Source organism: Hemiscyllium ocellatum, chromosome 2 (genome assembly GCF_020745735.1).
Source record: "Hemiscyllium ocellatum isolate sHemOce1 chromosome 2, sHemOce1.pat.X.cur, whole genome shotgun sequence".
Taxonomy (NCBI): domain Eukaryota; kingdom Metazoa; phylum Chordata; class Chondrichthyes; order Orectolobiformes; family Hemiscylliidae; genus Hemiscyllium; species Hemiscyllium ocellatum.
The window spans coordinates 34,332,825-34,477,003 of NC_083402.1; the positions used below are offsets into that span (position 1 = coordinate 34,332,825).

The 144,179-nt window shown below is 41.1% G+C and overlaps 1 protein-coding gene across 3 annotated transcripts; it reads right to left on the minus strand.

The window, feature by feature from the left end:
• Positions 1-6,312: 6,312 nt before the first annotated feature.
• Positions 6,313-103,780, minus strand: tent2 (terminal nucleotidyltransferase 2). 3 transcript variants are annotated; one of them, XR_009645967.1, is made up of 16 exons: positions 103,702-103,780; positions 97,854-97,988; positions 92,654-92,767; positions 90,747-90,939; positions 87,527-87,641; positions 80,858-80,949; positions 80,684-80,747; positions 79,911-79,977; positions 75,441-75,517; positions 49,259-49,387; positions 44,091-44,134; positions 42,796-42,932; positions 25,400-25,491; positions 16,937-17,016; positions 7,976-8,377; positions 6,313-6,781 (listed from the first exon to the last, which is right to left on the minus strand). XR_009645967.1 is itself a non-coding variant. In XM_060843516.1 (15 exons), the coding sequence occupies exons 2-15, from the start codon at positions 97,949-97,951 to the stop codon at positions 8,297-8,299; spliced, it is 1,383 nt and encodes a 460-aa protein (XP_060699499.1). In that variant the 5' UTR covers positions 97,952-97,988; positions 103,702-103,780; the 3' UTR covers positions 6,919-8,296. The 3 variants fall into 3 exon arrangements, 1 of the variants encoding a protein (XP_060699499.1); XM_060843516.1 differs by lacking the exon at positions 6,313-6,781 and having other exon boundaries at positions 6,919-8,377; XR_009645968.1 differs by lacking the exons at positions 6,313-6,781; positions 7,976-8,377 and adding an exon at positions 18,822-18,910 and having other exon boundaries at positions 16,940-17,016.
• Positions 103,781-144,179: the final 40,399 nt, after the last annotated feature.

Sequence of the window (144,179 nt, forward strand, 5' to 3'; positions counted from 1 at the left end):
TTGTGTCATGTAACTGATACAATATGTTGAACAAACCTAGATTGCTGTTAGGTCTTTAATCTTTTAGAATGAGTTGCATGTTTAGATTCATTAATATGTAAATCCCAAAACTTCTTTGAAGTCACATTTCCAAGATAACAAGGTGTTATAAAAATAAGTGACATCTCAGCTCAGACACGTGGGAATACCATCCGCCATGTAGGTGGCAGATACTCAGGTGACTTGGCCAACGTTGCAAGCAAGGAAGTACAGAGACATGGTACATTGGCGAGCCCAAGCAGAAGCTATGATAATGGATTAATGCACAGCGTGGTACAATCGCCTGACAGGGATGTTCCCTCCCATCGGGGAACACTTCAGTACTCAGGGACATTAGCCACAGATCTTTGGGTGACTGTCCTCCAAAGTGGACTTTGGGATATGCAACAAAGCAACATGGCCGAGCGGAGACTAATAGCCAAGTTCGATACCCCTGAGGATGGCCTCAACTGGGACCTGTGGTTCATGTCACACTACAGGTGACCCCACTACACTATATACTCTTACATACCCTTACTCATACACACCCAGTCTCAGGCTTATACTCTGTCTTTCCCCCTCACATGCATGCACAAGACACAAATCTATAGGGTGAATTTGCATTTGCATTTGCAGATACATTCTCTTTTGTTCAAAACACACACAAATCGGCAGGCAGTCAATCCATGTGATATTTTATAAATTCCTACTTGAAAATAGAATCAGTCTGACTGAAGATTGGAATACAGACTCTAACCTCGTACCAAAGGGGTAGCCATGGGCATCTGTATGGGTCCCAGCTATGCCTGTCCCTTTGTCGGCTACGTAGAACAGTCCATCTTCCATAGTTACACCGGCACCACTCCCCACCTGTTCCTCTGCTACATTGATGACTGCATCGGCGTCACCTTGTACTCTCAAGAGGAGATTGAGCAGTTCATCAGCTTCACCAACACATTCCACCCTGACCTTAAATTCACTTGGACCATCTCTGACACCTCCCTCCCCTTCCAGGACCTCTCCATCTCCATTAATGACGACTGATTTGACACTGGCATTTTTTACAAACCCAGTGACTCCCACAGCTACCTGGATTACACACCTCTTCCCACCCTACCTCCTGCAAAAATGCCATCCCGTATTCCCAATTCCTCTGGGACCAGTTCCACCACAGTACACACTAGATGGCCTCCTTTTTTAAGGAGACTGCAATTTCTTTTCCCACATGGTTGAAGATGCCCTCCAAAGCATCTCATCCACATCCCACACCTCCGCCCTTAAACCCCACCTCTCCAATCGTAACAAGGACAGAACCTCCCTGGTCCTCACTTGCCACCTTACCAACCTTCGCATAAACCGCATCATCCGCCGACATTTCCACCACCTCCAAACGGACCCCACCACCAGGGATATATTTCCCTCCCCACCCTATTCCACTTTCCAGAAAAACCATTCCCTCCGTGACTATCTGGTCAGGTCCACGCCCCCCCTCCCCCACAAAACTCACCCTTGCATCGTGGCACTCTCCCCTGCCACTGCAGGAATTGCAAAACCTGTGCCCACACCTCCTCCCTCACCTCCATCCAAGGCCCCAAAAGAGCCTTCCACATCCAAAGTTTTACCTGCACATCCATCAATGTCCGTTACTCCCGATGTGGTCTCTTCTACATTGAGCAGACTGGACGCCTCCTCGCAGAGCGCTTTAGGGAACATCTCTGGGCCACCCGCACTAATCAACCTCACTGCCCCGTGGCCCAACATTTCAACTTCCCCTCCCATTCTGCCAAGGACATACAGGTCCTGGGTCTACTCCACCACTGCTGCCTCACCACCTGATGCCTGAAGGAAGAACGCCTCATCCTCCACCTCAGAACACTTTAACTCCAGGGCATCAATGTGGACTTCAACAGTTTCCTCATTTCCCCTTCCCCCACCCAGTTCCAATCTTCCAGCTCAGCACTGTCCTCATGACCTGTCCTACCTGCCAATCTCCCCTCCCACCTATCCTCTCCACCCTCCTCTCTAAGCTATCACCTTCATCCCCACCCTCATTCACCTATTGTACTTTTTTCTACCTTCTCCTCAGCACCCCCACTCCCCCCAACCTCTCTCCACCCTGGAGGCTCCCTCCATTCCTTTCGCCCGAAATGTCAATTTTCCTGTTCCTCGGATGCTGCCTGACCTGCTGCGCTTTTCCAGCACCACTCTAATCTAAACTCTGGTTTCCAGTATCTGCAGTCCTCACATCTGCCTGTCTAACCTCATAACTTAGATAATGTACTAAAGGTGAGATGTTACTTTTTAAATAAAATCTTAAGTTATCTCAAAAGTTGCAACCACTCTAAAAGATGAAAGACTTAACAGCAATCTACATTTGTTCAATATATCATATCAGTTGCGTGACACTATAATCTTGCGCTATAAATTCTGTCTTATGATTCTGCCCCACAAGCTACCTGATGAAGGAGCAGTGCTCCGAAAGCTAGTGCTTCCAAATAAATCTGTTGGGACTATAACCCGGTGTTATATGATTTCTAAACTGTGTTCACCCCAGTACCTCATCATATTTAAATTAGGTAAGGTCTTCTTCACACATACATGTCCATGTTTTCATGTGGAACACAGTCTGGTGGTGTTCTTCTAGAGGGTGCAGTGCGTTCTAACGCTATGCACGCTGTTCTATTTATGATCGTGATGTGCAGATCTGTGCCATCATCGCATGTTTGTCCCACTTCCCTGGTGATTATAATTTTCTTCAGCTCCTTCCTCCTTTCCACTTGCTGATTTAGTTTTTTTTCTTGTGATATTATTCATATCTAGTATAGTGAAAGCTAATGCAAAATGCCTGTTAAATCTGTTATGTCCTTACTTTTCATTTGCATTATCCAGGAAGTCACTTTCTGTAAGACCAGTGCTCACTTTGTTAACCCTCTTCTCTTTTTTAGATATCTAGAGAAACTCAGTGCTTTAACTCACTTTCTTTCACACTCTAATCTTTGAGTTATTAATCTTTTAGACATTCTTTGCTATTTTTATATTCTTTCCAATCTTCTGATTTGCACACGACTTTAAACATCTATATGCTTTCTCCAAGTTTGCTACTACCTTTAAATTTCTTAGTTAAACATGGAGGGTGGATCCTTGGAATCATTTTGTTTTGTTAGAAATACAGCTCTAGTGTATATTCTGAAATATCTACTTACTGCATCTCCATCAGGCATTTCCATACTTTACCAATTCACTTTAGCTAGCTCTGCTTTTAAGCCCTCATAATTGCCTTCTTTTAAGGATAAAATACAAACCATGGACAGACTCTTCACCCCTTCAAACCGAATTAAAAATGTAAACGCAATAATCACTGCCAGCTAAATGCATTTTCACTGAATTAATTAATTAATCTTATCTCATTGCACAATACCAGGGATAGTAAAGTCTACTGTCTGCTCCTGAATGTGCAACTCTAAACAACTATCCTGAAAGCATTCTATGACTCATCTACCTTTGCTCATCTGATTTTTCCAATGTATACGTAGACTAAAATCCTCATATTTATCATTGTAATTTTTTTTTATAAACTCATTATTTCTATCTTTAAACTCTATTCTACCACATCATTATTGTTAGGGGGTCTTTGCACCATTCCCATAAGTGACTTTTTTGTTTAATCGTCTTTTATCTCTACCCAAACTGCGTTTCCTGAACTTCGGATATCCCATTCTGTTGTGCTAATACTATTAATTAACAGTCACTCCTCCACCTTTTCCTAATCTCCTGTCCTACTTAAACATCTTGGAGCCACAATTAACAGCAGTGACTCCAGTCACTGCTCAAGTTCTGAAACTCACGAGCTCAAACTTGTGGAGCCAGTGACATTTCCTGCATATAGGTTTGTCTGAGTCACATGACTTCACACTGAATGCAGGTTGCATGCTCCACCTGTTTGGTATCCCTTTACTCTGAAAACTCTTATCCTTGGAATAAATATAAACTTACGATAGAAACTTATTCGAGATAAGGTAAAATCAAAAATAAAGTTGTTATTGCATTTAACTTTGAATTTTAAAAAAAAAATCTTCTTTTTGTGAGTGCTGTTTCATGAATTCCAGTTCCTTCTGCAGTGGGCAGCCATCTTGAGTTCAACTGAATGGCTTACCAAGTTAATTTTATAGGGCCGAAAAATGTGTTGCTGGAAAAGTGCAGCAGGTCAGGCAGCATCCAAGGAGAAGGAGAATCGACGTTTTGGGAATAAGCCCTTCTTCAGGAATCCTTCCTGAAAAAGGGTTTCTGCCCGAAACGTCAATTCTCCTGCTCCTTGGATGCTGCCTGACCTGCTGCGCTTTTCCAGCAACACATTTTTCAGCTCTGATCTCCAGCATCTGCAGTCCTCACTTTCTCCTAGTTAATTTTATAGGGCCGTTAAGAGCTAATCCTACTGTTGTGGGTCAGACTTGTGCCAGGTTCATAAAGGGCAGTACTCCAAATGTGGCCTTACCAATGTTTTGAACAGCTATAACATGACTTCACAACTGCGACACTCAATGCTCTGACCGATGAAGGCAAGTGTGCCAAATGCCTTCTCACCATTCTGTCTACCTGTGACACCAGTTTCAAGGAACTATGCGCCCCTCGGTCTCGGCTGTTTGACAACACAAGTGCTGCTCTTGTTTGTCTTACCAAAATGCAACACTTCGCATATACCTACATTAAACTCTATCTGCCATTCCTCAGCCCACTGGTCCAGTTGATCATGGTCCCATTGTATTCTTAGATAACCTTCTTATGCAAACCTTGAACCTTCTTCACTGTCCACTATATCACTAATTTTGGTGTCCACTAACTTACTAAGCATGCCTCATATTCTCATTCAAATCATTTATATAAATGATGAACAGTGGACCCAGCACTGATCCTTGCAGCACACCCTGGTCACAGGCCTCCAGTCACTTGACATTCAATTACAGCATTGTCAGTGAAACCGCTACCATCAGGGGGCTATCATTGATTAGAAACTTAACTGGAACAGCCATACAAATAACGTACCTTCAAGCAGGTCAAAGGTTGGGAATTCTCTGGTAAGATACTAACCTCACTCCGATAACCATCTACAAGTCTTGAAATGGAATATGCTCCATTTGCTTTGATGTTCAACTCCAATAACAGAAGAAGTTAACCACCACCCAGGATAAAGCAGCCCACTCGAGCAGCAGCCTATCCACCAACCTGAAAATTCATTCTCACCATTAGCAAGACAGCAGCTTGCAAGATTCCTTCAACAAACTTTCAAATCGAGGACACGAGACGCAATGGGAAAACTACTACCTACATGCACTATATCTTTAATCCTTCATGCTGCTGGATCAAGATCTTGAAACTCACTTCTGTATAGGTATGTAGGTGTACATACAGCAGAAATTCAGTGGCTCAAAAAAACAACTCACCATCACCTTCAAGGACAGGTGAGATGAGTATCAAATGGTCTTGTCTCTGATGCTCATATTCTATCAAACAAAATAAACATAGAAAAAAAATAGAACAGAAAAATACTGTGCAGTACAGGCCCTTTGGCCCTCGATGTTGCGCCGATCCAAGCCCACCTAACCTACACTAGCCCACTATCCTCCATATTCCTATCCAATGCCCGTTTAAATGCCCATAAAGAGGGAGAGTCTACCACTGCTACTGGCAGGGCATTCCATGAATTCGCGACTCGCGAGTAAAGAATCTACCCCTAATATCTGTCCCATACCTACCACCCCACAACTTGTGCTTTGATGAAATTTAGAATATCTATACTATTGAAAATCATTGAGGATTTCAAACTAAAAATGAGAAATGCATCCAATTACTGCACTAATTTTTTGGATTCAATTTGGATGACATTTATTCATGCTAAATTAATTGTTGAGAAGCCAAGCTGTAATTGTATGGCTACTGACAAAGTGGGAGGTTATGGGGTAAGGCATTTTCTTTCCAGTATACATACCAACAGTCAAAAGGTTTGCTGCTGACCCAGCTTGTAATATAAAAATCACTCTCAGTCAACTTTTGATTCAAAGGAAGTATGTGCTGACCAATACAAAGTGGTGTTTGCCTTCTGTGTAATAAAAGCTGCTAGGGTAGAACCACAATTATTACATTCCCTCTAGAAAAGATAAGCAAAGTAAAACCTGCAATTAAAAACAGTGGGACAGTGTAACAAATATTTATTTATTTACATTATGATTCATGCCATTTTATGGAAATCATTTGGTCCAGACAAGTTAATAAGGAATGACGGCTGCAAAAACCTACTAATTTCTCACTGTTGAATAACTTTCATACAAAGAGACCAAATAATGTGCAAAGATGTGCTTTGCTAACCATATGGTATTTTTTTTTAAATAGACAAAGATAAGTACATTCATGAAGATAGGATTTCACATGTTACATATTCTCAATGTTAGTTTAAAAATAATTAAGTCAATAATATGAGATTACTATATTTAAAACCAACAATTAACTATACTACTTCAATGAAATTCAGTGGCTCACTGAAGAATTTTAAAAAATTAATTATCTTTACATACTCCTAGTATCTTCAATTAAAAAGGATTTCCTCAACAACTTATTTGTTGTCTGGCCTTCATTAGCCATTCTTTGGTGCTAACTTTCATGCAGTCAGAGCACAAGCATGTAAAGATAATTGTAACCTTGTAATTTAATATAACAGTCCTGGGTTGAATCAATTATACGGATGATTCGATCTCTGTTTACTTGCATTCTTCTGTAAAAAATAAAAAATAATTTAATCATAAATTTTTTTTTAAAGAATAGAAATCTGAAATGGTAACATGATCCTGAAATAGTATAAAACCATAACCCCATTTAGAAAGCAGCTAAGAATCCAATTTTAACTATGTAAAAGGCACAAAGCTGACTAATGTAACTGTTACCTGGTAAACTACTTTCACATTGATTTGAATCTACTCTGCAGCAAAATAAATTTAGTTTGTGACTGCATGAAGATCGCTAGTAATGCAAATTACTTTTTGGAAGCCTAAACTGCTTATTGATTTTACTCTATAATGCAATTTATTGCATGACATTGTGTTAAACTGCATGCAAGCACCAAGTTTAAAAATATCAACATCAGCTTCCAATTACAGTTGCTAGTTTGTAGTTTTTGAAATCAATAAAACTTGCAGCAACTTGGAAGTTGACTCAACAGGTACATGGCAGTAGAACAATTTTTCATTGCAAATGCTCGATTCAATAGTTTTATTTTCCATATGCGAACTTTATTTAATTTTAGACAACGTACAAAATACAAAAGGGAATTTCAAAAGAAAGATGAGATATAGAACATTGCAAAAAACTGATTTCCGTATTTTATATACAATAAACTTAGAGAACAATAAACATAAAAGGAACAATTACTTAAAAAGACAGCACTTTTAGAAATTGGCCTCTAGAATGGTTTAATAAATAAACTGAAAATGAAAACCTCATTTTTCACCAACATTTTGCTCAGCATCCTGTAAGATGTATTTTCTTGTTACTTTTCTTTAAGTAAATAAAGGATGACTTAGATGGCATTATACTTGAATTAAGGTTTATTTTGATGTCCCGGAAACAGAAATGAAATGTGAGAACATATTTGCTCAGCATATGTTATATTGAGTCACAATAATGGGGTGGGGAATGAATAAATATGATTTCTTAATATGCAAAAACAGGCAGCAATTATTTTTAGATTGCAGCAGGACTCTTTCAACTTGAAATTGAAAGTTTATTACAGCTATAACACTGCAAATGATAACCCTGCTACCATTCAAAATAGTGCAATTCAGATGGTACATTTGTTAAATGTTTTGCTATTCAATATTTCTTATATCCTTCCCACTTTCTGATCCCTCAACAAATTGCACAGACCAAACTTTGCAGCAAATCCATTAAAATCACTTAAGTAAACTTTTACCTTTGAGGATTCAGAAGGATCTTTCAAAGGAAGACTTTGTTTTAATAATCATCTGTCCTTAATTCTAGGCTTTTATTCTTCAGTGTTCTTATTATGTAGGCTTCATTGTCAGCTTGTTGCGACAAATGCAGGAAATGAAAAAGACAAAAGAAAATCCGTAGTTCTTATTGTCACATAAAAGACAAAAAACCTTTATAAATCAGATAAGTTTTTAAATGAAATCAATGCCAGACAATATCCTCCCAGTGATGGAAGTGGTATTTGCTTGTAATAGAGTTTCCACTTTTCTTCAGGACAACAGCTCCACATATTACCAATCCGTCATCTTCCCCCACACTCTGTTGTAGCTGCTGCTGGTAGAATGTTGAACAAGTCCCTCTTATCTTTAAGTTTGTGCCATGACTAAAGAAAAATAAAATTATAATTCAATTAATGCATCTTGTAAACATTCTAATGCAACCATTAAAAACACAACTATGCATCTGTACAACCTGGGTAAAGCAATGTAATGATCATGGTTACAGATGTTGAACACTCATATTCCACTGCAGCACGCTGTGAAATTGAAATCTAGAATTCTAGCACCACAAAAAGTAACTGTGAAAGTCACAAAAATGTCATAAAAACTCAATTTTAATTTTGGTACAAGGAAATGGACACAACTCAAAACACATGATTAATGAGAAATTATTAAACAGAAATTTGATACTAAACAAAATGTACCGAGACAACATGTATTATGTTGGTAAACATAAGATGAATCACTGGACTAGTATAAAAGTCTACTTAACCGATTCACCACTGCTTTTATAGGGATATTTGTTCTGGCCTAATTTTGATAGCAGACCATAAAAATAGGGCAAACTCTTGACTGCCCTACTAGGTAAGCCATTCAGTTACATTTAAAAAGGAAAATAATGAAAGCCAGACCGACCTAGTGTTATGAAGTTGAAGTTGTTTGTACTGTAACATGAAGAGAGAGACTATGTATGTGACTAGATGGCAGTCTCAAAGTGTACTGAAAAATTGAAAATTTATAACATTTGGCTGTGAAATAGATACCTGAGTTTTGGTTGCTGCTTTGACAATAATTTGAATTTAACCAGTTTAAATTATGCCTCAGGATCCTGAAACCCAATCAAGTTTGAATTTATTGCTTTGCCAACATCAAACCAATGAAATGATCTCATGTTGGGGAGATAAAAATGCGGATATTTTGAAAATTGGAGAGAGCGCAACAGTCAGTCATCGAGAGACCCAAGAAATTGGGAAACATGCTTTTAAAAGGTACTTTTTCATATGAAGCATACTCGCAGTAAAAAGAAAGATGACAACCCAGGGTGATCTTCAGCCAGAAGAAGAACAATACCAAAGACGACAGCGGCTGTGTGGCTTTGAAATTAAGTTGGTGTAATTTTAATAAGTGTCTTACTGGAATAGCATATTGTTAGAGAGTTGGTGGCAGGTAATAAACAGTTAAGAGAAAGGGGGGCTTAGAGTTGTGAATAATTGTTCAATGCTCACTTTTAGATAAAATAAAAATTTAGCTAAAGTAAGAAAAAATAAATTGATATTATTTTCTTTAAATAGTGGCATTTGGTAGTTCTCTTTCACTCATATTTTAACATATGAGAAAAGGCGTGCTTTTCTGTGTGTTCGGTTTAAATAACAGAAGGGTTCACCGTTGTGTCATAACGCCAGTAAACATCATATCAGGATATATCAAGTGAGCATACAAAACTATTCATACTGAAAAGTCTCCCTCATATCAGGGGATGAGTGCCAGAGTTAGGAGAACTATCCCACATACTAGTTAAGTGGCAATCTGAAAATAACCCTGTCAGAATTAAATTGGATTAAAGAAGATTCATTATGGTGCAGGAGGCAATCATATGACCCAATGTGTCTGCAATGACTGAATAACCATGAAGATTTCATGCAATTATCCTGCAATGTTTCTATTCAATAATCATTTGTTAACCTTTGAATGCCACAACTGAACCCATCTCCACCACACTTCTAAGCAGTGCAGCTAGACTCAAACTATTCATGGCTGGAAAATGTTTTTTCTCAAATTTACTTGCTTCTTTTGTAAATTACTTTAGATTAGACTTACAGTGTGGAAACAGGCCCTTCGGCCCAACAAGTCCACACTGACCCGCCGAAGCGCAACCCACCCATACCCCTACATTTACCCCTTACCTAACACTATGGGCAATTTAGCATGGCCAATTCACCTGGCCCGCACATCTTTGGACTGTGGGAGGAAACCGGAGCACCCGGAGGAAACCCACGCAGACACGAGGAGAACGTGCAAACTCCACACAGTCAGTCGCCTGAGTCGGGAATTGAACCCAGGTCTCTGGTGCTGTGAGGCAGCAGTGCTAACCACTGTGCCACCTTGCCGCTACTTTAAATTACTTTAAATCTATAATAAAAGCAAAAGACTGTGGATGTGGAAATCTGAAACAAATACATAAAATGGAGAAACAGAGATAACGTTTCAGGTCCAGTAGGATTCTGTTTCTGACTCCTGTGCTAACCGCCCAAGCGCCACATATGAACAACTCCGATTCCTGCATGAATGCCGAAAGAATCCAATCCTTCCACAATGTGTCAGATACAGACCACCAGTCAACAACCCACAAGACTGGCCACTGCAGCGGACAGCAACTGACAACCGGAAGCGGCAGATTCAAACCAGTATAAATGCCAGAGGAATCAGCACAGAAGCGCTTCACAGGAGGCTCTCAAGCACTGAAGATGTCACCTAGAAAGGGGACGAAACGTTTGCAACAAAAATTCCCAGCTCGGCGAACAGAACCACAACAACGAGCACCCGAGCTACAAATCTTCTCACAAACTTTGTCCACAGATGCTGCCAGACCTGTTGAGTTTCTCCAGCATTCTGTGTTTGTTTACTTTAAACCTGTACCTTCTCTTTATCAATCCTTTTTTATGAGTGGGAAGTTTTTCCACCAGCTGTAGTCCAGACTCCTGATGATTTTGAAAACTTTCAACTTTCATTTTGGACATCTCTTCATGGAATACAGTCACAACTTCTCCAATCTATCTTCATAAAATAGCTTTTGCATCCCCGAAATCATTCATGTGAACACAATGCCCTGCCAAACTACTTTGGTGTGACATCCAGAATTGTGCATAAGACTCCAACTGAGATCTAACTAGGCCTTATACAAGTTCAGCATAATTTCTTTAAATTGATACCCTTATGTTCCTATTAACAAAATCTAGAAAAATGTGTGCTTTACTAACTGCTCTCTACCTGTCCTACCACATTTAATGACTTGCGTACAAAGCCACCCACTTGGGGTAGATCATAATAGTACCTAGGGAGGAGTGGGGTGCAGAGGTCTTTTTGTATTCATTGATGAGATGTGTGCATCACTGGCAAGTCCATCTCTGACTGCTCTGCTAGGGCTATTTCACAGGGCATTTGATAACAACAACATTGCTGTGGATCTGTAGTCACATGTAGGCCAGCGGAACTAGGGACAGCAGATTTCCTTCTTTAAAGTTCATCAGCAAACTATTTGGGATTTCTGAGGGAATAAAAGCAAAGAAAGCTATGCCTCTGTCATTCAGAATCTATTTATCAACCAATTAACACTCTCCCTTCATATAGGATAAATGCTGTTTTCTTTTACTTCAGTATTTCTTGTGAATTGTCCTAATGAATGCAAGGCAAAAACCTTTGACAAAATATGGAGCAACTCAACAGGTCTGTCAGCAACTGTGAAGAGAAATGGAATTTAACATTTTAAAGTTTGGTATGACTTCTTCAGAATGTGAAGTCATACTAGACTCGAAAAATTAAGTTAATTTCTCTCCATTGGCACTGCCAGAGTTTTTCTAGCATTCCCCTTGCTTGTTTCAGATTTCCAGAATGTGCAGCATTTTGCTTTATTCATTTGACAAAATATGTCTATATCCAGTAATATCCAAAGGCTGTACTTCTAAATTCTAATGGAAGCAAGCATAGTTTGTCCAACTTTTCCTCATAAGACAATCCACATCTATTCCAAATATCAGTTGAGTATACCATCTCTGGATTGCATTCAACACATTTATATCCTTCCTTAAATAAAGAGACTATTACTGTGTGCAGTACTCCAGATGTCATCTCAATGTCCTGCATAACTGAAGTATAACGTCCCTACTTTTGCATTCAATTCCTATGCACTGACAATAACAGTTTGTTAATGTTCTTACTTGCAGCACCAGCATACTTGGGATTATGTATAGGACATCCAGATTTCTTACCATTTAGATAATATGCTTTTTAAAATAATCTTCCTGCCAAAATGGACAATTTCATATTTTCTCACATTATATGATTTGCTAGATTTTTGTCCACTCACACAAACTATCTTTTGTAACCTCTATTTTCTCTTTGCAACTTACTTTTCTACTTCTATGTGTCTCAATAGCAAATTTAGCAACCATACTTTTGATCCCCTCACCCAAGTCACCTACGTAAATTGGAACAAGGGGAGGGCCCAGCACTGTGGCAAAACTTCCTACATTCTTTCCAACCAGAAATGACCCAATAATACCTACTGCATTCTGTTAGCTAGCCAATCTTCTATCTACATCGGTATATTGCTCTTGACACCTGGAGATTGCATTTTCCATAATAACCTTCAATGTAGTACTTTATTAAATATCTTCAGGAAATACGTACACTACATTAACCGTGCATTATTTTCTCAAAGAAGTTCAATAAATAGGTAAACACTATTTCCCTTTCACAAAACCATGTTAATTCTGCCTAATTACTTGGATTTTTTTCTAAATCTTTAATAATAGCTTCTAAACTTTATCTGATGACCAGTTAGTATAACATCTATCAATAGTTTCCTGCTTTCTGACTCCCTTCGATTTTAAATAAAGGAGTTTCACTCACTATTTTTCAATTGAATAGGATCTTCCCGGAGTCTCAGAAATATTGGAAAATTAAAGCAAACTATTAAGTACCTCACAATCCTCCTATCTTCAAAAAGAAGTGGTTAAAGTCCATCAGGATCTGGGCACTGGTCAGATCACAACTCCAACAATTCACTCAATACTACTTTCCTGTTTATTATATTTTTCAGTAGCTCTCTCCCTTCCATTTTCTGATTTATATCCATTTCTAGAATGTTACTTGCATTGCCTTAGCAAAGATGGATGCAAAATAGCAAATCAGTTCACCTGCTCAATTATTTCCTAGATTCACTTTCTGAAGGACCATCACTGACTTTTTAAATTTCATTTTTACAATATTTATATAAGCTTTTACTGTGTTTCTGTTTCTCGCTCGATTTTACTTTAACTTACTTTAATTTTCCTTCCTTATTAAAATTGTTGTCAATTTTTGCTCTTTAGTTCTGTTTAGCCTTCTCATCTGCTACTTATCTGTGCTTAGTTATATATTTTTTCTTTAGATTTGATACAGTCTTTAGTTTGGTTTAAAGTTAATCACAGGTGTTGGGTCCTCTTTGTCTTTCTTAGTGAATGCATCAAATTCCATGCATTCTGATACAAAGCCATAAATGCCATCATATCTCTATTCACCCAATTTGCCAGTTCACTTTAGCTAACTCCGTTTTCATGACCGGAATTGTCCTTATTTAACTTTAACATTCTAGTATTGGATACACTCTTCTGTTCTTGAGACTTAACATAATTTTTAAATTATATGTTTGCTAGGTGGGGTGCCATCATAATGAGGTAATTAATTAAATCTATCTTATGGTACAAAACCAGGTCTAGTATAACCTGCCCTTTGGTTGGTTTCAAAATGCACGGTTCCTAGAAACTATTCTGAAAATATTTTATGAACCCTCACCAACATACTGATGCTCGATTTTTCCAGCCTATATGCAGATTAAAATCCCTCATACTTAATACTGCACCTTTCTAACAAGCTACTATTACTTCTTCCTTAATATTCCCAAACTACTAGATTACTGTTAGATCGCTTGTACAGCATTCTCAAGTAATTTCTTAGATTTATCATTTCTCATCTCTACCCAGACCGTTCCTTACACCTTGTTTTCCCAAACTTAAGCGATTCCTTTCCATCGTGGTAATACGATAATTAATTAACAGAACTATCCCTCAACCTGTTCATAGTTTCCATCCTTCTACGTATTTCCAATATTCATGTTCCAATCTGTAACTTCGTTTAAATTCACCTCTGAATGAGGGCATCATCATTATTTATGTCAACAATGTCAACAACATTGCTGTGGATCTGGAGTCATACATAAGCCAGACCAGGTAGGAATGGCAGATTTCTTTCCCCAAAGGACATTAGTGAACCACAGGGCTTTTCTGACAATCGACAATGGCTTCCTTAACTCCAAATTCTTCAGTGAATTTAAATGCCACCATCTGATATAGTGGGATTTGAACCCAGAACATTAGCTGATTTTTTGGATTAATAGTGTAATGACAACATCGTCGGCCATTGCCTCCCAATTGTAGTAAACCTGCAACCATGACTGCAATGGCTATGACATATATTTATTTATCAGCTTCAATTGCTATGTATATTCGGAAACAGAGGCTTTTGGTTTATCTTTCAATTACTTTTGTTACCTCTTGTCTTACCTGTTGATTTACTTAAGATGTGGACTTCCGATTATTATCACTTCACACTTTAATATCTTTCCCTCCTGTTGTGCCTCTATTGTTTATCACATCTCCCCAAATTTAATCCTTTGACCTCCAGTATTTAGTTTAAAACGCTAATGCCCTTGCTCACCAGAACACTGGACCATACTCATCTTCCCCAATACTGGTACAGCGATCCATGAACTAGAACCCATGCGTACATCACCACTGAGCCATGCATTTGTTTCTGTAATCTCATTTGCTCTGTGTTAAATGCTCAATTCTTACAGAATTAATCATTGTTTTCAATTGGGAATTAGTTAAGCAACTGAGGAGAAAATATTTACAGGGTTATGTAGAAAAAGCATGAAGCTAGCTAATCTGATTATGTTGATGGGCATGGACATGATTGTTGGATGAATTCCATCCAAGTTTCAAACCTTTACAGTTCAAATGTCCAAAATGCTACAAAATAAAAAGTCATAATTTATGATAAATTATTAAAATAACCTGTAATTTATGTATGCCTAGTAAAATCAGCAAGTACATAATTTAATCTTTTTTTAAAAAATGCCATGTTGCCCAATCAAAACTTCCCATGGAAAACTATTCATACAGATCTAACAATATATCGGCTATTTCAAATTTTCTTAATGAGAAAGTTTGGACATGGGGGCGGGGCGGGGAGGGGTTGGGGTGAGAATCATAAGTGCTAATGCATGGGTAATACCCACAGTGATCGAGCTGCAAAGCATCAACCTGAAATTTTCATTTCACTTAAAATTTTGCTTGGGGTAAATTTATATTTACTGTTTGTGTAACTTCATTGACAACAGAGCTACTATTTTTGCATTCTACCAACTGATAATGAATTTAAATACATAATCATTCAATTCTTTTCTGCCACAGCTGTTTAGCAGGAATAGGACTGTGGCAGATCCTGGCAACAATTGGAAACTGGTAAGTAGTCAAGAGGTGAACAGCAAAGACAGACATCAAGTGAAATATGTTTTAATACTGTAACATAGAAACACTATGTTACAAGTTTGCAACCATAAATTCATAATCTCAAAATAGATCAAGTACTCCTATATGTATGCAATCCTAGAGGTTTCCCACAAATCCATTTTCAAGAAGGTCAAGAGAGAAAAGAAGCCAAGAATTAAGAGCTCCAGGACGGATCACGTGCAGAAAACACAATAGTCCTGGAAGCAAATAAATGTACACCATTCCATTAACAGACTTTTTCATGACCACACATGGAAGTTTGGGAGCAAAAATGAAACAAGAACACAAGAAATAGGAGCATGGTCAGGCCATTGGGCTCTACAAGCCTCTCTCCACCATTCATGAAGATTGTTAATTAAATACCTGAATTCTACTTTCCTACATTATTTTCTTAATCTTTGATTCCTTTGATATTCCAAAATTATCCATCACTGACCTCAATATTACTTGACAACTGAGCATTTATAGCTCTCTAAAATATAGAATATCAAAGATTCAAAACCTTTTGAATACAGAAACTTTCCTTCATCAGTTTGAAACTATAGCCCTTTATTGTAAAGCAATCGCCCCATTTCCTAGACTGCTCAATTAAGAAAACGTTTTCACAAATTTGACAGCATATCTCTGGATAAGGCACTAAATTTCACCCCTTTAAAAACTGCCTTTACAATTCCCATCTCAAAATTGCCACTCCAGATTGATCATCCTCCTTTCATTTTACTGCCCAATTTCTACTCTTAGTTGTGAGGACTAATCTACATTGCCTTCTAGCATACTCATTTCTCTTGGCTGCAATTTCTTCGATTCAGTGTCTGTTCTGCTCAAAACATAAAACATAAAGAGAAGTTGTTTGAAATCTCTCTTCACAACAACGGGAGTTATTGTAACTGCAAATTGTTCTTCAGCAACTAATATCTCGCTGCAACCAGTTCCTAAAAGATACTCATGAGTACCTTTTGGACTTGATGGTACATAGCACGGACTGCTTTTAATATTACTGGAAACTGTTATTGGCTGTTTGATTTGCATCTACTGAAAAATGAGGATTCAAGAACATTAAATAGACATCAAGTGGTTACTGAAGGGGCAACAGAAATTTAGTGCATTCTTAATTTCGCCAAAGTTTCTTGTTACTTAATTTAGGATTAAAAAAAATTAGATCTTGATTCTATGCCCTGTACAGATAAAATTAACTTTAAACTAACTTGATTCAGACAAAGACTATGTTGACCAAATGTATTTCACAAAGACAAAATCATTTTGGATATATATAGTTTCATTTAATTTTGTTCATACTTTCAAAAAAGAAATCACAGTCTTCGCATCTTTTACCTGCAGAAACTCCTTTTTAATCATGTCAAACTTGCATTTTTCATGTACAGCTCGAGCAGTATTTGTTCTGTCAAAGGGTTCTGCAACATCAAAAAGAGACACCACGTTAATTTGAATTTCATAATTTTCTATGGTACCTTGAGACATACAGAATAATTGATCTAGCATTTACACTTACTCCTTTGAAGTGCAGGACTAGATTAGATTAGATTCCCTAGTGTGGAAACAGGCCCTTCGGCCCAACCAGTTCACAACGATCCTCTGAAGAGTAACCCACCCAGACCCATTTCCCTCTGATTAATGCACCTAACACTATGGGCAATTTAGCATGGCCACTTCACCTGACTTGCACATTTTTAGACAGTGGGAGGAAACCCACGAGAGACAGAGAATGTGCAAACTCCACACAGACAGTCGTCAGAGGCTGGAATTGAACCTGGGACCCAGGGTGTGGGGTAGCAGTGCTAACCACTGAGCCACCATGCTGCCCCATGGTGTCTATCCTTTGCAATATTACAAAATCAATTGCATTAAACCAAAAATGTATAGCAAACCTTATATCAGCTGTCGCAAAGCACACAAACACATAAATGCATTTGCATGAACACTTGTAGAAATGGCATTCTCAGCATGTTCACATTTATCTGCAGGCCAATACCATTCATCTACTGGGGCTACCACCCCATACTTTCAAAAGCTAAATGCTAATAATGGCAACAATCTAAAACAGAGAGGAAAAAAATGTTGGAAATACTCAGCAAGTCAGTCAGCTCTGGAGAGAGAAACAGAGTTAGTGTTTTGGGTTACTGAACCCTCATAAGCTTTTAATTTATAAGAAAGTGTCAAATCAGGCAAAGCTAATAAGGTATCACTAATATGGGAAGCAAGTGAGGGAACGATAACATCACAAGCATAGCAAACCAGATGTTCAGCCTATTTCTCTGGGAACATAGATTTAAATCTCACCACAGTGTTGGTGGAATTTGAAGTCAATTAATAATTCTGGAAGTTAAAGTTAGCCTCAGTAATTGTGATCATGAAACTGTCACTGATGACAGCTATAAAAGCCATCTGGTACACTAACATTGTTTAAGGAAGTAAGCCTTTTTAAAGGCCCACACGCAACTCCAGATCCCATAATCATCTGGTCAACTGCCCTCTCAATTGGTCTGACAAACCATTTAGTTTGAAGGGCAATTGTAGTTGACGACAAATCAGGGCACTTAATGGTACAGTCCTGGGGTGTGTTGCTGAATAGAGTGTGCTTGGAGTGCAGGCTCATAGATCATTCAAAGTGGAATTGCAAGTAAGTAGGATAGTGAAGGAGGCGTTTGGTATGCTTTTCTTTATTGATCAGAGCATTGAGTACAGGAGTTGAGAGGTCATATTGCGGCTGTACAGGGCATTGGTTAGGCTACTTTTAGAATATTGTGTAAAATTTGGTCTCACTCTTATTGGAAGGAAGTTGTGAAACTTGAAAGGGTTCAGAAAAGATTTACAAGGATGTTGCCAGGGTTGGGGGATTGGAGCTACAGGGAGAGGTTGAATAGATTGGGACTATTTTCCCTGGAGCGACAGAGGATGAGGGGTGACCATATAGAGGTTTATAAAATCATGAGTGGTATGGATTGAGAAAACAGACAAGGTCTTTTCCCTGTGATGGGGGAAATCCAGACCGGGAGGGCATAGGTTTAGGGTGAGAGGGGAAAAATCTCAAAAGGACATGCAGAGGGTGGTGTGTGTATGGAATGAGCTGCCAGAGGAAGTGGTGGAGGCTAGTACGATTACAACATTTAAAAGGCATCTGGATGGATATATGAATAAGAAGGCTTTAGAGGGATATGGGCCAAGCGCTGACAAATGGAACTAGATTAGTTTAGAGTACCTGGTCTTCATGGATGAGTTGGATGAAGGGTCTGTTCCGTGCTGTACATCTCTATGACTAAATGGCGGCTTTATCAGTGACAGGCACATCTCAAAAAAGAGTAAAAGGAAGATATCCTTCATATATAATTTCCACAAACACAGTCCATATTAGTATCAATTTTAGATTATATATGAACAGATTCTACAGAATGCAGATATGAGCACATCTTAACGTACTGGGGATTTTAATGCAAGAGTCAGCACAGACCATGAGGTATGGCCCTTCTGCCTTGGTTATCATGACCTGGAAAGGATAACCAGAATGGATACAGAATACTTGAGCTGTTTTTCTACTACCACAAGCTTTGCATAACTGTTTTTCAGAACAAACTATATCACAAGATGCTACAGAGATATACAAGTTCTGAATCTTGTACCCACTAAATTTGATCAAGAGCTATCACAGTGCTGACAGATAGATAGATCACCTCCTCACAGGCACTAGTTAGGAATGGAGCTCTTGACTTTCTCTTGCCCAGAGTAGATATGTTTTCCTGGTATCAATATCAGCAATATTGCCTTTCCAAATAAAAATCAGCACAGTTCCTCCACTCAATTGAACAGCTGTTCTTTAGCAGTTCCACCCAGTGTACACTTTGAAACACCACCTCTGCACTACATTCAAAATATAGAAACATAGAAAACAGGTGCAGGAATAGGCCGTTCGGCCCATCATGCCTGCATTACCATTCAACATGATCATGGCTGATCATTCCGTTTCAGTATCCCACTCCTGCCTTCTCTCCACTCCCCGCAATCCCTCTAGCCACAAGGGCAATGTCCAGCTCCTTCTTAAATATATCCAATCATCTGGCACCAACAGCTTTTCGTGGTAGAGAATTCCACAAGTTCACAACTCATCTCAGACTTATCCTATGCACCAATTTCAACTGTTTATAACTTCACCACAATATTTAGATTTCTTTTGAGAAAGAAAACCAAGGGCATATAACAGGATCAAAAACACAAGAGGACCAGCAGCAAAGCAAATGGCTCTTCTGATAACAAAGGCAGGGGAGATCATCCCTGAAGGCAATAAGTAGCTGGAAAATGGATGAAATGCAATTTCGAGTTGCACTCTAGGGAGAAACGGTTCCTGAGGAAGCTGTCGATGCCACAGAAAGCTTGTTGTGAGGGCAGAGCTTGATACTGAAACTGTAGTCTGCTCAGGAAAGCTATTTCTTTGCTTGCCATGGGCAAACCTCCAGATGCTGATACTATTTCACTTGTACTCGAAGCACAGGAAACTGGAACTTCTTCAACATTTGTACGACTTCAACTCTGCTCGAGAAAACGCTTGCTGCGAAGACTCTGACTGCGTAAAAGAACAACTAACTGTTGCAATAACTATTGAGCCATCTGTCTGCTGAGCACAGTGGGAAATTTGTTTACCATGTCACGTTTTATCAGACTGCAGATCCTGGCAGAAGAAATCTTATTTGAATTGTATTTGACTAATTGCAATTCCATAGTAGGGCTCCTGAGACGCACCAGGTAAGGTTGAACACATCAACCGCTTTGTTCCAAGATGGAAGGGTGTCAATTGTGGATAAGCTTTCTTGATCTTGAGGAGATCTATATCAACCATTGTTGATTTATTTGGGCTCCCAATTAATTTTAGAAGTCTCACCCTTATTTCAAGTCTCCCCATGACACTGCTCCTTCCTTGTTCTCTAATCTCTTCCAGCACCACATTCCTCTGGAATACCTGTAATTCTTTTAATTGTGCACCATCCATACCTTCAGCTGCCTTGGCTTTAAGCTCCACATTTCTCACTAAAATCTTTTACCAATCCCATTTAATACAGATATTAAAATCTTTTTGACCAAACTATTGGCCACATGCCCTAATATTGCCTTGTGGCTTACTAACAAACTATATTGCCATGGTGAAGCATCTTGACATGTTTTATTAAAGACACTATATAAAGAGAAGACATGTTATTAAAACCTACCTTAGGGACATTTTACTACGTTAAATTTTTGTGGTGAATTCCGATCTGGACAGGTATCTATGGGGGTTCAAATGGTTTTTGAGTGCTTTATTTTCCTATAATTCCCACTTCTTGTATTACAGTGGAACCCTAGTGTTTACCATGAAACTCCATTGGCATTGAGACCTTGTTCCATGCCTTGCATGTGTCCCCATTTAATCTCTTACTAGAAGGGCTTAGCTAACACTCAGAGGTCATCATTTAGTTCAGGTTGCAAATATGTTCATGGTCAACAAAATAAAATATTTATATGTTGCCTTTCATCAGAACAAGAAGTGCAAACAGTTACAAATAAAAAGACATTTATAAATGCTCCTTTAAAAAAAATTTACTCAACAGATTTAATGTACAATCTATTCAACCAAGATAATAATTTTCCCCTTGCAGATTTTATGATGCCCTTTTGACTTCCCTTTGAAACACTTGGTAAATAGCTCAAAGAAAAGCAGATCACAAAATTATGTCAAAACCAGGATGCTCATATGAGATACAAAATGGTAATACTTGGCTAATAGTTAGGAACTCTTGAAACTACATTTCATGGTCATAACTCTGATTTCCTCACTGGTGAGCTTTGCTGAGACCCTTCCCTCGGCAAATTAGCATCCTTCCTCTGAGCTGACCAATGGAGGAGGGTCGATGCGATGACAGGTTCATTCTGTCAAATAAAGGATTTCTAATCTAAAGGAACAATGGAATAGATGACAAAAGTTCACCAGAAATTGGAATTTTGAAATTGCATCAACCACAATAATGGAGGAGGGAGCTGAGAAAGCTGCCCAATGATCTCTGATTTTCCAGGATGTCCTGACATGGAATCTGAATGACTGCAGATTTGGTAGATAAATTCTTCCAAGGAAGGGAAGACAACAATTAGTTCAATCAAGTAGATGCAGATGGAAATAACCGTTTTGTTCAAACACTAGACACACTGCAAAAAAAATGGCAAGCCTTTGTCAACTTCTAATGCACAAATTGTACCAAGTAGAAGGAAAAGAGCTGCAGCTACATGGGAAAATCACCTCCTGCAAGCTCCCTACCCAAGTCACATACCACCATGACTTGGCACCACACTGTTGTTCCTTCATTGGGTTCAAATCCTGGAAATGCCCTACAGCACTCTGGCTACACATGCACCAGATGGACTGCAGTGGCTCAAGAGGACGGTCCACCACTACCTTTGGATGGTCAGTTAGGGATGGACAACAAATGCTGGCCTGGTTGGTGACACACAACCTGTGAAAGAATAAAGGTAAGAACAAGAATGTGCTCCCTCCAACTTGAGAACAGTGCAAAGAGTATCTGAGATATCCAGAGATCATGACAGTTGTGTAGTTCCCCATTTTCTGGTGCCACGCCCCAAAATGAGTGCAACATAAACTTCTCCCATGTTACACCCGCACCAATCAACCACACCGCCCTGTGGCCCAACATTTCAACTCCCCCTCCCACTCTGCCGAGGACATGGAGGTCCTGGGCCTCCTTCACCGCCACTCCCTCATCACCAGACGCCTGGAGGAAGAACGCCTCATCTTCCGCCTCGGAACACTTCAACCCCAGGGCATCAATGTGGACTTCAACAGCTTCCTCTTTTCCCCTTCCCCCACCTCACCCTAGTTCCAAACTTCCAGCTCAGCACCGTTCCCTTGACTTGTCCGGACTTGTCCCACCTGCCTAGCTCCTTTTCCACCTATCCACTCCACCCTCTCCTCCCTGACCTATCACCTTCATGTAAAAAATGAGGTCTGCAGATGCTGGAGATCACAGCTGCAAATGTGTTGCTGGTCAAAGCACAGCAGGCCAGGCAGCATCTCAGGAATAGAGAATTCGACGTTTCGAGCATAAGCCCTTCATCAGGAATAGATGATCACCTTCATCCCCTCCCCCACTGACCCATTGTACTCTATGCTACTTTCTCCCCACCCCCACCTCCTCTAGCTTATCTCTCCACGCTTCAGGCTCACTGCCTTTATTCCTGATGAAAGGCTTTTGCCCAAAACATTGATTTCGCTGTACTTTGGATGCTGCCTGAACTGCTGTGCTCTTCCAGCACCACTAATCCAGACTCTGGTTTCCAGCATCTGCATAATAAATGCATAAGAATATTCCTGATGACTGGAGAGTCTTGGATCAGGGGTCAGTTTAAGGATACGGTGTAGGCCATTTCGGACTGAGATGAGGAGAATTTATTTCACCAGAGTGGTGGGTCTGTGGAATTCTTTGCAACAGAAAGTAGTTGAAGCCAAAATATTTTAGATTTCCAAGGAGTTAAACATGGTTCTTAAGGCTAAAGGAATCAAATAGTCTGGGGAGAAAGCAGGAATGAGGTGTTGCGTTTGATGATCAGCTACGATCATACCGAATGGCAGAGCATGTTGAAGGGCCAAATGCCCTATCCCTACTCCTATTTTCTGTACTTCTAAAACATTGTAAGCCAATGTAAATTCTTAATGAGACTTTAAGTCTAAATACTTTATGTAAAATTTGCTGCAACTTCAGATGTATTCAAGGTTGAGAGAAAAATATAACCAAGGTTGGTATATTCAATTAACCAAAATTCTTTAGGCAGTGCCACTCTCAGCCTCAGGCTTTACATGTTGTTTGAAATTGTGCAAAGTTATAGCTGCGCTGAGCTAACATTAGACAGGGATTTCTACTGAAAATAGGCAAAAGTGAGGATTGCAGATGCTGGAGATCAGAGTTTAGATTAGAGTGGTGTTGGAAAAGCACAGCAGGTCAGGCAGCATCTGAAGAGCAGGAAAATTGACATTTCGGGCAAATCCCTGATGAAGGGATTTTGCCCGAAACGTCGATTTTCCTGCTCCTCGGATGCTGCTGACCTGCTGTGCCTTTCTACTGAAAATGACTAGCAGCTTGGTAAAGTGGCAGAAGGTAACCACTCAGGTGAAAAACAGGAAAGTTTTAGCTGTGTGGTCAAAATAAAAACCATGATTGATGTCTTTGGGACAAAGTCACATTCCTCAGTAGACATTGTAGCTGGAGGTTTGATCGTCTGACCCTAGCCACAATTGCTGGAATACTGTGGGTACTTTATTAATACAAAGAAGTGATTCGAAACATAAGCTTGGCTTTGCAAAGTAATTAGAACTCTTGATACATTTACATTATTACTATTGTGACAAACAATTCTGTGTGATAGAACTCGGTGTTCCCTGCTCGTGGCAGTGCGCACCATCTACAAGATGTACTGCAGATATTCACCAAGGGTCCTTTGATAGCACCTTCCAAACCAACAGCCATTACCATGTAGAAGGACAAGGGCAGCAGATACATGGGAAGACCAAAACCTGTAAGTGCCCCTCCAAGCCACTCACCACGCTGACTTGGAAATACATTGCTGTTTCTTCAGTGCCACTGGGTCGAAATCATTGAACTCCCCATTGTGGGTCTATCTACATTAAATGGACTGTAATGGTCCAAGAATGCCGTTCACCATCACCCTTTCTAAGAGCAAAGAGGAATGGACAATAAAAGCAAGCTCAGTCAGTGATGTCCACATCTTATGAATTAATAAAGTATTGTACATGAATGACAATACTGACTATTATATTCAAGTTTAAGGGTCTGGGTTTGTTTACCTTTCTAGGCTCCATTATTAGAAGTTAAACATGCAACTCCCAGACACTGCTCCAAACCCGCGAAAAGTAAGGCCCACAATTTAATTCTGCACCATTTGCCAGCAGCCTCACAGTTCTTGGAATCCCTCAGGAGACAACTACTGGGATGAAAATGCAAGCACAGGTACTCAGTATAGTGGATCAAATGTTTAGAAGGTAGTGCAATAATATTTGCAAACTGTTGGGAAGCCACACAAGAACAAGCATCATTTGATCAACCCTCCAAGAATTCTACCAAAGAGATTACTCAATCCTATTGGTTCTCGATTAATCCCAACCCTTCAACATCACAGATTCCTCAATGGAGTATTTATAAATGCAGGTCAATGAAAGTTATGCTGCAACCATGAGAGAGATGCTTTTTTCCCCCTGAAAAGTTCAATAAACTGTTTCTGTTCAAAATGATCAAGGCTAGAACGTGCGGAGTCACCACTGGGTAGTTGCCTGTAACTAGTTTCAAATCTCTACTTTTATTGGGAGATCATTCAGGTGATCGAGGAATTTTTTCTCTGGAAGAATATTACTTGAGACAATTGATTATACATATTCAAATAAAATTTACAAATCCATGGTAAAATCAATGATAAAAGAAAATGATAAACAATTTACAAAACAGAAAAGTCACCTCACTCCTACCAGACCATAGGGCTGCTCTCAGAGAGAGATGGTTAGTGGCTTAACCAGAGGGTCACCACGTCTCAGGGAAGGGAAGAGGTTGACAAGACTCCTGCATTATAATCTCAGTTGGCACAGAAATTGAACTCATGCTGTTGGGATCACTGTGCATTGCAAACCAGATGTCTAGCCAACTGAGATAACCAATCCCTCAAATCTTTTAAAAGGCACTTTAAACACTTATGCAGAGAAACTTGGGCATTATTCATACAAATACATTTATTCCATACCTTCAACACAAATATATTTATTTTTCCATTCCACATCATTGGTTTTGGGAATCACTTTGGCTTCACGAATTGATATTATTGAATTATTCCAACTGAAGGGGATAAAAGTGAGAGCAGACATGTTATAACATCTGGAATTTTAACTTGAACTATTTAGAAGAAACTTTTGAAGCATGGAAAGATATGCCACAAACATTACTTTTAAGATCTGACATGTTGATGCAAATACAATCTTCTCAATCCTTTCTCAAAGAGTCATTAGTACCTTATTTCACATTCTTAGTAGCTTCTAAGTTATAAGGCAAGTTATTCACTAATCCTTTAACAATAATATTCAACTGAATACTAAGTGCACAAACAATCAAAAAAACAGCAAAAGCAAATATTTTGCCACAGGCATGTATCACTGAAATTAAAAAGAGTGCAGATTAATCTTTTTGACAATTGAATTTCTTATGGAACATCATTCACATTTGTTCACTGTGAAACATTAGTTTTCCTGATCTGTTTTTGACAGTTATGAAGATTCACATTTTTTAAGTGGCAATGCAACCTTACTTGGGAAGTACATTCCATTTATGGGTGCCAGTGTTTACTGCCCATTCTTAAATGGTCCTTAAGGATGGCATTGGGCCGACTTCTTGAATCACAAGTCCATGTGCACACATGTACATTGTTGTTAGGAAGAGGTTCCAGGATCTTGATTCAGCAACAGTGATGGAATGGCAACATAGTTGCAAGCCAAGATGGTGTTGAGCAGACAGGAAAATTTGCAGGTGATATTCCATTCATGCCCTGATCTTATCCTTCTCATTGGAAGGGGTGACAGATTTGGAAAGTACTGGTGAAGGAAACTTGACAAGTTGCTGCATTACATCTTGTAAACAATATACTGTTATTGTTATAGGTCGATGGTGAAGGGAATGGCAATCAAATGGGCTGCTTTGCCCTGGATGCTGTCAAGTTTTCTGAGTGTTGTAGGAGTGCATACATCCATGAATGAGGAGTGTCCTCCATCACACTCCTTATCAGGTCCTTTGGAAATGGTGGCCAGGTTTGGAGAATCAGGCAGTTACTTGCCACAAAATTCCCAGTCACGCTCTCACTGTTGTACTGACTGTATTTATGCGGGTTGCTTAATTAAGTTTCTCGTCATGCATACCTCTGGGTGTGGATAGTACGGGATTCAGCAGTAATGCCATTGAATATCACAGGGAGGTGGTTAAATGGCTTTTTGTGGGTGATGGTCATTGTTCCTACTGAGAAGCCTACAATGAATGCTGTCCAGGTCTTTATGCAGAGGTATACAGACTGCTTCAGCAACCAAGGAACCTCTCATTTTTTTTCCAATTCTCAGATTTGACAAGGGTCTTTGATGCCATATTTTGACTAACGCTGCCTGGAGGTCAAATGAGCACTCTGACCTTACCTCTGGAGTTCAGCTCATTTATCCATGTTTGAGCCAAGGTCCAAATGAGATTATGAGAAGAGTGGACTCGGTGAAACCTAAACTGAGCATGAGTGAGCAGCTTATTGCTGTGCTGCAAGTGTTTGATAGGCACTGCTGACAATATCTTATATCACTTTGCTACTGACACATTAATTGGTCAGGTTGGGTTTGTCCTGCTTTTTATGGAGAAGTAGATGACAGTGTTGAGGCTGCAGTGGAACAGCTTGGCCAGAAGTGCAACTAATTTTGTAGCACAATTGTCAAAATTTTGATCAGGTGCCTTCAGCCATTTCTTGATATTGCTTGTCTTTATTTATAGATCACAATTCTAGATGGTTTGAACAGATCATTAAAGATATCAATGTAAGCTAGAAGTGAGCAGAATAAGTGAAAAGCTTTCTTCTTTACAATTTACAGGTTTCAGAAGCAGAATGCAGATATTTATTTCAAGTTGCCCTTAGTGGTTAAAATCTTCAATTCTAAACCATTTCAATTCCTGGAATCCTACCTTTCTGTTCTGGAAATGAAACATGATTACTGCATACAATACAAATCCACAGTAACATGCAGCAGAGGCAATGGTTACAGACTCAAAATGGTCACAGTGCTCTCTGCCCAGCAGTCGCAAAACCACATTGGCAGTCAGTACATATGTAATACAGGCTCTAACATATTCCAGCGATGTATTTCTCCCTCCAGCAAGCATTTATACACAGTCCTTGCAAAAATAGCTGAACATTAAAAGCTGCACTTCTGGCTCTAACATCCATCTGTTTCAGAGGCCTCTATGTCCAAACCCCACCTGCTGCCTTCATTCATTTGTGTGAAATTAGACCTAGAGAATTGACACAGCAAAAACATAGCCACCACAGATATTCAGTTTTTATTTTAGACTAAAAATGGTGATCCCTGCTGTGTGCGTGTGCAGCTTTACAATAAAACTCAAAAAAGTGTTGTTTTTTAAAAGTATGTGGAAAACAAAACCATCCCCCTGTTCACCAATATAATTATTTTAATGCAGTGGCTCAACTCTATTATTTTTAACTGAACTTGCACTTTTTAACAGCTTCAGCTAGAAGCAACAGCAGATTTTGAATCTATTAGCAAGATGGGCTTTAAAAAGCCATTTATTAACTAACAACTATCTACTGAAAAATAATTATAGGACTATAAAGTAGCTGTCATTTCTATTGCAAGGTAATGTCTGACCATGTTAAAATTTAGCTTTAAACAGTATAGTCACTGCATTACAAGGGGGGGTATACTTCCATATGCACCAAATCTACTACCATCAGCAGCTGGAAACCATTTTGCAAGCTCTCATTTTTGACGACAACTTAATTGGGTTTCTAAATTTTATGCTTATCATTTTTATTCTTCTGTAGAATGTGAATATCATTGACAAGTTTGGCATCTGTTGCCCAACCCTAAGTAGCCTTGAATATTTAGGGGAAGTGGGCTTCACAGGCTGGTCCAGCATTTATTGTCCAACCCAATTGCCCTCTAAAAAATGGTGGTGAGCTGCCTTCTTGAACTACTGCAGTTCAATTTGGGTATGTGTACATACATGTTATTAGAGAGGGAGTTCCAGGATTTTAACCCAGCAACAATAACAGCGATTTTTTTGTTTTACAAATCTGGATGGCAAGTGGTTTGGAGAGGAATTTGCATGAGACTGCATTCCCATGTAGTTGCTGCTTGAATAACTGACCTCCTGAGTCACAAAAGCCTCACCATCATCTATAAAGTCCAAGTCACATGATGGAATACTTCTCACTTGCCTGGGTGAGTGCAGCTTAAATGTCCTCAAGAAGCTTGACACCATGTGGGATAATGTAGCCCAATTGACTGGCACCATATCCACAAACATTCACGCCGTCCACCACTGATGCTCAGTACCAGCAATGTTTACTATCTACAAAATGCATTGGAGATGTTTGCTGGAGATCCTTAGTCAGCATCTTCCAAATGATCATTTCCAGTTAGTAGGACAAGGGCAGTAGGTTTATGGGAATACCATCACCTGTAAGTTCCTCTCTAAGTGGCTCACCATCCTGACTTGGAAATATCATTTTCCTTCGGTGTCATTGGGTCAAAATCCTGAAGTTCCCTCCCTAGAAGCATTATGGACCTACATACACCACATGGACTGCAGTGGTTCAAGGAGGCAGAACAACAACACCTTCTCAAGAGCAACTAGGGATGGGCAATGAATACTGGCCCAGCTAGTGTCACAGCAGTGAATAATTAAAAAGAACTGAATCCATGACCTAGCATCTGGCATACCCCTCACTCTACTGTAACTGTCAAATGGCAGGATTACTCCTGGTTCAAAGATGAGCATCAGACCACATGTCAGGAGCAGGATCAAGAATACCTAAAAATGCCAGGTGAACCTAGTAAAGTTACAACATAGGTGTACATGCATGTCTAACAGTAGGAACAACATGCACCAGACAGGGGTGACCCTACAAGTAATGGGGCAGATTTTATCCTTGCAACCCTGCTGTTTTAGTTATGACTATTGGTGAACAATTAACCAACTCATTAGAGGACACCAGAAGTGTCACCAGTCTCAGTGTTGAGGAGTCCCATTAATCGAAAATGACATGGAAGCCCAACACAACAAGGCTGAAGCCATTCAATACTGTAAAGGCTATGGGCCCTGACAATATTCGGCAATGTATTGAAGACCTGTGCTCCAGAACTCGTTGCATCTCCAGATAAGCTAAGTACAGTTCCAGTACAGTTACAATGCTAGCATTTCTCAATAATACCATAAATTATGGCCCTGGTCTACTCCCCACCACAAGCAAAGTGATGAAAATTACTGACAACATTCCTACGAAGTAGCACTCACTCAGCAATATCCTGTTCGCTGACACTCAGTTAGAATGCCCCTTGTGCTCACCTTCCACCCTACCAACCTTCGCACAAACCAAATCATCCGCCGACATTTCTGCCACCTCCAAAAAGACCCCACCACCAGGGATATATTTCCCTCCCCACCCCTTTCCACCTTCCGCAAAGACCGTTCCCTCCGTGACTACCTGGTCAGGTCCACGCCCCCCTACAACCCACCCTCCCATCCTGGCACCTTCTCCTGCCACCGCAGGAACTGTAAAACCTGCACCCACACCTCTATCCAAGGCCCTAAAGGAGCCTTCCACATCCAAAGTTTTACCTGCACATCCACTAATATCATTTATTGTATCCGTTGCTCCCGATGCGGTCTCCTCTACATTGGGGAGACTAGGCGGCTCCGAGCAGAGCGCTTTAGGGAACATCTCCGAGACACCCGCACCAATCAGCCACACCGCCCCGTGGCCCAACATTTCAACTCCTCCTCCCACTCTGCTGAGGACATGGAGGTCCTAGGCCTCCTTCACCGCTGCTCCCTCACCAGATGCCTGGAGGAAGAACACTTCATCTTCTGTCTCAGAACACTTCAACCTCTGGGCATCAATGTGGACTTTAACAGTTTCCTCATTTCCCCTTCCCCCACCTCACCCTAGTTCCAAACTTCCAGCTCAGCACTGTCCCCATGACTTGTCCGGACTTGTCCTACCTGCCTAGCTCCTTTTCCACCTATCCACTCCACCATCCCCTCCCCCATTGACCTATTGTACTCTATGCTACTTTCTCCCCACCTCCACCCTCCTCTAGCTTATCTCTCCACGTTTCAGGCTCACTGCCTTTACTCCTGATGAAGGGCCTTTGCCCGAAACACCGATTTCGCTGCACTTTGGATGCTGCCTGAACTGCTCTGCTCTTCCAGCACCACTAATCCAGAATCTGGTTTCCAGCATCTGCAGTCATTGTTTTTACCTCTTCGGTTTTGCCAGGTCCATTCAGCTTGCAATCTCATTGCAGCCTTGGTCCAACAAGCACAAAAAGAATGAATTCCAGAAGGGAAACAAGAATAATTGCTCTTGACATAATAAAATACTTGAGTGAGTGTGGCGTCAAGGAGCCCTGCAGCAGAGCTGTAGTCAGCTGGAATTGGGGAAAAACTCCCCACTGGTTAATGACATATTTAGCACCAAGAAAAGTGGTTATGTTTGCTCAAGGGAGAGAAGGAGGCGGCTGAAAGTACACAGCTGGCCAGGCAGCAAAAGGACGTGGAGAAATCAATGTTTTGGATGTAATCCTTCTTCAGGACTGGGGGTGGGTGTAAGGGGAGCTGCAGATAAAATTGGGTGTTAGTGGGGAGGAATGAGGTAGGGATAGGTGAACACAGGTAACGGGTATGACATGGGTGGTTGATTGGGAGAATGAAGCCAGTTGGTAACTGTAAGGAAGGGTGGATCAGAGGAATGGAAAGGAGGAGTTGGGAAGGGAATCAGGGAATGGAAAGAGAGATTACTTGAAATTGGAGACCTCCGGGTTGTAGGCTATCCGGGTGAAAGATGAGGTGTTGTTCCTCCAATTTGTGGTTTGATTCACTGTGGCAATGGAGGAGGCCAAAGATGGTCATGACAGAAAGGGGGTGGGAAGGGGAATTAAAATAGGTGGTGACTGGGAGGTCAGGTCAGTCTCTGCGGGCCTGGCTGAGACACACTGTGAAATGTGCCAAGTTTATGTTTGGTTCCCCCGATATAGAGAAGAACACATCAGAAGCACTGGATACAGTAAACTAGGTTGGAGGAGAGGCAGATGAACCTCTGTCTCACGTGGGAGGACTGTTTGGGACCCTGGATGGAAGTGAAGGGGGTGGTGTGTTGGCAGGTTTTACATCTTTTAAGGTTGCAGGAGAAGGTACCTGGGGGTTCAGTTGTTTAGGGATGAAATGTTGGATGCAGAGACTGGTGGGATGGTAGGTCTGATAAGGGGTCCCAATCATCTCAGTCCCAGGACAACATCCCAGGAGTTTCTCACAGCAGTGTCGTAGATCAAAACACCTTCAGTTGCTTCAATTAATGACCATCCTCCATCAATACCATTTGCAAGAATAAATCAGAATCTAGGAATTCTTCAATAAGTAACTCAATTCCTGACTCCCCTAAGCCTGAAAACTATTTATAAGGTACAAGTCAGGAGTATGATGGGATATTCTCGATTTACCTAGATGAGTGCGACTTCCAATGATTCTCAAGAAACTCTACAAAATCCTGGACAATGCAGATAAATCTTATCAGAGTCAGGTAGATGCCATTGTTGCAGCTGCAGTGGAACAACTTTGCCGGAAATACAACAGTTCACCTTCAATCCCTCCACTAATAAGGCCTATTAACACTATACTCAGCCAGTAATCTCCAATATGTAGATTTGCAATCAATCCATCAATTGCAAAGACTCTGACAGGTCGATCTCACTGTCCACTTGTGCTCCCTGGACTCAATCGTCTCCTGATATTCAATCTCAACACTTGCCCACATTCCCACGTCACACGTTAGTTGTCATGCCGCTACATGACTTCCACTTCCAGAAGCTGCACGGCTAGAGAATTGCATGCTCTTACGGCTTTGCCAGCTTGTCGTATTGCATTTCGGTTTAATATGGATGGATAACATTGCATTTTACATTGGAAATGTAAACTAATGAAGAAATATACTAGGGACCTCGTGCAAAGCCAGTATTTTACAGTACACTTGCAAACATAAGAGGTTATTCAGCTGAGTACTGCAAGCTGACCAGGGACACAGAAAATAAATTGCAACAACAGTAACTTCCCAAGTTTCACACTTGAAAGCAGCCAGTAACATTCCGAATGACCCACAGGCACAGATCCAGAGGCCTCCTGGCGGCATGACCAGCAACAGAGTGACATCATAAACTAGAAGGTGTATGAATCACAATGACTGATGAACATGGATGATCTAAAAAGAAACTGAAAACATACAATTTTGACATGGAAAACGAATGTAAAAATTAAGATACAGAGAGTAAAAATTTGGAACCATACACCAATAAGTTCAAGGATAGCTTTCACTTGAACAGCATGCTTCAGATAGAACATAGAACAATACAGCACAGATCAGGCCCTTCGGCCCACAATGTTGTGCCGAACATTTGTCCTAGCTTAAGCACCTATCCATGTACCTATCCAATTGTCGCTTAAAGGTCACCAATGATTCTGACTCAGCCACTCCCACAGACAGCGCATTCCATGCCCCCACCACTCTCTGGGTAAAGAACCTACCCTGACATCCCCCATACCTTCCACCCTTCACCTTAAATTTATGTCCCCTTGTAACACTCTGTTGCACCCAGGGAAAAAGTCTCTGACTGTCTACTCTATCTATTCCTCTGATCATCTTTTAAACCTCTATCAAGTCACCCCTCATCCTTCGCCGTTCCAATGAGAAAAGGCCAAGCACTCTCAACCTATCCTCGTACGATCTATTCTCCATTCCAGGCAACATCCTGGTAAATCTCCTCTGCACCCTCTCCAAAGCTTCCACATCTTTCCTAAAGTGAGGTGACCAGAACTGCACACAGTACTCCAAATGTGGCCTTACCAAGGTCCTGTACAGCTGCAACATCATCTCATGACTTTTGAATTCAATCCCTCTGCTAATCAATGCTAATACACCATAGGCCTTCTTATAAGCTCTACCCACCTGAGTGACAACTTTCAAAGATCTATGAAGATAGATCCCAAGATCCCTCTGCTCCTCCACCTTACTAAGAACCCTACCATTAACCCTGTATTCCATATTCTTATTTGTCCTTCCAAAATGGACAACCTCACTTGACAGGGCTGAACTCCATCTCCCACTCCTCAGCCCAGCTCTGCATCATATCCGAGTCCCTTTGCAGCCCTCCTCACTACCCACAACTCCACCAATCTTCGTATCATCTGCAAATTTACTGACCCACCCTTCGACTCCCTCTTCCAAGTCATTAATAAAACTTACAAACAACAGAGGACCCAGAACTGATCCCTGCGGAACTCCACTTATAACTGGGCTCCAGACTGAATATTTACCATCTACCACCACTCTCTGACTTCGACCAGTTAGCTGGTTCTCTATCCAACTGGCCAAACTTCCCACTATCCCATGCCTCCTGACTTTCCGCATAAGCCTACCATGGGGAACCTTATAAAATGCCTTACTAAAATCCATGTACATCACATCCACTGTTCTACCCTCATCCACATGCTTGGTCACCTCATCAAAGAATTCAATAAGACTTGTAGGGCAAGATCTACCCTTCACAAATCCGTGCTGGCTGCCCCTAATTAAGCAGTGTCTTTCCAGATACTCAAATCCTATCCCTCACTACCCTTTCCATTACTTTGCCTACTACCGAAGTAAGACTAACTGGCCTGTAATTCCTGGGGTTATCCCTATTCCCTTTTTTGAACAGGGGCACAACATTCGCCACTCTCCAGTCCCCTGGTACCACCCCAGTTGACAGTGAAGACGAAAAGATCATTGCCAACTATTCTGCAATTTCCTCTCTTGCTTCCCACATAATCCTAGGATATATCCGTCAGGCCCGGGGGACTTGTCTATCCTCAAGTTGTTCAAAATGCCCAACACATCTTCCTTCCTAACAAGTATCTCCACTAGCTTACCAGTATGTTTCATACTCTCCTCTTCAACAATACAGTCCCTCTCATTTGTAAATACTGAAGAAAAGTACTCATTCAAGACCTCTCCTATCTCTTCCGACTCAATTCAGTTTCCCATTATTGTCCTTGACTGGACCTACCCTCATTCTCGTCATTCTCATGTTTCTCACATACATATAAACTGCCTTGGGGTTATCCTTGATCCTGCCCGTCAAAGATTTTTCGTGCCCTCTCTTAGCTCTCCTAATCCCTTTCTTCAGCTCCCTCCTGGCTATCCTGTATCCCTCCAACACTCTGTCTGAACCTTGTTTCCTAAACCTCATGTAAGCCTCCTTACAAGGCATTCAACCTCTCTCGTCAACCAAGGCTCCCTCACACGTCCATCTCTTTCCTGCCTGACAGGTACATACACATCAAGGACACGCAGTATCTGTTCCTTGAAAATGTTCCACATTTCAACGACATCCTTCCCTGACAGCCTGTGCTCCCAATTTATGCTTCTCAGATCCTGTAGTGCAGCATCGTATTTACCCTTCCCCCAATTGTAAAACCTGCCCTGTTGCACGCACCTATCTCTCTCCATAACCAAGGTGAAAGTCACAGAATTGTGGTCACCATCACCAAAATGCTCACCCACTAACAAGCCCATCACTTCTCCCGATTTGTTACTAAGTACCAAATCCAATATGGCCTCCCCTCTGGTCAGACAACCTACATACGGAGTTAGAAAAGCTTCCTGGACACACTGCACAAACACCGCCCCGTCAAATCTACTTGATCTAAAGAGCTTCCAATCAATATTTAGGAAGTTGACGAGCTGAAGCTATTCGGAAAGTTCAATAGTCTTTTTTTTTTAAAATTACCAGTAAAAGATGAGGTCTGTAGTAAAACATGATGTCAGAAACAGAAATTGCTGGAAAATCTCAGCAGGTCTGACAGCATCTGTGGAGAGAAATCAGAGTTAACGCTTCAGGTCCAGTGACCCTTCTTCAGAGCTGACAGCTAGAAAATGGAGGGGGGTGTAAATGATAAAGAACTTAAACAAGAAATTAGAAAGGCTAAAAGGGATTATGAAAAGTCATGAGCGAACAGGATTAAGGAGAATCCCAAGGTTTTTTTATACATATATAAAAAGCAAGAGGATAGCCAGTGAAAAGGCTGGCCCACCCAAGGACAAAGGAGAGAATCTATGCATGGAGCCAAAATAGGCGGATGAGGTCCTAAATGAATGCTGTGTGTCAGTATGCACGGAAGAGAAGGAATTGGTGAAGCATAGTCTCAGGATAGGGAGTGTTGAATTCCTAAGCCAAGTGACTATTAGTTGTCTTAAAGTGTATGAAGATAGGTAAGTCCCTGGGTCCTGATGAGATCTATCCCAGAATATTGAGGGAGACAAGGGAACAAATTGATGCAGTATTGACAGACATCTTTGTATCCTCTTTGGCCACAGGTGAGGTCCCAGAGGGTTGGAGAATAGCCAATGTTGTCCCCATTGTTTAAGAAGGGGAACAGGGATAATCCTGGAAATTACAGGCCTATGAACCTCACATTGGGGGTAGGGAAATTATTGGAGAAGATTCTCAGGGACAAGGTCTATACGCATTCAGAAGCTAATGGATTTAGTGATAAGTGGCATGGTTTTGTGCAGGGGAGGTCATACCTCACTAACTTGATCAAGTTTTCCGAGGAGGTGAAGAAGATGATTGATTAGGGAAAAGTGGGTGATGTTGTCTACATGGACTTCAATAAAGTGTTTGACAAGATCCCTGATGGTAGACTGGTACATAGGTGAAGTCACATGGGCTGACAAGATGGATACAGAACTGGCTTAGTCATCGGAGACAGAGAGTAGTGGTGGAAGAATGCCTTTCAGAACGGAGGGATGTGACTAGTGATGTTCCACAGAGATTACTGCTTTTTGTGGTCTACATAAATGATTTTGAGGAAAACGTAGCTGGTCTGATTGGTACGTTTGTGGATAAAATAAAGATTAGTAGAGTTGCAGATAGTGAGGAGGACTGTCAGAGGATACAGCAGGATCTAAGTCAGTTGGAGGCATGGGTAGAAAAATGGCAGATAGAGTTTAATCTGGACAAATGTGAGGTGATGCATTTTGGAAAGTCAAGTAAAGGTGGAAGTTCTACAGTGAATTGCAGAACCCTCATGAGTATCGATATGCAGAGGGATCTGGATGTGCAGACCCACAGATCACTTAAAGTGGCATCGCAGGTAGATAAGGTAGTGAAAACGCCCTATGGCAATGCTTGCCTTCATCGGAAGGGGCATTAAATAGAAGGACAGACAAGTCATGCTGCAGCTTTATAGAACTTTAATTAGGTCAACCCTTGGAAAATTGCATACAGTTCTGGTCACCACACTACCAAAAGGATGTGGATGCTTTGGAGAGAGTGTTGCCTGATGTGGGGGATTTTAGGTATGAAGAAAGGTTGACCAGACTGCTTTATCTGTCCAACTGTTTTTCTGTCTGTTTGGGATCTATCTCCACCTGTCAAAGAACCATACAACATAGGACAGGTCCTTTGGTCCTCCAAGCCTGCGCCAACACATTATGTCCTTCCATACTGCCAGAGCTGATGGTGGAAGCAGATACAATAGCAGCATTCAAGAAACACTTAGACAAATACATGAATAGGAAGAGAACATAGGGATATGGATCCTGTAATTGAAGATTGGTTTAGTATGGAAGGACAGGAGATAGATCCCAAACAGACAGAAAAACAGTTGGACAGATAAAGCAGTTTGTGGGAAAAAATAACTGTTAATGGGGACAATTAGTGGTTGACAACAGGTAATGTGTGGTAGCAGCCATGTAATTACAAAGCCTGGTGTGTGGGGGTGAGGGAAAAGGTGCTGAAGGCCTAAAATTGTTGAACTCAACACTAATTCCAGAAGACTGCAGAGTTCCCAAGTGGAAAATGATATGTTGTTCTTCCAGCTTGCGCAGAGCTCCCCTGGAGCACTACAGTAAGCCGGAGACAGAGGCGTTGGCCAGAGAACACAGTGGCGTGTTGAAGTGGCAAGAAACTGGAAACTCACGGTCTATTTTGCAGACAGAATGTAGGTGTCCTATGAAGTGGCCAGAGTTTGTGATTGGAGAAACCAATGTACGAGAGACCATATTGTGAGCAGCAAATAAAGACGACAAACCTGATACACCATTTCAGGTTTGCTATCTTCTGGCTAAACACAAGAAATATTTCACACATGATAAAGTAATTAAAGAAGCAAAGACAAGGTCATCTGACTCTGTATTCATGGACTTAAGAACAAATAAAAATTATAGCATTCCAGAGCATGTCACTTGGTGTTTCGACAGTAACAAGCTGAGTGGAATCTTTGATTGAAGACTCCATTCACCAACGACTGAAGGATTGTGAATGCTTCTCACTGCAGTTTGATAAATCCATTCACGTAACTGACAACCTTTTAAATTTACATGGTATGAAAATTAACTGTTTAATCCAAATTTTCTTCAGGGTAGATTCTAGGTTGCACTTAAATTTCAAAGGTTGAAATATGCTAAAAAGGTTGGAGACCACTGACCCACAAGAAACACTGCAACAACTCATCAAGACTCCTTCCACAGTACCTTCTAAACCCATGATCTCTACCACCTAGAACTACAGGGCGAGCAAGCACAGAAAAATATCATGACCTGAAAATTCCTCTCCATGGCACACCACCCTACCTTGCTTCCAAACAGCCATATATAGCAGCAGTTCATACTTGTGCCTGACCATTAACATCTTAAGGACAATTAGTGATGTGTAACAAATGCTGCTCTAGGCAATAGTGCAACATATTGTGAAAGAACAAATAAAACCCTCGTCATACTGAATTGTGACCTCATGGTCCAACAAGGGGAAAGGTTTTCTTAGCATCTATCCTACCATGCTCAATAATTTTAGACTACATTATAACTCTTATTCTTCTGTCAATCTGGCATCATAGGACAATCCCCTCAATCCAGAAACAATGGATTATGCTGGCTAAATTCCAATCCCTGCAAACTCTTCCAGAAGCCAAGGAGTTCTGGGAAATAAAAACAAATGTAACCATCTTTGAAGCTCTCTCAAGACCATAGGATGCAGTTGTTTAGTTTCAATGAGTTTACCATCACGTTGTCCCACTAACTTCTCCAGAATGTTTATTTTATGAACATGCTTTCTTCAGGTGCCTTATTTGTGAACACACATTCCCCATTTTTTACTTTCTATCTGTCTTCACAGTAGAGAAAACAATTGTTTAACGTGACTGTCATTTCCTTACTCCTCACTATAATTTCACCTGCCCCTGTGCTAATCATTTGCTATTTCCATATAGAAATGTACTTAAAGTTTTTATGTCTCTTGCTAGTCTTTTATTTTCTCATACTATATTAATTTCTTGGTCTTTTTGCGAATACTAAAATCCTCCTCATTTTTGGTCTCTAATAATATGACCAAGATATTCTAATGATCAAATTGTCATTGGAGCAGCAGAAAGTAGAGTTTCACATTGAAAGCAAACAAAATCCCCAAAGCATGCCAATTCCATGGGAACTGCCCAGGAAATTTAATTTTAAAATAGGCTTTTCCTGTGCTTGGAACCCTCCAAAAGAAGAGCAAGTTAAAAGGAGGAAAATTTGAGGGTTATGACTCACTCAGCTTTTATAGGCATGCAGTAAAAGACAGAGGATTAAAAATCTACTCCTGGGCAATTATTAACTTGAATTCCCACCTCATGACAGACTTGGACACCAGCATTTCCTCTCTTTACTCAACACTATTCCTCCCACCACCACTACAGCTCAACTTCATGTTGGACTGAAGCCCATCCCAACCCCACCAACTAAGGACCTTTGGTGAATTTCTGCAGTGCATCTTTCAGATAGTACACACCTCTCTGGATACTGGTGGTGGAGGGAGTTAATGTTTGGTGCTAATCAAGTAGGTTGCTTTGTTCTGGAGGGATGGTATCACGCTTCCTGTATGTTGTTGGAGTCATACTCAATCAGGCAAGTGGAAGTCTTTGCTGTATCACATCCCTGTCTTGTGCTTTGTAGACGGTTGTAACCTTGTGGACGGTTTTAGGAAATCAGGTGGCAAGTTACTCCCTGCACGATTCCTTGGTTCTGATCTGCCATTGTAGCCACAGTACTTAGAATGGCTGTCCATAGAACAGAACATTACAGCACAATACAGGTCCTCAACGTTGCGCCAACCTGTGAAACCAAACTGAAGCCTATCTCACCTACACTCTTCCATTATCATCCATATACTTATCCAAAGACCATTTAAATGTCCTTAAAGTTGGTGTATCTACTACTGTTACAGGCAGAGCATTCCATGCTCTTACTACTGAGTAAAAAAACTACCTCTGACGTCTGTCTTATATCTATCACCCCTCAATTTAAAGCTATGTCTCCTTGTGCGAGCCATCACCATCTGAGGGGGAAAAAACTCACTGTCCACTCTATCTAATCCTCTGATCATCTTGTATGTCTCTATTAAGTCACCTCTAACCCTCTTCCCTCTAACGAAAACAGGCTCAAGTCCCTCAGCTTTTCCTCATAAGACCTTCCCTCCATGCCAAGCAACATCCTAGTAAATCTCCTCTAAACCCTTGCCAATGTTTCCACGCCGTTCTTATAATTCAGTGACCAGAACTGTAAACAATGCTCCAAGTGTGGCCACACCATACTTTTGTACTGCTGCAGCATGACCTCATGACTCTGAAGCTCAATCCCTCTACCAATAAAGGTTAACACACCATACGCCTTCTTAACAACCCTATCAACCTGGGTGGCAACTTTCAGGGACCTATGCACATGGACACAGATTTCTCTGCTCATTTACATTACCAAGAATCTTACCATAAAATCATGAAGAGTATTAATAGGGTGAATGGTCAAGGTCTTTTTCCTTGGGTTGTGGAGTCTAAAACTAGAGGGCATAGGTTTGTAGTGAGAGGGGAAAGATTTGTAAAGGACCGGAGGGATAACTTTTTTCTCACAGAAGTGGTGTGCGTATGGAATGAGCTGTCAGATGAAGTGGTGGAGGTGGGTACAATTAGAACACTTAAAAGGCATTCTGGATGGGTATAATGAATAGGAAAGGTTTAGAGGAATGTGTGCTGAATGCTGGCAAATGGGGCAAGGTCATTTGGGACACCTGGTCAGTGTGGATGAGTTGGACTGAAGGTCTGTTTCCATGCAGTATAACTCTGATTCCATAACTTGTGGGAGCAGGGCTCCACAAATATCCATATGCAGGGATGGAAGAGCTCAGCACATCAGTGCAAAAGATAAGGCTGAAGCAGGACATATACACTTAATGGTAAGGTCCTAGGAGGTGTTGCTGTACAAAGAGACCTGATAGTGCAGGTTCATAGTTCCTTGAAAGTGGATAGATAGGATAGTGAAGGCAGCATTTGGTTTGCTTTATCGGTCAGAGTATGGAGTACAGGAGTTGGGAGGTCATGTTGCGGTTGTACAAGTCATTGGTTCGGCCACTGTTGCAATATTGCGTGCAATTCTGGTCTCCTTCCTATCGGAAAGATGCTGTGAAACTTGAAAGGGTTCAGAAGATTTACAAGGGTTGCCAGGGTTGGAGGATTTGAGCTATAGGAAGAGGCTGAACAGGCTGGGACTGTTTTCCCTGGAGCGTCGGAGGCTGAGGGGTGACCTTATGGAGATTTACAAAATTATGAGGGGCCTGGATAAGGTAAATAGACAAAGTCTTTTCCCTGGGGTGAGGGATTCCAGAATTAGAGGGCATAGGTTTAGGGTGAGAGGGGACAGATATAAAAGAGACCTAAGGGACTACTTTTTCACGCAGAGGGTGGTATGTGTATAGAATGAGCTGCCAGAGGAAATGGTGGAGGCTGGTACAACTGCAATATTTAAGAGGCATTTTGTTGGGTATATGAATAGGAAGGGTTTGGAGGGATATGAGCCAGGTGTGGCAGATAGAACTAGATTGGGTTGAGATATCTGGTCGGCATGGACAGGTTGAACCAAAAGGTCTGTTTCTATGCTCCTCAGCCTCCGATTTGTCGAATTGTCCACTACTATTCATGATCGGATGAAGCAGGACTGCAGTTTTGTTGACTGTTGAATCATTTAACCCTACCCATCACTTGCTGCTTATGCTGTTTTACACAAAAGTAGTTGCAGCTTCATCAGGCTGACCCCTTACTTTTAAGTATCCCTGGTGTTGCTCCTGGCATGCACACCTGTAGCATTCTTCATCGAACTAGGGTTGTTTTGCCGGCTGGGTGGTAGAGTGGCAAGTTGGCTCGGCCATGCAGATTGGACTGGAGTACAATTCTGCTGATGCCCAATCTTGAGTTGCTAGATCTATTTCAAGTCAACATAATACAAGGTGGGTCATCTCGACGTGAAGATGAGATGCAGTCTTCACAACTTGGTGCAATCGTCACTTCTATTAATATTTCATAGACAGATGTATCAGTGGTAGACAAATTGGTGAGGAGAAGGTCAAGAATGTTTTTCCATTTGTTGGCTCCTTCGTCACCTGCCACAGACCCAGTGCAATAGGTAAACTTCTAGAACTTGACCAGCTCTGTCAGTAGTGGTGCCGCTGAGCCACTCTTCACAGACAATTAGTTCCCACATGCAGAGTGCATTCCACATCCTTATCACCCTTAGTGCTTCCTCAAGTGGCTTTCAACATGGAATAAGGAGAGATTACCTAAGCAATTAATTTCTACCAGTACTAACACTGCATACAATTTGTTATGAATGTTAACTTTACACAGATATGGTGCCTTCAGCTGTGACATTTCCTCTCTTCCCCAACATCGCTTTAGTCCATTACCTTTGTTACTCTTGCTGTCACAAAGTTTATCACAGAAATGTAAATGAAGAAAGAGGACACCATCGCAAAACAAAGGCAGACAAAGATAACACCAAAAAAAAAGCTTTTACTTCATTGTTAAGTCTCAACAAAGAAAGGGATATGAGGAGAGCGAAAAGGAGAAGGTAATTCAATAGGGTGAATAGAGTGGGGATGACAAAAGACTTGTAGAATGGAGGGCCTGTGGATATGGGTATACGATGGGAGAAAAGTTACAGGACTACAGCACGCTACAACGATAGAGTGGAATGAGACCATGAAAGATGAACATGTTGACTTGAAAGTGTTGGTAGCCAATGTGATTCAGGAGGGTGAGGTTTACAAAAGATGAAGGATGGGAGACTGACTATTGAGAGTTTTGAGATTTTGCATCAGAAGATGACAAAGGCACAAGTGAGATTCTTGTTACCTAGATGGGTTAAGCTAAGTATTCACAAAGTCTTCCTTGGAGAGGAAAAGATTCAGATTTTAAGTATACCTATTTTCCAGTTACTTCCAAATATGCCATCAACATCCATTCTACATTATTAAAAAATCTACTTACTCAAATTCTGTAGCATAGTATCGCAGAAACCCCACAAGCAGGTCTCCCAGGTTTGAGCTATTTAATGAGAGGTATGGAGTAATGTTACTTCCTCTTCGGTGCACAAACTGCAGCTGCATAGTGGGCTCAAAGCACTCCTAAAAATATTCAAATTGATTCTTGAAATGAGTGATATATTTTTAAATCATTGAATACAATATTCATATAAAGAAAACAAAGTACAAGAATGTGAAAATTGTGGAGAGAGAAATTTGGTGATGTTAATACTAAAGTGGTAATACTGTCTAGATGCATCCTATCAGATATCTTCTACATGTTTCTTTGCAAAATCCCAAGTTATCCCTCATTTTTTTTGATACAAGAAGTAACAAAGGTAATGGACTAAAGTACTCCCAATGCAAAGAAAGGAAACCTACATTAACAGATAACATCAGACATAATTTTCCTCTTTGCATTTCCAATACAAGTGTAATCAGCATAAATTAGCTCTGTTTTATCAATCAAGGTGTGGGTTCAATTCAGAAATCTAGGATTCGGTAAGCATCTTCCATGGCACTGCTTACAGACAGTCTAGGTTTGGAACATGACTGTGACGCTTAATTGTTAAGAACAGCCAGTTCCTTCTACCCTATTAATTGGGTATTTACAATGAGGGAATAGTCTTAATAGAGACTCAGAGGTTAGGTAGAAGCAATTACCAGTACATTGGCAGGAATAAGGGTTAGCTAAGTCCTAGAATGAAGATATTCCCTGTGAAGAAGGGATATATGAACATCAACACAACAGCTCCTAATTATTGATTACTAATTACCATGCCAATAAAAAGATGCTTGCATTAGTCAATTTCACTGAGCAATACTGGATCCATTAGCCTTACATTTTTCAATCCATTTTTACTCCTGTTTCTTTGGTATTGCAATTTTTTTTGTTGACCCAATATAACTTGGGCCATTTCAGGATAGTCCATTTGTACTGATGAACAAATAAACTTGTAATGCATTAGTTTTCCTAAATAATTCATTGCTAATGAGATTTCCAAGTTCTCAAAGGAAAATATATGATGATCCTGGAAATGAGCAAAACTTTGGTCAATATCTTGGATTCAAATAAAAAGCCATCAGTTTTTGCAACAAATGATGTTCCAGAAACAAGCAATTTGCACAGAACAAAACTGGATAGAAATTACAACTAAACCTTTGACTGGATATTGAACTATACTTTTTGCATTAAAAACAGTATTAAAAACATTTTACTGTTAATACCATTTTAGTCATAGAACTAAGAATGTTACTTACCGGGTGCTCTTTCTGAAGAGATGGAATGACGGGTTCAGGTAGAACTTAAAAAGAAACAAGAAAAGTGACATGAGAATGCAAGAACATGAGAAAGAAAATGTAGGAACAAGCTATTCCGCCTATTAGGTCTGCTTTGCCATTTAGACCATGGCTGATATGACTGCGATCTTAACTTCACTTTTCTGCCTTTTTCCCATAACCCTCGTTTCTGATGAAGGGCTTATGCCCAAAACGTCAACTCTCCTGTACCTTGGATGCTACCCGACCTGTTATGCTTTTCCAGCACACTTTTCAACTCCGACTCTCCTGTATCTGCAGTCCTCACTCTCAGTTGTCAATCCACATCCACGACAATGCAGTTGATTCTTAACCGCACTCTGGGTAATGAGGGAGGGTTAATTAATACTAGTCTAACGTGCGCTAGCCGCACCTCATGAATGAACGCTTTTTTTTTAAAAAAAAGGCACAGGTTACCAAATTTGGATAAAATCAACATAGAGAATGCAACCCAGACAGATGTTAGCTTTTTGTTGCTCACTATCAATAATACAGTAACATTCTATTCATTGAAAGTCAGTTCCACTACTTCTTAAATTGCCTTTTTTAAAAAATGAATTTTGGGCACAGAATCTTTGGAAAGGTATCCCAGTGAGAATTGTTAGCAAACTTATCATGTAATCTTAAGAAAAAATTACACATAAAAAATAATTAATAAAATAAAAAATTCCAAATATTTATATTTGAAATAATTCAGGACAGATATTCTAACCAAAATTAAATGACTGATTCAAACCACTTTCAAATATTTCATTTGTCCCATGGAAAAAACAGCTGTAGTTATTCAAAATGCTGCATCGCAGATATACTGGATTTACTCAAGGATAATATCTTGTTATTTTGAGGTATCAATCAGAAACACAGCATTATAATATTTGACATTAATCAATCACAATAAAAGCTTAGGACCTTCATCATAATCTTCCATCTACATCTTTTGGGAGGAACAGAATTCTCATGGAATAAAAGGTTGCCCCCATTAATTCTTGTTGCAGATGGCATGACCGGAAATTCTGCTAACTGCATATTCACACTAAACAAACAGGAGTGCCTCTCTTAAATGTTACAAACTCCAAAAGCTTGTGTGATTTCAAATAAACCTTTGCAACTATAACTTGGTGTCATGTGACTTCTGACTTTGTCCACCTGAGTCCAACACTGACACCTCCGTATCACAGTATATCCATAATGTAAACTTCAAATAAATATTTCAATTAAATCATTAAAATTTCATACAAGCCATGCATTATATGCTTTTAATGAAACATACTGTCACCACTTTCACCATTCAAAATAAAGTAAAGATAAACAAAGCATTCCGACTGTTACGGGATAGGAGAGATGGTCAAAGGGTCCCTACTTTTTCCACCTTTCAACCATACAGGTGTGTGTTTTAATATCAAAGTGCTGTGACTGTTGAGAACAGACAATGACAGGTTTTCTCAAGTTATTTTGGTCAGACATGGAAGCTAACTCCATGTCCTTGTGTAGCCACATATACATCGTCAGGAAAGAAAATTCCCCTTTGTTTTATAAACAGAGGTCTGAATTTTCACTCAGTCCAGGATTACAGACCTAGGTGTGCTCATATCAAAGCCTTCTATAACTGTAAAGAAACCTGCTTGATCTTCTACTCCAACTGCCTTGCGATTGTTGTGATCCCAGTTGATGTTAGCACCGGACAAGTTAGATCCAGAATAAAATCCAACCTGATAGATCAAATTTTGTCTTTTTTTAAAATGGCCATTTTTCATAAATGTAAGGACACAAAAGTGCAGGTTTAATTTGAACATCAGAACAGAAGCATATTACAAAAGAAAAACAAAAATAGAATGAGACGTCAAGCTATCCAAATATAACGCAATTTGAAAGATTTCAAAATAAAGGAGAAAACCAAAATCCCACTCAACACCACATCATATTTCAATAATCCAAATAATTCTTTCCCTGTCAAATCTGTAGATTTGACTTAACTGCTCCTTCTCAGTCCAGTTCCATGAGACGTGAGCCCCTTTTGCATAACTGTTCAGACAATTGAGAATTTACACTTTCTCAGTCTGGAACTTTTACAAACTAAATCGGTTTCACTAAAGTAATTTATTTACTCAACTGCTCCTCGTTTCTTGAGATTGCTACTTGCGACCGAACCTAGACAGATCTTCTTCAATCTGCGCAAAAGCTTCTGAGCTAAAGTTAAAATAAACTTGCTCTTCCTACACTTTGTTAAATTAATCTCTATGACCATAAAACCCCACAGTATAAATAAGCTAACGACACTCCAGGAGAGAGTTTTAAAATCATGGTTCCAGAATGATTGACCCAGTTCTTTTTGAAACTCACTTTACAAAAATTAACCAAAACTCATATGCCACTAATTTGAAATGCAATCTTTTACAAAAAATTACATACACAAAAAGATCTCACACCTTTCATCATGCAGCAAAAGCTCTTGTACCACTTGCACTTACAAGGACACCAGGTTGGCCTGCATCAGTACGTCAAAATCCTTTCAAGCATCAAAACATTTACAAGATTCACAAACTTTAAAAGAGAAATCAGCTTTTCTACTCTTACCAAAATAAATAACTCCATACATCCCTATATTACACCCCATCTGCCACTTAACCACAATTACTTTGAAATCTGTCCTCCTGGATTCCTTCATATCATCAGCAAACTTGGGTACAAGTGCTCTGACACTTTGCCCAGCTCATGAAAATTAATTGTAAATAGCACAGCTTCTAGTTCGGATACTTGCAGCTTAGGATAGGTTACAGAGCATACAAAATAGGAGATGTAGACCATTCAGCCCCTCACACTTGCACTGCCATTCAGTGAGACCATGCTTGATCCATTAATTTCAAATTCCAATTTCCACTTACCTGCAGTAAATCTAGATTCCTCTACTTAATAAGAATCGATGCACCGTATCATTAAAATATTTAATTACCCTATTGCCACTGCATTCTAAATCTACTGATAGAGAATAAATGTCACCATTCCGGTCTTGAAAGTGCAACTCTCAATTTTAAATTAATGCCCCTTGTCTGGGTTGACCTACAAAAGAAAAACATCCTTTCCACATCCAAGGTCTTACAATCTTCAATTAAGTTACCCTTTACTGTTCTTAACACTAGTGGAAACAAGCCTAGCCTATCAAACATATCCTCATGGGACAACCAACTCATTCTAGGTATCAGCTTGTAAACCTCAAGTCACCTTCAATACATTTACATCCTTTCTTCAACAAGGAGTCCAAAATTCCACACAGTAGTGGTCTCACCAAAGTTTTGTATAATTGAAGCATAAACATCCCTACTGCTATATGCAATTCCTTTCAAAATAAATACAGCATTCCATTAGACGTCTTAATTACATGCTCACAAACCAGAACACCCAAGTTTATCTGCACCTCTGAATTCTGCAACCTTCCTTCATTTGCTGTCGAAGTGAACATTTTCCCACAATGTATTCCATAAACAGGTAGAAAACCTTTATCCAAAATTCCAAAATCTAAAAAGCTCCAAAATCCAAAGTTTTTTTTGTGAAGTTTTATTTCATTAACAAGGTTGTTTGGCATGAAAACAGTTAACCGAACTCCACACCCACTCATTGCTTGTCATTCAAATGCGATGGGGCGTGGTGGCGAATATGGTGTATCGCCTTGCACTGGCAGGCCTCAATTCTGTTTTCGGGCCTGTTTCTTACACGGAGTCTGGTGTTTGGTAAAATTTTTAAAACATTTTCAACAGTCACTTAGAAAAGTTCTGAATTCTGAAAGCCAGCTGGTCACAAGCATTTTGGATAAAGGATTGTGTACCTGTATTTTTTTTTGTCTGCTCTCACAACATAATAATATCTATCTGCAACTTTCTTATTCTTTCCTCACAATGTACTTTCCTATTTATCTTGGTATGGTCTATGAATTTAGACAACATACCTTCACTTGCTCCTCATTGCTGAAAGGGGAGCCCTCAGAACAGACCCTTGCAGGGCTTTACTCATTATATCCTGCCAACCAAGCAAAGACTCACTTCTGCATTTTGTATTCTGCAAGCTAACCAATCTTCTATCCATGTTGATATGCTACTCCATTTACCATATCTTTTATTTGTCGCAACAAATGTGGCAACTTATCAAATGCCTTCTGAAAATCTAACAATTATATAGACTCCATTTTATCTATAACACATTATTCCTTCAAAGTTCTCCAATAACTTGGTTAAATGTAATTTACTTTTTGATTTACCATGTTGCGTTTCCAATTACTGTGAATTTTTCTGAAGTGTGCACCTTTAACTTCTTCAACAATCAATTCTAATACTTTACCAGATATCACACATCAAGCTAGCTGGCCTATAGTTTGTTGTTTTATGCCTCCCTCCTTTCTTGAAAGCAGAGGTTATATTTGCTACTTTCCAGTCTGATAGAATCTTTCCTGGATCTAAGGACTTCTGGAAAATTAACACAGAAGCACCAATACCCGATAGCAACTTCTTTTAGGTTCCAAAAGGTGAAATCCATCTGGATCTGTCAGTTTGCAATTTCCTAAAATTCTTAGCAGCACTTTCCTTGTAACTGTAATTTGCCAATTTCCATGTTCCCTTCTGCCTCCTGAGTTGTGATTATTGTTGTTCAATTCTGGTCTCCCTATTGTAGGAAAAATGTTGCGAGATTTGAAAGATTTCAGAGAAGATTTACAAGCATGCTGCCAGGATTAGAGGGTTTGAGCTACAGGGAGAAACTGAATAGACTGGCGCTATTTTCCCTGGACTGGAGGAGGATGAGGGGTCACCTTACAGAAGGTCCCCCATTCAAAGTTACCAGCAATTCCCATTTCATGCCTCTGAGCTCCCAAAACTGGGTCTGGGTTAAGTTGGGAGTTCCACTACATAAATTTAAGTAACAAATACAAGCAAACAATCAGGGAGCATTTTGTAAAGTCTGGCTGTGGATAAAAAAAATCAAGCTTAAAGTTTTAGTGTCAAGGTCTAAGTCACCACAGGCTTTCTCAATGTCATTGAAGCAGACAGTTACAAACATATACATATATAGTTTTAGGGAGGGGCTGTAAAAAGTTAGAAAATTATGTAAATATCACGAAGACTTACTTTGTAGGTAGTGTAACACCATCAGAACCAAAGAGTAACTACTCAATGTGCCACGGCTAGCATCATTGATTCCATGGTAACGGGCCCACTTTTTCACAACCAGCACAAGAGGACGGACACGACTCTCAACTGCATAAAAAGAAACAATAACTACTTCAGGAGTGCTTATGAGGAGAGCAATTGAATATTTAAACAGTCAATGACAAGCCAACTCTAACTGGTTTTAGTTTCCAATTTTCTGCAAAATATAATTTGCATTCCTATGTAGGATTCAGAAAACTAAGAACTGGTGGATGAGAAAGTGTGTCTCACTTATATTACTACTCTGGTAGTCACATGACACTGGAACTGAATTTGTTAACGAATCACAGCAAACAATGTTTATCAGTTAGTCTACAAAGTCAAACGAGATTTCATAAAAATACCAGAGGTGAAAATCTAATGCAAGTTATCTTTTTACTCAAGCAGTCTACACTTACTTGGTGTCATGTCTTAAAATACTCTTAATGTATCACAAAATACTTTTCTCAGAGAAATCTATATGGGTACTTAAATTAATAAACCTATTGGGCCAAATGGTCTGCTTCTATGCTGTACATACTTAATTTCCTGAGATGTATAGCTTCAAAATGTTTCAATTTCAATTAATTATCCAATGCATCACCAATTAAAATGATTACAGATAGGCTAACTTACAACTGAAACAGCTGAAATCCATGAATATAAAATCAGAATATTCTGAATATATATCTAACACATTAAGTTATCCACTTTTGTGACTAAACCAGTGAAACAGAAAACAAGTAGACCTAGAGTTTTAAATTAATTCAAAATCACTCAAGAATAAAATATATGCACAGAGGTAAAAGCCTATGGCTGCACTGATGCTTTGTGCATCTCACAAAGTGCATCAACAGCAAGGCATGTCATTTAAAATATAATTTTAGTGACATGGTTGCTGATCATTTTGAATGGAATTTCACATACAGGTCAAAAATATGACAGTGCTCTGAAAAAAAACTATGTATTAAATGGTTACATTCTTCATAATTCAAAAGTAGACAAAATATACTGATGTAGAATGAAAAATGAAATATCAATAACTGCAGTTATCTAGCGCAAAAAAAATCGTTCAAGGGAACAACACTGACCTCCAGTGGAGGATACTAATAAATAATTGCAAATATTGGAACAGTTTTAGCCCCTGAAAAAAATATACAGCATTACTCAAAACTACAATTCCAAGAGATATACTTGTGCAGAATCCATGCCAAATCATTTTAACAGGTCTACACAATAAAATTGAAAAGTTTTTCAACAGAATTTAAGCCAAAGTTAATAGGAATAGAAGTATTTGCAGAAGTTCTGCACAAATCAGGTGATTTCAAGAGGCTAGAAGTTGTTACTGTATTATTTTATCAGAAATCAGTGAAAAAATTTCATTTCCCAAAGAACCTGGGTTCAGAGGTACTTTGAACACAGTATTATTGATTCAAAAATACACCCTTATCATCCTTGGTGTTTCTAATTATGCACAAATTTAAGTTTGAAACAAAAGGGCTAACTCTCCTAAGGACGCAATCAAATCATTGCACAAAACCTGAGAAATTATTGGAGCATTTAAAAGAATTGCATTGACATAGCACCTCATAATATTCTCTGAGTGTGTTTAAAAATTCTTCTGAACAGCAAACACATTTATTTTGTGACTAAGCACAGAGGCCAAATAATGCACATCAGAATTCTACCAACAGTAACATTGAGAATAATTTGTAGATTCAGAGGTGAAGCAGCCTGTTTTCAAGCAGCCTGACAAACCATCACAATCACCGTCCATGCAAAGACGTTCTCCTATCATTCCCAGATTTTAACAATGCCTCCGACAAGAACTCCTTCAATATAGGTCAGGCTGGGGACAGGAAAGAATCTTAGTACATCAAGTGGCTTTTTGTTACAAGTTAAAATTTTTCAGTCATTCTTTCGGGACATTAGTTAACTAATCAAAGAAAGTTAGAGCACAGGAAGCCAACCAACCCATTGAGCCTGTGCTCTCTCTCCAAAGCAGCAAATTTCCTAGTGACACACCCTATCCCTCTTCCCAAAACTCTACACTTTGCACCTTTGCAGATAATAATCCAATCCCTCTGAAAAATGGTCAGGATCACTAAAGCAGACTGAGGGGTGCGTGTGGCAGATCAGGATCACTGTGGAGCATATTCGCAGGAGTATGCAGTGTCAGAATCAATATTAAGCAGACTTGGAAGGGAGGTTAGGATCAGTGAAGTGAGAGTGACGCTGAGAAGGTTAAGATCACTGAAGTGAAGGTGGGGAATAAACAACTGCAACATGAAGTCATGAGTTAATTGAATATTTTTACAAAATTTTTTTATGCTTCTGAGAAGGAAATACATATCTAAACTTGACATTAAGGTTTATGTATTCAATTTATTTCAGCTACCTATGTCTAAATGAAAGCAGAAAAAGATAAATGAGTAGCTGGTGAGTTCTGTTTTATGTAGTTCACTTGGTCATCTGATAGCAAAAGGCCTCGAAGGGCAACTCCAGTCTCATTTGTTCCTTTATCCTGGATAACTACAAATGCTCAGAATATCGTCAGCTGTAGCAACATGAGTTCTGGATTTTTGTGCTTGAACAGAGTTGAGTGTGCTCTGGATAGTATGCCTATAGATAATAGTTGCCCTGCTGCTTAAACGAATGCAGAAAGAGAGACAGGTTTGTCCAGGAGACACAAAGTGCATCTCACTCTCCAATGAATGTGAAGTCCTGCATACTAATGGAAGTGATGGTTCATCACTTCAGCGGAGTGCAGCCAGAACCATACTAATAGTGTCATATTAGGAAGAAAGTTGTGAAAGTCCACAGTTATGAGGTTTTGAAGTGCTGGAGAGTTAAAAGATGGATACCAATGAATTTTGTTTTATCTTGGAGAAAAGCTAGTTCACACGGAGGAGAAAGTGAATTCCAAAGAGCTGTGGCTCTTTGGCCTCGTCCCAGATGCTGCAGTTCAAGATGTTCAAGTTCTGGATATTCAAAGTTTTCTGAACATTTGTGGTTCTCTACAAGTTTGCTAATAAAGGATGCATAATTGCAGTCAAAATTTAGGGAGCAAGATATAAAATTAGCAAACAGGAATGCAAAAGTAAATTTCTGAATTACTTCTGATGCCACACACAAATTTAGAAAGAGGAAGATAAAGCAGATCAATGTGTTTCTGGAGAGTTGGCACAAGTGGAAAGGTATGAGATTGCAGGAACCTTGAGATCAGTTCTGGAGGAGATGTGACCTATGCAGTTTGGACGGGGTGCTCTTAAACAGAAATGGGAATAATTTAGTTCCAGGCTGATTTACTCATGTTATTTGGTAGGATTTAGAACAACATTGCAGTCATAGGTAAAAACAGATGCTGGAAACCAGAGTCTAGGTTAGAGTGTTGCTGGAAAAGCACAGCAGTTCAGGCAGCATCCAAGGAGCAGGAAAATCCACGTTTCAGGAAAAAGCCCTTCATCAGGAATACAGGCAGAGAGCCTGAAGGGTGGAGAGATAAGCGAGAGGAGGGTGGGGGTGGGGAGAAAGTAGCATAGAGTACAATAGGCGAGTGGGGGAGGGGATGAAGGTGATAGGTCAGGGGGGAGGGTGAAGTGGATAGGTGGAAAGGAAGATAGGCAGGCAGGACAAGTCATGGGGACAGTGCTGAGTTGGAAGTTTGGAACTGGGGTGAGGTGGGGGAAGGGGAAATGAGGAAACTGTTGAAGTCCACATTGATGCCCTGGGCTTGAAGTGTTCCGAGGCAGAAGATGAGGCATTCTTCCTCCAGGCGTCTGGTGGTGAGGGAGCGGCGGTGAAGAAGGCCCAGGACATCCATGTCCTCGGCAGAGTGGGAGGGGAAGTTGAAATGTTGGGAGGATGTTAAAGGAAGTAGGCAAGTCCATTGTGACATCTTAACTATAATCTTTCAGGGTTCCCTAAATAGAGAAGTTATGCCTCTGGATTGGAAAATAGCATGTCATTTCATTCTTTCAACAAAGGCAAAAGAGGACAACCAGGGAATTACAGACCACTTTAGCCTATACACATTTGCACTGGGGAAATTGTTGGAGTACATAATCAAGGATGAGGTAACTGAACACATTGCAAATTCGCAGTTAATCAGGGAGAGACAGTATGGATTTGTGACAGGTAGGTCATGCCTAACAAATCTCAAATGAAGTTGCTGAAGAGGTAATTAAGGTAGTGCACAGGGCACATGTCCATATTGGTGTTGATTATCTGGATTTCTGACATTTGGCAAAGACCCTCATGAGAGACATTAACAAAGGTAAAAACCTACAGAACGGAGGGCAATTTACTGACATGGCTAGGAATGTGTTTGAGTGGCAGGCAATGGAAATTAAGGGTGATGGGGTTAAGTCCTCAAATTGGCAGGATATAAACCAGTGATGTCCCATTAGAGCTTTGATTATTCTTCTTTTTTACTAACAAGTTGGATAATGACAAAAAAATCATATATCCAAATTTGTTGCTGACACAAAGTTAGATGGCATCGAAGACACTGTCGATCACAGCATAAAATTACACAGGGATATTTATAGACAAAAGGATTAGATTAGATTACTTACAGTGTGGACACAGGCCCTGTGGCCCAACATGTCCACACCGACCCGCCGAAGTGCACTCACCCAAACCTATTCCTCTGCATTTACCCCTGCACCTAACACAATGGGCAATTAGGACAAAAATGTCCTAGTCTGCACATTTTTGGACTGTGGGGGGAAACCGGAGCTCCCGGAGGAAACCCACGCAGACACGGGGAGAATGTGAAAACTCCACACAGTCAGTCGCCTGAAGCGGGAATTGAACCCGGGTCTCTGGCGCTGTGAGGCAACAGTGAATGGGAAAAACTGACAGTTGGAGTTCCACCCAGGTAAATAGTGCTGTGAGGAAGGCATATGGTGTACTGGGCTTTATTGGTAGAGGAATTGAGTTCTGGAGTCCTGAGGTCATGTTGCAACTGTATAAGACTCTGGTGCGGCCTCATCTGGAGTATTGTGTGCAGTTTTGGTCGCCATACTATAGGAAGGATGTGGAGGCATTGGAACGAGTGCAGAGGAGGTTTACCAGGATGTTGCCTGGCATGGTAGGAAGATCGTATGAGGAAAGGCTGAGGCACTTGGGGCTGTTCTCATTGGAGAAGAGAAGGTTTAGGGGAGATTTGATAGAGGTGTATAAGATGATTAGGGGTTTAGATAGGGTTGACACTGAGAACCTTTTACCGCTAATGGAGTCAGGTGTTACTAGGGGACACAGCTTTAAATTAAGGGGTGGTAGGTATAGGACAGATGTTAGGGGTAGATTCTTTACACAGCGGGTTGTGAGTTCATGGAATGCCCTGCCAGTAGCAGTGGTGAACTCTCCTTCTTTATGGTCATTTAAGCGGGCATTGGATAGGCATTTGGAAGTTATTGGGCTAGTGTAGGTTAGGTAGGATTCGGTCAGCGCAACATCGAGGGCCGAAGGGCCTGTACTGCGCTGTATCTTTCTATGTTCTATGTTCTAATGTAAGCAAGTCTAAGGTTATCCATTTTAGACCAAAAAAGGGCAGATTAGGGTATTTTTGTGATGGCATGAAGTGCATGTGAAAGTCCAAGGAGTTCTGGGGATTCAGATACACAGATCTTAAAAATGTCACAAACAGGTGCAGTTGGAGAGGTAGAGCTTTGGAACTCCCTTTTACAAATGTGGATGCTGGACCAGTTGTTAGCTTTAAATCGGAGATAGACTTTTTTTTGTTAAGCACTGATATTAAGGGATTTGGGCCAAAGGCAAGTGTACGGAGTTAGGTCACAGATCAACCATGATCTCATTGAATGGTGAAACAGACTTGAAGGGCTGAATGGAATATTCCTGTTTCTATGCAAATATCCCTGGATGCATAATGTTCAGGGAAGTTAGGAAATGAAGGGAGGGCTGGGGGGCATGTGGCATTATCATTTTTGGAGCGCTGGAGAGAAAGAGAGAGAGAGGGTTAAATGACAATCTATTTAAAATTAACGAATAAAAAGAAGTGCAATTACTTTGCTTAGTGTAGTTTATACACCATTAAACAGATGGGAAAGATACAGAGAAACAAATTTCCAAGGAAATTACAGTGAGGTTCAAGAATTACAGAGTGGGTAAAGTGGAGGATCACAGATCATAAGTCTTGGATTGGTTAAGGAAATTATCAAAGAACAATCTAGTATAAAAATAATAAAAACTGGGGGAAAAGTAAACTTCAATGGGATAATGGATTTGCTCTAAACAACAGGCTAAACTATAACTGATCAAAGGCTGCTATTAAGTGAGAGAGAGAGAGAGAGAGAGAGAGAGAGAGAGAGAGAGAGAGAGAGACAGAGACAGACAGACACAGAGAGACAGAGACAGAGACAGAGAGCTAACCAGCCAGCCAGAGAGAAAAAGGAGGAAGGAAGGAGAAAAAGGAAAAAAGGAAAAGAGAAAGAGAAAAATAAAGAAGGAAGGAAAAGAAATAGAGAAAAATAAAGAAAGAAGATTAAAGTGATTATGACAGAGGCCAGACAGATAATACAATTAATGACCAGGCCAAATATAGAAGGTTTACCAAGGAATGTAAACACAAACATTGCAAAGACCTTATGAAAAGAAAACAGCGCTAACATAAAAGGCAATCCAAAAGACTTCTGTTTGCACATAGGTCTCACCCACAGACAGCATGTGACTGAAGCTCCGTTGAGAACTCTGGAGAATTTTAAACATCTTTCTAAATATTCCGATCAGTCTGCCTGGTACTACCAGCAAAGAGAAGTACCAATGGTTTCAGGATGGTAACTGGATCTGTATAAATTTAAAAATGTCTGTGAAACCTACTTTCTCAAAGAACTTCCATTCATTTGAAAAAGTCAACAGACCTGCAATTAGGGGGCATTGGGTTAGCAGGTCAGGGAACTGTTCACCAATTAAGTAGTTTGCTGTGTGGCTGTATTGAGTAGCACCATCATTTACACCTTACTTCCAGGTGACTTGATCAATTACAGGGAACTGGCAGGGTGACATGCCTAATCTGTAAAAGGAAGAATTTCTAACTAATAGGAATTTGGCAGGAATCACAATAAACTGTGCATTGACTAAGCATAAGAAATCAGTCATAGGAATAGAAAGGAGACATGGTAAGGCTGCTCCTCCACTTTGTCTTGGAGTCTTTCCCAAGATTTTCCTTACTGGATGTGAGGGACTAGCATTAAGAGTTGCTTTCCAGGGCTGTGAAGTCAATGAGGAGGTCAACAGCCAGAAAGTGGTCTCTTGAACTTGGAGAAGCGACCCAGGTAGTTCGAAGACTACTTGTACAATACAGTAACTGCATCTGTAGTTTCAGTCAGTCAGTCATTCCTCAAAGGGCCTCCTTAATTTCTCATCTTAACAGCCAGCATGAGTCATACTATCTCAAACACACTTTTCACAGACATCCTCCACAAATCCAGTCCTTCTGTTCGGTCTACAAAATCTAATTTCTTACACTCCACTCCAAGCTCTTGGGAAGTGCTAAACTCCAGGAAGTTGGATTGTTGCCATTTTGATGACCCCTGGTAATTGTGGCCATTTGGTCCCCTGGAAAGATGATCCTATTTTAGAGACTGCAGAGATCAGCAACAACCTACTGTAAATGGCTGAGCCACTAGTGTTCAATTGTTTGGAGTGGTGTTCAACAGAGGGCAGCTCGATCTTTTCCTTTATTAGAGGTGCAAATAGAGCTGCAAGAGCTGCTTTTATGCAATAATATAGTTTGATAGCAGGGAAGTGCAGATAATGGTAAGTGAATTCCAAGGCAGACAAACTGAGTTCTAAGTTAGGGATTTATAGTCAAGCAGTTAAAAGCACGTCTTCAAAAGCAGTAGCTGGTCACCCAGATGTGCCTGCAATACGCTCTTCCATTGTTGAAAGTTTCCCAGTATACCAATTTCAAGAACAAGGGCACCTCCGACTGCACACACACTTCGGCAGGAACCTCAAGCAATAGCTTTGTGGGCTGGAATTCTGAATTAAATCCAGTGTTAATTGTTTCCTTGCATACTGCACTAACAAGCAGTTCTGTGGTGGTCTCCCACTTTGTGAACACCTCAGGTTTTCTTTTCTGTAGTAAAAGTGACTGAATTTTGTATGTTTTTTTTAATGGAATTATTCCTAGGATGGAGAGGTTGCCCTACAAGGAAAAATTAAACTGATTGTCTCTGGAGTTCAGAACAACGAGAGGTGACCTCATTTAAATGTTGAAAAATCTTAGAGATCGACAGGAAGATTCAGAAAGGATATGTTCGCTGGGACTCTATAAACAGAAACCAGAGCCAGAAAGTAAGGAGTAGGCCATTTAGAACTCAGATGAGGAGAAATTTCTTCATTTCGATGGTGGTGAATCTTTGCTATTCTCTGCCCCAGAGATCCGAGGAGGTTTAGTGAACAAGAATGTGCAAGATTGAGAACGAAAGTTTAAAATAAAAAGAAATCTATCAAGGAAAGAACGTATATGTGGACGTAAGAGGGCAACTGTAGTAAGGTACTTTAACTATCCCAACATCAACTGGGTTTCAAACAATACAAGTAGCATTGAGGGTGAAAAATTCATGTACTACATCCAGGAAAATTGTTTTAAACAATACATGACAAGCCCAACGAGAGGAGACACAATTTTGGATTTATGTTTTGGAAAATGAAGATGGATTAATGGATGAAGTGCCAGTGAGTGACCATGATCATATCGGGGATAATGATCACAGTTTGGTTAGATTTAGTATTATTGTGGAAAAGAATAGGGATAAATCAGGTGTAAAAGCTTTCATCCTTTTTTGGGGGAAGCAGGGGAATGTAATTTCACAAAACTGAGAAGGGATTTGGCCTAGGTGGACTAGACAGAACTACTGAAGAAAAAAAAATCAGGAGTAAACCAATGGGAGGTACTAAGGGAGTTCCTTCAGGCACAAAGCAGACATATCCAGTCCAAAAATAAGGATGGTACTACCAAATCTAGACCCTCAAGATTGTACAAAAAATACAGGGTAAGATTAACCAGAAAAAGAAAGCTTATGATAGCCTTAACCAGGAGGATTATAGAAAGTACAGGGATCAAGAAAATAAAATAAATAAAGAAATCAAAAAAGGGCATAAATGAATATTAGGAGAAAGTGGGGACTGCAGATGCTGGCGATCAGAGCTGAAAAATGTGCTGCTGGAAAAGCGCAGCAGGTCAGGCAGCATCTGAGGAGCAGGAGAATCGATGTTTCGGGAATAAGCCCCTCTTCAGGAATCATGAATGAAGATTAGCAAGCAAGGCAAAAGAAAACCCAAATATGTTTTGCCAGTATATAAAGAGTAAAAGGAGTGTTAAGGAAAATGCTGGACTTACCAGAGATGAAGGAGGGAACTGGTGTGAAGATGCAGAGGGAAACATTTTAAATGAATTTGTGTCTCTCTCATTCACAAAGGAAAAAAAGATGTGAATATAGTAATCCAAGAGGAGCAGTGTGAAGTATTGGTCAAATTAATCATAACAAGATAGGATAAGTGAAGAGGAGGTTTGGTATGCTTTCTTTTATTGGTCAGAGTATTGAATACAGGAGTTGGGAGGTCATATTGCGGCTATACAGGACATTGGTTAAGCCACTGTTGGAATATTGTGTATAATTCTGGTCTCCTTCCTATCGGAAAGATGTTGTGAAACTTGAAAGGGTTCAGAAAAGATCTACAAGGATGTTGCCAGGGTTGGAGGATTTAAACTATAGGGAGAGGTTGAATAGGCTAGGGTTGTTTTCCCTGCAGCATCGGAGGCTGAGGGGTGACCTTATAGGGGTTTACAAAGTTATGTGGGGCATGGATAGGATGAATAGACAAAGTCTTTTCCCTGGGTTGGGGAGTCCAGAATTAGAGGGCATAGGAATAGGGTGAGAGGGGAAAGATATAAGAGAGACCTAAGGGGCAACTTTTTCACAAAGAGGGTGGTAAGTGTATGGAATGAGCTGCCAGAGGATGTGGTGGAGGCTGGTACAATTGCAACATTTAAGAGGCATTTGGATGGGTATATGAATAGGAAGGGTTTGGAGGGATATGGGCCGGGTGCTGGCAGGTGGGACTAGATTGGGTTGGGATATCTGGTCAGCATGGACAGGTTGGACCGAAGGATCTGTTTCTGTGCTGTACATCTCTATGACTCTATAAGAGAGAGGAAATGTTAGGGAAGTCAGAATCCTTGAAAATAGATATGTCGCCAGGGCCAGATGGATTGTTCCCTAGGATATTGAAAAAGGTGGTGAAGGAGGAAATAGCAGATGCTCTGAGAATTATTTTCCGATCTTTACTCGACACAGGTGAGGGCTGGAGGACTGGAGGCATGCAAATATGGTTCTGTTGTTTTAAAAAGTTACAATGTAAATGCCAAACAATTATAGGCCACTTAATCTTACTTCAGTGGTGGGCAAATTGTTAGAATCAATACTGGGAGACTGGAAAAATGATCACTTAGAAAGTCATGGACTTGTTAGGGATAGTCAGCATGACTTTGTCAAGAAAAGGTCATGCTTTACAAATTTGATTGAATTCTTTGAGGAAGCAACAAGAAGGATCAATGAGAGTAATGTGTGGATGTTATCTACATGGATTTTAGAAAGACATTTGACAAGATCCCAATGGAAGACTGGTCAAAACAAAAGCCCATAGGATACAGGGTAGTGTGTCGAATTTGATTCAAAGTTGGCTTTCTAATAAGAAACAAATTGTAATGGCTGACGGCTGACCTTACGAATGGAAAGCTGCTTCAAGTGGTGTTCCACACAGCTCAGTGTTAAACTCCTGTTGCTTGTTTCAATCATTAACAATTTGGACTTGAATATAGGGAGCTTGGGAAATTTGCAACAACATAAAAGTTGCCTGTGTCCTGAATAGGGTAGATGACAGCTGTAAGCTCTAAAATATAATTGGCAGTCAGTGGCAGATGGAGTTCAACTGTTGGAAGTAAAGCAGTTGGGGAGATCAAACAGTAAAAGCAAATACACAAATATAAATATGCTGAGGGGGTAGATGAAGTGAGATCTTACTGTAGCAGTACAGCTGGATAAAGCTGTAAAGGCAGCATATGGAATGCTAATCTTCATTGGCAGAGTTATAGAAAAGTAGAAATATAACATTGAGACTGTATAAAACACTGGTGAGGTCATAACTGGAATAGTGGAGAACTGTAGCTAAAAGGAGACTGGAAAGATTGAGGTTGTCTTCCTTAGACGAGAGAAGGCTGAGGGGTAACATTATTGAGAAATACGTAATCGTGAGGGGTAGAGACAGGACAAATCTGTTTCCTGGTAGAGAGTTTCAAGCTAACTGGCAGAAGGATTAGAAGATGTGTGAGGAAAAACTTTGCTTTTACGCAGAGAATGGTGAGTGTCTGGAATTCACTACCTAAGGTGGTGGTGGAAGTACAAGGGCCGAAACTCTTTAAAAAGTGCCTGGATCTGCACTTTAAACTGCAGGCCAAGAGTTTATGCAGGAAGATAGAATTAAAAGGGCATCTGGGTGTCTTTGGGTTAGCTTAGACAAAATGGGCTGAATAGCCCCTTCTGTGCTGTATCATTTCTATGGTTATATGGATCAGGAGATAGCTGATCTTGTTAAACAGCATTTCCTGCACTATGATCTCACTGAATGGCCAAACAAGATTGGAGGGATGAATAACTTATTCCTAGTTCTGCTGTTCTTCTGATAACACCTATCTTTATTGTATTCATTGCACTTACATTGTTAAATTTTGTTGCACTTAATCAACTTTTCAAAGTTGATTTTGAAGATGTCATGTTAAGTAGTAGCTACATGCAAAAGTCAAGTTTTTATTTTGGAAGCTATTTAGGAATGAAGATCTTTTATAGCTATTACAAGTCAGGCTAGCAAGTATAACATTTCCAAACAAGATTCTGACCTTCAAGAATGTATCTCTCAAATTCTTATATGGGAGATGAATGTCACTGGCAAGCTCAACATTAGTTGCCCTCACCAACTGTCACTGGTACATTTGCAGAGATTTGAGTTGGGTAATCTAAAATAGAGGCATTCCTGAATAATAAAACTGATGGTACACATTTATCACATTGATAAATGCAGATGCATTGTTTCTGGCAATTTGTGGAAAGAGTAACCCGATTGACCAACCTACATTTTCTATTTTTTGTTATAGATTATAATATTGAGATCTTGCTACTTTGTGAATATTAATTATATTTGAATTTTTACCTTATACAAAAAAAAATCAATATATTATACAAGTTTCCCCACAACTTCTATACATGGCACTTGATACAGCATTTTCCCTTTCACTTTTATTAAACTTTGATGAGAGATTAGACCTGTCTGTAAAATATGTATGTCACTATCATAGTTAGAAAACATTAGAATAAATGGCATTTACATGCTTGCTCATTTCAAATCACTGTTTATATTCAGAAAGTGGATTTTAAGATTCTGATACAAACAATCTTCTCTTGGTATGAAAAGCAAATGGAGAGTCTAATGAACATATAAAACAAGGACTAGGAAATCTAAGGTCTGGTCACATCTGCAGAGAGAAAAACGGAGTTAATGCTTTGAGTCTAATGTGACTGTTTTGTGGAGTGGCCAGATACACTGAGCTTTTCCAGTACCTTCCATTTTTATTTCAAAATTTCCAGCAGTCACAATAATGTGTTTTACGTTTGGAGTTTATGTCACATACTGAAAGATGTTACACAAATATTAACCAGCTGTAAAATTGAAATAAACCAGTGCTCAGTTCCAAGTACAATGACCTAAAGGCTTGGGGCAGAATTAATGCACAGTTCTGTGAATCACCATCTCCTGACATTGGCAGAAAGATGTCAGCAACATTTGTGCAAGTGTATTCAACCAGCACGGTGGGTACAGCACATGCACAGATACTCTCACCAATATACATGCTGTTTTCTTCCAAGGTTACTGAAACATTAAACAATGTTGTTTTAATTTATTGGAACAAACTGAAAAGGCTTTCTGCAGGGAGTTCCTATGCACTAGGCTTGCTCATTTATTCGGTACTGAGACTCAATGTCAGGGTTTCAAACCCTACAATGGGTGAGGATTTTTAAAAAGATACTTGTCGTTATTTATTTTCATCAGTGATGAAATTCTACAGTTGAAAACAAGAAGGATCTCACCCAAACTAAATGGCTGCTTGTGAAAAGAAAAATCACCTGTCACTTCCAGGATTAGTCTTCACTTTTTGAATATCCACCTGATGAAGGGCTTATGCTCGAAACGTCGAATTCTCTATTCCCGAGATGCTGCCTGGCCTGCTGTGCTTTGACCAGCAACACATTTGCAGCACCTCCAAATCATGACTATTTTAAAAACTTATTGCTAAATTCACCAATTTGTAAACTTTTACCTTAAACAAAATCTTCACTCATGAATAAAGCTCCAAAATGAGGTCCATTATATTCACTCAAATTTTGGACACTGAAGAAAAATATATTCACAGAATACATAGTTATTAAAGAAATACAAATTCAAGTTCTTCCACTAAAGGTATACTTCAATTTCCAACAATTCACTGGAGATTTCTTCAATTCTGGCTAAAGACAGAAACTGGCAATTGCCTAAAAATTTGACAACAAAATCCTGAAGTGAAACAATGTTGAAACAAACCACTGAACCAAAAAAAATCAACAATTATTTCTGCTAACACAAATCCTGTTAAAATCACCCTACTCCAGAAAAGTTGCACTTTGATAAACCTTTAACTGATTTTGTTATAAAATTGGCCACAATGAAGCACCAGCTTGCAAAAATAAAATGCATAATTCAGTGACAAAGGAAGAGCTGTACTGAAAAACATCCCTCACGTCAACACAGACACCACATTAGTATTTGTGCTTAAGGAGGAAGTGCTTCCCTAATATTTTAGCACAAATAAACACAGCCTTTTTGGAGTATCCAAAATTCATTCACTTATACTACAGAAGAAAAATCCTTGAATGCAGAGGATTGGTTTGCCATAGTGGTGCACCCCCCAGGTCATCTCTACAAGGATTTCAGTGAGTCTCTCTCACTGCACCCCCCAGGTCTTCTCCTGATTCCCTTGAACTCAGCACCGCCCTCCTAACCTGCAATCCTCTTCCTGACCTCTCCGTCCCCACCCCACTCCGGCCTATCACCCTCACCTTGACCTCCTTCCACCTATCACATCTCCATCGCCCCTCCCCCAAGTCCCTCCTCCCTACCTTTTATCTTAGCCTGCCTGGCACCCTCTCCTCATTCCTGATGAAGGGCTCTGGCCCGAAACGTCGAATTTCCTGTTCCTTGGATGCTGCCTAACCTGCTGTGCTTTAACCAGCAACACATTTTCAGTGGTGGATTTAGAAGTTATACAAAGATATGAGCCCTGATGGCACAAAAATTTTATTTTCTACAGGACTGGATATTTTGTTTTATGCAATTTGGAATCTATTGCAATTATAACAAATCAAAAAGAATTTATCTTGATGGTTAAAACGGAGTTTATTTTTCAACATTTAGTTTTAGTTTAGTTATGTGTAATAATCAAATAAGTGAGGTATTAATATATCATTTAATTATCAATGTAAGATACTAGTATTACATGCACCTTTAACTATAGTCACATTGCTGTTTGGGGAGAATAGACATAGAGTCTAGGTGAAAAGTAAGGCTTATTACTGCTTTAAAACTGTTAGTCCAACAAAATGAAAGTTAGAACAGAGGTTCTTAGTAATGCAATAAAGCGAAAAGGTTTAATTTTTGGCAGGATGATGCCAATTCTCTGTACAACAAAGAAAGACAGTAGGTACCATCGCTTACTGTAAAGTCACATATTAAGAAAGGATTGCTAAACTGAAATAATTCAATGGATTCGGGGACTCGCTAGAAAACAGAAGTACATTAAACAGACATTTGAGTTATGACACTACATGATAGCATGCCTACTTCTAGACCAAGGGTTCCAGGTTTAAGTTCTATGTGCTCCAAAGGTGAGTAATAACATCTCTGAACAGGTTAATTAGAAAATATTTATCCTCTAAATAGATACACATTACTTGGGTATTATCATATTACCTTTATGGAGATCTATAAAGTTAGTAAGCTAACAGTGAAAAGCTTTCAGAAAAAAGGATGCTTCTGTTAATAACTGACATCTTCAGCAAAGTAGCCAGGCGATGGTAGGAAGTGACGTCAGTAATATGACCAGCATGCTTACGAAACAAATCAGAAACTGGGCACAAACTGATTTTCCAATCTGGCACTGATCATATGTTGACAAGCTAATTAGAGTTCAGAGACACCACTGACCATGCCCAGGAGTCAAGAAGCAATAGATCTTAATATTACTGTGAAGAAAAGAGTTATTTGGTCAAAACTCTTCATCTTGCACTCATCAGGACATTTTGCAAAAATACAAAGTCAAGGAGAAAACCAACTGCATGACAGGATGGTATTAATTGGTTGGCAAATGGGCTAACTGGTACAGGCATTATCATGGAGAAAACACCAATTAGGGAGGAACCTCCATTATCCAAAGGTCATGAGCGGGGATATTTTGTTCAGTTTCTCGAATTTCTGATAATCGAATGCTGGATAACATAGTTCAGCCAAGCACAGGGACCTTGCGATCTTGCTGGGTAATCTGATAATTGAATGCTGGATAATCGAGGTTCTTCTGTAATACTGATATAGGCAGTTAACAGCCAGGTTTTGTTAAATTTTAAACCAAGCAAATTGGTTAAGGCACTGTTCTGACAAACAAACCAGGCTGTCAGTTATTTTGTTGAGTTAAAACAAATGCAACGATCTTTCTGCAAAGACGAATGCCCTGTGTATCAATATATGTAGCATCTTGTACATGTAAATGTACAAAGCTATAAGCCAACTTAACAGTTGGGGTGCAGCAATATAAAAGGCAGAATACCTGTTGTGGTTCTGTTCGCCGAGCTGGGAATTTGTGTTGCAGACGTTTCATCCCCTGTCTCGGTGACATCCTCAGTGCTTGGGAGCCTCTTGTGAAGCGCTTCTGGTGATCTTTCCTCCGGCATTTGTAGTGGTTTGAATCTGCCACTTCCGGTTGTCAGTTCCAGCTGTCCGTTACAGTGGCTGGTATATTGGGTCCAGGTCGATGTGCGTATTGATTGAATCTGTGGATGACTGCCATGCCTCTAGGAATTCCCTGGCTGTTCTCTGTTTGGCTTGTACTATAATAGTAGTGTTGTCCCAGTCGAATTCATGTTGCATGTCAGCTGCGTGTGTGGCTACTAAGGATAGCTGGTCGTGTCGTTTCATGGCTAGTTAGTGCTCATGGATGCGGATAGTTAGCTGTCTGCCTGTTTGTCCTATGTAGTGTTTTGTGCAGTCCTTGCATGGGATTTTGTACACTGCATTAGTTTTGCTCATGCTGGGTATCGAGTCCTTCGTTCTGGTGAGTTGTTGTCCGAGAGTGGCTGTTGGTTTGTGTGCTACGAGTCCGAGTGATCACAGTGGAAGCGGCAGATTCAAACCACTACAAATGCTAGAGGAAAGATCACAGAAGTGCTTCACAGGAGGCTCCCAAGCACTGAGGATGTCACCTAGTCTGCAACACAAATTCTCAGCTCGGTGAACAGAACCACAACAATGAGCACCCGAGCTACAAATCTTTTCACAAACTTTGAGGCAGAATACCTACTTCAATCAACAGAACAGACTGACATGTGGTCAAATCAACTTGACGCTAAACGCTGGAGTACAGACATTGACTAACTGATCCACTGCTTTTACTAATTCTCATTCTTATGTACTCATCATAAGCTTAATAAATTCTGTGAAATTTGTGGAAACATACTCGAGTATGCAGTGGTCTTATTAGAACTACAAAGCCTTCAGATTGGCTCTCAATTTAATCTATAATTGTAATTGACTTACGTCTTACACTTGAAGTTAAATTGAACACTCCTGATCTTACAGGTTTACCAATGTTTTAAATTTAAGGATTCATTGTTTTAATGGGTTCAGTACTTGTCAATGGGAATTCAAGTTCAGAAATGTATCCATATCTCTTTTAAAGAGTCAAGTAACACTGACTGAAAGTGCATTCTATATTCACACAAAAAAAAGACTCATTACCAACCAGTTTGTGCAAGGGACCCCTGATGGTTTACATTTTTTTTAGATTACTTTAATTAGATTACTTACAGTGTGGAAACAGGCCCTTCGGGGAAGTCCACACCGACCCGCCGAAGCGCAACCCACCCAGACCCATTCCCCTATATTTACCCCTTCACCTAACACTATGGGCAATTTAGCATGGCCAATTCACCTAACCTGCACATTTTTTGGAGTATGGGAGGAAAACGGAGCAACTGGAGGAAATGTGCAAACTCCACACAGTCAGTCGCCTGAAGTGGGAAATGAACCCGGGTCTCTGGCGCTATGAGGCAGCACTGCTAACCACTATGCCACCATGCCGCCCACAACCACTGTTTCTTGAGACACAAGGATGAGTTAAAGTTATTAATATGGGAGTTCAGAGCTGAGTTGAAAAATGTGGTGCTAGAAAAACAGCAGGCCAGGCAACATCAGAGGAGCAGGAGAATCAACATTTCGGGCATAAGCCCTTCTTCAGGAATGAGGCTGGTGTGCCAAGCAGGCTGAGATAAAAGTTGGGGGGGGGGGGGAAATTTGGGGGAGGGGCGCTGGGAATACGATAGGTGGAAGGAGGCGAGGGTGAGGGTGATAGGCCAGGGAGGGGGTGGGGGCGAAGAGGTCGGGAAGAAGACTGCAGGTCAAGAGGGTGGTGCTGAATCCGAGGGTTGGGACCGAGATAAGGTGGGGGGGGGGGGGGGGGGGGGGGGGGGAATGAGGAAGCTGGAGAAATCTACATTCACCCCTTGTGGTTGGAGGGTTCCTAGGTGGAAGATGAGGTGTTCTTCCTCCAGGCGTTGTGTGGCCAGGGTCTGGCGATGGAGGAGGCCAAGGACCTGCATGTCATTGGTGGAGTGGGAGGGGGAGCTGAACTGTTCAGCCACGAGGCATTTGGGTTGGTTGGTGCGGGTGTCCCAGAGGTGTTCCCTGAAACGTTCCGCAAGTAGGCGGCCTGTCTCCCCAATATAGAGGAGACCACATCGGATGCAGCGGATACAGTAAATGATGTGTGTGGAGGTGCAGGTGAATTTGCGACGGATATGGAAGGATCCATTGGGGCCTTGAAGGGAGGTGAGGGCGCAAGTTTTGCACTTCTTGCAGTTGCAGGGGAAGGTGCCGGGAGTGGAGGTTGGGTTGGTGGGGGGTGTGGACCTTACAAGGGAGTCGCGGAGGGAGTGGTCTCTCCTGAATGCTGATAGGGGTGGAGAGGGAAATATATCCTTGGTGGTGGGGTCTGTTTCTAGGTGGCAGAAATGACGGAGGATGTTACGATGTATCCGGAGGTTGGTGGGGTGGAAGGTGAGGACCGGTGGGGTTCTCTCCTGGTAGCAATTGGAGGGGCAGGGTTCAAGGGCAGAGGTGCAGGAAGTGGAGGAGATGCGGTGGAGAGTGTTGTTGACCACATCGGAGGGGAAATTGCAGTCTTTGAAAGAGGCCATTTGAGTTGTTCGGTGGTGGAACTGATCCTCCTGGGAGCAGATGTGGCGGAAGTGGAGGAATTGGGAATATGGGATGGCTTTTTACAGGGGGCAGGGTGGGATGAGGTGTAATCTAGGTAGCTGTGGGAGTCGGTCGGTTTGTAGCAAATGTCTGTGTTGAGTCGGTCGCTCGAGATAGAAATGGAGAGGTCTAGGAAGGGGAGGGAGGAATCTGAGACGGTCCAGGTAAATTTGAGGTCGGGGTGGAAGATGTTAGTAAAGTGGATGACCTGTTCAACCACCTCGTGGGAGCATGAGGTAGCGCCAATACAACCAATCATCGGTGCAGCAGAGGAAAAGGTGGGGGGTGATGCCAGTGTAGCTGCAGAAGATGGACTGTTCCACATATCCAACGAAGAGGCAGGTATAGCTGGGGCCATGTGGGTGCCCATGGCTACTCCTTTGGTTTGGAGGAAGTGGGAGGATTGGAAGAAGTTGTTAAGAGTGAGGACCAGTTCAGTCAGTCGAAGGAGGGTGTCAGTGGAAGGGTACTGGTTGGGTCGGCGGGAGACAAAGAAGCAGAGGGCTTAGAGGCCTTCGTGATGGGGGATGGAAGTGTATAGGGACTGGATGTCCATTGTGAAGACAAGGCGTTGGGGAACGGGGAAGCGAAAATCATGAGGTGGTGGTGTCCCGAACATAGGTGGGGAGTTCTTGGACTAAGGAGGACAGGACAGTGTCGAGGTATTGGGAGATGAGTTCGGTGGGGCAGGAGCAGGCTGAGACAATGGGTCGGCCGGGGCAGTCAGGTTTGTGGATTTTGGGTAGGAGGTAGAAACAGGCGGTGCGGGGTTGTGGGACTATGAGGTTAGAGGCAGTGGATGGGAGATCTCCTGAGGTGACAAGGTTATGGATGGTCTGGGAGATAATGGTTTGGTGGTGTGAGGTGGGGTCATGATCAAGGGGGCAATAGGAGGTGTCCGCGAGTTGGCATCTAGCTTCTGCGGTGTAAAGATCAGTGCGCCAAACTACCACTGCGCCTCCCTAGTCTGCTGGTTTGATGGGCAGGTTGGAGTTGGAGCGGAGGGAGTGGAGAGCTGCATGTGAGGGTGAGGGGTTAGACAAATTGAGGAGGTCAATGTCACGGCGGCAGTTGGATATGAAGTGATCGAGGGAGTGGACCCGGAAGCTGGTGTAGCGCAAGCTTACCTGGGTAGGCTTTCCCAATAAAGGTGCGCAGGAGAGGAACCCGATGCACAGGAGTAGTGCCTCCCACCTAATAAGACGACCCGTTGTGGTAAGCAGGTAAGTGCTGCATTTTGCTTGTTTTATTCTTTAGACCTAGTTTTTTTAAAGGTTACTTTTAGAGGGATGGCAGTGAAGGCAGTGCAATGTTCCTCTTGCAACATGTTTGAGGTGAGGGATGCCATGGTCGTCCCTGTTGATTACACTTGCAGGAAGTGCACTTATCTCCAGGTCCTCCAAGACAGTGTTAGGAAACTGGAGCTGGAGTTGGATGAACTTAGGATCATTCGGGAGGCAGAGGGGGTCATAGATCGGAGCTTCAGAGAAGTAGTAACTTCAAAGATTGCAGACAGATGGGTGACAGTGAGGGGGACTGGGAGAACGCAGCCAGTGCAGGAACTCCCTGCGGTCGTTCTCCTCAAGAACAAGTATACCGTTTTGGATACTTGTGGGGAACACTTACTGGGGTAAGCAATGGGATTTAGACCTCTGGCACGGAGCCTGTCCCCGTTGCTCAGAAAGGAAGGGTGGAGAAGAGCAGAGCAATAGTTATTGGGGACTCAATAGTTCAGGGCACAGACAGGCGGTTTTGCGAGGGCGAGAGAGACTCACGATTGGTATGTTGCCTCCCAGGTGCAAGGGTACGTGACATCTCTGATCGTGTTTTCCGGGTCCTTAAGGGGGAGGGGGAGCAGTCCGAAGTCGTGGTCCACATTGGCACCAACGACATAGGTAGGAAGAGGGATGAGGATGTTTCAGGGAGCTAGGTTGGAAGCTCAAAACCAGAACAAACAGAGTTGTTGTCTCTGGTTTGTTACCCGTGCCACGTGATGGAGAGTCGAGGAATAGGAGAGAGAACAGTTAAATGCGTGGCTACAGGGATGGTGCAGGAGAGAGGGATTCCAGTATCTGGATAACTTGAGTTCTTTCTGGGGAAGGTGGAACCTCTATAAAAAGGATGGTCTACACCTGAACCTGAGGGGCACCAGTATCCTTGGGGGGAGGTTTGCTAGCGCTCTTTGGGGGTGTTTAAACTAACTCTGCAGGGGCATGGGAACATGGACTGTAGCTTTAGGGTGCAGGACCTTGAGTGTAGGGAGGTTAGGAACATGGCATCAATCTTGAAGGACGGTGTCTGTAAACAGGAAGGTGGCTTGAAGTGTGTATACTTCAATGTGAGAAGTATACGAAATAAGGTGGGTGAACTTGCAGCGTGGGTTTGTACCTGGGATTTCGATGTTGTGGCTATTACGGAGACATGAGTAGAACAGGGACAGGAATGGCTGTTGCAGGTTCCAGGATATAAGTGTTTTAGTAGGCTCAGAGGTGGGGGTAAAAGAGGGGGAGGTGTGGCATTGCTTGTCAAGGATAGTATTACAGCGGTGGAAAGGACGATGGATGAAGACTCGCCATCTGAGGTAGTTTGGGCTGAGGTTAGAAATAGGAAAGGTGAAGTCACCCTGTTAGGAATTTTCTACAGACCTCCTAATAGTCCTAGAGACGTAGAAGAAAGGATTGCGAGGATGATTCAGGAGAAGAGTGAAAGTGGGGTTGTTATGGGGGACTTTAACTTTCCAGATATTGACTGGGAAAACTACAGCTCAAGTACGTTAGATGGGTCGGTGTTTGTCCAACGTGTGCAGGAGGGTTTCCTGACACAATATGTAGACAGGCCAACAAGAGGTGAGGCCATACTGGATTTGGTTCTGGGTAACGAACATGGCCAGGTGTTAGAATTGGAGGTGGGTGAGCACTTTGGGGATAGTGACCACAATTCGGTGACTTTTACTCTAGTGATGGAGAGGGATAAGTGTGCACTGCAGGGCAAGAGTTATACCTAGGGGCAGGGAAATTATGATGCGGTGAGGCATGACTTAGGATGCGTGGCTTGGAAAAGTAGGCTTCAAGAGAAGGGCACAATTGATATGTGGAGCTTGTTCAAGCAGCAGCTATTGAGTGTCCTTGTCAGGCAGGGAGAAAAGGGTCGTGTGAGGGAGCTGTGGTTTAATAAGGAATTGGAATCCCTTGTTAAAGGGAAGAGGGCGGCCTATGTAAAGATGAGGCGTGAAGGCTCAATTGGGGCGATTGAGAGTTATAAGGTAGCCAGGAAGGATCTAAAGAGAGAGCTAAGAGCAGCAAGGAGGGGATATGAAAAGTCCTTGGTTGGTAGGATTAGGGAAAACCCAAAGGCTTTCTATAGGTATGTCAGGAATAAAAGAATGACTAGGGTAGGAATAGGTCCAGTCAAGGATATTAGTAGGAAGTTGTGCGTGGAGGCTGAAGAGATTGGAGAGATACTGAATGAATACTTTTCGTCAGTATTCACTCAGGAACAGCACATTGTTGCCGATGTGAATACTGAGTCACAATTAATTAGAATGGATGGCTTTGAGTTATGTAGGGAAGAGGTGTTGGAAATTCAGGAAAGGGTGAAAATAGATAAGTCCCCTGGGCCTGATGGCATTTATCCTAGGATTATCTGGGAAGCAAGGGAGAAGATTGCAGAGCCATTGGCCTTGATTTTTATGTCCTCGTTGTCTACAGGAATAGTGCCAGAAGACTGGAGGATAGCAAATGTGGTTCCCTTGTTCAAGGGGAGTAGGGATAACCCTAGTAACTATAGGCTGGTGAGTCTTACCTCTGTTGTGGGCAAAGTCTTAGAGAGAATTGTAAGGGATAGGATTTATGAAAATCTGGATAAGAATAATGTGATCAAGGATAGTCAACATGGTTTTGTGAAGGGCAGGTCGTACCTCACAAACCTTATTGAATTCTTTGAGAAGGTGACTAAGGAGGTGGATGAGGGTAAAGCGGTAGATGTGGTGTATATGGATTTTAGTAAGGCGTTTGATAAGGCTCCCCATGGTAGGCTACTGCAAAAAATACAGAGGTATGGCATTGAGGGTGTGTTAGAGGCTTGGATTAGGAATTGGCTGGCTGGAAGAAGACAGAGGGTAGTAGTCGATGGTAAAGGTTCATCTTGGAGTGCAGTTACTAGCGGTGTTCCGCAAGGATCTGTTTTGGGACCATTGCTGTATGTCATTTTTATAAATGACCTGGAGGAGGGGTTAGAAGGTTGGGCGAGCAAGTTTGCAGATGATACGAAAGTCGGTGGAGTTGTTGACAGTGAGGAAGGATGTGGCAGGTTACAGTGGTATATAGATAAGTTGCAGAGCTGGGCAGAAAAGTGGCAAATGGAGTTCAATGTAAGTGTGAAGTGATTCACTTGGTAAGAGTAACAAGAAGATGGGGTACCGGGCTAATGGTCGGATACTTGGTAGTGTGGATGAGCAGAGGGATCTTGGTGTCCACGTACACAGATCTCTGAAAGTTGCCACCCAGGTAAATAGTGCTGTGAAGACGACATATGGCCTACTGGCTTTTATTGGTAGAGGAACTGAGTTCCGGAGTCCTGAGATCATGTTGCAGTTGTAAACGACTCTGGTGCGGCTGCGTCTGGAGTATTGTGTGCAGTTTTGGTCGCCATACTATTGGAAGAATGTGGAGACACTGGAACGGGTGCAGAGGAGGTTTACCAGGATGTTGCCTGGTATGGTAGGAAGATCATATGAGGAAAGGCTGAGGCACTTGGGGCTGTTTTCATTGGAGAAAAAAGGTTTAGGGGTGACTTGATAGAGGCGAACAAGATGATTAGGGGTTTAGATAGGAGGGTTGACAATGAGAATCTTTTTCCACGTATGGAGTCAGCTATTACGAGGGGGCATAGCTTTAAATTAAGGGGAGGTAGGTATAGGACAGATGTTGGGGTAGGTTCTTTACTCAGTGAGTTGTGAGTTCATGGAATGCCCTGCCAGTAGCAGTGGTGGACTCTCCCTCTTTATGGGCATTTAAACGGGCATATGGAGGATAGTGGGCTAGTGTAGGTTAGGTGGGCTTGGGTTGGCACGACATCGAGGGCCAAAGGGCCTATACTGCGCTGTATTTTTCTATGTTCTATGAGGGCGGGTAAGAGGCCAGCATGGGGTGTCCAGGTGGATGGGGTGTGTTGGAGATGGGAGAAGGGGTCATCAGAGGGTGGGCAAGAGTGCTTGTTGAAGAAGTAGGCACGGAGGCGAAGGTGGCGGAAGAAATACTCTATATCTCGCCGTGTGTCGAACTCATTGATCCAGGAGCATGGGGGATGAAGGTGAGGCCTCTGCTGAGGACTGATCGTTCATTCTCAGAGAGGAAGAGGTCTGGAGGGATGGTGAAAATACGGCAGGGCTGGGAGCTAGGACCTGGTGTGGGGCTGGAGCTGGGAGTGGGGGCGGAGTTCAGAGCTGAGTTCTGTTGAAGGACCGTGCAAACATGAACAAGATTTTCATCTTGCATCACGTACCTTTACTAACTAAACCTCAAAAACATTCGGTTTCAAAACCAGTTAATAATGAATTAATGTTTAACATGCACAATATTTCTCTGCTTGCTATTTTAATGGAAGAATTAATTGACTTTTGTAAATAAAAGTCAGAGGCATTTGAATAGACTTAAAATGTATGAACATGCCAAATATCAAGAGCAGTAGAAGTTAGTCCAAATTGCTCAATTAATCCTGATTGATTGATTAATTTCCAGTGCAAGATTATAAATCATTTAAAAAGAAAACTGACACAAAGCATAATTTATAAAAACATTTGACACAAGCTAAATGTTGTGCGCCTGAGTGAGCAATGACTGAGCTTGCATTACGGGCTATGAAATCCATTATCTTATATATTATTGTCACTTCAATTTTATCGTCAACCACCATCAGATATGGAAAGGGCTCACTACCTGGTTAATAAGTATCTGCCAAAATTATAGAAAATATTGGACTGCTGCATGAAACACCAACAAAACCAATGATTTAATTTTATTTTTTTAAGAATTATTAATCCTAAATTTGTCTTTGGTTAGAACAAGTATATTCCATTATCCTACCTTTCCAAGTTAACTTAAAATTAGCATCCATAGACTTAACATTATTTTCAGTTATGCTGTTTCACATCTTATTGGTTCTGATGACAATTATCCTCCACTGAATAGATTAATATTTATCATTTTAACTCTACTAAAACATCAAGGTATTTCCTAGTTTCATCATATTTTGCATGGTATTCAAATGTGTGTCAACCAGGTTTCCTTCACATCCTAGCTATACAATTCCTTACTTCAAAATTTTGTGTTATTTGCTTTATTTGTTCAACTCATTTTGTACATTTAGGATTTGCTTCCTCAAATTTAACTATCCTTCACATTTTTCTTTGATCGATAAAGATAATCACTGCATCAGATTTGTTTTTCTTAATGTCCAAGATATTTGTATACATGAAGTGGAGCAGTTCAAAACAGTAAACCTCAGTGTTCTACTTGTACTCCAACCAAGTGCATCCCAAACATCTCTGAAGAGTACACATCATTTTCTATCCCTTCAGTCATCTTCCAAACTCACTCAGGATCAGTTTTGAATCAAGGTTAACACTCCAGTGTAACATTGTTCAGCGGTCCGGTTTTTCAGGTGAAATTAAACTGAATTCCTGCCTGCTCTTCATGTCGGCATAAAAATCCACTAGCACCAATTCAAAGAGCAGCAGGGAAATTAGCCAGGTGGTCTTGACCAATATTCTTAATTCAATCAACATCACGTTATATGGTCATTACCACACTGCAATTTGTGGGATATTCTGTAGTTAAAAATGGTGCTATATAAATACATGTCACTCATTTTCCTCTAATGTGAGAATGCTACACCCATCGTTTGAGTGAGAGGAAGAGAATACAACATGACAATATACAGGCATTGTGCCCCAACATTCACGTTCGTCGGCCTTACACAAAGTGATCTAAAACTGCTAAATTTATTGCAATCTTACAAATTGGAATGCAAGTTAATCCAGCATAAGAAGTCTCATCAGCCTGCATGGTAACTTTCCAAGCACCAAAATGGAAATGCAGAACATTTTACAGAGGAACTTCGATTATCCGAAGGACATGGGCGGGCAGTATTTCATTCGGTTAACCAAATTTCAAGTAATGGAATGCCGGACAACATAGTTGAACCGATCTTGCCAGGTTATCAGACATTCAGATAATCGAATGCTGGATAATCGAGGTTCCTCTGTACATGGTTTCAGTGAACCCTCTAATTTGGATCTGAGTGACAATGAATAATTCATGCATAACAAAGAACAAGAGCTTATTTTTAAGTTTTGCTGAATGTTTAAACATACCAAGAATACTTACAAGTCAGCCAGTTTTCTAGGTCATGTGACAGAATCAAATTAAAGTTTGACATCTGGATAGCAGGGTGATGTGCTATATGCAGGTACAATACTTACTATATGCATAGCTTCTCAGTAGGAATGTATTTCTTATTCCCACAACATTGTTTACATTCAAGTCAAACTCCACACCACTGAAAATGCAAAAAGTCAACAATTAGAAGTTGAACATTTGTTTTCAAAATTCACTGGATTCAAGAGATTCCTGAAGAGTGAAATGTTGTTTAAGCAACTGTGATTGGATTGTTAAAGGGCTCGGGAAACATTCAATTCCTACACAGTTATGGTTATCCGATTTACAGGTCACATACCGTTATATTGAAACATCTACATCCAAATATTTAGAACAATGTAACTTGTTAATAAAACAGTGATTATTGTCCAAAACACTTTGCTAGCTAAGATCTATGGGGTGGCATGGTGGCTCAGTGGTTAGCACTACTGCCTCACAGTGCCAGGGACCTGGATTTGATTCCCACCTTGAGCGACTGTCTGCGTGGAGTTTGCACATTCTCCCAGTGTTTGCATGGGTTTCCTCCCACAGTCCAAAGACGTGCAGGTTAGGTTAACTGGTCATGCTAAATTGCCCACAGAGTTAGGTGCCTAAGTCAGGGGCAAATATGGGGAATGGGTCTGAGTGGGTTACTCTTTGGAGGGTTGGTGTGGACTAGTTGGGCCGAAGGGCCTGTTTCCACACCGTAGGGAATCTAACCTATATACAAAATCTGTATATACAAACAAACATTCTATATACATAGAATTTCAGAAAGCTTTAATAAGGATAAATGATGGAGTCATCGTATTGGGATCTCATTTTTAAAAAAAATAATTCGTGGGATGTGGGCCTCACTGGCTAAGCAGAATTTATTGCTTATCCATAAGTACCTTAGCAAAGGCATTACTGAGCTGTTCTCTTGAATTGCTGCAGTACCTTGGCTGTCGCGTTGTTTGGAAAGGAGCTCCAGGATTTTGTCTCATTGATAATGCAGGAACAGCAATATAGTTTCAAGTCAGGATGCCATGACTTAGAATGAAACTTGTAGGTGTTTCCACATTTCTGTTGCCCTTGCCCATGATCGAAGTCATGGGTTTGGAAAGTGATGTCAGAACAGCCTTGGTTAGATATTGCAGTACATCTTATTGACGGCTCACACTGCTACCTCTGTGCATTGGGGGGGGGTGAGGTTCTAATCAATTGATTTGTTTCATCTTGGATACTGTCAAGCTACTCTAGTGTTTTAGGAGCGATGTTCATCCAGGCAAGTGGGGTGAACACACAGCGAATAAAAATAATGACTAGCTTTACAAGAGAGAATCACTGAGACAAAGACAAGTTTATTTTCTAAATGAAAAGATAAATTGCACAAAAAGTTTATTCTATTAATTCACGGGAAATTAGGCATGGCTGGCTCAGACAGCATTTATTATCCACCTGGGGTTGCTCTCAAAGATGGGGTCAGCAAGCTGCTTTCTTTAATTGCTGCAGTCTATTGGTGGAAGTACACCCACAATGGAGTCCCCAGATTTTAACCCAGCAATACTGAAGGAATCGTGATCTATCTCAGGAGATGAGTCTGTAGGATCCCTAGCATAAGACCTGATCTTATAGCCACAGTATTTGTTGGAATAGTCCAGTTCAGTTTATGGTCAATAGTAACCTCGAAGATGTTGACAGTGGGAGATTCAAACACAATGTTGTTATTGAACATCAAGGGGCGATGGTCAGATTCTTTCTTGTTGGAGACGGTCAATACCTGGCACTTGTATGGTACCAATGTCACTTGCCACTTGCCAGCCCAAACCTGGATATTGTCAGTTTCCTTATGCGATTGAACATGGACTGCTTCAGCATCCAAAGAGTCATCAATGGTGCTAAACATTGTTGCAAATTTGTACTTTTGACCTTACGAAGGAGTGAAGGTCATTGACAAAGCTGCTGAAGATGGTTGGGCTCCGAACACTATCCTGAGGAACTTCTGCAGAGATGTTCAGGATTGGAGATTACGGATCTCCATCAATCCCCTGGTTTTGTTCAAGAATGGTCTCCAACCAGCAGGGAGTTTCCCAATTCCCAAGTTCCAGTTTTCCTTGGAGCTCCTTCAGGCCACATTCAGTCAAATGCAACCTTCATGTCAAGAACAATCACTCACTTCATCTCATCCCCAGAAGTTAGCTCTTTTGCCCAAATATGAACTATGGTTATAATGACATCAGGAGCGGAATGGTCCTCATAGAAACCAAACTGAGCATCAGTGAGCAGGTTATTACAAAGCAAATGTTGTGGGATCAATCTGCTGATGATGCTTTTTAATATTTTACTGATGATCAAGCATCATACAAAGCAGAGTGGGAGATTCGTTTCCAGCCAAATGATCACAAAAACAACAGGTCATATAGTCTTTGTGCCATAAATTCTTTGGATACAGCCTCAGACAACGAAAACAGTAACCAGATCATATTTGCTCCCCCCCAAATTGGAAGTTATGCCGATGTTTGTGTGACTTCTCCAATTAAACTAGAGCACAGAATTCCTATCTCAATAACTATAAAGGGTTGCAGACTTTTCCTGTTAATTATTGTCCTCTATTAGAATTGATACCAACAATAAGAAAAAACAATAATTTGTGCAGTAACGGTATGAGAAACTTTGACAAAGCTCCCTAGGGAAATGTTCTTAGGAGCTCTCCCTGAATGATTGGGAGCACTTATTTTAGGTGGAAGTTAAAAGAGCAACAAAGGATTTATCAGCAATGTTGCAATAGATGGCTGTGTGTGGGGGAAATCATATTTCACTAACTTGTCTGAATTTTTTTTAAAAGAGGTGACAAAGATGATTAATGAAGGCAAAGCGGCAAACATCGCCTACATGGACTTCAGCAAGACATTCAACAAGGTTCCGCATGGTAAAATTATTAGCAAGGTTAGATCACATGGAATCCAGGGAGAGATAGCCAATTGGACACAGAATTGGCTTGAAGGTAGGAAACAGAGGGAGGTGGGAGGGGGTTGCATTTTGGACTGGAGGCCTGTGACCAGCGGTGTGCTGCAAGGGACAGTGATGGTTCCACTGCTTTTCGTCATTTACATAAATTTTCTGGATGTGAATAGAGGAGGTATAGTTGGTAAGTTTGCAGATGACATCAAAATTGGTGGGATAGTGGACAGTGAAGAAGGTGGAGAGTAGAGTGGAACCTTGATCAGATGGGCCAATGGGTCAAGGAGTAGCAGACAGTTTAATTTAGATAAATAGGAGGTGCCGTATTTTGGTAAGGCATACCAGGGTAGGACTTATACTGTTAATGGTGGGCCCTGGAGAGCGTTGATGAACAAAAGGACCCAGGGTTACAGCTACATAGTTCCTTGAAAGTGGCATCATAGATAGATAGGTGGTGAAGGTGGCATTTTTTTGCCTTCATTGGTCAGTGCATTGAGTATAGGAGTTGGGACGTCATGTTGTGGCAGGATGTTGGTTCGGCCACTTCTAGAATATTGCGTTTAATTCTGGTCTCCCTGCTCCAGGAAAAATGTTGTTGAACTTGAAAGGGTTCAGAAGAGATTTTCAAAGAGGTTGTCAGGATTGAAGGGTTTGAGCTAGAGGGACAGGCTGAATAGGCTGGTCTTTGTTTCTTTGGATCATTGGAGGCTGAAGGGTGGTGATCTTTCAGAGGTTAATAACGTCTGAGGGGCATAGATAGGGTCAATAGCCAAGGTTTTTCTCCTCCAACATAGGGGAGTCCAAAGCTAGAGTGCATAGGTTTATGGTGAGAGGGGAAAGATTTAAAAGGGACACGAGGGACAACATTTTCATACAGAGGGTGCTGCACGAATGGAATGCCACAGGATGCAGTGGTGGCTGGTACAATTAGAACATTTAAAAGGTACACGAATAGGAAGGGTTTCAGAGGGATATAGACGAACATGATCAGTTTAGGATATTTGGTCAGCATAGACGAGTTGGACTGGAAGGTCTGTTTCTGTGTTGTTTAACTCTGATTCTATGACTGATTAGGAAACACAAACACTGTTCTAAATTAATGAATCCACAAATGACACTGTTGAAATACATTCCAATGAAACTAATTAGTCATCCAAATTTAATCTGGTCTGTGATGGCTGTATTTGTGAAAACTTTTAGATTAAAAATCAATACACTGCTCTATAATTATGTTTTAGCCTAGAGACAGCTTCAACTCAATATAATCAGCCTTTATTCTTATGTTTTGCAGAACCAGTCTCATCCAGATGTCAGTCATCTAAATCAGTGTTCCAGTATCAAAGCATCTCACGCATGAATACAAAACAGGCAACAGAAAACAGTATTTCAAAACTAAAAAGTAAATTTTTTTAAGCAAATTTAACAATTTGGTAAAGCTACAAATCTAGTTATTTTTAAAAAGTGGTCGCAGTGAAATCCAAAGTTAAATGCCATGATTTATCATGATTGATACAGTGCAAATTTAGAAGGCAAAAATCTGCATTAATGTTCATAATGGAATGGCTCTCAGCAGAAGTCACTCAATTACATACCTGACTTTATCCCTGAATTTTACTATTGGCACTTTTGCTCGGATCAGTTGAGGTCTGTCAATGTAAGCTGTAAATAAAAATTTAAAACTCAATCTATCTGGAGATAGCGGCCCCCAGTAACCTCCAGAGAATAAACAGTTTAGGCATCCTGTACAAGACATGCAAATTTTCTGCAGGGCAACATGAAGCAGAGAAAAGGTTTTCAGCCAAATCCTGCCATATAATCTGTGGCTAAAACGTAAGCCAGAGCCCTTCCTTCTTTTCCCTGCCTGTAAGGAAACATCAGGCATCTGTAATATGTTAAATGTTCCCCACCCCAACTAATTAAACAGAGGAAATTACCATGACAAATTCACACCACATACTCTGGTGAAATATCAAATACCAATCTTCTTTATCCAAATTTAAGAACAGAAATTGCAACATGGAAACAGATGGTTCAAAACAATCTATTGTGGTGTTTATGATCCACACAAGCAATTGCCCTAATCCAAAATGCCTGGCCCTTTTTCATACCGCCTTATTTTATTACACCTAACTAAGCCATTATTAAATGCTATCATATGCTGCACCAAGACGTCGCAAAACAGCATGAACTCCACCACAGTAATGGGGCCACAGAGCTCTAAGCTGTGTTCCTGCTCTCAGTTCTCACTCAGGGGTCAGAATCATTGTGAAGCCTTGAAAAGGGATCACGGAGTGAAAATGTTTGGGAAGTATTGTTCCACACACTATATCACCAAAAAGCACAATAACTTCAAAGAGTAACTTACATAATCTGTAGAAAAGTTGTTGAACTAAACTTAGTATGTGACATGCTTCATTCCTTTGATTGATCTGCAAGAATAAATTTAAAAATCCCTTTCAATATAGCAATTGGCTAGATATAGCAATATTTGACAAAAAAAATGATAAGCTATAAGTGATTTAAAAAAAAACAAACATACCGGCTCCTCCTTTAGCACAAGGCACAGATCTGCATCACTGTAACGAGTACCAAAGCCATTCAGTGAAGAACCAACCAAATACAACTTGGTTTCTGGAGAGAGAAAAAAAAATGTACAAATGGCCAAGAATGTTTCCAACTATAAAGGTGCTTGTTACCTCAGTTTGACACCGCAACTTTCCTTTCTATTTTGCAATCATTCCTGTTACATATCAGGGTCAAAGTTAAACAGAATACAGGAACAAATTACTGTAGATGCTAGAATCTGTACTGAAAACAACAAATGCTGGGGATCACAGCAGGTCAGGCAGCATTCATGGAGAGAGAGCAAGCTAACGTTTCAAGTCATCTAGACTCGAAATGTTAGCTTACTCTCTCCATGGATGTTACCTGATCCTGTGATCTCCAGCATTTGTTGATTTCAAAGTTAAGCAACAATTTTTTTTTTAAACAATAAAAAGTGACGATTATTCGAGTGAAAGTTTACATATTTAGGATATGATCTACCAACAGTTTCAATCATCATAAAAAAGGAACCCCAATCAAAAGGTGGACATTAAATATGCTGTATTGTCTCTTCCCTTTTCTGCTGTTGCAAAGTCCATGCCCAGTAAAGGATTAGTTTTATACCTGTAAAACCCCCCCCAACTCAATGAATTTGGGCTATGACATGACGTTGAACTCCGCTTACCTTGCCTTCACCTCTGTCTCACATATTTGGACAGGAGTCTTCTCCCTAACATACAAAGTGTGTGGTCTCTAATACTCTCCTTTCACCCAAACTTTTAATTTTGGTTATTTACCAGCTCGTTAATAGTTCTCAATGTAGGGAGCAATACATCTGTTGCCTTAACTTTGCTGTTCCCCACACCCATTCAAACCCCTCTTCTTCTGAACATGCAGCATTCCATTCTTCTAGGTCTAACCCTGACTTTGTTTTCAAATATGCTGATAAAAGGGCTTCTGATGGCAGCATTCCTCGCAGAAGCTGAATGCCAACTCGCAGACACCTTCCATCTACCCGTGGATCATGAGCCCACTAGTGAACACCAAGGACCGTCAGTGACCTCATCTCTGGGAGATCTCTCTTCCACTGCTTCCCCCAAAGTCCCTAACCTTGCATTGTCGCTTCTACATTTTCTCCCCAAAATCTACAAACAGGACAGCCTTCGCAAACTCTGTTTGAGACTATTCCTGCTCCAAAACTTTATTTAATAATTTCTTGACTCAATCCTTTTCCTCTTGTTCAGTCTCTTCCCACTTACATTCATGACACTAACAATGGTTTAACTCAATTTCACAATTTCCCGTTTTCTGGCCGAGCTGCCTCCTCTTCACAATGAGTTTCCAACCATTTACAGATTCACTCTCAGGATAGTCTAAAGATTCTCCACTTCTTACCTGAAAAGAAACCTGAACCATCCACCACCAACCCCCTTCCCTGGCTAAGCCTGTTCTCACTTTGAACAACTCTTCCTTTAAAGTGTCTCGCTATCTCCAAGTCTTGGTATGGATACCTGCATGAGCCCCAGTTTTGTTTCGCTTTGTCAAGTATTCGGAACATTCCTGGTTCCAGTCCTACTTGGGGTCCCCATCCACAATGCTTTCTCCAATATACCGATGAGGTCATCTGTACTGCTTCCTGCTCTTGTCCAGAACAGAAAAATGAATCAGTTTGGTTTCCAATTTCCATCCTCCTCTCACTTTCACTTTGGCTATATCTGACACTTTTTTTTAGATTAGATTAGACTTACAGTGTGGAAACAGGCCCTTCGGCCCAACAAGTCCACACCGACCCGCCGAAGCGCAACCCACCCATACCCCTACATTTACCCCTTACCTAACACTACGGGCAATTTAGCATGGCCAATTCACCTGACCCGCACATCTTTGGACTGTGGGAGGAAACCGGAGCACCCGGAGGAAACCCACGCAGACACGGGGAGAACGTGCAAACTCCACACAGTCAGTCGCCTGAGTCGGGAATTGAACCCGGGTCTACAGGCGCTGTGAGGCAGCAGTGCTAACCACTGTGCCACCGTGCCGCCCTAAAAGAAGTGAAACAAAAGAACTTCTCTTCCCTTCCTTGATTTCTGTTTCTATTTCTGGGGATAGGTTATCCAACAGTATTCATTGTAAAACATCAGCAGCTCCCAGTTATCTCAAACTACGTCACACCTTGCCTCCTCTAAGATCTTTTTTCCATTCTCCTACTTTCTTCATCTCAATTAAATCTGTTTCAATTATGCCACCTTCCACCTGTAATATGACTTTTTTTCCTTCAACTGAGGATTCCCACCCTCCCAAGGCTGACAGTTCTCAATCATACCTGATATCTCTCTCAAACTTAGGCCTTCATCCCTTCCTCTCCCTCCCAGAAAAATGGAGTTGCCCTGGTCTTCACTTATCACCTCACCAGTCTGAATTCCAAAGATCAACCTCTGGCACTTCTACCAACAGGAGCAGGACCAAACAGATCTTCCCTTTCTCGGTCAGCATTCTGTAGCGACTATCCATTTCACAACACCCCAGCCCACTCCATCATCACTCTGAACACATCATCTTTCACCCTTGGCACTTTCCCATGCAATTGTAGATGGTGCAGATTTGTCCATTCACTACCTCTCTTCTCATTGTCAAATGTCCCTGAAACACCTTTCACTTTGAAGTGTATTTTAGTGCAATCATTGCTTATAATGTGGTCTCCTTTATATTGGTGAGACCAAACACAGAACTGAGTAGATGCTTTTAAGATTACATCCACTCTGTCCAAAAGAATGACTCTGATCTTCCAGCTGCTTGCCAGTTGAATAAATTATCACGCTCCTATGCAAACATTTCAATTCTGCACCTGCTACAGTGTTTCAAAGCACAACATAAGTTAGAGGAACAACATCTCATTTTCTCCTGAAGCACTTTGCAGCCTCTAGACTCAATACTGAACTCTGCAACTTCAAAGCATAATGTCTTTTCCTTATACAGATAAACACACATGGACAACCACATTTCTGTCACGTTAACTTTGTTCTCAGTTGAGTGGTTCCATTTTATGCCTTCATTTGCACCCATTTTACATCTCTATCTTTCCTTCACCATCATTAGTAATCCCTTGGTCTTTGACTCCGACAGCCTCCAAAATCTATTCCACTTGCTTCTCCACCACTTCTGTCTACATCATTTTCCAATCCATTTCAGTTCTGAACAGCCATATCAGAATGGAAACAGGTTCTCTACCCAGACACTGCCAGACTTGCTGAGTTCCTCCAAATGCTTACGTTTTTACTTCAGATTTCCAGCATCTGTGGTGTTCTATTTCATTTGTGCTGGCTCTTAATTGGCAATGCTTTTCAGAGTACAAAGATTTCACTCTAGTGACAATACCTGATATTCTTCATTCATTCGAAAAATATTTCTTCAAGAGCAGTTATTCATACTTATTTCCACCTTCCAACAACATCCCTGATTCAAGTTATCTGCTGCTATCAACCACGTCTCATACTCCAAAGCTGACTATTCCAAGGCACCTGGGGTTCTCTTTCCACACTTTACCCTCTGCAACTTGAGGCTATTCAAACTTATTAACTTTATCATTAACAAGTCCCAAATCATCCACCTCCTGATCACACTGGTTCAGTGACTAATGTAGCTCCTAGAATTGAATATTTATGTCTGTGTTTTCAAATCCTTTCATATCCTTGCAAAGTCTAATTTCTGTAATCTCCTCCAATCCCAAAGACATGAAAGATCTCTGGCTCATCTAATTCTGGCCTTTTGTGCATTTTAAACTGTTGAAAAGTGCTACTTGGCAGACGTGATGGTGGAAACTTAAATACAAATGCGCTGTAAACACATTTGCATGGTGACAACACAATATACATTAGAAATTAAAATCCCTCCACAATAGCATTATCCTACAAATACCATACTTGATGTGCATGAATGCCAGCCAGAATATTTGAAACTTTCAATTCATACATAATTTTTCTGATTAGCAACAAGGAAGGCTACAAAAGGTAGTGGTGTTGTAAAACTAAAAGCTCAACTATTGACAACCATGTACCACTCAGGATTGCCGGAAAACCCCATCCACTTTGCTAACGCCCTTGAGGAAGAAAGTCTGTCACCTTTACCTGATCTGGCCTCCACGTGACTCCAGATCCACATGAATTTAGTTGACTCTTAATTAGCTTCTGGGAAATTGGTCATAGGCAATAAATGTCACCCAAATCAGTAAAGGCTACATCCCATGAACAAATTAAAAAAACTTCCATCAAAGTTGTTGCAGTAATAGCAGTATCTGCTTAATCCTGTAATAGTGGCGAAAGTCCACCTAGCCAACTACAACTAAAAAAATTACTATGACTAAGTACGAGCAATGTGACATACAAAGGAGGTATACATACATTCACCTGGTCATGCATTTTATTTCTTTTGCACATTAAGTAGACAGAAGTATTTAAAATTGTAATAGACTAGAACAAATAAAAGGAACTGCTTCCAATGCCTGAAGAATCGAAAATTAGGGAGTATGCATTTAAGGGAATAGTAGACTGGAAGCCACAAAGAAAAATGTTTTCACAATGAAGAGTTAGGTTTTGAAAGACATAACCATCAGATGATGCAAAATTATTTAGCAGCAACCTTTAAAGAAAATTAGGTAAAAACTCAAAGTGAGAAGAACTATAGAAGTATGTGGAAGACTAGGGGCATGGAACTAACTGGACAGCTCTTCTAAAGAGCTGCAAAAGACTCACTGGGCCAAACTGCCGCTTTTTAAAATCTATATTACTTTATAAATTGGAAATAAATCTGATCCAAGAGTTTTAGGCTGTTTGAATTTTTAGTATGGTATTTCCCACATTTTTGGGGTGAAGCAAAAATCAAAGTAAATGTCTAACCCACATGATCTGAACACTAACTAAAAATAACTGGCTCCTGGTCACATTCTTATGCATTTTATACAAGGGCACAGGGTTTGGAACCTCAAAAAAGCGCCTCCACTAATAAAATTATCCCAGCCCCCATAGAGAAAGCCCAGAGCATGCCCCAGTAAATTTGAAGAAAAATATTTAATTGTTTCATTATAACCATTTGCTTATGTCCTGATGTTTTACCCCTAACATGAATTAATTGATCATTGTTTGGTGGAATCAGAACCTCTGATGAAGGACATCAAACTGAAATCATTTACTATGCTTTCCTTTCTCTCTCTCAGGATGCTGTTTGATTTCTTTACTTTTTCTGATTTCTAATGCCAGCAGTATTAAGTTCTATGCGTCTTCAAGCTGTATGTCATTTTAAATATAGCCTCTCAAAAGGCTATATCCATAAATACTTTAACCTAGCTTTTCTTAAAAATAAAGTGGTTTTGTTTTTCAACTACATAATACTCGTATAGTCACTATAAATAAATCCAACATGTAAGGGAGCAAAATTACAATAGAAGGTAACAAAACTACTATAGGAAACTTGATAACCATTTACAACCATACCAGTCTCAGGTCTCAAGCAAATTTCTCAAATGAAATAACACAATGATCAGTTAATTTATATTAGAAGAAACACATCAGGAAATAAGTAGGTAGGTATAATCTTGCAATTAAATATTTTTCATCAAATTTACTGGGGTCATTGATTCTTAAGTTAACTTAGCACCATGATATTTTTAATTTTTAAAAAGTCAAAATTTTGTTGGTATTGCCTTGTCAGCTCTGACACTGATCAGTTGATATGCTGAATGTTGTTAATTCCTTAAAAACTGGTGGGTTGCAGTCAGGTCAGATGTTTAAATTCAAAAATGAAACAAATCAAATCACCAGAAATTCACCCATTTTCAATTTTGAAACAGATGGAACTTGTGGACCTGGACCAAACCACCTGTAAGGGGTGTACTGGTTATTCATGTATGCATTAATTTTTACACACATTCTATTTTTAAACACTCATCTGTTTTGTTTCCCCGGGCAGCATAGTGGCTCAGTGGTAAGCACTGCTGCCTCTCAGCACCAGGGACCCAGGTTCGATTCCCACCTTGAGCGACTGTCTGTATGGAGTTTGCACATTCTCTCCATGTCCGTGTGGGTTTCCTCCAGGTGATCCGGCTTCCTCCCACAATCCAAGAGATGTGCAGGTCAGGTGAATTGGCCACGCTAAATTGCCCATATAGTGTTAGGTGCATTAGTCTGGGGTAAATATATAGGGTAGGGGAATGGGTCCAGATGGGTTACTCTTCAGCGGGTCAGTGTGGACTTGTTGGACCAAAGGGCCTGTTTCCATTTTGTATGGAATCCAATCTAATCTCAGCTAAAAAGGAGGTGAAGGAGGAGTAAATCCTCAAAGTAAAGACCTTTACAGCACAGAGACCAAAGTGATCAATTTCCTCTACGCCCAATGAGCCAAGCAATAAACTACCAAATTTTCACCTATACTCAGCCATCAGCACCCCTACTCCACCCCAACAACCCCCAGTTCTCGGGTAAATTAAGCTGTAACTTTGTGCCGCAGGATTCTCTCTCCCACTGCCACATTTGACAGAAGAAGCCAGTGTGCAGGAAAGCTACAGAATAAAGAGAACGTGAGGAAATTCTTCATTTTCAACAGCCTTCTTCAATACCACCCCATTCCGTCCTTCAAGCTAAAATCCAGATTAACAAAAGAGCAATCAACTTACGTGGAAATATCCGTTGGAGTTCTCTCTGAATCTGTGTGCGGCATAGATCCTTTTTTTCTAGATCAATTGACTGTTGTTGACAGTTGCAGAACAGGTCCAAAACTTGTTGACTCAACTGAAAATAAAGCCAGTCAAAAGACCACATACATTACATACCCTCAAGAAGTGAAATTTCTGAAATTCTTTTTGAATACAATGCGCTTAAACTGATCACTCTTTATCTAAAACCAATCCCTGGAACCTGTCAAATAGATTGTTTTATCATACTGCAGCACTTTATTAACCTTTCTGCATTTTTAAAAGTTATTTATGGAATGCAGAACAAACACACCTATTTTAGCTTTTACTCTCATTTTAAAACTCCAAGTAGTAGTTTTTGATGAATAGCTGAGGCAAGTGCCGAGTACAGGCATAACTTATTCTTAGAATGAAGTTCAACATGTACAAAAGATAATAAACTTCATACAAAAATTTTCACAGGCATTGATCCAAAACCAAAGTACATACTGGTGGTTCCTAAGTTCCTGTCTGTCTCTTTCAATTACGTTTTTTAATTTCTCTAATCAGATTTTCACCAATCTCAAAAGCAGACCAAGAAGTCACATTCAACAGCATCTAGCTCGAATTGTGAGCAAATATTATTTCCCACCAGGGAATTATTTGCTACACACAGGTACAGAATCTTGGCAATTACATATGGAACTAAATACAGAACCAGTGAACATCACCACATTTAACCTTATGATACACGGAAGGCCTGCAGCACTACTATGAGGAACTCCCATTAGCTCCTGGGCCAAGGTGATACTGATACTACTACTGCCACTACAATAACAAATGTTCCTTTGTGCTAAATAGAACTTCAACTAGTTGGAAAATTTCCAGCAGTTCTCACCAAGTTGAAAATTTGCTTGGGCTCCTTGATGCCACAATCATTTGTTGCTTTGCTGTCTAAGGCAGAAATTCTTAACTCATCTAGAACCGTTGTGTTTGGATCTTTTAATTCATACATGGGAATGTGGGCATTGCTGGCTGGACCAGCAACTATTGCCCATCCCCAACTATCAGAAGACAGTCAAGAGTCAACCACATCGGTATGGCCGTAAGTAGGCCAAACCAGGTAAGGACAGTAGTTTCCTTCCTTAAAGGGACATCAATGAGCCGGATGGCATTTTTCCGGTCAATGGTTTTATGGTTATCATTAGACTATTAATTCCAGATTATTTTAAAATTCAAACTTCACCATCTACCATGGTGAGATTCAAACTTTGGTCCCAAAACATAACCTGGGTCACTGGACTAGTGTTCTAAGTGATATTACTACTAAGTCCACGCCTCCCTGTCAGTTTATTTTAATATCGCCAAGTGGTGCTGTTTAAATCAAACTGTGTTTGTGAGCATATTATTGCTATGGAGTGCTGCTTGAAAATACTGTCAAAAACATTTTCCATCACCTTACTGACAAGGAGTAGCCGGATTGGTTGGTAAAAATCAAAACAAAAACTGCAGGTTGTGAGGAAGGGTCAACTGAATGAATCATTAACTCTAATTTCTCTCCACAGATGCTGCTAGATCAGCTGAGCTTTTCCAGTAATTTCTGTTGCTGATTGGCTGGTAAGTGGCCAGTTTGACTTGGTCTTGTGAACAGGACAGACATTGACAATTTTCTAAATCTTTAAGTGCCTGTTTTATAGATGTACCAGAACACCATTTCTTGATCTAGAGCCTTTGGTGCATTTAATACATTCAGCCATTTCTTGACACTGTGGGAAATCTGAGTCAAATAGGCTAATTTGGCACCAAACGTGGTTTCAGTCTGAGACACTAACATGTTGGACTGATGAGGCATGACTACAGAGCTCTGATCTGATCCATCAGTTGTGGGATTGATTGGTTATCAATCACACTCTGTTTGGCACACTTTTATTCCTATACAGTAGCTTCACCAGGTTGTACCAATTTTAAGTATGCCTGGTACTGCTGCTGGCATGCCCTCTGGAACTCTTCCTTTCAGCTAGGTTTGGTGATGTAACTTGTTGGCAATGATAGAGAGGGGTTATATTGGGCTGAGATTATAGATTGTAGTTGAATACAATTTTGCTCCACTGCATCTCATGGATGTCCAGTTTGGAACTGATCTTCTGAACCTATTCCTTTTGTCTCAGTGGTGATATCATACAACACAAGGAAGTATATATGGAGTGTGAATACTAGATTTCAACATAACTACAACAGCATGGTAGTCACTCTTACCGACAGTGTCATGAACAAATGTATCTGTGGTATGTAAATGGATGAGGGCAAGTTCAAGTTGGTATTTCCCTTTTTGATCCTCTTATCACCTGCTGCACGTTCAGACTAGTAGATATGTTCTTCATGACTCAGTCATCTCAGTCAGTAATAGTGGCTGGTGGCTACTGAAATTTCTCACACAAAGTACATGTGCCTTTACCAGTCAGTGTTTATTTGAAGTGCTATTCAACATTGAGCGGAACCGCTTCATCAGCTGAGGAAAATGATAGGTAATCAGCAGGTTTCCTTTCCCATGCCGAACCGGAGGCCAGTAGAAAAGGACATACCCACTGATGGTAATGTGGCTACTGAAATCCACTGTAGTTTTTGGAAAAGCAAAACGATGGATTGTACATAACTAATTCATGATTTGATGCAACCTCTTGCATACCCTAAACAATATGTTCAAATTTAAAACAAACAAACATACCTTAGGTTTATGTAAAGTGTAAAATGCAGTATGACACTAAGCTGTCTATAAGACCTTGCTAATCTCATCCAAAACAGATACTACACTTCAAATAACTAAGCGAGTCAAAAGAATTGCAACACTATCCAAGAATGCAAGTGGCAATATTAAATTGAAGTGCTTCCTTGTCCTTGAAATATTCAGTCCAATAATAAACAAAATCTACTTTTGAACTAAACAGGGATTCCAGTTCTGCCTGTAAGCTGAACCCATCGACAGATGAATGTGGTTCTAAATACAGTCCTAAGCTCATTTAAGAGCAGAACTTCCTTTTACAATGCAACCTGCAAAATATTTCCTGTGCCAATATTTTATTTACATTCAGTGCAGAAAGTACCTTCTTCTTTAAGCCTTCCAAAATGCATTTGTATTTCCCATTTGGTTTAATAAAAGCAGTGCATCAGCAATGCTATTTAATGTTTAGTAAACAGGTCACTATAATCTTTAGTGAATCAATACCTTATCCCTGGCCACTTGTAGAGTATTCTGTGGGTGATCAGTGAGTGGAAGCAGAGATGAAATTCCAGGCGATGGAACAGAATATCTGCGGTCAACAACAAAAGGCACTGAACTGCCAGATGGTCGAGAAGGTGGTGACTGAAACCGCTGGCGTTTGACGTCATAAGGACTAGTTCGCTCATCACTCCTTCGTCTGTAATACAGAGGAGATTGCTGTGCATCAGGTTATTAATACCGGTGTAAAATTAAATCAACATAAGACTAAAATATAAAACTCAATTTGCATTAATATGAAAGCTAGAATGTATTATTATTTAGATGCGGTAAACTTGAATTTGAAACCAATGTTGATAATCCACCACATTAATTGGAGCTAGTAGAACTAGAATAATTCACGCTGTTATGAACTAGGCCAAACCACCTGAAAATATATCAAAGAGACTTTATGCGATTTGATTGGTCATACTACTAGACTTTAAGCAAAACACACTATTTTTACATTAAGGTTGAAATACAAATTAAAAGAAAGAAGAATTGGTGTAACTTTAACTCTCTTGGAAAACTGTTCCAATATAGTAACATTCCATAAACATGTCCTTGGCAAAGGCAAATTCAGTAAAATAGATTGCCTCTCATGCAATATTCTTCAGCCCAAGCGTAAAGAACACCAAGAGAAGGTTTTGGCAGAGAGACAGAGTGAACTCAAGTGTTTTGCATGTAGCAGGATGAGACATATGGCGGCTTTCACAGCCAACTTCAAAATTTCAACAACTGAGGGCTAAACTTAAACCCTGGTTCTGTGGGAGCCTGACTTAACACATCCTTCTTCTATTGTTCTAACTTTAAAACCGCAGGCTCACAAGCTGTTTACTTTATTGACTTGGGAGACACAGCTGGTCACCTCCTGCCTCAACTTCTCTTCATAAAAAGGCAAGATGGCTGGAGATCCTCTGCTTTGCCTGCTTTCTTTTCTCCCAGTTCTGGAGGCAAATCCTGGAGCAGCAGCTGAAGGCAGCTAGCCCTGGAGCAGTAAGTCCCAGGTGGAAATCAGCGCAAGGGGAGACAATCCTGGAACTTATCTTGGAGCAGCTGAGTGCCAGTTCAGAGTGGACTAGAGGGTTGGAGTGGAGCAGGGATGGCTGTTGGACTGGGGTCTGGTGCTGGTGCAGACCATGTGCAGAGGTCCTGTGCTGAGACGCTACAAATGTAATATTTGTTTGAAATTTTTTGACCTGACTGTAATGTCAATCCTTTAACTTTGTCTGATTTCTAACTTTTTTCTTAAACTCTAAAGTAATGAAACTAATTTTTATTCTTCTTTTGTATCCAAGATTTGTACCTAGGTACTTGTACCAAAGATGGCGTCGTAAGAGGCAGACATTGTGAAAGTTTTTCATTGTACTTCTACAATGGACTACACATGACAATAAAGGATATTCTATTCTAAAATACACCTCTTAAAGCCTCCGTGTCATCACAATGCTCAGTATTCAAAACTAAAAACAAGTTTCAGAAATAGAGGTATCAGTTAACTTCTCTGGCAGGTCACATCGTTCTTCTCTCACTGAATATTATTTTGAAGCACATTACATTGTATATATTCACAATCTTCCAGTTAAGACATGAAAAAGAAGCCCTCCCCGCTGTCTCTGGCTGATGCAAAAGATCCCATGGCATGAAGAGGTATTATCCCTCATGCTTTGGCTAATATTATTCCTCACTTAACATCATACAAGAATGTCATCTGGTCATTAACGTTTTGCTGTTGTCATGTGAATATTTATTGCTATATTTCCAACATGCTTATACCTCAGAATTACCCAGAATCCTTCAACTGAAGGCACTGTATTTCTTAATAAGCATTATAAATTCTTAAAATCTGAAGAAAAAGACTAAGTGGGACTTACTTCCTTCCGACATTATTGGGCAGACCCGGTGAAAAAGTAGGGCAGGCACTATTTAAAGGCCACACAGCTGATGGCCGTGGAGTAATTACTCCTGTTAGGATTGTACCAGAAAGGCTGAAAAAACAAAATAAATGATATTTAATAAAACTCATTAAATCAAATTTATTTGCATGATTTATAGATTGTATAATTCCTGAAACTGGTGAGGCAACAAAGCTACACAGGTCATCAGTGCTCTACCAGTGATAAAATGTGGCATCAACATACCCAATCCCTTAGCAAAAGACATCTATTATCCATGTTGTGAAAGGTAACAAAAAAAAATTCTAAAGATATCCTCTTGGTTGCCAGGTTGAGTTAAACTTCTGATAGGTAACGAACCAAGAGTGTAGTACAGAATATTGCAATACTACAGGGGAACAAAGTATTAAGTATCATTTCTTTATGCAAGCCCAGTTGTTCTGTAGGAAAAGTACTTGCCACATTCCATAATTGCACAGCTTCCAACATCTCTCAGAGCAATGCTGACTTTCTGGGACAAGCGTCTACATTTTTCGAGATACTAATACGCACAAAGAAAATAAACGCATACTCTCATACAACAGAATATATATCACATTGTTCATTTTAGTGATATGCAGACCGCCTTTGTGGCTCAGCATTAGTATCCTGTGAATACCACTTGTGTTGGTAATGCAGTGTAGTACTTGACTAATGCATTATATGACGTTCAGTGCCAGTATGATACCAGGCTTGTAAGACTGGATGTTCCAAAGATTGGTGGATCGTATCAAACAATAAATCCCTTTGACTGGTCACAGTAACTAAGATACTCAATGTATTCAACCAGGTTTGTTCGCAAAACTCAGTGTCCAACATTGGACATGACTCTGTAATCAAGCAACATTTGTTGTATAGTCCTGAGGGTGCAAAGAATGACACTGACAACTGACTTAAGGTTGTCATACAAACCCGCAGTGTGGCACGCTTGCATGACTGGAAGCTACATGTGCAAATACACTTGGCCCGATTCTTTGCAGATGGAAAGAACATGTAATCACTGTATCCGTTTGAATTCAACAAAATGGGGAAACAGCCATTCATGGCTCATTTATCAGGGTAACGCCCTGGACAGTCATTCTACTTGTCTGGAAGTCTACCTAAAAATCCTACGGTTAACATCAATCATTCACAACTGCACTCTCCATGGCAAAATCTCTGCCAATCAGCATTCTGTTCTCATATATTATAAATGTTGATTTTCCTTTCAGATTGGTATTCTTGCAAGTGTTTCAATGAGTGCAAGACAAAAAGTTTCAATTAAATTGTCTTTTTTCAACAAAACTCAAGTCACTGAGTCAGAGTTATACAGCATGGAAACAGACCCTCCAGTCCAACTTGTTCATGCCTACTAGATACCCTAAATTAATCTAGTCCCACTTGCAGCATTTGGACCATATCCCTCTAAACCTTTCTTTTATTCATATACCCATCCAAATGCCTTTTAAACATTGTAATTGTACCAGCTTTTACTACTTTCTCTGGCAGCCTGTTCCATACATACACCACTCTCTGCATGAAAAATTTGCTCCTCGGTCCCTTTTAAAATTGTTCCCCTCTTACCTTAAACCAACGCACTTTAGTTTTGGACCCTACCCTGGAGAAAAGACTTAGACTATTCACCCTATCCGTGCCCCTCATGATTTTATAAAGCTCTGTAAGGTCAACTCTCAGCCTCCAATGCTCCAGGGACAATAGCTCCAGCCTCTACTTATAGCACAAATCCTCCACCCCTAGCAACATCCTTGTAAATCTTTTCTGAACCCTTTCAAGTTTCACAACACCCATCCTATAGCAGGGAGGCCAGAATTGCACACAGTATTCCAAAAGTGGCCTAACCAATGTCGTGTAAAGCTGCAACATGACCTCCCAACTCCCCCTCCCAGGACCAGCACGGTGGCACAGTGATTATCACTGTTGCCTCTCAGCGCCGGGAACCTGGGTCTAATGCCCACCTCAGGCGATTGTCTGTGCGGAGTTTGCACATTCTCCCGTGTCTGCGTGGGTTTCCTCTGGGTGCTTCAGTTTCCTCCACAATCCAAAGGTGTGCAGGTTGGGTGAATTGGCCATGCTAAATTGCCCATTGTGTAGATGCATTAGACAGGGGTAAATATGGGGAACGGGTCTGGGTGGGTTCCTCTGCGGAGAGTTGGTGTGTGGAGTTGTTGGGCCAAAGGGCCTATTTCCATTCTGTGGGGAATATAATCTCATCTATATTCAAAAGCACTGACCAATAAAGGCAAGCATACTAAACGCCTTCTTCACTATTCTACCTACCTGTAACTCTGCTTTCAAGGAACTATGAACTTGCATTCCAAGGTCTCTTAGCTCAGCAACACTTCCCAGCATCTTACTATTAAATTTATAAGTCCTGCCTTGATTGCCTTTCCAAAATGCAGCACCTCACATTTATCTAAATTAAACTCAATCTGCCACTCCTCAGCCCTTTGACCCATCTGATCAAGATTCTGTTGTATGCAGAGGGAACCTTCTTGCTGTCCACAAGTCTCTGACAGGTAACCTTCTCCGCTTGGCACAGATGAGTACTACCAAAGTACTAATTGCATACCTAAGAACTAGATTATTATACACTCAAAATACAACCTTTATGAATATTGACTGGTTATTTACATTTTACAGATAGAAGTCATGAGTATCTCCTAAGAAATACTAGGCAAACATAAGTTACATGACTGTTAACTATCGAGATAAGGCTAACAGATTATCTTGCTCCATCGAGACCTTTTCTTTCGAGAAAGAAATCTGCATTCCTTATCTGGTCTGGCCTAAATGTGATTCCAGACCCTCAGCAATGTGTTTGACTCTTAATTGCTCTCTAAAATGGCCAAGAGACCCAATTCACTCAAGGGCATCTGGAGATGAACAACCAATACTAATCTTTCCAGCAATTCCCTCATGCCACACAATTAAAAAATTTACTAATGGGTGCAGCTATGTTGTATCCTAGTTATCCTTTTCAGGGACAATAACTTTCACAACAGCTTCCAAAATGCACACTCTAAACTTAATTGATGTAATTTTCTTAATATGCTCCCGTATTTATGCTACAAGAACTTAACATTGAAACATGAGCACTCACTGGGAGATCTTGTAAACTACCAGTAAACAGAAATCTCTCAGTATGAGCTAAAGCTGTTACTAAAAAGAAGACCAATGGAACACTAAACCAAACTGCTTTAACCATAATTGCTTTCACTTTGTTAGTGCATTACAAAATCATCACCACCCTCTGATAAATTAGTGTATTCCTAACATGAGTACATGACGGGGACTGCAATACTTCAAAAGCCGACAATTCAACGTTATCATTTCAGTCAGGTAGGTAGGTGTCACTAGATAATGCTGTACACTTAGTCATTTTCTATTCCACATAGTACCTACAATAAACAAAAAAAGGCTAAATTTCTAAATTGCACAACTGAGGAATGTACACTGAAAAAATGCAGCCTGAGTCATAATTCTAGCAGAAAATCGGTTATTACTCAAATGACTGAACATAATGAAACAAAGCATCTTACAATTGTGTAATGAAATTCATCATTTTGTGATCATTTTGGTTATCGATGAAATCTGATTTCCAAGATAATTCATCGTCGTAGTGGTTCTGTTCGCCGAGCTGGGAGTTTTAGTTGCAAACGTTTCGTCCCCTGGCTAGGAGACATCATCAGTGGTGTGGAGCCTCCTGCGAAGCGCTTCTTAGATGTTTCTTCCGGTATTTATAGTAGTCTGTCCTTGCCGCTTCCGGGTGTCAGTTTCAGTTGTCCGCTGTAGTGGTTGGTATATTGGGTCCAGGTCGATGTGTTTGTTGATGGAGTTTGTGGATGAATGCCATGCCTCTAGGAATTCCCTGGCTATTCTCTGTCTGGCTTGCCCTATGGTAGTAGTGTTTTCCCAGTCGAATTCATGTTGCTTGTTGTCTGAGTGTGGCGCTACTAGGAATAGCTGGTCGTGTCGTTTCGTGGCTAGTTGATGTTCATGTATGCGGATTGTTAGCTGTCTTCCTGTTTGTCCTATATAGTGTTTTGTGCAGTCCTTGCATGGTATTTTATAAACTACATTAGTTTTGCTCATGTTAGGTATTGGCTCCTTTGTTCTAGTAAGTTGTTGTCTGAGCGTGGCTGTTGGTTTGTGTGCCGTTATGAGTCCTAAGGGTCGCAGTAGTCTGGCTGTCAGTTCTGAAACACTCCTGATGTATGGTAGTGTGGCTAGTCCTTTTGGTTGTGGCATGTCCTCGTTCCGTGGTCTATCTCTTAGGCATCTGTTGATAAAGTTGCGCGGGTATCCGTTTTTGGCGAATACCTTGTATAGGTGTTCCTCTTCCTCTTTTTGCAGTTCTGGTGTACTGCAGTGTGTTGTGGCTCTTTTGAATAGTGTCCTGATGCAGCTTCGTTTGTGTGTGTTGGGGTGGTTACTTTCATAGTTTAGGACTTGGTCTGTGTGTGTTGTTTTCCTGTGTACCCTTGTGGTGAATTCTCCGTACGGTGTTCTCTGTACTATCACGTCTAGGAATGGGAGTTGGCTATCCTTTTCTACTTCTCTCGTGAATCGGATGCCTGTGAGTGTGGCGTTGATGATCCGGTGTGTTTTTTCTATTTCCGTGTTTTTGATGATTACGAACGTGTCATCGACATATCTGACCCAGAGTTTGGGTTGAATTTGTGGTAGGGCTGTTTGTTCTAACCTTTGCATAACTGCCTCTGCTATGAGTCCCGAGATGGGTGATCCCATGGGTGTTCCGTTGATTTGTTCGTATATCTGATTGTTGAATGTAAAATGTGTAAATATACCAACCACTACAGCGGACAACTGAAACTGACACCCGGAAGCGGCAAGGACAGACCACTATAAATACCGGAAGAAACATCAAAGAAGCGCTTCGCAGGAGGCTCCACAGCACTGATGATGTCTCCTAGCCAGGGGACGAAACGTTTGCAACTAAAACTCCCAGCTCGGCGAACAGAACCACTACAACAAGCACCCGAGCTACAAATCTTCGCACAAACTTCGAATAATTCATCGTCATTGTACTAAAATATTTGAGATTCAAGTCACAAAATACAAAGCCAGTAAAACAATTAGAACATAAGATGATCCATCAGTAGAATCCTGCTGCACTCACCTTGCATTCCTGAAGTTGAGAGCATTGATGATCTGTTGCTGCGAAATAAGAGCTGGAGAGAAGGGGGGACGACCCACATTAGGAGAATTTGGGAACATACTCTCCTTTACTTGAAGTGAACATTTAATCCTTCACCTAGAAAAAATATACAAAATGAAAACATTTGTACATGCCAGTCACATAAATCTATGCCTTAGATAACTTTACTGAAACAACTAAAGTGTTAATCAAGTATAAATGAATTTGAGAATGGGGAGAGATGGAGAGAAAAATAAAAACACGAGATGAAGCTTTTAAGGTTTGTGAAATGGGACAGAGATTCCAATGCAGATGATTAATTTAAGAATTCAGCAAAGCACAGATAGAAGTTCACCAATAACAACCAAACTTAATGAGTAAGAATCTAGGGGCAATTTATTATCTAATTAATTAAAAATACAAGTGAAATAGAGCTGAAGCTTGGAACTCTGAACAAACAGAACTTTTGTGAGAAACTGAGATTAGAATTGTGTGTTGGAACTTGAGAGAATCCTCAGTGGTCTGGATGACAGGGAGGTCAAGAGTATTTGAGAATCAAGTCCTCAAGCTGATGAAAGACTTCAACAGCAGGGAGAAAAAGGTAGTACATAGGAATGGGAGATTGCAATGATCTCGGTGACAGACCAGTTTATGTGACTGAAACTTAAATTAGTCAAACGCAGTAGTTACATGCCACCTGAGCTTGAATTGCAGCCAGAAGTGTGTCAGTGCTGTCAAGTGTCAAACAAGGTAGCTTCACTTTTGCAATTTGGGGAATTTGACTTGAGATTAATATCTGTAACTTCCTGATGATATGAAATAAGAAATCAAGAGAAAGCAGCATGAAAAGTAAATTCTGTGGAGAATGGAATGGCCAATATTATCCACTTAAGTAGAGATTTAGGTGGAACAAAACATTGCAACTAATAGGAAAGGTAGCAAAGTTATTTATGATGCTAGACCAGTTAATCAGAGTCTAGATTAGAGTGGTGCTGGAAAAGCACAGCAGTTCAGGCAGCATCCGAGGAGCAGGAAAATCGACGTTTCGGGCAAAAACCTTTCTGAAGGGCTTTTGCCCGAAACGTCGATTTTCCTGCATCTCGGATGCTGCCTGAACTGCTGTGCTTTTCCAGCACCATTCTAATCTACAATCTGGTTTCCAGCATCTGCAGTCATTGTTTTTACCCAGTTATTCAGAGGACTAGACTAATGTTTTGGAGATGTGAGCTCAAATTCTTCCAAGTCAATGGAGAATTAAGTTGTTAATTAAATATATCTGAACAAATCCCATGCATTTGGAATTGCTCTTAAAAACATAATTGATTCACAACTGCCCTTCAACAAAGAAATCTGATGTATTTACTTCCATCTGGTCCAAATCTGACTCCATGCCCCAAAACAATGTGATGATGCTTTACTGCTCTGTATTCATTAGGTGGTTGACCATCATGTATTCAAGGACAATAAATGTATCCATGTAAACACACAGTGTGGTGGATAGATTGGTAAGCATAAATAGCTTTTTCAAATATACAGAAAATAATAGAAATTTTGTAAACTATGGCAAGAACTGGGTACTTAATATTCACAGATACCAAGTGCTTAGAAAAAAGTAGGGATTCAAGAAAAAGCGTGAGACTGAAAGCATTTATTTCAGAAGTAATTTCAATACAGGAAAGAGGACATTCTTTACAACCACGGGCAAGAATCTATTTGGTTCGAGCTGAAAAGTACAGGGACTGTGCTCATACCACAGGGAGTGGTACATCAAGATAATCATCTTAATAATTATCAACTAATCACCTTAAACATATGAAAGGAGGAAGAAATTGTTTGGCTCCAGGAATTTGTATTTGCTGATAAAATAATAGACATACTGGTTCCTCTTAGTCTACCCAAATAGTTACATCCTCAAAATCTTGAGAGAACCTGACAAATAAGACTTCTCTTTATGCTGACTTCTTCAAGTCATACAACACATTTCTAAGTGCAAGTCAGACTTCTCTAATAATAGGTGCGAGCATTTCCCCAATGGCTGACATCAGGCTAACCAGCATATACTTCCCCATTTGCCACTCTCTTAAAAAGCGATATTACCTTTGCCAATTTCCAATCTGATGGGATTGTTTGAGTCAAATGAATTTGGGAAAATCATTGCTGGCACATCCATTACCTCTGTAGCTCTCTTTTCTAACCATAGAATAAATGTAGAAATTTGGACCCCTAGTGAACAGAATAGACTTGTAATGGTATTGTTCTATGGAGTATGTAGAGGCAGTAATGTCACAGTTCATGTGCATACACTTCTGAAAGTGACAGAGCATCGTCGGGGGGGATGGGAGATTTCTGGAGAAATTTAGTAGGTCAGGCTTGATCCTCCGGGTTCCTGGACTTTGTAAATAAAGGAATGGATTATCTAAAAACATTGTAAGATATGCTAAACCTTTATAAAATAATGCTTAGGTCACATTACATTCTGGTCATTACACTTTCAGAGAGTGTTCTTGAAAGGATGCACAGGAGATGTACAAATCTGTTTCTAAGGATGAGGGATTTTTCTACAAGATTAGCTGGAGAAGCTTGGTTCTTCACATTGTAACAGAGGGGGTTGAAAGGAGTTTTGATACAATGTATCAAATGATGACAGATTTTGATACAGCAGACAAGGAAAAGCTATTCTCATTAGCTAATGCCAGAGACTGACTGGACATGAGTTTAAAGCCTTGGACAAGAAATACTTAGTGGATGCGTGAACGAATCTTTTAACGCAGTGAGAAGTAACTGCCTGGAATGCATGGACAAGAGTGCTTAAAGTAGGAAAAATGATTTCAAAAGGAATTGGATAGACACAAAGGAAGTATACTTTCTGAGTTACTACAGTAATGGGACGGACTCGCTGCTGTAAACAGCTGGCAGGATACCATGGGCCAAATGGCTGCTTTTTGCATGATTATGATTCACTAAACCTTGCTAGTGACTCTGATACACCATGAAGAAAAATAAACATTGCCACCGCAGATCTATTTTTCACAACATCCCTTGTGAAATGCTGATTGTAAAAATAGCACCAATGGCAAACATGATTAATTTGGGGACTGATATAGAATAAATATTCCCCAGTTGCTCATTCATTATTAAAACTATAATTTGACATGATTCTGAAAAACAATAATGCCATCACTGCAGCTACAACTAAGTGCACTGAGTTACACCTGACATTTATTGCTCAACTAACCACAGTAAGGTGTTGCCTGTGGGCACAAAAGGCCGACTTCTTGATGCGCTGATAGCAGTTTGATAGAACTCACTGGCTTGCTGGGACCAGAATCACATGCCAATCAGACTGGCTAAAGACAACTGGTAAAGGACAATAGTGCACAACCACCACACTACTTCCACACCAGAATACTAGTAACATTTGACAATCAGCAAAAGTTGAATGAATGCTTCAGTTCAGCAAAAAGCTAAAATATTCATATACAAGACAGCAGAATCAAAAACAGTAAATGCTTGAAACATTTAAAAGATCAAGCACTATCTATAAAGGAACAAATGAAAAGAACTGCAGATGCTGGAAATCTGAAACAAAAACAGAAATCGCTGGAGAAGCTCAGCAGGTCTGGCAGCATCTTGAACACAGAACATTACAGCCTAGTATCGGCCCTTCGGCCCTCAATGTTGCGCTGACCTGTGGAACCATCTATTCTACACACTATTCCATTTTCATCCATATGTTTATCCAATGACCATTTAAATGCCCTTAAAGTTGGCGAGTCTACTGCTGTCTGTGGAAAGAAATCAGAGTTAATGTTTTGAGTCCAGTGACCTTTCCTCAAAACTTCCCTTCCACAGGGAACAAATAAATTAATTTCAGATGTGACCTCCTTAGAAAACATTCAGTCCTCTTTTCTTTCCAAGGAGCCTGCATGTTCTGCTGAGCTTGCTTGTGTTTGTTTAATTACTCAGTGCATTAATTGACAGCTTCGACTCTTTCTGGTATTGCCTAAAGCTAGCTAGACACCAGGGACCCAGGTTCGATTCCAGCCTTGGGTAACTACGTGGAGTTTGCACATTCCATTTCTGCGTGCATTTGCCAGGTGCTCTGGTTTCCTCCTCCAGTCCAAACATATGCTGGTTAGGTGGATTAGCCATGCTAAATGCAGGATTACGGGAATGGAGAAGGTTGATCTGGGTGGGAAGCTCCTTAGAGGGTTGGTAAGAATTAGTGAGCTGAATGGTCTCTTTCTGCACTATAGGAATTCTATGCCCCGATTTGGACAATTCCTTATTCTTCTTTAATTACTAAACAGGGGTCTCTACCAAAACCTGGTCACAGTTTAGCATCTCAAAAGAAAGAGACATAAAACATTAACACTCCTTTGGGAACATATTACCTGCTGCTTTGGTCTCTAGAATCTGCATGAAAACTAAGATACAAGCTGGTACCCAATGTTTAGGCTATTAACTCATCTGGCTATTAGCTGGCAACAAATTATAAGCAAAAGAAAATACAGACCACCAGATTTGGTACTGAGAAAGAGGTAGATTCAACAGTGCACATGTTCATGGATGTTGATTTCTAGTAAGCATCCCTTGATTACCATGATCTCGTATCAAACACACAAATCTTTGGCACTGCATTTGTCCTGTATTAAGGTGAATGACACAGAGATGAAATTTTACCAAAAAATGTGTGGTGTGGCTGAAAGTCAGAGTTCATAACCAAACGAATCTCAACTATTCATTGTGCTACAGTAAATGGTTAGGTACTTCAGCTGGAAGCAACAAGACATGGATGAAACATTGCACCAGTACCAGGAGACAACAGAGAAATGCTAAACAAAGCTATTAATACCAGCAGCCCGCGACAACAAATTTAACTTTTATCCCATTTCCAAGAAAATCATTTCACATTCCCGTGCTCAAAAAAAACTTTGAATCATTTCCAATTAAAATCAAAAGGTACTCAACATATGTTCATCGACAGAAGTTTTATTTAATTAGGAAAAACCTTAAGGACAAAATAGTTTCCACTTTATTGTCATTGTATTATACTTAAAATAAGTGTGACAGTATTTACACAAACGTTAAGATAAGGCCTTAAGATCCATTCAGAAAATGTCCTTTCGCTCTGCTTACTGTCTTACAGTGCAGTTATTGAAAACTATTCCCTATGGTTTTATGGGTATGCTTATGCTGGGAGAAAGGTGAACCTCAAGCTGGGGTTTGGATGTCAAGGGGGGGGGATAGGAAGAGGGGGGGATAGGAAGGGGGGGGGAATAGGAAGGGGGGGGGAAATAGGAAGGGGGGGGGAATAGGAAGGGGGGGTGATAGGAAGGGGGAGAGGAATGGGGGGAGAGAGGAAACAGAGGTCACTCGAAGGCGGGGGGGGGGTTCACTCGAAGGCGGGGGAGAAGAGGAGGTCACACACACACTCTCTCTCTCTCTCGGTGACTGTTTGGCCCGAGCATATCGAAGCTTTAAAAAGCTCCGATAACGGACATAAGACAGAGCCGGGAACCGAGGTCCCACTGACTTCATCTCCGGTGAGTGTGACCCTCTACACTCCAGGTCACTAACCCCACAAGGCCGACCCGCTGCCTAATTTACCGATTTAAAATATTTTAAAAGAAACGTTGAAATGAACTTCCAACATTGTCGAGCGGGCTCCGGTGCGCGCGCGCGGGGGGGGCGGGGGCGTGAGCGCGGCTCAGTCACCCCGAGGCCCGCGCGCCAGCTCTCCCCTCCCACAGCCCGGTCTTCCACCGCCGTTTCTTTCCTTGAACCCATTCCTCATCATCCTCTCCCACATTTTTAGTGAAACACTCACCGAGTTCCTGTCCTCCCCGTTACTCCCGACGTTTTCATTTTTTTGTTGCGGAAGGTCCGTCTAGAGTCTGTCACCTACAACTTCCGAGTCATAGGTTACACGGCCTTGTTTCCGGCTCTTTCTGAGAGGGGGATGTGAGGAGTAATTGGGGCATTTCAAATCATTGCTCTGTTTTTCACATTACCTCATCAATCATTGTATTACATCATTAAAATTAGCTGATTTTTTGAATACTTCTTGATTGAATATCTGGAATATAAATATTTTTAATACATTTATAATTTTTCCTGGTGATAACTAGTTACTTTTTTTTGTTCTTCGTGCTTGTGGGTGATTTGCTTCAACTCCAATTCCATTGGTTCTAAAATGGCTGTTAAGACCAACTCCTGATGGAATACTGTACCAATACTCTACCTCTATACGGTGATTCAGTGGTTAGCACTGCTGCCTTCCAACGCCAGGGATCAGGGTTCAATTCCAAAAGTGGCTGACTGTGTGGGGTTTGCACACTCTTGCATGTTTGAATGGATTTCCTCTGGATGCTCCCGCAATCCCAAAATGTGCAGGTTAGGTGGATTAGCCATAGGAAATGCAGGGTGACAGGAATTGGGTAAGAGGAATAGGTCTGGATGTGTTGCTCTTCAAAAGATCTGTGTGGAATCGATTGGCCGAATACACACTGGGAATTCTTTTGACGATTTTTTGATTCAAATGTGGGGGTTGAAAGGAAGAGGAAAGGAGATTTGTGCATTGTCTCTAACCCCTCATCTTCACCTCAATAGCAGGGTGAACACCCATGAGGAGCAAACTGAGGAATAGTTTGGCATTGGGGACACAGGGAGCATTTATTTGTGAGGCCTTCAACTCAGCAGGAAAGTAGGATGTATTTTTATTGAAATCTTTAGACCAGGAGAAGGGTGTATTCAGCTGTAATTCTCTTGTTAGCTAGCCAATCCATGCCAATATGCTTTTCCCTACATCATGAGCTTTAATTTTCTGCAAAATATGGCACCGTATCAAACATGTTCTGAAAATCTAAGTGTAATACATCGACTGGTTTCTCTTTATCTGCAGCATAAGTTACTTTTTCAATGAACTGCAATAAATCAGTTAAACATGGTTGCCTCTGCCTGATTATCTTGAACTTATAAAAGAGCACTGCTATATAACTCTGTAATAGTAGTTTCTAACATTTTTCCTCTGTTAGATGTTAAGCTTACGGGTCTGTAATTTCCTACCTTCTGTCTTCCTCCCTTTTTGAATAAAAGATTTACATTAACTATTTTCCAAAGCAATCTTCCCTGAATCTAATAAGTTTTGGGAAATTAAACTCAACCATCAACTATCACTGTCTACTTTTAAGACTCCACGATGAAAACCATCAGGACCTGGGGACTTGTCAACTTGCAGTTTCAACAGTTTACTTAGTATTACTTCCTTGACAACTGTAATTCTCTTCAGTTTGTTCCTCCCTTTTAATTTCTGATTTACAGCTATATGTGGATGATACTTATATTCTTTCTAATGTGGACTGATGCAAAATAGCTTCAATTCATCTGCCATGTTTTGATTCTCCATTATTACTTCACCACTCTTTTTGATCGAACCATTACTCACTTTGTTAATTCCTTTCTTCTTTACATATCTGAAGAAACTTTTCATATCTGTGTATACATATTTTTGGCTAACTATCGCGTTTTAATTTTTCCCTTTCTTGAAATTAATTTGTTTAATATGGGCGTCACTGGCTGGCCAGCATCTACTGACTGCCCCTAGTTGCCCTTGAGAAGGTGGTGATGAGCTGCCTTTTTGAACCACTGATGATCACCCACTGTGGATTGACTCACAATGCCATTAGGGAGGGAATTCCAGTGTTTTAGCCCATAAGAGTGAAGGAACGGCAGTATATGTCCAAGTCAAGATGGTGAATGGCTTGGAGGGACTTTGAAGGTGTTTTTCTTCCCTTGTCTTTCTAAATGGAAGTGGTCATGGGTTTGGAAGGTGTTATTTGAGGATCTTTGGTGACTTTCTGCAGTGCATCACTGCTGCTACTGAACTTTGCTGGTGGAGGGAGTGAATTTTAAACAAATCTCTCCCTTAAACTATATGTGAAATGCAATCATGTTATGGTTGTGGCTACCTAAAGCTTCTTTTGCTGTGAGGTCAGTAATGGATCCTATCTCATTGCTCAAAATCAGGTCTTGCACATTCTCCCCATGTCTGTGTGGCTTTCCTCCCATAGTGTGAAGATGTGCAAGTTAGGTGGATTGGCCATGCTAAATTGCCCATTCTGTATGATCTTGCAGTTCTCAGCTTATTAAGGAGAACAAAAAAAATCTTCTGGAATGCGCAGGATGTTTGTTATCCAGCTGGGATTTTCCATTGTCAAAGGTCCATGAGTCATATCTTTTTGTGCACTTGTGTTGGTCATCCCCAACAGACAGAACAAGTACCTATGTTTAGTGATACCTCGATGGATGTTCTTCTCCAGGCCATGTTCTTTTTTCTCAAAATGACAACAGGAGGCCATCCCATCTAACGAAGCGCTCTTGGATGGAGATAACAAGGGAGGTCAGAGGCTATGGACGGCACTGGAGAACCTGACTCCAGGGCCATGGGCAAATAGATAATCTGAGCTCTGCTAGAGTGTGTGCAACTATCTACAGTATGCAAAGTCATAGTCATCCATTAGATCATTATGTGTGTGAATTAATTGTTGCTCTGAAATTTAGGTTACTTTAATAATATTGGTAGTGGGTCTTGTGCTGGGACTCACAGTAAACATAAAATGCTACAGAGGATTCAGCAGGTTATGCTCCATCAGGTCTATGTCTGGTCATCAAAACTAGGAAAGTTTAGATATGTTATAGATTTCTAATAAAGGGTTAGATGGGCCAAGCACGGAAAAGATGCCTTAGGTCTTAACAGGTCGGAGATCTCATTGAAACAGATGGTCTGTGGTTTTTCAGGTTAGGTAACCTTTTGACAAAACAAAAGCAGCATTTATTCAGCAGCTTTAACTGTCCAAATGCCCCCAAAGCACATTCTTCTTACCAATAAGATAGATGCAGAGATTGATAGCTCCAAGGGCCACATCTGAGTTTGCAGCTGTGAGCCTTACCCAGTCTCTCAATGCTTCTCTCTGTTTGCAGGAGAAGAACCTGCACCATAAGTGTAAATGTACACATAGGAGACACGTAAAGAACCTTTGTGACTAGGTATCTGCTGAAGGGACTGTATCCCTGTAGTGAGAATGCTTCAAGTTTGCTTTGCCCAGTTGTGCACAATGCAGCAATATCTTATACAAATTTTGTTGAAGGCTCCCAACATAAATAATTTTCTGTGCTGTCCAATATAGCCGCCAGAGACCATTCCCATACCCGGCATATAACAGGAGAAGCCTTTGCCCTCCAGGCCTGCCTTCTTCCTCACCATCACCACTGAGACAGAGAAGTTGGAACTCTCAAAGACTGCCATGTCAGGTGTTCCTCTGCATCTTCCAACATATAGAGCCCTTCATCTTAATGGATATTCTCTCAAAGTAGGACCCTACTTCAGAAATAAAATTATCAATTGTTTTCATCTTCACTTGCCTCGGCTGTCTGTATGATAAGACACTACACCTGCTTTCTTCTTGCACTGAAATAGTCAGAAACCAATACTACACTCCTTATGTCTACTTGTTAGTGACAATTTCTGATAATCTGCTATCAAGCATACCATATTAGGCTGTCTCAAATATCTTCGATGAAAAAGTGAGGTCTGCAGATGCTGGAGATCAGAGCTGAAAATGTGTTGCTGGAAAAGCGCAGCAGGTCAGGCAGCATCTAAGGAACAGGAAATTCGACGTTTCGGGCATAAGCCCTTCCTGATGAAGCTGCCTGACCTGCTGCGCTTTTCCAGCAACACATTTTCAGTCTCAAATATCTTGAAATCCATTTTGTAGCATACATATGAAGCCATATCATCTCATCTTGCAGAAGCTAACATACAACAGAATGAGCATCATGGTTATACTAAAATGCGTTTCTGATCTATCCAGGTTGTTTGTGAGTCTCTTTATGAAATCGGTGATCATGGCGGTGGTCTCATGATCCTCATTATACCACAGTTGTTCAAGTATACTGGAATTACAGTGAGCTGTCATCATCGTGGTAGTATAACCCTTGTCCCTCAATAGCCATCTCTGATATTCCTTGATAATAGAATAGTGTATAATGAAGGCATTGTGACAGCTAGCTTGGAAATCTGTACAATATGGTAGTACTGATCACGTTTATGGGATATTTAGAGAAGCACACCCATTTAGAGAAGCAAACCCTTCGCAAGCAAAACTCATCAGATAGAATCAAGAAACTTACCATTATAAACCATGTAAAACAACTTCAACTCAAGCACATCCTGATCCCACTAGAGCAGTAGGAAACTTACAATTTGCATCACGTGTCTTCTAATGACATTCAATTTTTGAAGTCTCACCTAATACCAACTTACTAGCGCAGGAAACACAAATCATGATTAGCACATTATTGGAAACAAATATTATTATATTAGCTTATTGTTGTAATATCAACCCTAAATTACAGAGCTATGAACTTGAATTATATGTTAACTGAAGATTTTGCAGGTCCTGCCTTTCTTCTACAATAATTCTGTCTTAGCCACTGCTTCTCAGTTACATTATTTTAAGATTGATTTTCAATATTTTTTAATCCACTTTTAATTTTTCTTGTCCCATCATTTTGGAAAAGCGAACCAAATATATTGGTCTGTGTAATTTATACCAGGGATAAAACGAGCGGGAAGAAGCAATTGAGCCTGGATATAAGGTGATTTATAGCAAAAAGAAAACTCCTCCAAAATATCTGATTCATGGAAAGCAAATTATAATTCGGTGTCTTAATCATATGATTTCATTCGTGGTGGGACAGAAACATAAGCCTTCAAGGCTATGTCTTCATCTTCAGAGTTCTAAGCCAAAAACTATCGAACCATAGCTTTTTACAGCATGAAATATGCCATTATGTTTTGTCCATTAAGTCCTGTGTTCACTCATCACTAATCCCACTAATTCAAACCTAATCCTTGTATTCTCCTGATCTTTCTCTGTTTCAAATGCTTATCAATTTTTCCCTAAAAGTTGCTGTAATCTCTGTCTCAACCACTTTTGTGGATTATATTTGATGCCTTAACAACCCACTGTGTATTAAATATGTACTAATCTCTCTCTTTATTCTCTCCATGATGATTTTAAATTGATGGCAGGTGTCCATTGACGACTTCACCAAAAGAAATGGGCTCCATGTTTATGCTATGTCCAAATATGCATTGAGTTTTTTTGGAGCGTTTGATGCTGCTAGACCTGGGGCCTTATCTCACTATGTCTTACAAACTCACCTCTTTAGTGACTTACCATTCACTTATGGCACTTCTCAGGTCCAAGTTCTACCTTATCCCACTCCATTCCTGGAATAACTTGCTATGTATACAGTGTTAGTTAGAAGACTGACATCTTTTGCCCCATCGTTGAAAGCATATAGCGCACCTCGACAAGCACTGTCAGTCCGAAACTACCCTGCACAGTTCCTGATATTTGCTCTGGACATGAAAAACAGGGGGAATTCAGCATGTTACTTTGCAGATAGAGTGCTGGATGTCCTCATGGTGCCACCAGGCCTCAACACCAGACCACGATCCAACGCTGTCACCCAGGTTAAACAGGGAGAAAGTGAGGACTGCAGATGCTGGAGATCAGAGCTGAAAAATGTGTTGCTGGAAAAAAGCAGCAGGTCAGGCAGCATCCAAGGAGCAAGAGAATCGACGTTTCGGGCATAAGCCCTGAAGAAGGGTTTATGCCCAGCAACACATTTTTCAACCAGATTGAACAGTCTTAGCCATTTGACAGAATAATTAGAAATGTAGAAAGAAGGTCAATGCCCTACCCTGCTCCAAAGTAAACACTATCAACGTCTCTCCAGTATCTCATACTCACTCAATCTCTGCTTCTGGACCTATCTCACACCAAGGCTCATGGTCTACCCCTAATAATACCTGCAACATCTTCCCCACTTGCAGTCACACTCCCCTGCCCCAAACTCCAACCCCACTAACCCTGATGGTCTGTCTGCTGCCTACTCACTGACTCACTTGGGACACCTACCCACCTGCACCAACAGTAATAGCTGTGCCACTTGCTTTCATTTTCTGTAATACCTGCCTCTCCCTCATGAGGAAAACGGCTCCCAAAACAGGTAGAATTCTGCTGTCATTTAGCTCCTCACACCTTATGTGGACCAAATTCTAACTCTGACTACCCTGAGCAGGGCCTGGATTGGTATTGGATGTTGCCCTTGACTGACTGTATTGGGACTTCCAAGGGAAGATCATTCCCTTTCACTTGACTGAGGCCTGCTGACAATAATGATAAGCTTCTTGGCTTTGTGTCTGCTTTAAATGGCACGGCAAGATACCAGTAATATAATCTTCGAGTAAAAAATGAGGTCTGCAGATGCTGGAGATCACAGCTGCAAATGTGTTGCTGGTCAAAGCACAGCAGGTTAGGCAGCATCTCAGGAATAGAGAATTCGACGTTTCGAGCATAAGCCCTTCATCAGGAATAAGAGAGAGAGAGCCAAGCCGGCTGAGATAAAAGGTAGGGAGGAGGGACTAGGGGGAGGGGCGATGGAGGTGGGATAGGTGGAAGGAGGTCAAGGTGAGGGTGATAGGCCGGAGTGGGGTGGGGGCGGAGAGGTCAGGAAGAGGATTGCAGGTTAGGAGGGCGGTGCTGAGTTGAGGGAACCGACTGAGACAAGGTGGGGGGAGGGGAAATGAGGAAGCTGGAGAAATCTGAATTCATACCTTGTGGTTGGAGGGTTCCCAGGCGGAAGATGAGGCGCTCCTCCTCCAGCCGTCGTGTAGTTGTGTTCTGCCGGTGGAGGAGTCCAAGGACCTGCATGTCCTCGGTGGAGTGGGAGGGGGAGTTAAAGTGTTGAGCCACGGGGTGATTGGGTTGGTTGGTTCGGGCGGCCCAGAGGTGTTCTCTGAAGCGTTCCGCAAGTAAGCGGCCTGTCTCACCAATATAGAGGAGACCACATCGGGTGCAGCGGATGCAATAGATGATGTGTGTGGAGGTACAGGTGAACTTGTGGCGGATATGGAAGGATCCCTTGGGGCCTTGGAGGGAAGTGAGTGTGGAGGTGTGGGCGCAAGTTTTACATTTCCTGCGGTTGCAGGGGAAGGTGCCGGGGGTGGAGGTTGGGTTGGTGGGGGGCGTGGATCTGACAAGGGAGTCACGAAGGGAGTGGTCCTTGCGGAACGCTGATAGGGGAGGGGAGGGAAATATATCCTTGGTGGTGGGGTCCGTTTGGAGGTGGCGGAAATGGCGGCGGATAATACGTTGTATGCGCAGGTTGGTGGGGTGGTAGGTGAGAACCAGTGGGGTTCTGTCTTGGTGGCGGTTGGAGGAGCGGGGCTCAAGGGCGGAGGAGCGGGAAGTGGAGGAGATGCGGTGGAGGGCATCGTCGATCACGTCTGGGGGGAATCTGCGGTCCTTGAAGAAGGAGGCCATCTGGGTTGTGCGGTGTTGGAATTGGTCCTCCTGGGAGCAGATGCGGCGGAGACGAAGGAATTGGGAATATGGGATGGCGTTTTTACAGGGGGCAGGGTGGGAGGAGGTGTAGTCCAGGTAGCTGTGGGAGTCAGTCGGTTTATAATAGATGTCTGTGTTGAGTCGGTCGCCCGAGATAGAAATGGAAAGGTCTAGGAAGGGGAGGGAGGAGTCTGAGACAGTCCAGGTGAATTTCAGGTCGGGATGGAAGGTGTTAGTAAAGTTGATGAACTGTTCAACCTCCTCGTGGGAGCACGAGGCAGCGCCGATACAGTCATCGATGTAGCGGAGGAAAAGGTGGGGGGTGGTGCCAGTGTAGTTGCGGAAGATGGACTGTTCCACATATCCTACGAAGAGGCAGGCATAGCTGGGGCCCATGCGGGTGCCCATGGCAACTCCTTTAGTTTGGAGGAAGTGGGAGGATTGAAAAGAGAAGTTATTCAGGGTGAGGACCAGTTCAGTCAGTCGAAGGAGGGTGTCAGTGGAAGGGTACTGGTTGGTGCGGCGGGAAAGGAAGAAGCGGAGGGCTTTGAGTCCTTCGTGATGGGGGATGGAGGTGTACAGGGACTGGATGTCCATAGTGAAAATAAGGCGTTGGGGACCGGGGAAGCGAAAATCCTGGAGGAGGTGGAGGGCGTGGGTGGTGTCCCGAACGTAGGTGGGGAGTTCTTGGACTAAAGGGGACAGGACCGTGTCGAGGTATTGGGAGATGAGTTCGGTGGGGCAGGAGCAGGCTGAGACAATGGGTCGGCCGGGGCAGGCAGGTTTGTGGATTTTGGGCAGGAGGTAGAAACGGGCGGTGCGGGGTTGTGGGACTATGAGGTTGGAGGCGGTGGATGGGAGATCCCCTGAGGTGATGAGGTCCTGGATGGTCTGGGAGATGATGGTTTGGTGGTGGGAGGTGGGGTCGTGGTCAAGGGGGCGATAAGAGGAGGCGTCCGCGAGCTGGCGTTTGGCTTCAGCGGTGGTTTACAGGTCAGTGCGCCAAACTACCACCGCGCCTCCCTTGTCTGCGGGTTTGAAACCTAGTATCTCTGGCTGAACGGGCAAAGTGCCAGAAGGATTTTTGTAAGCATCTGAGTAGGCTCAGAATGAGTTATTGAGCTCTTTGACAGTAAGTGAAGAGCCCAGAGTTGCAGTCTGGTCCAATCCATGAGCTGGATGTGTGTATCCCTGTGCACACAGTGTTCTTGCTGCACAAGTGCAATGTTTGTGGCTTGTGCAGCATTGAAGTGCAGAAGCAATGTAAGTGAATCTGAGATGTGCCATGAGCATTCTTAGAGGTTGGCACATGTTGGATGTCTGTAAATATGGAATGCACGTGGCCAGTGCCATGGAGCATGCACTGAGATATTGGTGACCAATTGCCAACACAGAGCTCAATCAGAGCAAGCAGCGAGCTGAATTTGTTGGATGTTCATTCATGTTTCTTTGTCAAGTTTTTCCCATGTCAATTTTGATTAGCAAGTTTGGTAAGATGAGAGGTTGAATGTTAATGAGATGAGTTAGGCTATCAGCAAAATATTTCATAAGCTTTAATCCTTATCAATTGGCATTTCAGTGCTGCTTAATGAGAATCTCACCAAGCCACTAGTGAATAGAGTAAAAGGTGGAGCAAAGTGGTGCTCTTAATATGTGCTCCTTCTTCTCCAAATGTGGCTTCCCACCTACAGTTGTTGACAGGGCTCTCAACAGCGTGCGGTCCATCTCCCGCGCCATGACCCTTACCCCTCCCTCCCCTCCTAGATCAAGGATAGGGTTCCTCTTGTTCTCACCTTTCACCCCACCAGCCTTCACATGCAAAGACTAATCCTCCGCCATTTTTGCCAACTCCAACACGACGCCACCACTAAACACATCTTCCTTTCCCTCCCCCTGTCTGCATTCTGCAGAGATCGTTCCCTCCGGGACAACTTAGTCCACTCTTCCATCACACCTAACACCTCCCATCACACACGGCACCTTCCTAAGCAATTGCAGAAGGTGCAACACCTGCCCCTTTACCTCTTCCATGCTCACTGTCCAAGGCCTCAAACACTCATTTCTGATTAAGCATCGTTTCACTTGTACCTCTTTCAATTTGGTCTATTGCATTTGTGGCTCCCAATGTGGTTTCCTCTATATCGGAGAGACAAAATGCCGAGTGGGTGATCGCTTTGCTGAGCACCTCCGGTCTATACGCAATCAGGTCCCGGACCTTCCCGTGGCTTGCCACTTCAACACACAATCCTGCTCCCATACCCACATGTCTGTCCTTGGCCAGCTGCAATGTCCCAGTGAAGCTCAACGCAAACTGGAGGAACAGCATCTCATCTTCTGACTCGGCACATTACAGCCTGCCGGTCTCAACACTGAATTCAACAACTTCAGATGATTATCCCATCTCGACCCCTCTATTTTCATTCTGCTCCGTAATTTTATTTTATTTATTTAATTTTTTTTAATAAAGTTTTTTTCACTGTTCTGTACCTCTTATTTCTTGATTCTCTCTCTTTCTCTCGCTCCCCACTCTCTCATCACCTTTTTCCTCTCCTCTTCCCCCTTTGCTCCCCTCCTCCCCTGTTTTCTATTTTGCCTCTGTTTCACCCAACCCCTCCATTCCCCACATATTTTGTCACATAGCACTGGCTTCAGCCTTGGTCATTCACAGCTCCTAATCTCCCTATAATCTCTCTATGCACTGTCATTATCATCTCTTTATTGTTACCTTTGCTTCTGGAGCCATGACTCACCTTCTCTCAGCCTCGTATAAATACCTCCCTATTTCTCCCTTTTTTTAGCTTAGACAAAGGGTCAGTTAGACTCGAAACGTCAGCTCTTTTCTCTCTTTACAGATGCTGCCAGACCTGCTGAGATTTTCCAGCATTTCTCTTTTGGTTTCAGATTCCAGCATCTGCAGTAATTTGCTTTTAAAAGGTGGAGCAAGATGATCTTGGCATCGAGATGGGCTTTGCTATACTTGTTGGCCGATTTCTGTCACACGTCTTGCTACAAACCACACCACTAAGATCCCTATATAGTCCTGCCCAATATGAATGGAATCTTCTGGGACTTTCTGTGACCTTTAGAAGGGTGGCTGGGCAGGAGGGAAAAATTTAGTTTCACGTCCGATAAGAATTTTTCAATTAATTTCAGAAACTTTCAATGGGTCAGGTTTCTTCACTTTAATCTTTGGGAACTTGTTTTTCATTTATATATAAACATGAGGTATGTACTCAACAAGGTAGACTGCTTCCCCCAAGTTCGAGTAAATAAAAGCATGTTCACTAACTTAGTTCCTTCATAAACAAGCTGTTTGTTTGTGTACGTGTTTACTCTTAAAGGAATGAAACTTGATCAACCAACTGATGAGATGTTTCAGTCATTTGAAGTTTACCATTTTGTAGTTAAACATTTACAATGTAAGAGATGATTTCCTTATCGTTCTTTAGATCCTGGAAGAGTAGCTCATGTAACCACACTTTTAAAATGGAGGGAAAGAGAAAGCGGGGAATTATATAATCATAGCATTTTACAGTACAGAAGGCAGCCATTCAATCCATCACATCTGTACAAGCTCCCAAAAGTGCTACCCAGCTAATTCCATTCTCCAGCCCCATCTCTGTAGCCCCCTAAATTAATCACTTACAAATATATATTCGGCTCTCTTTTGAAACCTCCTATAGAATTTACTTCCACCACTCTCCCAGGCAGCACTTTCCAAATCCAATAATTCTCTGAGTAAAGAAGTATCTTCCCATCTCACTCCCAGCTTTCTTGCTAACAACCTTGAAATTGTGACCCCCTAGTTACTGACATATCAACCAGTGGAAACAGAATATCCTCTTTACCCTGTCAAAATTGTTCATAATTTTGAGTACCTCAGTAAGGTTAACTTAATCTGCTCTGCTCCAAAGAGAATAAGCCCAATTTATTTAATCTTCCTTTGAATCTAAAATCTCTCATTCCTGGTACCATTCCAGTAAATCTCCTTTCCACTCTCTTTAGGGCTTTAAAATGCTTCCATAAATAAAGTACCCAGAACTGAGTACAATACTCTGAATACGTTCTGACCAATGATCTGTAAAGGTGTAGTGTCACTTCCTTGCTTTTATACACCATGCCTACATTTATTAATCGAAGATCTTATAAACCTTCTTAACAACTGTTTCAACTTGCATGGCCTCCTTCAGAGTTATGCACATGAACCTCAAGGTCCTGTTACTCTTGTATTCCCCTCAAAGCTGAGCCTATCTCTTTTACCAAAATGTGTTGCCTCACATTTCTCTGCATTGAAATTCATCCGCTAGGTGTCTGCCTATTTGGCCAACTGGTCAATGTCCCTCTAAAGTTGCTTAGCAACATCCTTACAATTCACTCCTCTCCTATCTTTTTATTATTTGAAAATTTAAAGACTTTGCCCCTAACGGTGATCTCCAAATCATTTATATAAATCAGAAAAGGCAAGGGTTCCAACACTGATCCCTAGATGACACTATTTTCAACTAGCTTCCAATCTGACAAATGACCAATTGTATCTACCCTCTTTATCCTACTTTTTCGCCAACTTGTAGACCAGTAAGCCTGATGTCAGTACTTGGGAACACCCTGGGGTCCATTATCAAGGATTTTATAGCAGAACATTTAGAAAACAGTGGTAGAACCAGACACTGTATGGGTTTACAAATGACTTGACAAATATACTGGAATTCTTTGAAAACACAACTTTTAGAGTTGATTGGGAGAGCCACTAGATGTGGTTTATTTGGATTTTTAAAAGATTTTCGACAAAGTTTCATAAGAGATAAATGGCAGTCTTTGTTCTTATCCAAACAATCACCCGTTCATGCAGCGAGAAGGCTAAAGAATTCCCCCCAATTCTGGCCTTGAAGTGAGAACTCAGTTGTTCCTTTAATCTTTAACTCAGGTTTGAAGAGAGATCAATGACGTTCTGGTTTTTACAGTGAAATACAATATTTTTATGCCTTTTTTTGTTACAATAATCACATACAATGTAGTCACTGTGCCCTTCCTCTTATCCTATACATCCAATCCTGTGAAATGTCTAATCAATGATGGACAGCCCTAGGTTCCCATGATGTTTAACAAACATTGTAATTTCCAGGCTTTGGGGACTTTCTATGCACCCTATTAATGTTCATTCCAAGTTATTGCCTGTACTCCTTCGGACATGTCCCAGATTTGCTTATCTCTAACTGCTGCTTGAATTCCATTGCCCATTGTATTCCTTTGCTATCTCTAACAAATTCTGTTACTCCTCTTATGTTTTCCCACTGTCCTAATTATACAAAAGACAGCTGGTTCTAACGGTCTGCTATAAGCTTTGTAATATTAATTTCTATTATAAAGTTAGTTATATGTAATGTTTCATAATTATCTCTACTATTAGCACTCTTTAGCTAATGAGTTACAAGCAATTTGTTTCCTACAGGATATGTCAGGCAAGACTAACTTGCTTTTACATCTATACTTGAATCTTATCCCCTAATGCTTTTTAGTTATCAATGTATGTTGTTGTATATTTGTATCTATAATTATCTGTAATCTATCTCTGTGATTATCTGAAGAATCTTTAACTAGAACCTATTTCTTAATATTGTGAATAATTTTCAAAAAAAAACTAATTACTCCAAAATAACTTTAGCCACTGTTTTCACAGCTGCATAATGAGTTAGGCTGACTGTCTTCTGGACTGAGATTTATTGTCCTTATTCTGACTGATTCTTTTCACCGAATGAGATAACATCCTTTCATTAATGAGGTTGGAATCAATCACTTGCCGTAGCTTAATAAACTTGTTTAATCCTTCAGAATTTTATGAGCCACAGTCCCACTAGTTCATCATTGTTTGGTGGTAGAAGTTTACCTCCTCCTTTTAATATTTGTTACAAATCTTCAGACTATCTATGTTTGGACATTTCTTACAAGACTGTCTCTACCAATACTCCTTGCAGCTGTTGTTCATGTAATTTTCCCTTTTGCCTAGAATAACACATTCTCAAAGGTGCCATAGTTTCACTTAAATGCTGGAGCGGGCTTTTAATTCTGTTTTAATCAGTTTGTCAGCCATATTTTATGGCTCTTAAATATGGGCAACTCCAACAGTAGGAATACATTGTCTTTTTTTGAATGGCAGGTAGTGATTAGTGAGGTACTGCAGGAATCGGTACTAGGATCCCAGTTATTAATTATATATGATTTAGGTGAGGGAGTTATAAGTAATTTATCAAAATTTGCAGATGACACAAAGCTATTTGGAAGAGTGAGTTGTGAGGAGGATGCAGAAACATTGCAGTGTGATTTGTACAGGCTGAGTGAGTGGGCGAATGTAAGGCAGATGCAACATATGAATAACTTTAAGCTTTCCACTTTGGTAGCAAAAATTGGAAGGCAGATTATTATTTGAATGTCTGTAAACTGAAAGAGGGAAATTTTCAACAAGATCTGGGTATCCTTGTGCACCAGTACTGAAAGCAAGCGTGCAGATGCAGCAGGCAGTAAAGAAGGCAAACTGTATGTTGGCCTTACATAGTCAGAGGATTCAAGTACAGGAACAAGGATGACTTGCTTAAATTGCACAGGGCATTGGTGAGGCCACATCTAGAATATTGTGTGCAGTTTTGACTCCTTATCTGAGGAAGGATGGTCTTGCTATACAGCGTGTACAACAAAGGTTTACCAAACTGATTTCTAGGACGACAGGGCTGATGTGTGAGAAGCAATTGAGTCAATTAGGATTGTATTCACTGGGGTTTAAAAGAATGATAGGGTTCCATAGAAACCTGTAAAATTCTAACAGGACTAAACAGGTTAGATGGAGAAAGGCTGTTTCTAATGGAGGGGGTTTAAGTATAAGTACAATTTAAGTATATGGGGTGAACCTTTGCAGACTGAGTTGAGGAGAAATTTCTTCACCCAGAGAATAGAACTCACTACACAGAAAATGGAAGAGGCTTAAACGTTACATGTTTTCAAGGAAGTAGATATTGATTTTGTGGATAAAGAGATTAGGAATATGGGCTGCAGATTAGGGTATTGAGCTTGATAATCAACCATGATCATATTGAATATCAGAGCAGACTCAATGGTTTGAGTGGGCTATTCCTGCTACTGTCATCTGTGTTTTTATGTGAAGCTGCTTCACGTTCATTAGCTCTTGAGAAGTCTTGGTCATATGTGGTCAGACTTATTAATGGTGAAATTTGACTAGGCCATTGCTCTACCCAAGTGAGGCAGCCACATTTACTGATTCCAGCAAAGTAGACAAGCGGAGCTTAATGTAAAAGTGGAATCAACTTAATATAGGGATTAACAGGAAACTTGGATAGAGAGGTGGGCTGGGTGACAAGAAAGGTAGCAATTTTCAAAGGCATGGTTTTTGGCATTGGAAGGATCCTGGGGAATGGAGAGAACAAAGTAGGATGCAAAGCACAGTGACACTGATAGGGGAAAAGGAAACAAGGTAGAGTGAGACCTGTATATTGAGGGTGAGAAACACAAAATGACCATTAGGTTTGCTGGGGAGGGTGTAGAGAAGTGAAACTGTATAGAAGGATGTGTAAGGATGAGGCTAATCATGGAAACCTGAATGGGAGTGGGATCATGGAGAAGAGCAGGAGTATATCGGAAGATAGTGAAAATACTGATAGTTACTGAGATAGATTGAAGAAGGACAGAATGGTTGCCAGATGGTAGAAGAACGCCATCTACAAAAGGGGGAGAGGGATAGCATGAAATCTATCAAAACAGGCGAATGAGGCAAAAGAAAAGTTTACTGCAGCTATATTTCATCAAATCACCATTCATCAAATCAAATTACTATCATTTGACCTTCAAAATGAGGCCTCTCAGAGAATGTGCAGTGAAAATGGATGGGTCTTAGGTCTATTTGCATATGTTCCTGCACAGAACAAATGCCCCAATTGAGTGAATCAAAACAGAACCTGAAAAATACTTTTGTGTTACCATTCAATTAATGCCTTTATACTGAAGTGAATCATTTAGTGCAGAAAGAAGGCAAGCAAGATCTTAAAGATGTAAACAACCACCTCCAAACCATGCCCCATTATTCATTGACCTTTGACAAGAACAGCACCCAACAATCACAAATTCTGGTGATGGCGCTGTGGAGGTTTATTCAGCATCATTTACAGGCCTTTGCTTATGAAAATTAAAGGCATTGACGTGAAACTAAAACACAAGTTGTATATTCCAAGATCGTACAGCTACACCACGGGATAATTTATGCTCATTGCCACATACATGGAAAACTGTATAAAGATAACAAATATCTTGCACATGGCAGCATCAGGAAGGGAACACCAGTCATGGATCTTGAAGAATGCACCTCCTGGATAGCCTGATAAGTGCCCAAAGGCTACATTAACAAAGTCAGTATCTCAATGGAAGGCAAATATCTCATTTCTGATATTTCTTCACAAATCAATACTTCCATGCCACAAGTTTCATTTGCTTATCCGAGCAGCTGCCTTTGCTTTGCTATGCTGAGGAAGTCAAAGGGGAAGACGTAAAGGTTAAGACAACAGAATCAGGAACAAGAAGTACATGGGGCTACAGCTGTGGGTGAGCTCACAGCACTAAGAGGGAACCAGGGTCTTCAGCATCATCAACCAGTCTAATGAGGAAGGGTGTACAGGAAGTACTCCTGTACTACTCAGAGATGACTGAAATGCAGTGCTGCAGGTGTCTTCACATGACTTGAGGAGTGGTCACCTACAAATTCCACCTCTTGAAGGCAGCTGCACAGCTTTGGTGGAATGCCAATGAACCAGGCAAACTTCAATATGCCAGTGGCATTAAGATCACAGTAAGTTTCACTGAACATCCTGGACACTGATTTCCTTCAAACCTCAACTAGGGATATATGCAGCATCTCCAAATCGGCAGTCCACAAATGCGTTTAGGAGTTTACTGAATGCTTTTTACAAGAAAGCAATATAGTTTGTCAAGTTCATCATGGACCCAAAAGGCTAAGGTCATTGCTGTGTACAAAGAGTGATCAGCTGTATGCATGTCATGGTCAGAGCTTCAAACAAGTTCCTGAACAGAAAAATGATGTAATGGTATTGCCATTGGAATAATATTCTAGAGACCTAGGCAATGTCCTGGGGACTTCAGGGTTTAAATCCCTATTATGTTTGAAAGACTGGAGTTTGAAATCAATGAAAAACATTTTGAATTAAAAATCAAATGATGACCATGAAACCATTGTCAGTTGCTTTAAAAGGCCATCTGGTTCACTCATGTTTCTTTCCTGTAGAAGTTGCCATCCTAACCTGGTGTGGCTTACATTTGCCTCCAAACCCACAATAATGTGTTTGACTCTTAACTGTCCTCTGAAATGGTTCAGAAAGCTGCACAGTGCAATCAACTGCAGGAAAGAAATAAATGAAAGAAACTGGATAGACCACCTGCTATTGACTAAGACAACAGAAGAGACAATGGCAAACACGGCATGTTGACCTTGCAAAATCCTCAATAACAGTGTCTTCCTGGTGACAAAATTAGGAGAGCAATTTCACAGACTATTCAAGCAACACCTGACATAATCATACGCATGGAATCATAATGCACACTCAACTTCCCAGACAAAATCATCACATCCCTGCAGAGGTGGTGACACAGTGGTACATAGTCGGCAGAGAGCTGCCCTGGGACTCCTCAACGTTGAACTGGACTCCATGAAGTCTCGTGGCATCAGGTCAAATATGGGCAAAAGACTTCTCACTGATTACCAAATACCCCCTCAGCCAATAAATCAGCACTCTTTCATGTTGTACAGCAAGGATTAAGCACACAGGATGGCAAGGGCGTACAATATACGCTGGCTCGGAGACATCAATTTCCACCACCAAGAGGAGTACAGCTGGTCCAATAGTGACTGACTTCATTGACATAGCTGCAAGATTGCTTTTTTAGCAGGTGGTGAGGGAACCATGAAGAGGGAAAATCATACTTGACTTCATCCTCACCAATCTGTCTACCGTAGATGCATTTGATGTGGAGGTGCCGGTGTTGGACTGAGGTGGACAAAGTTAAAAATCACACAACACTAGGTTACAGTCCAAACTTTTGACTAGCTACCAGATGAAGGAGCAGCACTTCAAAAGCGAGTACTTTCAAATAAACCTGTTGGACCATAACTTGGTGTTGTGTAATTTTTGACACAGCTTCATTTCTCTATGACAGTAATCATAAGAGTAACCACCAAAGAGCCCTTTATCTCAGCAAATTTTTCTCATTGTAAATATCCTCCATTGTGTTGTGTGGCAATATCACTGTGCTAAATGGGATAGACATCAAATAAATCGACCAATTCAAGATTGAGTATTCATGAGGAATTAAGCAGAAGCCAAATTGTACACAATCTGCAACCTAATGCAAGCTAATGCAGACCATTATGTCTGCTTGGCCATTACCATCAAGCTAGTCATCCAGCCCTGGTTCAATGAAGAACTCAGGAGGACATGCCAGGAGCAGTATCAGGTACATCTAAAAATGAGGTGTCAATCTGGTGAAGCTAGATAACAGAGCTACCTGTGTGCTAAACAGCACAAGCAGCAAGTGATAGGCAATTTCACAACCAACAAATCAGCTTTGCATCCTGCCATATCTAGTCATGAATTGTGGTGGACAATTGAACAATGATAAAACTCCACAAGTATTCCCAACCTCTATTGGGTATCCCAGCACATCAATGTAAAAGGAGAAAGCTGAAAGAAAAGCACCATAATCTTCAGCCAGAAGAGCTGAGAGGATAATCCATCTTGGCCCCCTCTAGAGACACAAATGCCAGACTTCAGCCAATTCCATTCACTCGATGTGATATCAAGAAACAATTAGAGGCACTGAATATTGCAAAGATCATAGACCCTGAAAACTCTCTAGTGTTGAAGATTTATGCTCCAGAACCTAGCCAAGCTGTTTCAACACATCAACAACGGAGACATCTACCCAATCATGTAGAAAATTGTCCATGTATGTCCTGTACACAACAACTCCCACAAAACACTGTATTCATTTATGTAGTACTGGATAAAAAAAGTTACGCCATGCCACAAAAGTAAACTTCAGTGTTTTTTTTCGCTACTGTGACCTCAGTGCCACTTTGGAAGCCACAGCTAAACTTGAGGAACCCTTCTGACTACACTGTTGTCTTGCCTCAGATGGCTTTGGCTGCCATTCTTTGGGTATGGGCCTACAATGCTCTGGCCTACTCTTGTGGGGAGGGCGAGGAGGGGATCTTCTGCACAGCTGTAGGTGCAACCTCCTCAGTTTGACCAACTAAAAGTGTTTGGGTCCATGGTATGGGGAGGCAGTGAGGCGGTGCACCTCTGGAGGGCACTGTCATCTCAGAATGGATGCTGAAGGGCATTATCAACCAATGGGAAGGTGACTGGTGACCGACTAACCATGGACATCTACTACAAGCCCGCTGACTCCCACCCTACATCCTGTTAAAATGCCATCCCTTATTCCCAATTCTTCCGCCTCCACCGCATCTGTTCACAGGATGACCAATTCCACTTCAGAAAATCCCAGATGGCCTCCTTCTTCCAAGATCGCAATTTACCTTCCCAATGGTCGATGATGCCCTCCAGCGTATCTCCTCCACTTCCCGCACCTCCACCCTTGAATTCCACCCCTTCCAATGCAACAAGGGCAGAACCCCCCAGTCCTCACCTTCCAACCCACCAACCTCCGCATACATTGCATCATCCTCCACCACTTCTGCAATCTACAAATGTACCCCCCCAATAGATCTATTTTTGCCTCCCCACCCTAATTAGCATTCCAGAGAGACCACTTCCTCCACCACATCCTCATCAGATCTACGCCCCCCACCAGCCCAAATCCTACTCCTGGCACCTTCCCCTGCCACTGCAGGAAGTGGGAGACCTGCACCCACATCACTTCCTCACCTCTGTCTAAGGCCCCAAAAGATCCTTCCATATCAACAGAAATTTACCTGTACCTCCACCAAAGTAATTTATTGTATCCATTGCAGCCGATATGGTTTCCTTTACAGTGGGGAGACAACACGCCTATTTGCGGATCATTTAAGAGAACATCTCTGGAATGCCCACACCAACCAATCCCACTACCCCAAGGGTGAACACTTCAACTCCCCCTCTGACTCTGCCAAGGACATGCAGGTCCTAGGCCTCCTCCTTCGCCAAACCCTTACCACCTGATGCCTGGAAGAACACTTCATATTTCACCTTGGGACCCTGCAACCACACCGGATCAATGTAGATTTCACCAGTTTCCTCATTTCCCCTCTCCGTACATTATCCTATTCACAAGCCTCCAACTGTGCACCACCCTCCTGGCCTGTTCATCACCCTTCCCATCTCTCCGCTCCCCCCTCCTCTCTAACCTATCACCTTCTCCCTTAACTTTATCGAACTATCGTATTCTCAGCTACCTTCACCCCAACCCCACCCCCCTCCCATTTATTTCTCGGCCCCCCCCAACCTACAAGCCTCAGGCTTATGCCTGAAACATCGATTCTCTTGCTCCTCGGATGCTGCCTGACCTGCTGTGCTTTTCCAGCACCACACTCGCTCCTGTACTGTGTACAGGATAACCTATAGGGAAACATCACAAAGTGTGAGATTGACATTCAGTGGGTTCTACAGGAGTTAGTAAGAGTAATAAGCAAACGTTCAGTGATGTTTCTGGGTTACAGATCTGGGCTGAAGCGCTGATCAAATGTCTATAAAATACAATGCCTGGAAACTGGACCTCAGAAGGTCCCACTGGGCTTCAGGACTTCCTACCTGCCCACACATAAAATTTGGTATTTTATCTGCATATGGATATGTAATAAGAAATGCAATGAGGAAAATGTGATCATGCAGGAAAACCCAAACTGCTCCGAACAGAATTCCCTCTCACTTTTACAATTTTGCACCAGCCTCCACACTTAGTCTCAAAAAAGGTCTATTGTTAGTGATTATTCACTGTGTCAAATCTTCAAACAATTTTAAAGCTGTTTAATAATGTCTCCTTAGATTCCTTGCTTCTGTGGAAATCCAACTATCTTAAATCTAACCTTATAAAAAACAGTTTATTATCTCAGCTACGTTCTTATCTAATCTATTATTACACTGTCCAAGAAAGAGAACTGATGGGTAAATGTCAGTTACATGAAAAGATTGACCTCCATTGGGATTTTGTTTTCATTGAAGAAGAACAAAAAAGATCATTGCTGACTTTCATAGTATTTTTGAGAGTATGCGAGCTAAGCCACCATTCCTGTAAATATATCATAAATCAATAAATCAGAAATGTTTCTTTTATACCATCTCATAACTGCAGTAATAAGCCATAGAGGTGAATTCACTCACATTACCATTTCATTTAGAAAAGAAGTGCCAAACTTTTTCAGAAATGCACGCTATTAGGTTCCATCATGGAAAAATGTTTTCATAAAGATTTTGCATAATCTTGTGGTGTCAGGGAAATATTGGTCCCGATCACTCAATGTAAGAATGTAATGTTATAATCATACAGTCAGTTCTGTAATAAAGTGATAGTTCCATTCCCATGTGATCCTGCGTTACAATAAAATCGCGCAAAAACAGTGCCATTTAAAACAATGGAACCGGAATCGCATTATAGCAAATACATGGAAGGAAAGTTTGCGCTCTACAAATAATGGTCTAAATTCTTCAATCACGTTATAGCCAATTCCCATTTGTCTATTTGCTTGCATGTATGTGATATTCCCCAACTGGACATTAATTAGCTACAGGTCCACCATGTACATAGACGCTAGATAGTGTTGACTGAGTTCACATTTAGATGGGATCGGTCAGTTGGCTGGATGGCTGGTTTGCAGAGCAGAATGATGCCAACAGTATGGTTTCAGTTCATGGTTACCATGAAGGGCTCTTCTTCTCAGTCTCTCCCCTTGCCTGGGGCATGGTCACCCTTAGGTTAAACCAACATCAGTTGTCCCTCTCTAATGAGAGAGCAGCCCCATGGTCCAGTAGATCTATGGCAACTGGGTGGCAAGATGGCACAATGGTTAGCACTGCTGCCTCACAGCGCCAGAAACCCAGTTCAATTCCCGCCTCAGGTGACTCTGTGTGGAGTTTGCACATTCTCCCCATGTCTGCGTGGGTTTCCTTTGAGTGCTCCGGTTTCCTCCCACAATCCAAAAAATGTGCAGGTTAGGTGAAGTGGCCGTGCGAAAATTCCCCATAGTGTTAGGTGAAGGGGTAAATGTAGGGGAATGGGTCTGGGTGAGTTGCGCTTCGGAGGGTCGGTGTGGACTTGTTGGGTCGAAGGAAGGTCACACTGTAAGTAATCTAATCTAAAAACTTCACCTTTAAGCTACAAACAAATAACATTTGTGGCCCAGTGGTTAAACGGCAACAAGGTGAGAGAATGAGGTTGTATGTGTGATGTAGTGTCTGCCATAGCAGCTATATGCCATAGATAGGAGAAACTGAGGACTGCAGATGCTGGAGATCAGAGCTGAAAATATGTTGCTGGAAAAATGCAGCAGAAGGTTCCTGAAGAAAGGCTCATGCCCGAAACGTCGATTCTCCTGCTCCTTGGATGCTGCCAGACCTGCTGTGCTTTTCCAGCAACATATTTTCAGATATGCCATAGATAGCATGGCTTTAAGGCTGCTATGTCAATACATTGCTGTTGAGGGGCATTGCAGGTTTGCCAACATTTTTCCAGGTGTACAGCAGCGTGTCAAACATGCTGTGCATGCAGGCTGTGCTGATTGATAACTGCCGAGTGATGAGTAATTACACAAACATCTTATCTTAAGAAGGGGCCAGATGTAACCAATACCCATAGGAGGCTGGGTAGACAGTCTAAAATGAGGTGAGTTTTGTAAGATATGGCAGCAAATTGGTTAGGTCTCATGGCGAAAAACCTTCAAAAACAACTTGACACTATCTATGATATTCAGCCCCAGCAAACCACCATTGTAAAAATCTTTCTATTTCTCTCATGTTTTTAGGGAGGGACATCTGCCATTCTTACGTGGTCTGGCATATATGTGACTGTAGACCCTCACCAATGTGGTCGACACATTGACATTGTGTCCTAGCAGTCTCCTTTTTTCTAGAATTCCACTCAGTCCAGTTAGAAATGGGTAACAGAAACTGCCCTTTTCAGTGATGCCCATATGACATTAAAGAATAACAAGTTTTATTCGCTTACAGATTCAACCTTCTACTGGGAATTTGCAATGTTTACGAAAGATATAACATCACATTTTCAGTCTTTAGTGTTTAATCCAGTACAGTTTAAAATTAAGAAGGCTTATTCAAAATAATTCACACAAAAGCACTGAAAATAAGTTTTGTATTTCATGGAAGTCTCAATTTTACTTTTTACAATTAACATGTAAGTTGCATATTTACATCAATGCAATGAGTGGGTGTTTTTCCATATATGGTATAATTGGTGTCTTGGAGGTAAGAGTGGTTTCTACAGAACTTGTGTTAATGTTGAATCCTTCACTGTGTTGAATAATGGACTGTTTCACTGTTGTCATAAATCTTAAAGCTTCCATTGCTTATCATGATCCACTTAGGTTTGCTTTGAAACTCATTATATAGTTGAAAACAGTTTATTGAAGCATCACTTAATCAAATTGTTTGGTTCACAACAAGCTGAAGCCTCTACTGTACATTATAATTTCCTTACTGAATCCTGCTGTCTGAATATTACCTCTTGAATTTTCTCTTTGATTTGTGATATAATACAGGCCAATATTGATGTAGGTCAATATAGACTGTCATTTTCACCTTCCATCACTTGATCATTTCATCTGAGATCATTCATAGACTGAAAAAATTCTAAAAAATATTGAACTAAAATGGTTGGAGCAAGCAGTTGGGTCACAGATTGAGGCAAGTTCAGGAAATCAATACAAAATAAACAAAACCATCTGTACTGAGTTAAAAGTCACACAACATAATCCAACAGGTTTATTTGGAAGCACTAGCTTTCGAAGCACTGTCCTTCATCAGGTGATTGTGGAGAGTAAGACTGTAAGACACTGAATTTATAGCAAATTTATAGCTTTGCTATAAATTCTGTGTCTTATAATTTTACTCTCCATAATCACCTGATGATGGAGCAGCACTCCTAAAGCTAGTGCTTCCAAATAAAACTTTTGGACTATAATCTGATGTTTTGTGATTTTTAACTTTGTACACCCCAGTCCAACACTGGCATCTCCAAATCATCTGTACTGAAATTATTTATTTATCCAAAGACATTGAAATCAGCCTATTAAGTCAGAATCAGGACATTCACATGTCCTGTTCTAAGTAATATGTATGATATATATTGGACATGAAAGATTGCCTGCAACTCAGAAAGACATTGGAGCCAGACTTTGGAATAAATAAATTAACAATATTTCACTAGGTTGCTTGGCAGAGCAGAGAGAAGGAAAATACATTTGTAACAACAAAAGCTAGAAGTATCTTGCTGTTTATTCCTTTGGGTTTCTCAGAACACAACACCTAGCTTTTCAGTGAAAACATTCTTATGATCCAGGTACAGCAATCCCAACCAAAACCACAAAACCACAACATGTTGAAGCAGAATTAGGCCAAACAATCTCACTATCATGGAGTCACCACAGGCTGAAAACAAAACATTCAATGACACTCAAAATGGCTCAATTGTTCCTCACCAGGCTTTACAAATAACAGATCTTGGACACCAATTTTCTAACTTAAACAAAAATTTAAAAATTATTATTAAAAAGGTAACTTTAACAGAACTCAAATGAACAGCAAGGTACTCTAACTAATATTTACGATCAAAGTCCAAGTTTCTTTTATCATAAATTCCCCACCTTACACACTGACAGAGTTAAGGAATAAACTAAAAAACAAAATCAAAGAATCGTCATTTGTCAGTTCACTAACGGTTTGAATGATGTATACTAGGCCTTCATGAAATCCTTTGACAATGCATTGTGTTACAGGTTTTATAGGACTATATATCTTGCTTGAGATCTGAAGTCACCAGTCAATGGGAACAGCTTGTATAAAAGTTAAAGTTCTAAAGTGCACCAAGGCCAATTTAGATGGTATTAGACAGGAACTTTCAGAAGTTGATTGGGATTGACTGTTTGCAGCTAAAGGGATGACTGGCAAGTAGGAGGCTTTCAAAAGTAAGATACTTTTCAAAGTCGGTATGTTCCTGTTAGAGTGAAGGGAAAGGCTTGTAGGAGTAAGAACAGTAGTTGGTTGGAGATATTGAGGCATATGTCAAGTAAAGACAGCTGGGATCAAGTGAATCGCTTGGGGAGTATAAGGGGAGTAGATGCATACTTTAGAGGTAAATCGGGGGGGGCAAAAAAGGGCATATGAGATAACTTTGGAAAATTAGGTTAAGGAGAATCCGGGACACCTGCTCCAATCAACCACACCGCCCCGTGGCCCAACATTTCAACTCCCCCTCCCACTCTGCTGAGGACATGGAGGTCCTGGGCCTTCTTCACCACCGCTCCCTCACCACCAGACGCTGGAGGAAGAACGCCTCATCTTCCGCCTCGGAACACCTCAACCCCAGGGCATCAATGTGGACTTCAACAGTTTCCTCATTTCCCCTTCCCCCACCTCACCCTAGTTCCAAACTTCCAGCTCAGCACTGTCCCCATGACTTGTCCTGACTTGTCCGACCTGCCTAGCTCCTTTTCCACCTATCCACTCCACCCTCTCCTCCCTGACCTATCACCTTCATCCCCTCCCCCACTCACCTATTGTACTCTTTGCTACTGTCTCCCCACCCCCTTCCTCCTCTAGCTTATCTCTCCATGCTTCAGGCTCACTGCCTTTATTCCTGATGAAGGGCTTTTGCCTGAAATGTTGATTTTGCTGCACTTTGGGTGCTGCCTGAACTGCTGTGCTCTCCCAGCACCACTAACCCAGAGTCTGGTTTCCAGCATCTGCAGTCATTGTTTTTACCTCTCGAATCCAAAAAGATTCTACAAAGATTCTAAGGGCATAAGAGCAGCTAGAAAGAGAATAGGACCAATGAAGTCACCTATGTGTGGAAACACAGGAGACCAGAGAGAGACTAAACAAATATTTTCATTGGTATTTACTGTGGAGAAAGATATGAAAGTCAGGGAACTTGGAGAAATAAATATTCATGAGTTGAAAACAGATTACAGAAGAGGAGGTGCTGGAGGTCCTAAACTGACGTAAAGGTGGATAAATTTCTGGGATCTGATCAAGTGTAAACCAGAACATTTTGGAAACTAGGGAAGAAATTTCAGGGCCCCTGGCAGAGATATTTATATCATCTGCAGCCATAAGAGAGGTGCTGAAAGATTGGAGGATGGGTAATGTTGTGCCATTATTTGAGAAATGCTGCAAGGTGAAGCCTGGGAGCTGTAGACCAGTGAATCTGAAGTCAGTTGTGGTAAGCTGTTGAAAGGAATTCTGAGAGACAGGATTTGCATGCTTTTGGAGAGGCAAGGATAGATTAGGACTAGTTAGCATGTTTCTTATTGTGGGAAATCATGTCTCACAAATTTGATTGAATTTTTTGAGAATGTGACCAAGAAGGTAAATGAGGTCAACACAATAGACGTTGCATGCATGGGGTTTAGCAAGGCCTTTGCCAAGGTTCTGTAGGTAGACTGGTTAGTAAAGCTGGATCACATGGAATCCAGGGACAGCTTGCAAATTGGATACAAAATTGGCTGACAGTAGGAGACAGAAGATGGCGGTGGATAGTTGTCTATCGGACTGGAGTCCTGTGACCAGCAGTGTTCCAGATGGATCAGTGCTGGGTCCATTGTTGTTTGCCATTTATATAAATGATTTGGATGGAAATACAGGAAGAATAGTTAGTAAGTTTGTGAATGACACCAAAATTGGTGGTATAGCAGACAGTGAAGAAGGTTATCTGAAAGTACAATGAAATCTTGATCAACTGGGCCTTGGGGAATGTTGTTGAGCAAAGAGACCTAGGGGTGAAGATACACAGTTCCTTGAAAGTGGCTTAGCAAGTGGACAAGGTGGTGAGGAAGGCATTTGGCAAGCTTGTCTTAATTAGTCAGAGCATTGAGTGTAGGAACTGAGACATCATGTTGTGGTTGTACAGAACATTGGTGAGGGCACTTTTGAATTACTGTCTACAGTTCAAGTCGCCCTGCTCTAGGAAGGATATTATTAAATTGGAGAGTTTGCAAAAAAAGAATACAAGGATGTTACCGGGACTGGAGGATTTGAGTTATGAAGAGAGGCTGGATGAGCTGGGACTTTTTTCACTGGAGCGTAGGAGGTTCAGCTTATCTACTGTCATTCCTTTCAATAACATTTCCCAATCCATCCTAGCCAACTCATGCCTCATACCATCATAGTTTCCTTTGTTATGATCCAGGATTAACTAATTAACTTTTCTTCTTAATGAAGAATTCTGTCATATTAGGGTCATTAATCTCCAAAAGGTATCACAAAACTACATTACCAACTGTTCCTTTCTCATTGCATAATACCCAATATAAGAAGGCCTGATTTCTAGTTGGTTCCTCAATGTATTGATCCAGAAAACCATCCCAACTACATTCTAAGAATTCCTCCTCTATGGTATAGTGACTAATTTGATTGGTCCAATCTGTTTGCAGATTAAGATCCTGTTTAATGCCATTCCCAACATCACCACTACAGTTCGTGGACTGTATACCATCCCCACTAATGTTTTTTTGCCTCTTAATATTTCTCAATTCTACCAGTGATGCAACTCCACTACCTTTTCCTTTTTGTCTGTCCTTCATAAGTACTGAAAACCTCTGAATCTTCAGTTTCCATCCCTGGCTATCCTGCAGTCATGCCCAACTATGTCATACCCATTTTCATCTATTAGCACAATTAATTTATCATTTCATTTCAAATGCGTTCAGACACAATGCCTTATGGCTTTTTTTTAACATTCCTTGTCCCATTCCCACTATTCTTTAATGCGGTCTTGTTTTATTCTCGCCTTTGATTCAAGCCTGTCACTTCTCTGACACCCTTCTCTGTCTTTTGTTCTTGCCCTAGTTTCCCCTTTCTCCGACTCCTTGCATAGGTACCCATTTTCTGCCAATTTAGTTTAAACCCTCTTGAATCACTCTAGTAACAACCCCCAGAAGGGGGGTTTAATCCATGTAGTGTGCACTGGTCCCACCTCTCCCAGAACCAGTTCTAATACCCAAGGAATCTGAAATCCTCCTCTTCAGGCTATATCTTGCCATGTGTTCATCCAATATATCTAGCTATTTCTATTCTGACAAGCACATGGCACTGGTAGTAATCCTGAGATCATTACCTTTAAGGTCATCATTTTTAGCTTGCTTCCTAATTCCCTATATTCTGCTTTTAGGACCTCATCCCTTATTTCACTCTCTGTCATTGGTACCAATGTGTACAATAACTGCTGTACACCCTCCTACTTCAAAATGTCCTGTAGCTGCTGAGACATCCTAACCCTAGCACCAGGGAGATCATCCTCGAGTCTTTTTTGCCGCCACAGGAATGCCTGTCCATTCCCCATACAATTGAATCCATTATGACAATTGCATTTCCACACTTTCTGCTCCTCCCCTCTGCAGCAGAGCCAACAATGGTGCCACAAATTTGACTGCTGCTATTTTTAGAGAGGCCAATCCTCTCAACAATGTCCAAAGTGCTGTATCTGTTTTGCAAGAAAATAGCTACAGTAGATTCCTCCATTGCCCGGCTAGTCCTATTACACTGTCCCTCATTCCCTTTCTGCTTGTGGAGTGTTAGTCTACAGTGTGACCACCCCCCTATGTGTGCTATCCACAATTCTCTCAGCTTTGCATATACTCCACAGTGTCAATAAACTGTTAAGACCAAATTAGCTATTTAGAATATTTTCTATGCATAGACTAATTAGATCAAAATAACATATACTGCCTTCTGATGTTCAAACATTTGTTCATTTTTTAAATATGCTTTTTGTTCAAAAGTAATATTGCAAACTTTTTATCTGTGTAATTATGAAAGTGTGTGTGAGTATTTGGTGAAGTGGGGATGAGGGGGTTGTTGGATACCAATTCCCAACCATGGCAAGAATAGCGGCAGATGGGTGAACTAAAATCAGGCGAGAGACCAAAAATCACATTCCCACCATTGAAAACACTTCAGCCCACTGGTGGCAAGAAGTATATCTGCATGTATTTGCATCTCATTACTACTAAATTTGCTGGAATTAACTTCACCTTAGAAACATATGAAAATAGAAACATAGGAGTTAGGAACAAGAGTGGACAATTTAACTCTACGAGCTGGCTCTGCCATTTAGCATGATCATGTCTGATCTTATCCTGGTCTCAACTCCACTTTCCTGCCTGCTCCCCATAGCCATTTGTCCTACTTTTCATCAGAAACATATTTATTTCTTTCTTGAATTGTTGATTGATTCTGCTTCTTCTGACCTTCTACTCAATCGAGAAACTCAATGCTCCAGAAACCTAACAAAAAAAAGGCATGTACCTGGTGAGTTGTACTTATTCATCCACCTTGGTAAGTACTTACTGTGTTGTCCTGACAGCAATATAGCTTTAAGTGATGCTTACAGCCACTTCCTCTTTCACTTCTCCAAATTATCTCAAGAATACCATCTACCTGGGCCATCTCCAAATATACTTGGAATTCAGCAAACAGGAGGCTGCAAACAAGGCTGCTTCCGGCTTCAGTGTATATTGCGAACAGAGGGGTGCTGAAGGATGCAACAATAGGCTGTAGAAAGAATTGCCAACAGCTCCAAATGGCTGAATGGCATTGAACTGTGAAAGGGGAAAACAGAGAACAGCATGGAACCACAAAAGTGGAAAAATGGGAGAACCATTATCTAAAGGGATGAAGGGGAGGATGTGGGACAAGGGTATGCTTCAGTTATTCCACGTTTGTCTGTAAGTACCTGCAGTCAGTCCAGGGTGTTGAAGTGTGTGTTTGTCGCATCATGCATAATGAGGCCAACTCACGTCTGGAACTCAGTGTGCGATCTGGCAAAGCAGAGGAAATGTTCATAGAGGTGGAGTCAGTTTGATGTTGTGGGAATTTAGAACATCAGGGATTTTTCACCGAATATTAAGTGGATTTTATTGAGCACAGATAAGACTTGGTCAATGGGACCTCAATGACAATGGACTCCAAGGAATGTTGGGTACTCACTTTGTAATAATGAAGCCAGCACATTAAGGAGGAAGGATGGTGATCACAAGGGAGACAGGAATGGTGAACCAGCAAAGATGGGGATGGGTTCGGGTTGTTGTTTTTTTTTGCAGTAGTTTACCAAACTCACCTTATTAATTGCCTACCCAATCCTTCATATCTGACTTCACCCCTATCTTACCATGTGCTGTGACTGGGACAACTCACCACTCAGCAAATATCTCAGAATTCACCAGCATCCCTTGCACTCCTGCCATCTTTAAAGATCATGGTACACCTGAACAAGCATTGTGAATCCAAAGCTCAAAAAATTTGCCCCAATCAGCAGATGGGGGAAATTTATGTCCTACTTTGTGGGCAGGGACCTGGATGTTCTGCTGGACAGGGTGGTGCAGAGATGGAATGTTCTCTTCCTCCAGGACTGGTAGTGAAGGCCATGATACCAGACCCTGCTAGCCTGGTCTGATGCAGTCTAGCCATGTTGAGAAATGCACAGCAATGTAGGAAGAAGGTCCTTCTCCATTTCGCCACTGTAAGTGCCATTATATTCGCTCTAATACTTTGCATTCACTCTACCTCTGCTACTATACCCAACTTCCCACTAAGGCTCTACTATTCTCAATAATGTCAGCAACAACATTTTCCCTCATTTGCTGGCACCCATCCCAACACCTTACCACACTAATCCAACGTGTCTTCTGTGCTGCTGAATTACTTGCACAGTATGCCAACTGTACCATCAGTAACAGCTATGCCATCCACTTTCATCTTCCTTAACAACTGCTCCTCTCATTCTAGGACAAAAATGCCTCCCAGTTGGGCAGAAAGAGTTATGATAGGTGAAGGGCTGCCCAACATTCAGCTCCTTAGGCTTTAAATGGACTGCATCCTGAATCTGACTGTCCTGAGTGGCTGACTGGCCATATTGGAGAGTACCATTGACTTACCATACAATATTGCTCTGCCTTAACTCACTTGACATGACTGAGGCCTGCTGACAACCATGTCAAGATTCTTTCCTATGTATCTACACTAAATAGTAAGACAAGGCAATGCAAGGAAGGCTTACTGTGAGCACTCAGATAGGTTCTGAATTAGTGTGAGCTAAGAGGACAAGTGACCATGCAGCTTGCTCCAGTCCATAAACTGGGGGCATGTCCCTGAGTGTCCTTCCTATAGCTTTGTAATGATAGTTACCTGCAGTATTGAAGTGCAGAGGGACATGTTAGTGGAACAAAGAATTGATGTATGGGTTCTTAGAGACTGGCGCATATTAGATGCCAATGCCTCTGGATGTGGGCTGCATGTGGCTGGTGCCCATGTGTACCTTGAGATACTGGTATCCAGTATCCAACCTAGCGAGTCAATGAAGCAAACAGTGAGCTGAAGTCAGCAGGTATGAACTCTATTGTCCATATAGAGTTTTTTTTCAAAGTCTAGCTTATTTGGCAAGTTTGGTAAGATGGGAAGCTAAAGGTTAATGAGGCACGTTGTTCCTTCAACAAGGCATTTAACAATCTTTAATCATCATCAATTATACACTTAATGGACTTATATACTTAAAGGAAAGGCCTGGGCAGTGTTGCTGAACAAAGGGACAATGAGTGTAGGTTCATAACTCCTTGAAAGTAGAGTCACAGATAGATAGGATAGTGAAGAAGGCATTTGGTATACTTTCCTTTATTGATCAGAGTACAGTTGAGAGGTCATGCTGCGGCTGTACAGGACATTGGTTAGGCCACTTTTGGAATATTGTGTGCAATTCTGGTCTTCTTCCTATTGGAAGGATGTTGTGAAACTTGAAAGGGTTCAGAAAAGATTTGCAAGGATGTTGCCAGGGTTGGAGGATTTGAGTTACAGGAAGAGGTTGAATAGGCTGGGGCTGATGGGTGACCTTATAGAGGTTTATAAAGTATGAGGGGTATGGATAGGATAAATAGACAAAGTCTTTTCCCTGGGATGGGGGAGTCCAGAACCTGAAGGCATAGGTTTAGGGTGAGAGAGGAAAGATTTATAAGAGACCTAAGGGGCAACATTTTCATATAGAGGGTGGTATGTGTATGGAATGAGCTGCCAGAGGAAGTGTTGGAGGCTAGTACAATTGCAACATTTAAAAGGCATCTGGATGGGGATATGAGTAGGAAGGGTTTGGAAGGGTATGGGCCGGGCACTGGCAGGTGGGACTAGATTGGGTTGGGATATCTGGTCGGCATGGACAGGTTGGACCGAAGAGTCTGTTTCTGTGTTGTACATCTCTATGACTCTGACTCTAATTAGAAAGTCACTGCAGCATGTTTGTTAATCCCACTTGTGAAAAGCATAGAAGACAGATTGAGATGCTTCTCATACCAAAATGGGTTTCACAGGGTGTTTCGCCTGATTCTATCACAGATATGACTTCACCCTACATTGCGCAGACACAAAAGATTTCATACCCGGTGTCAGATTAGAAATGCTGCAATAACGTAGGAGAAGATTTTATTTGGGGAATTACATCTCACGTATTTTGGCTAATTGAAAGGGTCCCCATTAAACAGGAGTTCAGTGGATGGATCATCAAATGAAGCTGCCCTCAAGTGGTACAGTACCAGAAATATCAACAGTACTCATGTAATTACATTCCAGTGAGCTATTTCAAGTTATGAACCCAAGTATATTTTTGCCTGGTTGCTACTTCATGATCTCTCATGCATACAGTAAGTAATGCAGCAATGAAGGAAAAAAAACCGAGCAAGATGGTGACCTATTCAAAGGAGAGGGTCACTAGCTGCCAGCGTCATCATACCAAGACCACAGTTGATGAGTTCTGCTCCAACCTCCCTGAAGACAAATTTGACGGAAACAATTACTTTCATTACCCTGGGAAATGTGCACATTATTTGCTTGCAAGCATCTGTCCTTTGAAACTGCATAGAATGCAGCTTTGCATGGAAAATGTATGGTGGCCAGTCAACCCCTGAACTACCCACACAGTCATATGACTGAAATCTGAGCTGGATGATTTGTTTCATATACATTTCTGAAAGTCTAAGACAGTTGCTGTTTAACTTCTGGAGGGAACTCCATACAGGGTTGGCATCCTGCCTCAGATTCTTTATCTCTGTATCCAAGTTAGTAGCTGGAAAGAAGCCTAAACTATGCCTGCCATAAGGAACACCATTAGGCCCAGCTCACTAAGGAAACTATTATTAGATATTGACCTCTGGGAAATTGCACATGATTTTTGATCCGTATGGATTTACACAAACTTGTAATTTGTAACCTATTTCCTCTCCTGATCTGTCTTCCTTCATTTCCCCAGTGTGTGGATGCAGTAGCAAATTCCCCTGAAATTTGAATATTTTATTGATGAAGTCTATCTTTTAAAGGGAAAGGAGTAAATTAAACAATACCTTACTCTCTCAGCAAGACAGTAACTGAAAAATACAGTGGGCACACATGTGAACAGGGGTTCACAGAGGGCAGTAATATTCTGGGTCATCTCTCCATTAAAGAGAATTCTGATCAAAGAGTGTATTTCTAAATTCTAGCATCTGCAGTATTTTATTATTATTTAGAATCATGGAGTATAGAGATGTACAGCATGGAAACAAACTTTACAGTCAAACTTGCCCATGCCAACCAGATATCCTAAATTAATCTAGTCTCATTTGCCAGCATTTGGCCCATATTCCTCTAAACCCTTCCTATTCATATACCCATTTTAAATGTTGTAATTGTACCAACCTCCACCACTTCCTCGAGCAGCTATTTTCCGTACATGCACCAACCTCTGCGTGAAAACGTGCCCCTTAGGTCCCTTTTAAATCTTTCCCCCTCACCTTAGACTTATGCCTTTTAGTCTTGGACTCCCCCCACCCTGGGGAAAAGACCCTATCTGTGCCCCTGATGACTTTGTAAACCTCTATAAGGTCACCCCTCAACCTCCGAAACTCCAGGAAAATAGCCCAACCTATTCAGCCTCTCCCTATAGCTCAAACCCTCTATATCTGGCAACACCCTTGTATTCTTCTTATAGCAGGAAACCAGAATTACACATCATATTTCAAAAGTGGACTAAACAATGTCCTGTAGAGCCACAACATGACTTCGCAACTCCTGTACTCAATGCACTGACTAATAAAGGCAAGCATACCAAATGTTTTCTTCACTATCCTATCTACCTGAAACTTCACTTTCAAGGAATTATGAACCTGCACTCCAAGGTCTCTTTGTTCAGCAACATTTCCCAGCACCTTACCGTTAAGTATATATGTCCTGCCCTGATTTGCCTTTCTAAAATGTAGCACCTCACATTTATCTAAATTAAACTCCACCTGCCACTCCTTGACCCATTGGTCTAGCTGATCTGAGATAACCTTCTTCGCTGTCCACTAACCTCAAATTTTGGTGCCATCTGCAATCATACAAATTACTATTACTCATCATACCACCTATGTTCACACCCAAATCATTTATATAAATGACAAAAAGCAGTGGCCTTAGCACTGCTTCTTGTGGCACACTGCTGGTCACATTCTAAAAAGCAACCCTCCTGGACCACCCTCTGTCTTCTACCTTCAAGCCAGTTCTTTATCCAAATGGCTAGTTCTCCCTGCATTCCATGTGATCTAACCTTGCTAACCAGTCTACCATGAGGAATCTTCTCAAAAGGCTTACTGAAGTCCACTGTTCTGACCTCATCAATCCTCTTCGTTACAACTTCAAAAACACAATCAAGTTCGTAAGACACAAAGCTACATTGACTATCCCTAATTGGTCATTGCCTTTCCAAATACATGTAAATCCTATCATTTAGGATTCCCTCCAACAACTTGCTCATCACTGATGTCAGGCTCACTAGTCTATAGTTCCCTGGCTTTTCTTTACTGCCTTTCTTAAACAGTGGCACCACGTTAGCTTAGCTCCAGTCTTCCAGCACCTCAACCTGTGACAACCAATGATACAAATATCTCAGTAAGGCCCAGCAATCACTTCTGTAGCTTCCCACAGAGTTCTAGGGTACACCTGATCAGGTCTGGGATTTATCCATCTTTATGCATTTTAAGCCATTCAGCATTCCTGGGCATTTTTCAAGATGTTGCAATTTATTTCCCCATGTTCTATATCTTCCATATCCTTCTCCACAGTAAACTAATTGTTTAGAAACAATAATTGTTGAAAATAATTGTTGCAAAATAATTGTTTAGAAACTCTCCCATCTCCAGCAGTTTCAAACATAGTGGCCTTGCTGATCTCTTCTCTCCCTAGTTACCCAATTGTCCTTCATTTATTTGTAAAATCCCTTTGGATTCTCTTTAACCCTATTTGCCAAAGCTATCTCTTGCTCCTTTCTTGCTCTCTTAATTTCCCTCTTAATTATACTCCTACTGCCTTTATACTCGTCTAGGGATTCACTCAACCTTTGCTGTCTAAACCTGACGTATGCTTTTACCTTTTTGACCAAACCTGAATTTCTCTAGGCATCCATCATTCCCTACACCTGCCAGCCTTGCCCTTCACCTTCATAGGAACATATGTGACAGACTTAATTCCATTCTCCCCTTTCTTTCCTCTCTTCTCTCCCTGCTGTCTTATAAAATTTTAGTTACCTGCAGAGTACCGTGGCAACACCTATACATTCTTTGTGAGAGTTTCTGGTATCATAAAGTATACAAACGCTAACACTTCCCTAAGAATAATCACCATCACCCCCACCAGAATTCCTCACCCCCCCCCCCCAACAACCTTCCCCATCCCCATCCCCATCACTACCACCACCACCACCATCATGTCTCAGGAGTGCTTTCCCAACCTTATTTACTGGAAATGCCTAACCTGGCTATGGAGAACTCGAATGTGCAGATGACTTTTGACTCCTACACCCTGTAGGTGCTAGTCATCTTTTAGCATGATATACATGAATAACCTATTTGGGCTCTACTATGTGGCTGTCCCAGGAACAATATCCAGCTGCTGAACTGGTGGAATAACATTTGTGTTCCTGAATGATGTCCCTAAATTTCTGTGGGCAAAGCCCAAATGTGAGGTCCATGGTTTGTTGAGTTATGAGCGGGTCTCCAAGCAAGCACATTGCTGATGCAATGAGACGCTCAATGGTGTTCAAAGGGAGGATGTTTCACTGCTTTAACTCCAGACAATTACGTATGCACCTAGCAGGGAGATGAGACTACCTGAAACATTGGAAAGGTGACAGGGCACCTACATTTACGTGTGCCAAATTTATTTACATCTATTGAAAATCTGTGCTCAATGAGGTGCCCTCAAATGCTGTCTTCTTCCTTTCCCTACCACTATGTCTAGGTGTGGCCGTGACAACTGTAGCTGGGATAGAGTGATCCTTCTGACTGGTAGACTGTGGTGAATGTGAATCCTTTGGAGAGCATCATCTGTGGCCTCAGAACTTACAGGTCCTGAGTTGGAGAAGTCTCTTGCACCCTCCTTACACCATCTGCTGCAGGTATTAGGGTTACTAGTAGAGTGTGGTTGGTGATGAAATGGCTGGTGTGTCTGTCTGTCACTCTTTCTCCCTGTGTCTGCCTGCTTGCCTTGAGAAGAACTGTGAGGCAGGATTGAGATGCCTCACCTCCTCTGAAATAGAAAGGTTATATCCTTTGCTCTATTCTGAAGATGGCTTCTAACCACCCTTGTCTATCTCAGCCGCTTTATTATGTCAGTGCAGAGTCATCTGCATGGGGCTCAACAGGTGCCTAGTCTCTGGCAGTCCTGTGAGTGTCAAAGATCTCAGGCGTTTTTCTTCCATCAGCCATGGACACACGCCAATGATGTGCTCTCCGAACTGGGTCCCCAAATCTAATTAAGATACTCACCATAATATCTGTCTGTGTAGGTGAATGCCTAGTGTTAATCTTCTGAAGATGTCACATGCTTCATCTTCAAGGTGTGCTTGTGCTGGACAGCCACCTTCACACTATTGCTTGGCTATTTGTTGACTGCATCTACCAATGGAATAGAAGAGAGGGAAGTAGTTGGTGTAAGGGAGGCCCATGTTTGAAGACAAAATGGCCGACAAGAGTTAAACAGAATGAGACAGCTTACTTCAGCATTAAGACACAAAATGGCAGACAAGGATTAAACAAAATAAAATAGCCTGCTCCCACATTTAAGTGAAACATAATGGTACCTTTGAACAGGGCTACTGCAAGATCAATGAGGGGCCCTACAAGCAACCATCCGAGACAGATTGATAAAAGGATGCCAAAGGATAGACAAGTTATTGATTCCAGCCTCATTAATGAAAGGATGTTGTCCCATTAAGTGAACAGCACCAGTTAGAACAAGGGGTGTAAACCTCAGCCCATGAACCAGCCAGCCTAACTCATCAGCCTAGAAGAGTATAAAGGCAGTAGGAGTATACTTAAGAGGGAAATTAGGAGGGCAAGAAGGGGACAAGTGGTAGCTTTGGCAAATAGAGTTAAGGAGAATCCAAAGGGATTCTACAAATACATTAAGGACAAAAGGGTAACTCGGGAGAGAAGAGGGCCCCTTGAATATCAACAAGGCCACTATATGTGAAAGTGCAGGAGATGGGGGAGATATTAAATGATTATTTTGCATCATCATTTACTGTGGAGAAGGATATGGAAGATATAGAACATTGGGAAATAAATAGCGACATCTTAAAATGTCCAGGTGGTGCTGAATGGCTTAAAATGCATAAAGGTGGATAAATCCCTGGACCTGATCAGTTAGTGAAACAGCAACTAAAGTTATTTTATAGTATTTAATTGATTTTTTGAAGTTATTCACAATATTAAGAAATAGGTTCTAGTTAAACTTCAGATAATCATAGAGATAGATTTCAACATAAGTATAGACACACATATAACTGAAGTATATTAGATTAGATTACTTACAGTGTGGAAACAGGCCCTTTGGCCCAACAAGTCCACATCAATCCGCAACCCACCCCCTTACACCTAACACTATGGGCAATTTAGCATGGCCAATTCACCTAACCGGCACATTTTTTGGATTATGGGAGGAAACTCACACAGACACGGGGAGAATGTGCAAACTCCACATAGTCAGTCGCCTGAGGTGGGAATTGAACCCAGGTCTCTGCCGGTATGAGGCAATAGGGCTAACCACTGTGCCACTGTGCCGCCCTTAGAAGCATTAGGGGAAAAACATTTAAACATAGATGCAAAAGTTAATTAGTTTCAAGAAACTCTTTCCTTATCTATAAAAAGATGCCCTGAATGAAATAGATTGGTCTCAACTTATTAATCACAAAATGCTAACAATACAAGAAACTGTATAACTTTGCACTTTATAATTAATTTTATGTCAGAAAGTAATATTACAAATCTTATAGCAGTTGGTTACACCAACTGTCTTTTGTATTTTTATGTGTATATAATTGAGATAGTGGAAAATATAAGAGGAATAACTGAATTTGATAGAGATAGCACATGGAATGCAATGAATAACAGAATTCAAGCAGTCCTTAGAGATGAGCAAATCTGGGACAAACTAGAAGGAGAGTAAACAGTAACTTTGGAATGCTAATTAATAGGATGCATAGAAAGATCCCAAGGCCTGGAGATTGCAATGTCCATTAAACACCATGAGATCATGGGAACCTGGGGCTGCTCAGAAGAATGTCCATCAGGTGTTTCACAGGAGTGGATGTACAGTATAAGAGGGATAAACATAGTGACCGTGCTGTGTGTGATAATTGTAATACAAATGTATAAAAATACTGTATTTCACTGTAGAAAATCAGTGTGATATTAATCTCTCTTCTGATCTGAGCCAAAGATTAAGAGAATAATTATGACCTCACATTGAGGCCAAATTCAAGGAAGATCCATTGCTTCTCTCCCTGCATCAAGCGTTTTTTTCTTGAGTAAAAGTCTATCACTTGCCTGAATCCTGCCTGCCTCCTGAGTCTTTGTTACCATTCAGGGTGCAGTTACACTCCTACAGTTGGTGAAAAGCACAACTCCTTATGTGGGAAAATGCAAGAGAGTGGTTGCACTTCTGAGAAGAGCAGACAATAAACATTGCTCACTGACTTCTGCCATCCCAATCTCTCCACCCATGCAGAATCATACCTGGTTCAGCTGGACCTCATCTTCTTCAAATGGAGTGAGAATCTGGAGATCAGGAAACCTAGATCCACCTAGGTTCTCTCCTACTTGTTGTGCATCAGATTATCTTGCACTGAGAGAAAGACAAGGGTTGAGTGTGAAAAGAAAAAATGGATTAGCATGTATTGTACTCCCAGCAAGCAAGTAGGAAGCACAGAGCTCAAGAAGGTTTCAAAGATTATCAGTATAAAGTGTTCTGAAGAATGGAAGTAGAGTCAAAAACTGAAGAAAAGTCATATTGGACTCGAGCATTAACTCTATTTCTCTCTCTGCAGATGCTGCCAGATGTGGTCAGTTTCTCCAACACTTTCAGTTTTTATTTCAGATCTTCAGCATTTGCTTCTATCCATGTTAGTATGTAACCACCTATATAATGAATTCTTACTTTGTGCAGTAACTATTTGTGCAGAACTTTGCTAAATGGCTTCTGGAAATCCAATTACTCACAGTATATATACTGAGAGGCCTGGATAGAGTGGACATGGAGAAGATGTTTCTACTCATAGGAGAAACTGGGACCTGAGAGCACAGTCTCAGAGTGAAGGCACAATCCTTTAGAACTGAGATGAGGAGGAATTTCTTCAGCAAGAGAATGGTGAATCCGTGAAACACATTGCCTTAGAGGCTGTGGAGGCCAAGTCATTAAGTGTGTTTAAGACAGAAATAGATAGTTTCTTGATTAGTAAAGGGATCAAAGATTACAGGAAGAGAGGAGGATGGGTGTGAGAAACGTATCAGCTACAATCGAATAGTGGAGCAAACTTGAAGAGCTGAATGGCCTATTTCTGCTTCTCGATATTATGGTGTTATGGTCTACATCAACACACTCACCCTTTATCCACGGCACATATTACTCCTTTATTTGGAATAAATTGAGTAAACAGGATTTCCCTTTCACTAAGGATTTTGACCCTTTCCAATTATTTTGAGTTATTCCAAATGTCCAGTTATAATCTCCCATCAAATTAACAAGCCTAGAGTTTTCTGTTTTCTGTTTTCTGCCTCACTCTATTCATGAGTAGAGAATTTGCTGTTTTCCAGCCTGATACTACTTTTCCAGACAACTGTATATCTAACATTGAAAAATTAATACCATAGCATCTGGTACCTGATTAGCCACTTGTTTTAAGGCTTTAGGATGAAGTCCTTCAATACTTGGAGGTATCAGTTTGTTTAATATCACTTACCGAGTGATAATTTTCCCAATTCCCTCTCTTTGTTGAATCTATTCATTTACAGATATTTTATATCACAGAAGTAGAATTGAAACACCCATCAGCCATGATTAAATGGCACAGTGGACTCAATGAGCCAAATGGCCTTACTTCCACTCTTAGATCCTATGGTCTTATATCCTCTATACTGAAGATAGAAGCATAATATCAGTTCATCATTTCTTTAGTATCTATTATTAATTCTACATTTTCCTCCTCTAGAAGATCAATACTAGCTTTATTTACTTGTTTCTTTTAGATACCTAAAGTAACTCTTGCTATCAAAATTCCCATTTTTGGTTGGTTTCTTCTCATTCTCTAACTTACTTGTCCT

Coding starts and splice junctions, on each gene's coding strand:
- tent2 (XM_060843516.1), bottom strand. CDS start 97,951: ATGTTCCCAAATTCTCCTAATGTGGGTCGTCCCCCCTTCTCTCCAGCT. Junction 92,768..97,853: donor CTCAACTTCAGGAATGCAAG/GTGAGTGCAGCA, acceptor TTGTTTTTTCAG/CCTTTCTGGTACAATCCTAA. Junction 75,518..79,910: donor AAATTCAGGGATAAAGTCAG/GTATGTAATTGA, acceptor TTGCATTTTCAG/TGGTGTGGAGTTTGACTTGA.